The 134,717-nt window shown below is 45.0% G+C and overlaps 2 protein-coding genes and 3 long non-coding RNA genes across 27 annotated transcripts; 1 reads left to right on the plus strand and 4 right to left on the minus strand.

Moving 5' to 3' along the window:
• Positions 1-34,008: 34,008 nt before the first annotated feature.
• Positions 34,009-36,089, minus strand: LOC144988033 (uncharacterized). Its single transcript, XR_013651754.1, has 2 exons — positions 34,600-36,089; positions 34,009-34,490 (listed from the first exon to the last, which is right to left on the minus strand). It is a non-coding gene; the product is annotated as an uncharacterized LOC144988033 (long non-coding RNA).
• A 6,778-nt stretch (positions 36,090-42,867) lies between these two features.
• Positions 42,868-49,268, minus strand: LOC111946472 (uncharacterized). 3 transcript variants are annotated; one of them, XM_078938107.1, is made up of 8 exons: positions 48,662-49,268; positions 48,152-48,402; positions 46,569-46,655; positions 46,210-46,286; positions 45,953-46,033; positions 44,181-44,448; positions 43,976-44,086; positions 42,868-43,882 (listed from the first exon to the last, which is right to left on the minus strand). In XM_078938107.1, coding segments are annotated over exons 1-6 (570 nt in total). In that variant the 5' UTR covers positions 48,735-49,268; the 3' UTR covers positions 42,868-43,882; positions 43,976-44,086; positions 44,181-44,447. The 3 variants fall into 3 exon arrangements, 2 of the variants coding, with proteins under 2 accessions (XP_078794233.1, XP_078794232.1); XM_078938106.1 differs by having other exon boundaries at positions 43,976-44,109; XR_013651717.1 differs by lacking the exons at positions 48,152-48,402; positions 48,662-49,268 and adding an exon at positions 47,631-47,874 and having other exon boundaries at positions 43,976-44,109.
• Positions 49,269-52,945: 3,677 nt separating this feature from the next.
• Positions 52,946-105,619, minus strand: LOC111946473 (uncharacterized). Of its 20 annotated transcripts, XM_078938093.1 has the most exons (9): positions 104,179-105,619; positions 97,098-104,083; positions 96,962-97,023; positions 96,555-96,601; positions 95,514-96,305; positions 95,044-95,190; positions 94,648-94,755; positions 93,336-93,506; positions 92,698-93,242 (listed from the first exon to the last, which is right to left on the minus strand). In XM_078938093.1, exon 2 carries the CDS (start codon positions 103,445-103,447, stop codon positions 97,415-97,417), a length of 6,033 nt encoding a protein of 2,010 aa, XP_078794219.1. In that variant the 5' UTR covers positions 103,448-104,083; positions 104,179-105,619; the 3' UTR covers positions 92,698-93,242; positions 93,336-93,506; positions 94,648-94,755; positions 95,044-95,190; positions 95,514-96,305; positions 96,555-96,601; positions 96,962-97,023; positions 97,098-97,414. The 20 variants fall into 20 exon arrangements, 19 of the variants coding, with proteins under 19 accessions (XP_078794226.1, XP_078794225.1, XP_078794223.1 ...); XM_078938089.1 differs by having other exon boundaries at positions 95,514-96,866; XM_078938088.1 differs by having other exon boundaries at positions 96,962-104,083.
• Positions 74,748-78,062, plus strand: LOC105358205 (uncharacterized). Of its 2 annotated transcripts, XR_013651757.1 has the most exons (5): positions 74,748-74,891; positions 75,009-75,043; positions 75,224-75,285; positions 75,449-77,871; positions 78,015-78,062. It is a non-coding gene; the product is annotated as an uncharacterized LOC105358205 (long non-coding RNA). The 2 variants fall into 2 exon arrangements; XR_013651755.1 differs by having other exon boundaries at positions 75,224-77,871.
• Positions 105,620-120,380: 14,761 nt separating the features above from the next.
• On the minus strand, positions 120,381-122,323 carry LOC144988035 (uncharacterized). Its single transcript, XR_013651759.1, has 3 exons — positions 121,035-122,323; positions 120,825-120,955; positions 120,381-120,650 (listed from the first exon to the last, which is right to left on the minus strand). It is a non-coding gene; the product is annotated as an uncharacterized LOC144988035 (long non-coding RNA).
• Between the last annotated feature and the right edge of the window lie 12,394 nt (positions 122,324-134,717).

A 134,717-nucleotide genomic window follows, 5' to 3' on the forward strand; every position in this document is an offset into this window, starting at 1 on the left:
ACACATTCTTATTACATTTCATTACTTTCAATATCATTTATAATGTTTTTATTTGTCTATTGTCTATTTATGGTTTAGATTGGACACAAAAACAGATGAACGGGGGGGGGGGGGGGGGGGGGACACACGATGTAGCTCTGCCTTAACAGAAAGGTCACTTGTGAGCTTTTCATTGTTCTTCAGTTGTTGAAATAAAAACGCTGTAAGTCTAATTATGATTCTATTTTTTTTAAACTGTTGCAGGTGAGATGACAGATGTGGTGATATGAACAAAGGTTTGGGCGTGTGTCTGAGCCAACTTGTATATGCAAGTACAGTGCAAATACAAGGAATTTGGCTTTCGTGTCTACTCTGGTGCAAACCAAGCAGGGTATTGAAAGTTGTAAAGGGGTAAAGACAAAAAGGATGAATAATAATAAGTAATATGAAGATAGATATAAGGATAAATAAACATAACTAAATGAAATCAACAGTAGCTCCGCTGTGACAGTTCATGTTTGTATTCCGTGCTCTCTGAGTGGTCAGGAGTTCATCACAGTGATGGCTCAGGGGAAGAAGCTGACTTTGGAGAGTGGTTTTGGCACACATTGTCCTAAAACGCCGCCCTGAAGGGAGAAGGCTAAGAAGGTAGTGTCCGGGATGAGAGGGGTGTTTAGCGATTCTGCCAGCTTGCTTCCGGACCCTGAACCGGTCCTGAATGGAGGGAAGGCTGGAACCAATAAACCTCTCAGCAGATCTGATGATTCTCTGCAGTCTGTTCCTGTCGTGTTTAGTTGCTGATCCAAACCAGACCGTCATGGATGTGGTCAGGACAGACTGGATTATTGCCGTGTAGAAGATGGTCAGCAGCTCCTGAAATAGTTCTTGAGTTGTCGCAGGAAGCACAACCTCTGCTGAGGCTTTTTCCAGAGTGAGACAATGTGATTGGTCCACTTAAGGTCCTGCAAGATGTTGGACACTTGGAACCCATGTGAGTCTATTAAGGGGACAGTGCTGTTGAGAATTGTGTGTGTGTGTGTGTTGGGGGGGGGGGGGGGGGTTCCTGAAGTCCACGGTCATCTCCACCGTTTTAAGTGGGTTCAACTCCAGGTGTCTCTGGCTGCACCAGAGGACCGCTCCCAGAGTTTACACATCTCAAACTGATTTTTTGATAGGAGACGTGATTTTAACATCCTAAAAATCTGTTCATTAAATGCCAAATAAAAGAAAAACTATGACTGATTTGAATTGTATTAGGGCTCCTGTGCTAAACCTGCAGTTTATAGCCTACTTCTACACTTTGATGTCAGCAGTTTCCCTCTGTCAGTGTAAGCTTTCCTCACTTTCTTCCTTCAGTGGAGAAGATTACCTTCCATATCTACTCCCCACAGAGTTACATTAGCATCCGTTGGCTGTCATTACGGCTGTGGATGAGTGGGACTGAAAGCATCAGACGGGGTCCAGCTGGACGTCGGATTGAAATCCCTCGTGTCAGATTTTATATTCAGATTAAAAGCAAACATGGAGATCATGTGATTGGAAGTTCCACTCCAGTTTTCTCTGTTCACACTGACTAAATTCCTCCATCCATCCTTCTCTACCTCTCTCTAGTGCCTCTGTCCTGCTCTGAGGGGTTCACAGAGTTCAGGTACTACAACGGCATGTGTCTCAGATGGACTCAGGTGCCTCCTTGTCTGAAGTGGACTGAGTTTCCACATTATGTCATGCAGTACCCGGGTCGGGGTCTGGGGACCACAGCTACTGCAGAAACCCGGGCCGGGAGTCCAACCCATGGTGGTTCTTCCAACAGAGTTCAGGTGCCATCAGCTGGACAAACTGAGACTGCACTGAAAAAAAAACAGGTAAAGTTCATTTAAAAATACTAAGCATGTTTGTTAAATATTGTAACGCCCACCTGGAAATGCACGTGACCGCCACTACGATACGAACCAATTATTGTAGCGATCTGGGGGTTAGCCCCGCCTTCAGCCCCTAAGATTCATGGGAAGTGGGGAAACCTTGAGTGAGAGGGTTGTAAGTGAAGTGAGTTCTATGCTGTTTGTGTCAGCTTGAATAAACAGGCTCTATTCTCTAAAGGGGATTTGGGTCTCTTCCTGTTTCTTCCTCCTTGAGGCTTTGATAGCTGATCCCCGTTGGTCGAGACATTATGTTTGCCTTCAAAACATATGACAATCTTGAAAATTACACTTAATTTCTAGCAGTGTTACACTTATGTATTGAAATCATGTTGACAAAACATGAAACAGTTCTGGTTTGGCCTTTGCCCCTTAATTTTGGACTGGTAAACCCCGTTATTCGAGAAGCATTCCAGGAGGAGACACTTTGCAGTCCGCCATTTTGGAGAAACTGCAAGCACCTGCTGGCGGAGGAACTTGTAAAAGGTAGGTTGAATTTACTTTAACAACTTAATTTATAGAAGTGGGAGACGTCATATTTATTATTAGCTGTTGTTAGTTTTAACGGGTGAAAGTGTTTGAGTCCACTTTTATCGTGGTCATCAAAGTTGAGTCTATTCGCGCCACTTTTGTCCCTGCCGGCCGCAGCCCTCGAGGACAGGTGGGGGGAGGTGTGCGCGGTGTGTTACACTTTGACGCCGCAGGCAGATTCAGCGGTGATCGCAGTGAGTTCCAGTGATGGTGTGGAAGAGTGGTGAGTAGTTCTGCCTTGGGAATTTGCTCCTGATGAAGGGGCAGTAGGCGCTCGCGGGCACGGCGTCTCCCTCCCCAGGCGGAAACTTTGCGGGGGGAATTCATCGTCACTTAGTGGATTTCTTTTTGCTAAAGAATTCCCGCGTTGTGGAGAGCGAAATTGAAGGAAAATGTGAAAAGCTACTGTTATTGACATTATTTGGCTTTTCCATCCTGTTCCTAGCTTAAAGGGCGGTGTGGGTACCGGATCGACTCGGACTGCCGGATGTTCTCGACGGTGACACCAGTTGGACAAACTACTTAGCGAGCGATTTTACGTTTAGCGATTTTACTACTTAGCGACGTCGTACCCATCTAAGGAAATTTTGAGGATTCGTTTTGGGTTTGAGGAGAATGACTGCAGTATTTGTTTGAATGACATTGAGATGGTGGATCATTTATTCTTTAACTGTGGAATTATAAAAACATTCTGGGATGAGTTCTGCTTCTGGTATTCTTCGAAATTGCAATGCCAGTTCATTTACACTCAAAAAATGTTCTATTCGGTGTGGTATCATATAATAGACCAGAAAATACAGTTCTTAATATCCTGATATTGCAAGGAAAGTTTTAAATGCACTTGTGTGTTATGTTCATAGTTTCTTTTTTGCACGCCCAGATACCTGAAGCTGGAGACTACGTCCACCACGGCCCCTCCAATGTGAATGGGGTGGAGGGGGGTGTCTGTCCTTCCTGAAGTCCACGATCATCTCTTTGGTCTTCTTCACGTTGATGCAGAGGTTGTTGTCTCTGCACCAGCCCTCCAGATGTTCCAGAAGAAAATGCAGAGCTAAATTTGCTGAAGAAATGGCTAAAATGTGAAGATGTTGAAACTCTGAAACTTAAAAAAATAAAGAAATGATCAAAGTTGACCATAAAATAAAGTGAAAACACCACAAGAACAAAGAAGATATGTTTGTTAAAAATGCGAGCATCGGGTATCATCAAAGCAGAGAAGTTGTTCAGCACAGCTCACGTGTCTCGCAATGAGGACGCCACCAAGCAGGTACAGTGGACAGGAGCTGTTCTTCATCATTTAGTGAGAAAACAGCTGTTTGTTTTGTTTGATTTCATTCCTTCTACAGTCCAGCAGGGGGCGGTGTAGGAGCAACAAGAGGCAATGTTTTTCACTAAAAAGAGAAGACTTGTTAAAGTTTCCAGAAGCTGCTGGATCAACAACTGTGGGAGTTCTTGTCAGAATATTCTGATGAAGAGTACAGAGTAGATCAAAAGGCTGGGTCTGGATGTTTCCTCAGGCTGTGCTACAGCGTCTACTCTCAGGTGTGATCCCACTGCTGAGCGGCACGCGGGCTTTGACCTGCTCCGTTTCCGGCCTGGGCTGGTTCACCCGTCCTTAGACGACCTGGTCTCCCCCAGAAAGACCATATCGGTACCGAACTCAGTGCAGACACCCGATCAGCACAGTCCACTGCAGCTCAGAGCTCTTGAGCTCCAACCATCCTCCAGCCTCAGCCTCCATGAGCGCAGATTACAGGCGCGCGCCACCACACCCGGCAGGAAACACAGATCAGCTGTTGGACTAAGATGCTGCAGTCACAGCATCTTAGTCCAAGAAAAGATGGAACTACAGAACTCTGAGATGGAATATCCAGACACATGCCATCACTGAAGTTGGGGGTGAGTCTTTTTGCCTGTGCAGGTGGGGGTTGGCTTCTATTGGGGGGAGGGGGGCTGCCCTGGGGAGAGTCAACCCTATTGTTACACAGCCTCTGTCCCGTCGAGGCCTGACCAGGGTTTTCCCAGGGGCGGTGCTCGGGGGCGGGGCCTGGGTTTGCTCCGGGACGCTTTCTTTTCCCCTCTTTCTTTGTGTGGGCTGGGGTGGCGGGGCATGGGGGCACTGCGCTTTGGGTTATGGGGCCCATGGGCTGGGGAGACCTTGGCCCAGTTCTAAGGGGGGGCTGGGGGACAGTTTTTTCACCAGTCTACCTGCTGTCCCAGACTTGCCCCCTTCCTCATATAATCACTTATCAGGGTGATGGGGGGGGGGGGGGGGGGGGGGGGTCAGCTTGTGATGCACCTTGTGGGGAGGAGCTACTTGGCAGTGGTCCGCCTCCCATGGTTGCCGTGTGGTATTAGGCTCCTCCCCTCTCGGTTTTAATTGAACTTAGACATGTAGGACCCTTGGTGGTGGTGGTGGTGGTGTGTGTGTGTGTGTGGGGGGGGGGGGGGGGGGGGGGGGGGGGGTTGCTCACTGCCAGCAAGCAGCAGATGTCTTCTCAGTGCCCCACCCTCCCGTTCTAACTGCACCCTTTAGAAGACAGACCCTTTACCCCACAAAAAGTATGCTCCAACACACACACACACACACATGAAATGGATCTTTGGTAACGAGTGGAGCAAAGAGGACCCCCCCCCCCCCCCCCCCCCCCCCCCCAGGGAACTGTGCTCTGACTGTTCTCTTCGTCAATCTACACTTTGAAATTCATGTAAAACACCACCAGCTGTCATCTCCAGAAGTACTGTGAGTCTGAAGGAGGTGCTGTGGAGGAACGGTCAACCATCAGGAACTTTGTGAGCTTGTGCGAGAGCAATGACCTGTGCTCAAACACCAGCAAGACCAAAGAGATGGTGGTTGACCCCAGAAGACCAAGAACGGTGGCCCACTTCCCGGAGAACATCCAGGAAGTGACATTGACATGGTCGACAGTTTCAAGGAGGTGTACAACAAACTGGATTGGTCCCTCAACACAGATGACCTGTAAAGGAAGGGCCAAAGTCTCCTACATCTTCTAAGGAGACTGAGGTCCTTTGGAGTGTGCAGACCTCTGCTCAGAACCTTTTCTGGCTCTCTGGTGGCCTCTGCCTGTCATGGATGGTCCTGCTGCTCAGCTGCAACCCTCCTGCTGGCTCCTCCTCCCTCACCTGTCCCTGGTTTTTTCACAGCTGGTGTTCATGTTCTCTCTGATTTGGTTCCCTTCTTAAGCTGCTCTGTTTGTTCTGTGGTTGTCGCAGCGTTTTCGTTCATCCCCCATGTTCGAGTGTGCTCTTGGCATTAAAAGCCTGTTTTCACGTTACGCCGACTTGTTGTCCTTCCTGCACCTGGGTTCCTCCCTTGGTTCACGTAACATTACGCTGCGACCATGTCCAACCCAGCAGGAACTTCTGATTCGAGGGACTTACCTGGGTCCTCCGCCGAGGCTGGCTCCGTCTTCGGAAAGGAGATGAGGGAGGTCATGTCTGGTATGCAGCAGCTCCACGCGCGCCTCTCTCAGCTGGAGCATACACCTTCATCCCCGACTTGGCAGATCAGACTGGGTCATCCTGAGTCTTTTGATGGCTCGGCTGAGGACTGTCGGGCTTATCTCACCTCCTGTCGTCTTCACTTTGAATTTAATCCATGTGAATTCCCCTCCAAACAGAGCAAGGTGGCGTTTGCTCTGAGCTACCTCACCGGAAGAGCCAAACGATGGGGACTGGCGGAGTGGGAACGCGGATCGGAGCTGAGACGCTCCTTTCGTGACTTTTCCGCCTGGCTACTAACGGTGTTCGACCCCACCCCACCTCACCGAGCCGCTGCTTCGGAACTTCTCAGTCTCCAGCAGGGTCCCCGCAGCGTCTTGGACTACGCGGTGGAGTTCCGGACCTTGGCTGCCACTACCCGCTGGCCGGAGGAGGCTCTTACTGACGTTTTCCTTCGGGGGCTGTCCGACGCTCTGAAGGATGAGCTGGCGGCGAGGGAGCTTTCGGAGGACCTGGAGGAGCTGATCGACTTGGCGGGTCGCATCGATCGGAGGATGAGGGAACGAGGTCGGGAGCGACGCGGTCACCCCGGGCTCCGCCCATCGCTTCCGGAGGAGCTGTCTCCGCCTCTATCCAGCCCCCCGCGTCGGTTTTCCATCCCTTCCCCGGAGCCCATGCAGCTAGGAGCAGGCCGGCTCTCCACGGCTGAACGTCGGCGTCGCCAGCGAGAGGGTCTATGTTTCTACTGTGGACAGTCTGGACACATGGTGCGTCATTGCCCAGGAAATGCCAGGGCTCCCCAGCAATGAGGAAACTGGTGAGCCGCAATACTGTTTTTTCCTCGCCCTCTCGTCTGTCAACCAGAGTCTAAGTAGCATTTGCCGGGGCCCAGGAGGAGTTTGAGACTCTCATAGACTCGGGTTCGGATGGGGATCTGATCTCCCTGGAGGTGGTGGAGAGACTTATGATACCCCTCGAACCGTGGTCTCCGGCATAGGAGATCCATGCCATAAACGGGTCTGTAAGACACGAGGTTTCTAACCGCACCGTTATGGTTTCTGTTACTGTCTCGGGAAACCACACGGAGACTATGACTTTTCATGTTGTTAAAGCTCTTTCACCCCCTGTAATTCTAGGGTTCCCCTGGTTATGCAGGCATCAACCGCACATTGATTGGGCCATGGGGCGGTTTCTATCTTGGAGCCCCTTTTGTCTACTAAACTGCCTTTCTACGGCTGCAGCCCGAGTTTCTGTTGAGGTACAGCGGCCTCCGGATCCCCCAGACCTTAGTAAAGTTCCGTCCGTCTATTATAATTTAAGTTCTGTGTTTTGTAAGGTACGTGCCAAATCTCTACCTCCCCATCGCCCCTATGACTGTGCCATCAACCTTCTGCCAGGGACCCAACCCCCTAAGGGTCATATATACCCCTCATCACCGCCTGAAAGACAGGCCATGGACACGTATCTGCGGGAGAGTTTACAGGCGGGGCTCATTAGACCATCCTCCCCGTCTGCTGGGGCGGGTTTCTTTTTTGTGGGCAAGAAGGATGGGGGCCTGCGGCCCTGCATTTACTACAGGGGTTTGAACAAGATCACTGTGCGTAACACCTACCCCTTACCTCTGCTGCACACTACATTTGACCTGCTAAGCGGGGCACGTAGTTTTTCTAGGCTGGATCTCAGGAACGCATATCATCTGGTTCGTGTGAGAGAGGGTGATGAGTGGAAGACTGCGTTTAACACGCCTAGCGGACATTTTGAATATTTAGTCATGCCCTTTGGACTTAAAATGTCATGATTTCACAAGGATGAGGAACCCAGATGCTGCAACCCAGAAGGAAGACAGGTAAGTGGAGGATGAGAATGGATTTATTGTTTGCTCCAGATGTGAAGATGGCTGGTTTGAGGAGTGTCCAGGTTAGACGTGGCTGTGGCGTGGCTGGAGGGTCTTGAAGCGGTTAGCGGCTGCCGAGAGTTTCCGTGCTCCTGAGGCGTAGAATGGAAGGTCCGTGCTGCCGTCACTCGTGAGCGGTAGGATCCATAAGGGGTAACAAACTGGCGTCGAGTAGTGGCGTTGATCTCCTTTTGAATCCACAGAAGATGATGAGGAGAGTGATGGCAGCTGGTGGCAATCAGGAACATTAGGGCAGAGCTGGAGGGGGGAGGAGACCGCCAGGCACCATGACAGTACCCCCCCCTCAACGACCGCCTCCAGGCGGTCCGGGACGCCGATCCGGGTGGGCACGGAAAAAGTCAGCAAGGAGGGCACGGTCCAGGATCAGGGAACGGGAGACCCAAGAGCGTTCCTCCGGACCGTAACCCTCCCAATCCACGAGGAACTGGTGGCCGCGACCACGGCGGCGGATATCCAAAATCCGACTGACCGTATAAGCCGGGGCACCATCGATGAGCCGGGCGGGTGGAGGGGAGGCGGATGGCGGGCAAAGCGCGCTGTCAACGACAGGCTTGACCTGAGAGACATGAAAGGTGGGATGGACTTTGAGAGCCGCTGGGAGGCGGAGGCGGACACAGGTGGGATTGATGACCTTTTCCACAGTATAGGGACCGATGAAGCGGGGGGCGAGCTTGCGGGAGGTGGCCTGAAGAGGAATATTACGGGATGACAACCAGACTTTCTGACCAGGGTGATATGTAGGACCCACCACACGATGACGGTTGGCCGTACGGCGATTGGTCTCCTTAGTCTGGAGCAGAGCAGCCTTGGTCTGATGCCAGATGCTCTGGCATCGGCGGAGATGGTCCTGAACAGAGGGGACAGCGAGGTCTAACTCGTGGGAAGGAAACAGCGGAGGCGGGAACCCCAGAGCAGCCTCGAATGGGGACAGGCCTGTGGCAGAAGAGGGGTGAGTGTTGTGCGCATATTCGGCCCAAACCAGATACCTGGACCAGTCAGAGGAGTTCCGGTCGGCGAGACAACGCAGTGATGTTTCGAGCTCCTGGTTAGCTCTTTCAGCTTGGCCGTTAGATTGGGGATGATAGCCTGAGGACAGGCTGACTGTGGCCCCCAAGGCCCCACAGAAAGCCTTCCAAACCTGGGAGACAAACTGGGGGCCCCGATCCGAGACAATGTCCACAGGAATACCATGGTGACGGAATACATGCTGGACCAGGATCTCCGTGGTTTCGGTGGCCGTGGGCAACTGTGGGAGCGGGATGAAAAGGACAAATTTAGAGAAGCGGTCTATGACGGTGAGGACGACCGTGTTTCCCTGAGAAGGAGGGAGACCGGTAACAAAGTCCAGGGCAATGTGGGACCAAGGACGCCCGGGAGTGGACAGCGGATGGAGGAGACCAGACGGTGGTGAGTTGGAGGTCTTGGAGCGGGCGCAGGTGGTACAGGCAGCCACATACTCCTTAACGTCCTTAGTCATGGAGGGCCAGAAAAAACGCCGACGGAGGAGGCAGAGAGTCCTGGTGACCCCGCCGTGACAGGCAAGACGTGAGGCGTGGGCCCACGTGATGACGTCGGACCTGAGAGATCGGGGTACATAAAGTGTTCCGTCAGGAGGTTCTGGGTGATTGGGTTCCTCACCTTGAGCTTGCATCACTTTATTCTCAATGTCCCAGGTAACGTTTCCAACGATGCAGGTGGAGGGAATGATGGGGTTCGTGGTGCCGTCCTGGTCATCAGAGGAGCAGTACTTCCGTGAGAGGGCGTCGGGCTTAATATTGCGGCTTCCTGGTCTGTAGGTTATGGTGAAATTGAAACGGTCAAAGAACAGGCACCAGCGGGCTTGACGGGAATTCAGTCTCTTGGCGGAGCGAAGATATGAAAGGTTCCTGTGATCAGTCCAGACAATAAATGGATGAACCGCACCCTCCAGCCAGTGTCGCCATTCTTCCAATGCTAATTTAATAGCGAGAAGTTCACGGTTGCCCACATCATAGTTGCGCTCAGCAGGGGTCAGTTTCTTAGAAAAGAAAGCGCAGGGCTTCAATTTGTTGGAGGACTCTTCCCGCTGAGATAATACTGCCCCGACGCCTGAGTCGGAGGCGTCAACCTCGACCACGAATTGTCTAGCTGGGTCGGGTTGTATTAGTATGGGGGCTGTAACGAAGAGGTTCTTGAGAGTGTCAAAAGCTTCTTGGGCATCCGAGTTCCATTGGTAGGCCCGAACAGTGGAAGTGAGTCGCGTGAGGGGAGCCGCGATGGAGCTGTAATTTCTAATAAACCGCCTATAGAAATTAGCGAACCCTAAAAATTGCTGAAGTTTCTTACGCGTGGTAGGGGGTTCCCACTTGGAGACAGCCTCGATTTTAGCGGGGTCGGGTCGAATGCTACCTGCCTCGAAGATGTACCCTAAGAAGGGGACGACGGTGGAATGAAACAGACATTTTTCGGCTTTGACAAAAAGCTGATTTTCAGACAATCGTTGGAGTACCTGACGAACGTGATTTCTGTGCTGATCAGGATGTTTAGAGTAGATCAGTATGTCGTCAAGGTAGACAAAAACGAAGCGGTCGATAAAGTCCCGTAGAACGTCGTTTATGAGGCGCTGGAACACGGCAGGAGCGTTTGTTAACCCGAATGGCATGACGAGATACTCATAATGACCGAGAGGAGTTTTGAAAGCGGTTTTCCATTCATCACCCTCCTTGACCCGTACGAGATGATAAGCATTTCGTAGGTCAAGCTTGGAAAAGATACAGGCCTCCTGAATCGAGTCAAAGACAGAGCTGATGAGCGGAAGGGAATACTTGTCTTTTACCGTGATCTGATTTAGTTCTCGATAATCTACGCACGGTCGGAGGGTTTTGTCCTTCTTCTCGACAAAAAAAAACCCTGCACCGACAGGGGAGGAAGAAGGACGAATGTGCCCCGAGGAAAGTGCCTCTTGAATGTAAACCTCCATAGCGGCTTTCTCGGGGCCAGAGAGATTGAACAGCCTACTTTTAGGGAGAGGAGCGCCGTCCAATAAAGTGATTGAACAGTCGTAAGGCCGGTGGGGAGGTAAGGCACCAGCCTTAACTTTGCTGAAAACGGTGTGAAGATCGTGGTAGCAACTAGGCACGTTAGACAGATCGATCTCCTCAGGAGATTTAACGGAGGCAGAATTAGCGGGTGGAACAGCGGATTGCAAACAGTTAGCGAGGCAGAACTCGCTCCAACCAATAATACGACGATGGACCCAATCAAATTGCGGGTTGTGGTGACGAAGCCAAGAGTACCCCAGAATAATGGGGTTCTGGGGGGTTTGAGTTACGAAGAACCGGGCGAGTTCTCTATGATTACCAGAAGTAATTAATAACACCGGTTCCGTACGGTGAGTAATCACCGAAAGGTGTTGACCCCCCAACCCAGCGGCTCTAATAGGGGAAGGAAGGGACTCTGTAGGCAGGGACAGGCGAGTAACTAGGCTGTGATCTATAAGATTCTGTTCAGCGCCGGAGTCAATCAAAGCGTGGAGATCCAGAGTTTCAGAAACATGACTTAACTTGACAGGAATGCGGAGAAAATCTTTAGAAGATGACAAGACTTGACCCGCCCGCGGCCTGTCCTCTAGCGGGGGGTTTTGGAGTTTAAACGCAGGCTACATTGGTGTACCTGGTGTCCTGGTTTTCCGCAGTAAAAGCATGCCCCTTCGATCCGGCGTCGCTGCCTCTCCTCTGCGGAAAGCTTGGAGTGTCCAATCTGCATGGGCTCGTCGGTCTGACTGCGAGAGGTTTCAGACTGGGTTATAGGAGAAATGTGTGCCGCCGTACCTTGTGGTGGATTAGCAGGACTTCTGCGTGGAGGCTGAGGTCTTTCATGCTGTCGTTCACGTAAGCGGGTGTCCGAACGGAGAGCCGCCGTGACGAGCTCCTCAAAAGAGTGGGTTTCTGGTTGCGAACACAGGTGGTCCTTAATGACTTCATTTAAAGACTGATAGAAGACCCCTCTCAATGCTGGATCCGTCCAGCCGGCTTCCACCGCCAGGATTCTGAAGTCTATGACGTGGTCGCTCACTGAGCGACTTCGCTGCTTAAGAGCCAGAAGCTTTCGTGAGGCTTCCTCCCGCTTACGGGGTTGGTCAAAAACCAGCCTGAATTCATTAATGAAGTGCTCGTACGATAGGTGGGTGACAGGATTGGCGGCCAGGAAAGCCTTAGCCCACTGCAGCGCTTTATTGCGGAGTGAGTTTATGATCAGGGTAATCTTGCTGAGGTCGGAGTCATAATACCTCGGGGCTTGCTGGAACAGGAGACTACATTGCAGCAGGAACCCTCCACAAGCTTCGACGTCGCCGAAGAATGGTTCCGGCTGCAGTCGGTAGTTTTCAGGTGACGGACCGGAAGCGGAAACTGCGGCGATGCTGGAAGCGGGAGGTGATGGTGCGGGGGTAGCCCCCTGGACAGTTAAATTCATCAAAGTTTGCGTTAGACCATCCAGGCGCCGAAAAAGTTCCTGTTGGGCAGAGGATACTTGCGACAGAGCGTCGGCTTGGCGGCCCAGGGCGATGCCTTGCTGGCTGACGGCAAAACGAAGTCCCTCTGGATCAGCTGGGTCCGGAAGTTGGCCAGTTTGTTCTGTCATGATTTCACAAGGATGAGGAACCCAGATGCTGCAACCCAGAAGGAAGACAGGTAAGTGGAGGATGAGAATGGATTTATTGTTTGCTCCAGATGTGAAGATGGCTGGTTTGAGGAGTGTCCAGGTTAGACGTGGCTGTGGCGTGGCTGGAGGGTCTTGAAGCGGTTAGCGGCTGCCGAGAGTTTCCGTGCTCCTGAGGCGTAGAATGGAAGGTCCGTGCTGCCGTCACTCGTGAGCGGTAGGATCCATAAGGGGTAACAAACTGGCGTCGAGTAGTGGCGTTGATCTCCTTTTTAATCCACAGAAGATGATGAGGAGAGTGATGGCAGCTGGTGGCAATCAGGAACATTAGGGCAGAGCTGGAGGGGGGAGGAGACCGCCAGGCACCGTGACATAAAAAATGCTCCTGCAGTGTTTCAATGCTTGATTAATGATGTTCTGAAGGATATGCTGAACAAATTTGTGTTTGTGTACTTGGACGATATTTAGATTTTTTTCTCCTGACCTAGATTCACATGTGTAGCACGTCAGAGCCGTCCGCCAGCGCCTCCTGGAGAACCACCTCTACTGCAAGGCAGAGAAATGCGAATTCCACAATATTACGTTTTTGAGTAAAAGCAAGATCAATATACTAACTAACTGAACTTTTATTAAGCGGTGCTTCATGCGGGGCGTCCGCAGAGCAGCTGGTCGGTCGGTCCCGTAAGCTTTCTCTCAGCGAAACACCATCTATGCATGACGTAAACCAGAGCAGTAGTGACACACGTTAGAGCTGTTAATGTGATAAGTGTAACCCCCTTTTAGACCATGTTTTGTACGCAGAAAACATATACCATTTCGTCTTGTCTCCATTGTGTAGATGCCTGAACCACCTCAACCACCTCTTGATGTGAAGGGGCAGCGCAGTGGCTCTACTCCAAGTTCTCTCCAGGTGACCGAGCGTCTCACCCTATATCTAAGGAGGCGCCCAGCCCCAGCAGTTGGGCTCTTTCTGTCCTCTTTCTGGGTTCTACAGTCTCTTCTCAGGCTCAGCCTTAAAGACTGGAAGTAGATTCAGCTTCCTTGTTGAAGGTCACCACCTTGACCTGTACAATTTGTGTCTGTACGTGCAAGCAAGCAGATATTTTCCCGCGAGTCAAGGATGATCACGTATGCAATCCACAGGTGTCTCTGTTCCATAAACAACTCAGCACAGGACAGAAAACGCAGACCAGGAAGCGCAGACAGCCCTGCGCTGACCCCAGCACTTCTTATTTGGTGATGCACACAGGTTTCACTGTTCAGTTTGCAGAAAGCAAACACAGTTCAGAATCCAATATTCATGCAAATTCATTTCAATTCAATTTTATTTATATAGCCCAATATTTACAATAGTCATGTCATCTCATGGGCATGCGATGTACCAGAACTCTTAGAGAGAATGATCTTATCTTACTCTACAACTACATATTTAAATAGTCCAGCAGATGAGCTTCATCCAGATGAGTAGTGGGACCGTTGGGGGTACGAGACGAGGCAATCAAGTGTAAGAGCAGAGGCAGAGATGAGGTACACAATCAGGTACAGGAGCACAGATGAGCCAGAGGTGAGGTCCACAGCCAAGTATAGGAGCTCCCCCGAGGGAGTGGGACAGAGGGACAATACATGAATCACACTGGACCAAGCAGAGGCAAGGAGAACCGAATGATAAATAAATCATAAAGAAAAGAGGAGAGGAGAAGTAGATGAGAGATATAGAATCATATAAAAGCATATTCCTTCCCACATCTCCTTTAAGGAAAATCTGATAAAAGGTGATCATTTATAAACAGGGAAACTTTGTCCATCCATCTTTCCATCTTCCTCCGCTTAACCGGGACTGGGTGGTGGGGGCAGCAGTCTAAGTAGAGATGCCTAGACTTCCATCGCCCCATCCACTTCCTCCAGCTCCTCTGGGGGGACCCCAAGCGTTCCCAGGCCAGCCGAGAGACATAGAATATATATTACAAATATTTTATTTATATATATATATATATATATACACACACACCAGGATCTACAGTACTGACATTGGGATGTCATTCGGGCTCGAGAAATGTAGCTGGATGGTGACAAAGATAGGCAAGATGCTCCATACAGGAGGGGCCTCACTCCCAGAAGGAACAATAGCAGACATCGAGGACAGTTACAAGTACCTTGGAAATCCACAGGCAAATGGCAACCTGGAGCAGGCAACAAGGAAAGCTGCAACAGCTAAATACCTCCAACGAGTGAGGCAAGTCCTGAGAAGCCAGCTAAATGGCAAAAATAAGACCCGGGCAATAAACAGCTACGCACTGCCAGTTATCAGATACCCTGCAGGAATAATAAAATGGCCAAAGGAAGAGATACAGACCACGGATGTTAAAACACGAAAGCTCCTCACCATGCATGGAGGGTTCCACCCCAAATCCAGCACCCTGAGACTGTATGCTAGCCGCAAGGAAGGAGGCCGAGGCCTAGTGAGCGTAGAAGCCACTATCCAGGATGAAACATCCAAGATGCATGAATACATCAAGCTCAAGGCCCCAACTGACAGTGTCCTCAGTGAATGTCTCAGACAATGAAGAGCAGAGGATACAGTGCTGGAGGACAGATCCTCATGGGAGGACAAACCCCTGCATGGGATGTACCACCAGACCATAACTGAAGTGGCTGATATCAAGAAGTCCTACCAATGGCTAGAAAGGGCTGGCCTACAGGACAGTACTGAAGCGCTCATCCTGGCAGCTCAGGAACAAGCCCTGAGCACCAGGGCAATAGAGGCTCAGATCTACCACACCAGACAAGACCCAAGGTGTAGATCTACCACACCAGACAAGACCCAAGGTGTAGGCTGTGCAAAGAGGCGCCTGAAACAATCCAGCACATAACTGCAGGGTGTAAGATGCTGGCAGGTAAAGCATACATGGAGCGCCACAATCAAGTGGCTGGAATAAAATACAGGAACATGTGTGCAGAATATGGACTGAAAAACCCCAAGGTCAAAATGGGAAACACCTCCGAAGGTGGTAGAGAATGAGAGGGCAAAGATCCTGTGGGACTTCCAGATCCAGAGTGATAGGATGGTAATGGCGAACCAACCAGACATTGTAGTGGTGGATAAAGAACAGAGGAAGGCCGTTGTGGTGGATGTGGCAGTGCCAAGCGATGGGAACATCAGGAAGAAGGAACATGAGAAACTGGAGAAATACCAGGGACTCAGAGAAGAACTGGAGAAAGCCTGGAAAGTGAAAGTGATAGTGGTGCCTGTGGTAATTGGAGAACTCGGGGCAGTAACCCCAAAGCTGGAGGAGTGGCTACAACAGATACCTGGAAAGACCTCAGACCTCTCAGTCCAGAAAAGCGCAGTGCTAGGAACAGCTAAGATACTGCGCAGGACCCTCAAGCTCCCAGGTCTCGGGTAGAGGACCCGAGCTTGGAGGAGAAACCACATAGAAACCATATATATATATATATATATATAAAAAACGCCCCTCTCACCCTCCGCGGTTTTATGTATATATATATATATACATATATATATGTATATATAAACTATGTTACGAATGGAAAAACGAAAAATATTGGACTTTTAGACATCAAAGCATTTATGTGCTGACCCGTCTTTTTTTTTAAAGAAAAGCAAATTTATGACTAGGAATATAAGAGGTGGATCTTGGCTAATTTAACAGCAAAAGATTTTTCACCTGTGACTACAGTTGTGTTTGAACGCAGATACTGTAGATAGAATCTGTTGATTTCATCAAAGGGTTCGCCTTTGTAAAACAATAAAAGCATTCTGTGAACGGTATTCCTTTGTGAATCATCTTGCTGTGATCTAACTAAAACAGGTTGAACTGGTTCACCGGTGTTCACTGTTTCCACTGAATGCATCTTAAAAATATTCTTCCATGGGTATTTAGGTGATGTCATACGTCATTGTTTACAAATCTGAAAAACCTGAGCAGCCACTCAGATCTTAAGCCTGACATTTGCTGGAAACCCCGGAGGAGCCAACAAGACAGCCCCAAAATTAGTAAATGGCAACACCAGCATGACGCAAGAACAGCCAACTAGACCGAGGTGACAACACACACACACACACACACACACAAGCTTGATTCACTGTTTCTGCCTCACGTGTCCTTCCCTGCACGCCTCATCCAGGAGGAAGTCTGCTGCTACCTAGCAGGACTGGCCCAGGAAGAGGCTTTTCAAGCTGTGTCCGGTTCACCTGACCGAGACACGGCAGAAAAACTGGCCAGGCTAAAAGACGCGCTGACCAGTGAAACCGTCACCGCAGCATTGCAGTACATCTTGGAGGAAGTCAATCAAATGGCGAATTTACCTCCTGGAGAAAATTACCTCGTCTGCAAGAAAACCGGAAGAAGAAAGAAAAAGAACAGCGCCGCACAAAAACCAGATGGCAAATCTATGCTGCAAAAGATAAAAATACTTTATAAAAAATTGAAGGTATTTGAATCAATGGGTGACGGCGAAACAATAAAAAAGATCACAGTGAGGGCTAAAAAAGCTGGAGTAACACACAAAGAGTTTGAGGCTGCAATTAAACTACTGGTGGAAGCTTTAAACTTTTTTGAGGATGTAAATAACAACACTGGAGCTAGGAGGCTAAAAACATGCACTGAAAACATAAAGGCATATACTAGAATACTCGACGCCTATGCTGCACGCAAAAAGACCAAAACAAAGAAAAGAACATTTCGTGGAGACACATTTCTAACACGGCATGGGAAACTACGACCAAGACGCAGGTCACGTGCAGGAAAGGCCAGAAAAGTTCCATCATATCGTACAGAAACAAAGCAATATTTTGGAACCTTGGATATATACCTGGAAGAAGACACAGATCCAGACGTATCAATCCTTGACATCGAGACTATGTATAGCAAGACGCCAACAACATGCACAGCAGAGAATCTCCTTTCCATCATTGAAATATGTTTGAATTGGTGCCTGTTTGGGATGTGGGCTATGACACACAATACAAAAATAGGTTTAGTCAAGAAGATGGAGAAAGTATGTGTTGAAAACCTCAAAGGTGGTGCTGATAAACTAAAGAAAATGGTCAAAAGAAGAATGAGGGCAAAGAAAGAGGAAGAGAAGGATCTAGAGTCACTATTGAGTGATCCAGAGTCACCATTCAGTGATCCAGAGTCACCATTCAGTGGTTCAGAGTCATCATTGAGTGATCCAAAGTTACCATTGAGTGATTCAGAGTCACCATGGAGATATCCAGAGTCACCATTGAGTGATTCAGAGTCACCATGGAGATATCCAGAGTCACCATTGAGTGATTCAGAGTCACCACGGAGTTATCCAAAGTCACCATTCACTGATGAAGATTCTATACTGGACAATGCCTACCTAGATCCTGCAGCCGTAGAAGTTAAGCCTTGCATTCCAAACATGAAGGTAGGTGAAGACACACTGAAGTCATGTCCTGAAAACTGCAAAGTTGGTGCTAAAAAACAAAAGAAAGGTGCCAAAAGAAGGAGTGCAAAGGAGGAGGCAAAGACACAATTTGAGGATGCCGATAAAAGTTCACAGCAAGAAGAATCAGGAATGTCCCTAACTTCTGAAGATGAAGAGCAGAAGGCCTCTGTCTCCCCAAAACCTGACGACTGTGAAGATCTGAAAAAATCTTTGAGCGATTCACTTTTAAAGATGATCTCACTTTCAGTTTCAACATCTGGGTCAAACCTTCATGACGAGGACATGTATCCTGTAGCAGAGCTGGTTGAAACAATTGTGGAGTTTCTCAAAGATGACAAAGTTCAGATGGACAGTAGAGAGATTGCCACAAAGCTTCACTTGCTTGTTTACAGGGACCTGGAAAAGCTGTGGGAAACGCCTGGGCTTATAGCTGTTTTTCTTCAAATGAATTCTCAAACAGCTAAAAATGCAGCGGCTTTAACCTTTATAAAGCATCTAACGAATTCACGAAAGCCGGGTGTGTTTAGGAGGCCTTTCAACCTCTTTTTCCATCGGAAATAGACGCAACAGGGTTCTTGTAGGAAAAGTGTTAAAGCAAACGTCTGTTTAGTAAAAAGGTTTTTAGTGTTTTTTTGTTTCATGTAAAAAAAAAAAATCTGGTAGGACTTTAGTAATAATTAGAAGTGGCGAGGGGTGGGGGTTTAAATAAAAAAATTCATTAGGTGTTAAAAGTAGGAATAAATAGCAGCGAGGGTTATGTTCAATTAGAAAAAAGGTTAAAAAAATGTAGAAAAATGTTAGTAGGACATGATGCAAGGAAAAACAAGGGACCTAGTTTTAATCAAAGTCTGAGCCGGCCTCAGCAGCAAGTCTGCGTTACGCCCACAAAAACAAACAGAATCCAAACTTTTTCAAAGACGGACGAGCATTTTGTGCATATAAAGAAGAGCGTTTTAGCCAATCACTGTCCACAAAGAAGTGGGTATGTGTGTTTGCTTGAGGGCGGTGCTGGCAGCTCAGACTCTTCCTAGAAGGGGCTGTTCTCACTGGTCTACGTCAGCTCGTGAGAACCCGCTCGCTTTCATTGGTTAGGAGATGCAGGTACTCAGAGCCTATGTTTTTAGAGGAATACTCATCAATGCGTTAACGAATCAAAACACCATGAAATCAGACTAGGTTTGTTTACCACCTTAAAATGTATCTCTTTGCTTTGAGCGAAAAGGGAAACATTAAAAAAATCTTTGTTTCCTTTTCATTCACATACCCAGAAGTCCATTTGTCACCTTACATCATTAACCTGTCATGTGCACAACACCAAAGTGGAAGGTAAACATTGTTCCCTCCTCAAGATGAAACTTCCTGTTTCACCATAAAGCAAAGATGAAAGCAGTCTGTTATATTAGCATAGGAACGTTGAAATGCCAAAAAGTGGGCCTGGGGGGGCGTGGCCTGAGCAGCAGCGTGAAGACATTTAGCCTTGCTACTCCCCAGAAATATCCATGTTTTTCAGTTAAATTCTTTAATGTGTGTGATAATAAGTTTGCACCTGTGGGGGGAAAAAGCACCGTGCCTGTGAGCGCCCTCTGCCCCTTTGGGTTAGTGGGTACTAACACTAACCGTAAACCTGATTGGTGCTGGGCAGCTTCAGCAATGCCAGGTCTCGACCGCTGCTCTGTCCTTTGAACTTCCTGTCAAGCACCAGCCGCTCTCACCACATGGATGGTGGGATCGCTGCCAAACCTGCAGGACGCGCGCAGGACGAGGTTCGGGTTAAAAAAATAAGGAACTGAGTCCAAGTGAGCAGCCTTGTCCCATAACTGCTACAGAAGGAAGCGTGGGATTTACCTCCTGAGGCAGAACGCAGATGTCAGCGCCCAGCAGGGGCTGATCAGCGTGCCGCTGCAGAGGGGCCCCTCGCCCTCCCCCTGAGGCTGAAGCCCCACTGACACCTGTCAAGACCACGTAGTCCTGGGGGAGGAGCTATTTAGGCAAGGCAAGTTTATTTGTATAGCACAATTCATACACAAAGTAATTCAAGGTGCTTCACAAAACAGAAGAATGCATTAAAATCACAATACATCATAGAAATAATCAACATAAAATTTACTTTAAAAGAAAAAAAAAAAAAAATTGAAAACTGATTTAAAAATAAAGGAAGGAAAGGAAAGAAAAGTGCAGATAGGACCTTTCAGTCATATACACGGCTAAACAGAAATGTTTTAAGTCTAGATTTGAACATGAACACAGAAGAGGCCTGTCTTACGACTTCAGGGAGGCTGTTCCAGATTTTAGCTGCAGAATATTGAAACGCTGATTCCCCTTGTTTAGTTCTGACTCTGGGAATCAACAGGAGGCCGGTCCCTGTGGTCCTCAGAGTACGAGATGGTTCATATGGCACTAACATGTCAGAGATGTACTTTGGTGCTCGGCCATGGAGAGACTTGTACACAAGCAGAGCTGCTTTGAAGTCTATTCTTTGAGGTACAGGGAGCCAGTGCAGAGACCTGAGCACAGGACTAATGTGATCATACTTCCTGGTTCTGGTCAAGACTCGAGCAGCAGCATTCTGGATGTACTGAAGCTGTTTTACAGATCGTTTGGAGAGGCCGGTGAGCAGGCCGTTACAGTAGTCTAACCTACTGGAGACAAATGCATGAATAAGTATCTCCAGGTCTGGCTTTGACACTATATTTTTGATTTTGGCAATGTTTTTCAGATGGTAAAATGCCGCTGATGTTACTGACTTGATATGGCTGTTAAAGTTCAGGTCAGAGTCCATGATTACCCCTAGATTTCTGACTTGATTTGAGGGTTTAAGAGACAGAGAATGAAGGTAGCTGCTGAGACTTTCTCTTTGTTTCTGTGGGCCAAAAATAATAACTTCGGTCTTGTTTGAGTTTAGCTGGAGAAAGTTGTTCTGCATCCACGCACTGATCTGTTGGAGGCAGTGGCTGAGTGAATCCACCGGCCCATATTCACCTGTTGTCAGTGACACATAGATCTGAGTATCATCTGCATAGTTGTGATAAGATATGTTATTACTGCGGCCGTGGTGCAGCGGTAGTGCGGTCGACTCATGATCGTAATATTGCAGGTTCGATTCCCGCCTTGCACGCCCATGTGCCGAAGTGTCCTTGGGCAAGACACTGAACCCCACCTTGCCTCTGGTGGGAGGTTGGCGCCAGTGTTTGGCAGCGGAGCCGCCATCAGTGTGTGAATGTGTGTGTGAATGTGTGTGTGCATGGGTGAATGGGACTGTGACTGTAAAGCGCTTCGTAAGAAGGTAGAAAGCGCTATATAAGTATACGCCATTTACCATTTACTGCGTATTAACTGCCCTAGTGGCAGCATGTAGAGGTTGAACAGAAGGGGTCCCAGGATCGATCCCTGGGGCACACCACAAGTCAAGGCCATGTAGTCTGAGACACAACTCCCAATTTCAACAAAATATTTCCTGTCTTCTAGATAAGACTTGAGCCAACTTAGGGCAGATCCAGAGATGCCAACCCAGTCTTGGAGTCTGTGCAAAAGGATACCATGATCAACAGTATCAAAGGCAGCACTCAGGTCTAGCAGGATTAAGACAGTGACTTTGCCATCATCAGTGTTCAGGCGGATGTCGTTGGTTACCTTGATAAGAGCAGTTTCTGTGCTATGATGGGGTCTAAAACCTGACTGGAAAACATCAAATGAATTGTTTAATAAGAGAAAATCAGTGAGCTGTTGGTAGACAACTTTTTCAAGGACTTTTCCTAAAAATGGCAGATTAGAGATAGGTCTGTAATTATTCAGTACAGTGGGATCAAGACCGTTTTTCTTCAGGAGAGGTTTAATGACTGCAGTTTTTAAGGCCTCTGGAAATATTCCAGATTGAAGAGACATGTTAACTATTTGAGTAATTGATGGCAACACACTGTTCAGGACAGACTTTAGAAATCTAGTGGGTAACACATCAAGGCAGCATGTAGACGAGCTCAGACGGGTGATGGTCTCTTGGACAGTTTGGTCAGTGACAGGTACAAAGTGAGTCAGCTTAGAGTGAGTAGGTGGCCGTTCGATAGTTATATGTGTTGTGGAGTTGATGGCTTTTTTAATGCCCTGAACCTTGTCATTAAAAAATACAGCAAACTCATTACATTTAGGTGTGCAAACCGGTTCTATTGGTAGCTGGGTTGGAGGGTTAGTTAATCTGTTTACTGTTGTGAACAGGACACGAGAGTTGTTGCTGCAACTTCCAATGATTTCAGAGAAGTACCTTTCTCTTGTTCTGCATAAGATCTGGTTGTAAGCGTACAACTCCCCCTTATACATTTCATAATGAACCTGGAGTTTTGACTTGCGCCACTTTCGCTCAGCTCTGCGGCACTGTTGTTTCTGTGCCCTGACTAGATCATCGTTCCTCCAGGGAGCTTTCTGTCTATGTTTTTCTCAATTTAACCTTCATAGGGGCAATGGCATCCAGAACATTCAAGATGCTAGAAGTAACAGAATTCAGCATTTCATCAACATTGGCACCAGAGGCGTTTTCAGGGTTTATCATTTCTACAAACTGTGCCCTAGTGCTCTCATTTATTTGTCTCCTTTGGACAACTGCAGGGCCAGGCGGTGGTTTGGGAGTAACAGACAGGTCAAAGAAATACACAGAAATGATCAGAGAGGGCAAAATCAACCACACTGACATTGTAAATATTAACCCCCTTTGTGATGAGCAGGTCCAGAGTGTGCCCTCTGCTGTGGGTGGGGCAACTTACATGCTGAATTAGATCAAATTTATATATCCTATTTAGACATTATTGTTTGGCTTAGAAAGTTAAAGACTTTAAATATTAGAAAATATGCATAATTGACTGGATCTCCCTCTACAGCAAACCCCAACGTCTTCACTGTGGGAGCAGTCGGTCTGTCCCGGGATCCCGTGACGACTTCCAGAGGGGAGGTCTCGGATCCTTCGCAGTGGACAGAATCAGCCGGGCGACTTTGCCAAATAACTCACCTGGGACGACCTCTGCATGACCCCTGGAAGTGCTGAACAACTTCAAGTCTGCTTAGATCTTTGTACACAACAAAAACTTGATCATAAGAAAGTAAAGTCATCTCATCAAGGAAGCTTTTCAGGAGCAAAATAATGATCGTTTAATAAAATTTGTCTTATTGGCTAAAATTTTCTTCTTAAAACTAAATTCTTGGTAAGACCTTCTTTCCTAACACATTGTCATTTGTTGGAGAAGAGCAGTATATTGCCCTAGGGCAGTGGTTCTCCAACCTTTTCTCTGTATGTGGAGGAGGAAAAACATTGATTCCCCCCACTGCAAAAAAACTGACAAAATAAGAAAAATAAGTTCAACTTTAATACCAAATCCAAATCTTCACCATTCCTGCTGCTAGAGACTAGAAAAACATCATAAAGGATCATTCAATAACTAAAAAGTTGTGTTATTGGCTGCAATGTTCCTGCTTTGTGCTACTCATCTTTTCAAAACCAGGTTGCAGGTTTGTTGCTGCAACTCTCAAGTCCTTTCAGCAGCAGCAGCTGCTGCTTTAATGGATCTCTCAGCCTGTTATGTTGAACAGCTGTTTGGGAAATATTTGAGAAAGAATCCTGGCAGGGAAGACGTGTGCTCTTTGAGACATGGAATGATTGTGGTTATTCCTTTCACCAAGTTCACTCAGATTCTCAAAACAATCAGTGTTTCTTGATCAAGTCGTCTGCTCCACATCTCCAGCTTACAAGTGAATGTGCTGATCTTGTCTACCAGGTGAGGGAGGTGTGAGTCTCTGCCTGGAAGCTGAAGTGTTACGTCCCTCTTCAGGGAGGAGGGAGAAAATAGGTAACATAAAAGATTATGATAACCGGGCGGGGTCAAAGTTGGCCACACAGCCAGTAAGAAAGATCTTCACAGATTCGGACTTCCTGCTTCAATAACTCTTCAGATAAACATTCAAATGTGACAGCAAGTCTCTCAGTAATTCTGTATGAACACACAGAGTGAACCACAAATGCATTTCTAGAGAAAAAAGTCAGTTTTTTTCCTGCATTTTAATGAGAAATGATCTCTTTGTGCTTTAAATACAGACATGCAGCGAGACGGCTGCAAACGGACCGTGAGCAGGAAAATCATCTTTGTTGTAGCAGGACAATAGGGTCAGGGCTATTGAGCACCTTTATTATAAATCATATGTATTAACATTTGAAAAAACAGATTAGATTAGATCAGCACGTTCCACATGGCTGTTGCAGACCCAGCCACTGGGGCTGTCGCACGCGTCAAATCAAAGTTGATGAACTTATTGATGTCTAACTTCAGAATGATGCGAGTGGGAGTCAATAGTGGATTGCGTGCACAGAAACTATGCGTGTGTAATGTAATTGACTTCTCACCACACACTCTGCTGGCCTAAGTTATGGATATTACACACGTTTCTTCAGCCTCAACAGATTCATTAAGAAAATAAAAATTACCTGGAAAAAGGTAACTATGTGTATTTCAGCATGAGAAATAGAGGTGTGCCATGAGGACATGAGAAATCAACCAATGCGTGAGTCTCATGGCCAATGCATGAGAGTTGGCAGCCTTGCATTTGTACATCCATGAACCTCCTCTTTGGTCTTCCTCTCCTGGTATCTCCAAGCTCAGCATCCTATTCCCAACATCATCCCTGTACCCAAACCGTCTCCATCTGCAGTGATGAAAGTCTTGCCGCCCTGTTTTTTCAAACACCCCATATATATGAAATATACTAGTAGTGCATTTTAATAAATACATGTATTTATTTTTTACAGGTCATCCTTAGTGTACTTTGTGTAGACAGATAGTTAGAAAGATAGTTTAAAGCAGATCCCATATTTTGATGTAATCATAGTTTGAGAAAACAGTCCAAGTGGATGTTGTACATCTGTCATTTCTAAAGCAGAAATCGTTCAAATAAATGAGGTACTTTCATAGAATATCATAGATACTGGTGTCCTTTTTGCCATTTGGGGCTTTGATGTTACTATATTTTAGCAATTGTAAGTTTTGCAGCTTTAAGGAAAAGTTTAGATTGTAGGATTGTGTTACTTTTAGCAATTATCCACATTCTTTTTTAGGACCAGCAAGTCCTTAATGGCAAGTCAAACTATGGGTTTGAATGACAAATCACGATGCTCCAATTAGTCTTTTCTTGATGAAGAAGTGAATAACTAGCTGTCAGAATGTGCCAGAATTCATCTAAGACCATGTCTTTTTCAAAATTTTCACTCCGCACACCACCATATGGCTAAAAGTTCAGGGATTTTTTCCTTGCCTGGCTTTCATCACTGCATCTCCTTCCCTGCATTGAACTCCAGAACATCCATCTGTTCCTCTGATGGATTCCTTCCTGATCCATCCTGGTCCTAAAGAGAACCCCAAAACCTTCATCTCTGCTTCCTCCAGCTCTGCCTCCCGTCTCTGAACCCACAACATGGCTGCTTTTTTTTCTCATTTTAACACATATCCTCTGTCTCTCATTTGTCTCCTTTCCAAGGCAAACCTCCACCCCTCTAGATGTTCCTCCACCTGCTGCTGCAGCAGCGGCTTTCCTCTGTTCTTTATCCATCAGTACCATGTCTGGTTGTGTCACCATTATCATCCTGTCGCTTGTATCTATATACAGGTAGTCTGTGTACAAAACATGGTCTAAAAGGGGGTTACACTTATCACATTAACAGCTCTAACGCGCTCTTTCCACAGTCTGCTGGATTTAGGGGAATGGATTAAATAAAAAATTCACACGACACGCCTGAGTCTCACCTATTTCTCCACTACTTAGCCGCACTACGACCCGTCGCCTCAGCACGCACGTGGAAGAAATGTACATGAACATTTTCTCTCATGATTAAATTAGAATACGATTCAGGAGGAAACGACTTGATTATGAAACGATTATAAATGCATCCAGAATCTGCATTTTTCCTTTAGAAATATTTTCTCTTTACTATAAAACAATAGAACAATATTACATTTTTAAGTAAAAGCAAGATCAATATACTAACTAACTGTTGAACTTTTATTAAGAACATACAATTCTGATATGAAAAATATTTCATTTGGTAATCAAAACCTTTTCACTGCATCAAAAGGGAAAACACTTCAGTGAACTCAACACCTTTAAATAAGAGAAACTTCTTATCAGTAGACCAGCTTCAATGGAACGCTCTTTAACCCTTGTGCTATCCTAGGCACTTTAACATTGGGAGTTGGGTCATCTAGACCCACTAGACAGTGCACTGAACCTTTTTTCTTCAATGATTTGTGATCTTCACTGGTGTCCATGGATTACATGAAATCTTTCCACCTTTATCCACTTTTGTCATGGTAGGGAGAACACGTCAATGTAAGGGGGGTCATTGGATAGAACAAGGGTTATCCCACATCAAACTAAATTATTAGTGTCTAGCTCACTACTGAACATATTTTAGAACAAATCCTAAAGAAAAGGCTTTGCAACTGTTGTAATTCCGTGCCTCCTCAACGATTACTCCACATCTGCTCCTCATCATCACGTCACCTGCAGCTCATCACAGAGACTGTTTATTCTGGGATGGAGCCTTCAGCAAATAACAGATTATTGTGCCTCATGAAATTCTGCAGCCCGTTAGTTTGCCTTCCTGCCTGTCAGCAAGCTCTGCCAGTCTGCTCACCTGCTGGCCTGCTCTCCTCTCCTCCATTCATCCCCCCTGCCTTGCAAAAATAAAACTTTAAATCATGAAGTAGCAGACAAAAACCATGAGCTATATTTTTAAAATTCCTTCTACTAAACGTAGTGAAACAGGAGTTAGAAAATTAACAGAAAGTTAAATGCCTACTGATATATTTTGATTTATTGTGTTTATATTTCATGCTTAGGTGTGTCTGCTTGGGATGTTGGACTCTTTGACTAGGAGAAATCTAATGAACAAAAAGTGTAATCAGTTGTTCTGAAAGAATAATAATAATAATATGATAAACATCCATCCATCCATCTCTTTGAGTGGAGCCCTGAATCCAACCATCTTCCTGGATGTGGTTGGATTCAGTGGATGTCAGTCTCCTAACAGAGGAGACTGCAGCAGCACATTCCACCAGCTGCGTCATTTTCTTTTAATTTGGTTTTGAATTGTTGTTTAGGACATGGAAACTGGATCTTTGCTGTTTCTGTTCTCACGAGGATCTTTTGAATCGCCCTTAGTCCTGCCTGAAGTCCCCCAGGAGCTACACCGTCGTGATGCATTTGCCTTGACTCTAAAAAGGGCGGGGCAAATGCCCCTGACAGCATTGTTTCTGGGGGTAAATTCAGACACTCAAACCCCTCCACCACGATAAGGTGTCGATTCAGGGAGGGGGAATTTAGTTATAGCCAATTACCTATAATTTGGGTGGGAAAACCGAAGGACTCGGAGGAAACCCACAGGCCTGCTCAACCTCTTCATTTGCTACCAATAATTTTGGGTGACTGATTATTTTGTGTGTAGATACCTTTAGTTTGTCAACACAAGTGAATTTGGATAAGTGGGGGGAAACCGAAGCTCTCGGAGGAAACCCACACAGACACGGGTCTGTCAGGACACAAAGTCGACCCGACAAACTAACGTGCCGCCCTGTTTTTTCAAACACCAATTATACATTCACAGCCTAAATCTCTGTGTACTAAGCCGTCCAAATCCCTAATCTAACCCAATATTTAATGTGGCAGCATGTCTCTGTACCTGACATGTGATTCAGTGAATCCAAAGGTGAATGTCTGGTCAGATAATGCTTTCAACACTTTGAAAAATCCCTGCCATCTATACAAAAATAAAGAATTTGGAGAAGTGGGGGGAAACTGAAGCCCTCAGAGGAAACCCACACAGACACGGGTCTGTTAGGTAATAAAGTCGACCCAACAAACCAACGTGCCGCCCTGTTTCTTCAAACACCCCATAGTGAACAGCTTTCCTTTTATTTTACCCTTTTTTTAGTTCTTTTTCCCACAATTATAAAGAAAAAAAGATCATCCACAGTGTTCTAAAATGTGCTTTTTATTTAAACATGTTAATTTCAATGTTTTGATTATATTTTAGATCAGTCACATGAACAGATTTGGAAATATTTCTAGAGTTCTGATTGTGTTTTGAAGAACAGGCCTCTTTGTTCGCTTTAAGAGCAAATTTATAATCCTAATTTAGAAGAAAAAGTTGACTTTGGCTGCCCAATCCTGGTCCTCAAGGTCATGGAGTTTCTAGCCCTCCCTGCACTTCTTGCTGCTGGTACCTGGACCAGGTGTGCTGAGTCAGTCAGAACATGGAAACACCTGAGTCAGCAAATCAGCAAGAAGGAAGCAAGGCAAAAGCAAAAACACAGGCAGGGTGGTAGATCCCAAGGACCAGGATTGAGCAGCCCTGATTTAGAGTATTTACAAAATACACTCCTGCCTGTGTGACCCTAATTGTTTAAAACCCTAACCCCCTGTAACCATGACAACCCAACTATTAATGTCTAGACGACCTCAAGCCTCCTTCAAGTTCTCTGCATTTATGTCTTGAAGCCAAACAGTCGACGAAAAAACTTGGTGATAGAGGACCTCTTCTCAGGTTTTTCTTTAGGCTCTTTGACTTTTTCTACTTTCTTCTTATTCTTCACTTTCTTCTCTTTATGGTTCTTTTTCTGTTTTTTCTCCTTTTTAACATTCTTTGGAGTTTCCTGCTGGAGTATTTGCTGACATTTGTTCAGGTCTTCAACTTTGTTTGTACTTTCAGTTTCTCTATCATTTGGTGTTTCTTCCATTTCTTCAATAAGCAGCTCTATTCTTTCTTCACTTTCTTTTTCATGGTGTTCCTTTCCTTCCATCACTTCATTTTCCTCCATGTCCAAACATTGGTTTCTTTCCTCTCTTGTTTCTTCTCCGTGTGTCTGGCTCTCATTCCTGAGATTTGGGGTTTCCTCTACTTCAACTTTTTCTCTGATCTTTGCTTCCAGCTCCTTCTCTTGATTCTTCAGGTAAGTCTGTTTTTCTCTGAGTTCATCTGCATTTCCAGCTTCTTCAGACAGCAGCTTGTTTAACCGCCTCTTCTCATCTACATTGAATTTCAGATGATTTCTCAGATCTTTCATCAGGAGCTCTTGCTGGGAAGCAGCTTCCAGTTGTCTCCTCATTTGATTGTTTTCTTTTTGGAGCTGTTGGCTTTCTAGAATCAGTTGACAGTTAGCATCAATGAACGATTGCATCTCTGCTTGGGTGGCTTCCACAGTTTTTCTGAGTTCATCCACATAGTTCAGCTTCTCATCTTCATCCCCTCTAAGGGAAGCTGTTTGCAGTTGACTCTTCAGCTGGTGGTTTTCCTTTTCCAGCTCCTGGATGTTAACAACCAGCAAAGAGTTTGCGTCTTGAAGCATCTTTGTGGTTGTTTGGTTGTCTTGAAAAGCTGTTTGCAGTTCTGCCAAACGGACCCTTTTCTCAGTGTTCTGGTCTCTTTGGGTTTGGAGAATTAGAGCCTCATTTTCCAGCTCCTTCAGCTCTTCTGTCATCTCCATGAAAGATTCCTCTTCTGGAGAAAACACTTTGAGATCTTTGTTTTGTTCCAGAAGTTCTTTGTTTTCTTCAGCCAATTGGAGGCTTTTTTGCTGCAAGGCCAGATGTTCTGATCTGAAGGCGTTTTGCTCCATTTCCATCTCCTCCATGTAATCTACTCTCTGCTGGACCATCAGAATGTTCTCTTGTTGGGCGCGTTTGAGCTGATTTCTAAGCTCAGCGATGACTAAGTCCTTATCAGACTGTTGCTTCTGATTTTCTTGGTGGAAATTTGGCTGCAGCTGCACATGTTGATTACGCACAGCGGGATTGGGATTAGGATTTCTGTAATCCTGTTTATGATGTCGGTGAGTGCGGTGCGGATTTCCAGCACCGTGAGGGTTCTGCCAGAAGTTCTGGCCGTCAAAGTTTTTCCTGTATCCCCTGTTATAGGCCATTGTCTCCAGAATAAAAGGCAAAATATTATGTGTTGGTGGTGAAACAGTAAATATTTGCAAATGACTTTCAGGGAAAAAGGCTCTAAAGAGGAGAACGAAGAGTTTCAGTGGCTTTACTGAAAAAGGCTTTAAGTTGCTCAAAAACGTCTGTTTTTGTCAAACAAATTTCTAAAGTCCTGGGGTCTATAAACAAAGATTTCTGAGATGATGTCACAAAGACTCTGACATCAGACATTGGTCATCATCAGTCATCGTCAGTCATCTTGAATAATACCTAACCTAGTAATGATGTCACCTGACCTGATGACATCATCAGCAGATTGGGTCATGTTATGACACGTTGCTGTATTTCAAATGTCAAGAGGAAGAAATAGTTTTTTTAAAAAGTAGAATCTCTTTTGTTTCTATTTCTGCTCTTTTCTGTTTTGTCTCTAAAGCATATTAGGCGAGACAATTAGGAGAAGAATCTCTTCTAAGGTTTTGTTTAGGAGTTCTTTTTTTTTTTTTTTTTTTTTAACTTGTCCTGTCCAACAGCTGGGAAGACAGATGAGAGCTGAGGGCCTCTTGTGTTGGACATATTTTACTTTAACAAGAGGGGTTATTAATCTTCAGACAAACCAAAGGTATGTCTGGATAAACCCCTTTTGTAATTGAGGCCAAACTTTATTAATTTCAATCATGTTTGAAAATCTTTGTTTAGGAGTTCTTGTAAGGAAGCAGCTGGTGTTGATTGATCTTCTGTTGGTGATGGACCTTCCCCATCAATAGTTTTTACTTCATTACCAACAGTTGTGTCATTGGGTCTGTCTGATGGAGATGAAGTTCTTCTGAAGCTCCTTCCACATCTTCCAGATTCATGGAAACTTTCTTTGAGTTTTGTTCCTTTTCTTGAAGCTGGATCTCAATGTCAGTTGATTTCTTGTCACTAGCGTTCTTTCCACTGGCAGAAGTCACCTGTTTTCCAATCAAAATGTGCTCAAGTGAAAAGCCTGAACCATGCAGAGATTCTTGGTCACAGGGGAGGATGTCTTCTGGTCACAGATCTTGATGTGTGATTTTGAAGCATTTGACATTCCATCCTGCAGTTCTTCCTCAAGCACCTCACTCACATCCACAGAGGCACCATCAGCTGCTGGAGACTTTACCTTCATTCCTGAAAACTGGGCCTCTCTCATGAGGTTTTGTTCTTTGGCAGCATACGTCTCCTTACTGTCCTCTGAAAGGCGCCTCATGGTGAGGAAATCATGAGCGAGGGCTTCTGGTCTCAATAACTACAAATGCATTTCAAAAGAAAAAAGATGTTTTTTCCTGTTTTCTAAGGAGAATTGTTCTTCTCCAGCTGTAAATGGAGTTCACTCTCTGTGTTCAAACAAAATGATTGAGAGACTTGCTGTCACATTTGAACGTTTATCAGAAGAGTTATTGAGGCTGGAAGTCTGAATCTGGGAAGATCTTTTTAACTTTACCAAGTCTTCTGAGTCCTGCACTCTGATTGGTTGACACCCCCTTGGCCCCCCATATTCCATTATCGGACACAGATCCGTTTTGACACAAATTTCTTACAGGGAACGTGTCAAAAGTCTGAGCGCAGTTGTAGCGAGCTGTGATTCGAGCAGTTGTAATCACCAATTGGAGGTTGTAACTCTAAATGAACACATGCAAACGGGAATTTGTCAGTTGGGATTTTGTTTGTCAAACTTTACAGCTGAAGATTTTTACACACAGATGCAGATTTTTGGTGTACAAGTTCTCAGATTCTATTTTACAACTTCTCACATCAAATCTACAAGCTCGTCCATTTTGACCCATTTTTACATTCATATATGAGTCCGCAGCCAAACCAAAATCAATAAGTTTTCATTTGTAATGTTTACAGTTCAGCTTGACCATGATGATATCATCTAATTTAATGTCATCATGAAAAACTTCAGTACATTTTAGTCTGTTCAGAGCTCCCAGCAACTGCTGAGCTGCTCTGATTCCACACAAATGAGTCGGTCAGAGAGAGTTTTTCTGTATGAATTTCTCTAAGCTCTGATCCAGAATTTCATAGACCAGACTAATGTAATTTGGATTCTTAAATGACTCATGGAACTCAATGAGATTGTCGTCTGGATCCAGAGATTTAATGATTCACATGGCTTTATCCTCATTCACTACTTCACCCAAGAAAGTTCATTAATTCTTAACGTTTCCAACAGATAGTGTCCTGTTCTTGGTTCACTCATTTTGTGTTAAGTTTACTTAAAAGTTCTATTTCTGTCTCTTTCTGGATATTCTCTTAGATTTTCTTTTCTTTTTTAACATCCATTGGAGATGACTCTCAGAGGACAGAGCAAGAACAAGAGCTGTTTGCAAACTCTGCAGCAATCGTGAAGCCACACGGGAGCTGTCCAGTGCTGAAAATCAATCCAAAGCCTGCAGTGATCATGGACAGAGACGCAGAGCTCTATACATGTGTTGGAAAGGAAACTGCCTTTAAGATTTTTTCCTGAATCTCACTCACCATTTTTACAGCTGACTATTCAGACAGCAGAAACATTCTTCTGTGTTTTCAGAGGTCAATAATTATTAATATTTACTCAAATTAGTTTAGCTTCCAGCTCAGTTTCCAAAGACCTGCTCCTTGATTGAGGTCAACTGATGTTTAGGGAGTCTAGAAGGTTGGGCCAGCTCTGTGACTCCAGAGTGGATCTTCATTTATTATTATCTGCAGCAATATTTTTAGCAATAATAAATAGTTTGTCTTTGTTATGTAGAGTGGGGTTGGTGTGGGAGGGGGGGGGATGGCTAAACAAACAGAAAAGGGAGAAAAGTAGTTGGTGGATGATTATGGAAACACAAGGAGAGCAGTTACAAACAAAAGAGGAAACAAGTTGCTGGAGATTTCTCAGTATGACTTCCACATAGATGTGAACCAAAAGTTCTGACCCTGTCCACAGCAAACACATCCACAAACACAATAAACGTGCCTATTGGCTTAACAAACCTTCACACATGTCTTTACAGACCCACAAATACAGATCAACTCACAAACATACAAGCAGAAACATGTCAAGCGTGTCAAGCTCTACCGTTGATGCATGAACATTTTCTCTCTATCCAGCACTCTAACCCCCAAACTTTTTACTTTGCTAACAACCCACATGTAACTTTACAGATATTTTTTAAACGTTAAAACTTTATTTTTAATTTCTTTTAAAGAACCACACGTAGCTCCGGAGCCTACTCTCCATGACTTTCATGCACAATAATTAAACATTTGTGTGTATTTGGCATTTTAATGCATTGCATCAGAAAGAGACACAAAGTGCTGAGGATTATTTTTTTTTATTTTTTATTTTTTTTAACTTGTCCTGTCCAACAGCTGGGCAGACAGATGAGAGCTGAGGGCCTCTTGTGTTGGACATATTTTACTTTAACAAGAGGGGTTATTAATCTTCATACAAACCAAAGGTATGTCTGGATAAACCCCTTTTGTAGTTGAGGCCAAACTTTAATTTCAATCATGTCTGAAAACCTTTGGTGTTGGACCGGACGGAAAAGGAAAGAGGGGAAGAAGAGAGAGGGACGTTAGAGAGAGGGGGGGTAGGGGGTGATAATAGGAGGGGAAGGGGGATAAGACCATGAAGCAGCATAAAGCAACAAGTTTACTGGTTGTTAATCATTATGGTAAGGTTCAAATGTAGCACAAAAAGGGCGGAGCCTGTCCACACACACACTCAAATGTTATAAACACACCTGCTAGCTGCAAAAATGTCCACCTGTCGACATGTACACAAAACAGATAGTGTTCACACGCATACTTATGCCTTAAAACCAACTAGTGTGAAATATTTCAGTCATTCAGTCATGCAAACTGTTGAGCTAACACCTGTGCTCAGGTGAGTGTTTATGTTCTTCTAAAATGGATGGTGGAACGTGAAAAGAAGGAGGGAGAGTGCCCAGCCATCCCCAACCCAAGACCCCCACCGCAGCAGCAGCGGCAGCCGGAATCCCCCCAACGGCACACGGGAACCGGCAGGGAACAACCGCCACCCGGGCGACCAAGCCCACTGTTAGGGGGGTAGTTGATGATGAAAGGCAGTAAGAAATTTGGAGATGGAATGAAAAGATGTAATTGAATTATTGCAGGTTAGAGGGATGATCTGGGTGAGAACACACGAGCCACCAAAGAGGAACCAAGTATTTTTGGCCACAACAATAATTTATTAATCCTAAAAACCTGACTGGCCAATAAGATGGTAAAAAACTTTAAAATACATAAAACAGCTCTAAAAAGTATAAAATACAATAAGATGAAGAAACAGGGTAAAAACTAGTAAAAAGCTATATTAAAAGTCCGGGGGACAGACGACAAAAACAGCTTTGGGAGGCCGCAGATCCAGAATGCAGGGGATGTCGTCCACCCGCCAGACTTGACCCACGATGTCCTTCCTCCATGACCAGGGAAGTCCTCGGGTCACACGCACCGGGACCTGCAGGCAAACATATCTGCCAGCACCAGAAGCAACCACGGTTGCCTTAGGCCATCCTGAGGAGTGTGGCTACGCTTTCCCATACTTACAGGCCAGGCAGAGTTCCCCTCTGCCTCTGCGCGTATTCAGCCTCACAAACTCCTCCCCGTGTCATGTCGCTTCTGGCTGGCCTTCCGGCGCGCTGGGACTCCTACGTGGAAACTCAAAAGCGGCAGCACCAAAGGTACTCCAACATCCAGGCTGGACTCAGCCTTCTTGTGTGTTTCTACCAGTCTGCTAAGTCATGTCGGGCTACTTACAACACAGGCAGGGTCCCTGCCCTGCCCCTGCGTGTTGACGGCATGGCAGAACTGGCGGTCCCAGCGGTCCAATTGCCCCCGGTGCATGCGCCCTCCTCACTCCATTGGTGCACCTGATGAGTGGTCTTGCGGTTCAAATGAGTCCCCTGTGCATACAGGCCCAGTGGTTCCCGTCTTGTATACCATGCTCCCAGGGTGCGCAGAACCAAGCGCCCCTGGGATATGCGCCCTCCTGGCCAGGCAGGAACTTTTCCCAGAGTCTGCTACATTCTGGAGCCCGTCTGTTTCTCTGCTCCACTCCTATATAGTCTATCAATTAAGAGCAGGTGCTTCTAATTAAGGGGCGTGTCCACATGCAGCATGCAAAGGGTGAAAAAACACAACATGCAAAAAACCATCCAATCATGCAATTTGTCCCACCTGCTCACACCACCACCCAGGCCAGGGCCAGCAGGACCGGTGCAAGGCCCCCAGAGCCAGAGAGCAGGGAGGCACGGAGGGAAAGAGAGCGCCGCCCCAGCCCAACCAGGAGAGCAGCCCCCCCGCCGCGCCGGGAGAACCCAACGCAGGGCCCCACCGGAGACGGACGCCCACAGCCCCAGACGAGCACCCCATCACCACCCAGGAGTTCCGGGCATCCCCCCGCCCCAACCCCAGGTACGAGCCAGGACCCCCCAAGGGAGACCCGCTCCGCACTCCAGGCAGCCATCCGCCCGGCCCACGGTTGGTCCACGGAGGAGCAAGGCAGGGGCCAGCCGCCCCCGCCCAGGAGGGGGGAACCCCGGGGAAAAAGGAGGGCCCACAAGGGGTGTTGTAAATATGGCCCGACCAGGCTCGGCCACAGTTGGAAATTTGGCGGGGCCCAGCACTCAGGAGCAAGGACCAGAACCCACCCCCCAGGGACACGAACACCCCCGGCTCAGATGTAATGTGAACCCCCCCACGGCGCGGAGAGAGCACCGCCGGGCCCAGGAAGCCGGCACCCCGGGGACACGACCGCCGTTGCAAAGGGGCCCGTACCCCCCACCAGGGAAGAGGCAGGGGACAGATGGTCCTAGGTCCCACCTTCCTTGTAAAATGTGTGTGCGTGTATGTGTGTTTGAGAGGGTGTGTGTGTGCATGTGTGTGTGTTTATGTTGGGATGTATATATTGAGGGGGGAGGGGTGTGTGTACTAAGGGTGGTGCAGTTAAAATTGGCGGATAGGGCATTAAGGGGACATCTCCTGATTACTCACAGTGACGTCCCCTCACCCTCCCCACCAAGGGGCCCTAAATGTCTAAGGTGCAGTTAAAATTGGCGGGTAGGGTGCTAGGAGGACATACGCTGCTTGCTGGCAGTGATGTCCAAGCACCCCCCCCTACCAAGGGCCCTACATGTCTAAGGTGCAAATAAAACTGAAAGAGGGGGGGCCCACTCCATACGGCAACCAAAGGAGGGGGGCCACTGCCTAGTAAACCCCCCCCCCAAAGCTCATCGCAGGCTAAGCCCCCCACCCCCTCACCCTATTATGAGGTTATATGAGGAAGGGCGTAAGTTGGGGACAGCTGGTAGACTGTCCCCCGGTGGTCAAACAGCTGTCCCCCACCACCCCCCCAGCAAAGGGGCCAGGCCCACCCAGCCCAGGTGCCCCACCCCCGGAGGCGCCGACACCCCAGGCCCAGCGCCACCCCCCCCACACAGAAAGAGAGGAGCCAGAAAGCGTCGGCCCCCCCCGGAGCAAGCCCAGGCCCCCACCCCCAAACGCCGGCCCTAGAAGAGCTCTGGTCAGGCCTCGACGGGACCGAGGCAGCCAACTGGCCGGGGAAACCGCCGATGGCCTCAGCGGAGACCCCGACCCGTCAACCCCCCCTGCCCCGTACCAATAGTGCCCCCCCCCCCCTCCCCCAGAATGCCCCCCCACAGGACAGGGCCGACAAGACCCCCAACCCCACCCCACCCCAGACCCCGCAGCCGAGGCGGATGACACCCAGAGCGACTTGGGGCCCCAAGAGGGTTGTCCCGTCCCGCCCCAGAGCCAGGGAAGGGCCGATCCCAGCCCCAGGTGTAGATGGGAAGCCCATCCAGCGCCGCTGGGCCCCCCCCCCGAGCAGCACCCCCCGCCAACCCCCCCCAGCACAGGCAAAGGGACCACCCCCCCAAGCCAAGCCAGACCACCACCCCACACCCCCACCACGCACCCCCACACCCAAGCCCAGAGGACCACGCAGCGCCCCAGCCCGCCCCACCCAGGCGCCGGACCCGACCCCCCGACCAACGGAGCCCCCACCACCCCCCGCCAGGCACCGGAGGCCCCGACCCCCACCCCGGCCCACGGCAGAAGGGCTGAGGATTAAACAACACATCTCACATATAGATTATCTTGTACAGTCCATCATTACTAAAATGCAGTTCTCTGTTTATTTCCTTCCTCGAATAAACCAGACTAATTTGGTTTGCCTTTTTGCTTTTCCCCTTCCAAGTTTGCTTTCCGTCTGTGCTGACCTGTGGCCTCTCTCAGAAATGTTTGGAGTTAGGAATTTGTTTTCTTCCCCAAGTGTTTTCTAGAGGAGAGACTTGCTGATGTCAAGCAAAACCCCAACAAGATAATCCTTCTCAGTCTGTGGAACACAGACACAAGAAAGTCAGCCCCCCCCCCCCCCCCCGTCACTATCCACTGTCATGGTTGGACATATTAGAACTGACTTCTCTAATGCAAACTGCTGCTCCACCTGCTGGTCTATGACAGTGTTGCTCCCAGAGGCTCCTTTTTCTCATGGTGACCTCTGTCAGGTTACAGACCCCTGAGTCAAAAAATAAAAGTCAGAATGGTCAAAAGTTGTTGAAGGCTTTTGTGCGGCCAACAGCAATACTAAAGGGCATTTTCCCAACAGAATGAAAAGAGCAAAAGCTATTCCACTGTTTGAGTTTGAGGATGAGCACAGCGTCACAAATCACAGACCTGTCTCTACACTGCAACAACATTTGAACATTTTAGAGAAACTTTAGACATTTATGAGGTTCTAACTGACTGACAAGAGATCTGAAAAGATAAAACTAGAGCTACGTTAAAAAAAATGCAGTGGGGACATTTGCTAAAAAAAAATCAATTGACAATATTTATTAACTAGAAGGAGCTGAATTTCCAGAAGAAAAAGCAGAGCTGAATTTGCTGAAGAAATGGCCAAAAATGTGAAGATGGTAAACCTTTGAAACAAAAAAAACAACAACAAAAAGAAATAAAGAAATGATCAAAGTTGACCATAAATAAAGTGAAAACAGCACAAGAACAAAGAAGATATGTTTATTAAAAATGGGAGCATCGGGTATCATCAAAGCAGAGAAGTTGTTCAGCACAGCTCACGTGTCTCGCCATGACGACGCCACCAAGCAGGTACAGTGGACAGGAGCTGTTCTTCATCATTTAGTGAGAAAACAGCTGTTTGTTTTGTTTGTTATTCCCTCTACAGTCCAGCAGGGGGCGGTGTAGGAGCAACAAGAAACAACGTTTTTCACTAAAAAGAGAAGACTCGTTAAAGTTTCCAGAAGCTGCTGGATCAACAACTGTGGGAGTTCTTGTCAGAATATTCTGATGAAGAGTACAGAGTAGATCAAAAGGCTGGGTCTGGATGTTTCCTCAGGCTGTGCTACAGCGTCTACTCTCAGGTGTGATCCCACTGCTGAGTGGCACGCGGGCTTTGACCTGCTCCGTTTCCGGCCTGGGCCGGTTCACCCGTCCTTAGACGACCTGGTCTCCCCGGGCTCCCCCAGAAAGACCATATCGGTACTGAACTCAGTGCAGACACCCGATCAGCACAGTCCACTGCAGCTCAGAGCTCCTGAGCTCCAACCAGCCTCCAGCCTCAGCCTCCATGAGCGCAGATTACAGGCGTGCGCCACCACACCCGGCAGGAAACACAGATCAGCTGTTGGACTGAGATGCTGCAGTCACAGCATCTTAGTCATAAGATGTCATATAATCACTCCTTCACTTCCATAAATGTGGTATAAAGTGTAGAAAACACAAATATTCAGATGTACAAAATTAAAGAAAAACTATTAAAAACGTTTTTCAGTATGAAAATCCCTGAGGATTCAGTCATGATATGGTTAAAACGGCTGTTCAAGTCCCGGCTGGGGGACCTGAAAAACAACATCAATGGGGGACCTTTCTGTCTGGAGTTTGCATGTTCTCCCCGTGCATGCGTGGGTTTTCTCCGGGATCTCCGGCTTCCTCCCACCGTCCAAAAACATGCTTCATAGATTAATTGGCAACTCTAAATTGTCCATAGGTGTGAGAATGAATAGGTGTGTGATTGAGGACATTCTACCCTGCGACAGACTGGCGACCTGTCCAGGGTGTCCCCTGCCTTCCCCCACAAGTGGCCGGGATAGGCTCCAGCAGCCCCGTGACCCCGAAAGGGACTAAACGGAATAGAAAATGAAGAAATGAATGAATGAATATGAATACGGCAGAGTTTGTTGATGCGTTCCTCCATGTTGCTGTGCTGGAGGGTTCCTTCTACAACAGGAACCCTCCGGCCAAAAAGTTCTCCTTTTTGGCCGGAGCTTTCTGAGGACTGCGTAGTAGCATTTCCGCATTCCGCGGACCTCTTTCGGACTTTTCTGACTGCAGTTGTCATGGAGGCAACGCTGCCACGAAGGAGGCGTTGCCTTGGGCGCTTCAGAGGGGATGCACGGGGGAGTAAAAAGGAGGAGGGCTGCTCGGCTCTCTCTGAGTTTTGAATGAGGAAGTGTTTGCAGACGTGGCAACAAATACTCCTTGAATCCTTGACATGAAAAGATCTCAAAAATTGCTGTAATTTGCGTATTTCCTGTTCTGTTTAATGGCATGCTACGTGTAAAATCAGACCACATTTGTCTGTGTCAGTTTCTGAAACATATCTTCAGGCAATCATCATGTCTACTGTTTCCTTTTGTCTGCCTGTTTGGTCATTTACAACAAATAAAAGGTGAGAACCACTGAGCCTCAGGTCCATCCTGGACTCCTGGGGGGTATTCCAGAAAGCAGGTTATGCTAGCTCCCACGGTAAGTTTGAGGCTAAGGACGTTGATAACCTCAGTTTTCGGTTCCAGAAATGGAGGTATGTTTCGGGGTAGGTCAAGTTGCCATAGCAACTCATGCTCTGAACATAACCTGGTCTGGAGCAGGTTTAGTTGAAGCTTAGTTTGTTTACAGAGAGGTGAAGCAGCATGGCGTGTCCATTTGAAGATGATTTAGTGGATGAAGAAGCTCAGATAATACTTTTTCCACCGTGAGAGGGTGATAAGATCACGTATGGATGTTGGAAAATTAAACTTTTTTACTTTGATCTAACTTAGTTATTTCTTCAGTTAAGATAAATCATTTTTTTGTTAAGCCATCTTAAAAATAACACGTAGTTTTCCGACAGTTATTTTACTTTCATTCAAAATAATTCAATTAAGTAGGTGTAACTTGGGTGCTGCTGTTAGAGCGGCACCGCAAGGGATTGTGGGATACCATTTCCTTTGCTTGTCTGGATGGATTTGGGTTTAAGTGTGGCTTTTTGACCAAATGTGTTTAGTTGTTTAGCTGTTTACTGTGTTTTGCCGTGTTCTGCCGAGTTATTTTGTCCTACTTTGCTCAAGTCTCTGCACCATGAGTGAGAGTGAAGGAGAAGATGATGAGTTTATATAGCACACATACCAGTATTATTTTGGTGACAATGATGGAAAATTCTTTAATGGATTTATGCGAAATGTGCATTTTTTTCCCGTCCTTTTTATTGTAATAAAAATTAGCATATCTGCAGGCTCATACTTAGACATATGAAAGATCAAGAAGTATAATTAATTAAGATGGAAAAAATATTAATTGAATTGGAGTAATATGACATTTAGTTAGATAAATACATAAATTTGAGTTGTATAAACAATTATTGAGTTTTATAGACGTAAGAAATTAGGTTGATTAAATTTAACTCAATTATTTGTTACCAATACAAGTAATTCATTTACGTTGGCAAAATTGGATAAGTTATATATATATGCGTCACAAGGAAAATGGAAATAAGATCAGAAATTTGTGCGTTTACTTTCTCTGTTCTTCTACTGCAAGCAGAAACTCTTTCTTTTGCTGATGCAGCCGTGTTACTTTTTTGATAGACGTATAATCTTCATATGCCGTCATTAAAACCTCAGACTCCATCTCACCGAAGTATAGCGCTCTCTTTTTTTTCACCAAGCGTGAAAAAACCCATGCCCCGCCCCCGAGCACCGCCCCTGGGAAAACCCTGGTTAGGCCTCGACGGGACCGAGGCAGTGCAACAATAGGGTTGACTCTCCCCAGGGCAGCCCCCCTCCCCCCAATAAAAGCCAACCCCCACCTGCACAGGCAAAAAGACTCACCCCCAACTTCAGTGATGGCATCTGTCTGGATATTCCATCTCAGAGTTCTGTAGTTCCATCTTTTCTTGGACTAAGATGCTGTGACTGCAGCATCTTAGTCCAACAGCTGATCTGTGTTTCCTGCCGGGTGTGGTGGCGCACGCCTGTAATCTGCGCTCATGGAGGCTGAGGCTGGAGGATGGTTGGAGCTCAGGAGCTCTGAGCTGCAGTGGACTGTGCTGATCGGGTGTCTGCACTGAGTTCGGTACCGATATGGTCTTTCTGGGGGAGCCCGGGGAGACCAGGTCGTCTAAGGACGGGTGAACCGGCCCAGGCCGGAAAGGAGCAGGTCAAAGCCCGCGTGCCGCTCAGCAGTGGGATCACACCTGAGAGTAGACGCTGTAGCACAGCCTGAAGAAACATCCAGACCCAGCCTTTTGATCTACTCTGTACTCTTCATCAGAATATTCTGACAAGAACTCCCACAGTTGTTGATCCAGCAGCTTCTGGAAACTTTAACGATTTTTCTCTTTTTAGTGAAAAACAATGTTTCTTGTTGCTCCTACACCGCCCCCTGCTGGACTGTAGAGGGAATAACAAACAAAACAAACAGCTGTTTTCTCACTAAATGATGAAGAACAGCTCCTGTCCACTGTACCTGCTTGGTGGCGTCGTCATGGCGAGACACGTGAGCTGTGCTGAACAACTTCTCTGCTTTGATGATACCCGATGCTCCCATTTTTAACTAACATATCTTCTTTGTTCTTGTGCTGTTTTCACTTTATTTATGGTCAACTTTGATCATTTCTTTTTTTGTTTTTTTTTAAGTTTCAGAGTTTCAACATCTTCACATTTTCAGCCATTTCTTCAGCAAATTTAGCTCTGCATTTTCTTCTGGAACATCTGGAGGGCTGGTGCAGAGACAACAACCTCTGCATCAACGTGAAGAAGACCAAAGAGATGATCGTGGACTTCAGGAAGGACAGACACCCCCCTCCAACCCATTCACATTGGAGGGGCTGTGGTGGAAGTAGTCTCCAGCTTCAGGTATCTGGGCGTGCACATCTCCAACAACCTTACCTGGAGCACCAACACTTCCTGTCTGGCCAAAAAAGCAAATCAGCGCCTCTATTTCCTGATGAGGCTCAGGTGAGCTGGGATGAGAATCACAGTCTTGACCTCCTTCTACAGGTGTGAGGTGGAGAGCGTCCTGTCCTTCTACAGGTGTGTGGTGGAGAGCGTCCTGTCCTTCTACAGGTTTGAGGTGGAGAGCGTCCTGTCCTTCTACAGGTGTGAGGTGGAGAGCGTCCTGTCCTTCTACAGGTGTGTGGTGGAGAGCGTCCTGTCCTTCTACAGGTGTGAGGTGGAGAGCGTCCTGTCCTTCTACAGGTGTGAGGTGGAGAGCGTCCTGTCCTTCTACAGGTGTGTGGTGGAGAGCGTCCTGTCCTTCTACAGGTGTGAGGTGGAGAGCGTCCTGTCCTTCTACAGGTGTGAGGTGGAGAGCGTCCTGTCCTTCTACAGGTGTGAGGTGGAGAAGGTCCTGTCCTCCTCCATCACTGTGTGGCACAGCAGCTGCTCTGTGGCAGAGAAAAAAGCTCTGCAACGAGTGACTAAAGCTGCAGCCTGCAGACCACCACTGACATCTATGAGACCAGATGCAGGAAACGAGCCTCCCCCATCCTGAAAGACCCCACCCACCCCTCCCCCACTCTGTTCCCCCTGCTCCCCTCAGGCAGTGGAGCATAAAGAGCAGGACCACCAGATGAGGAAGAGTTTCTTTTCCAGAAGCAGTCAGACGCTGAACTCTGGAAGATCACTTTTCTTTTGATCAAAAGCAGTAAAGTTGATTTTCTTTATAACAATAGTTTTAATACAGACTTCATGTAAACTGTTGATAAATTCATACAATAAATCTACAGAATGAAACAATAAAACCTTTATTAACTTTTAGTGATGTTACACATTTAGACATTTGATGAACTATGAGAAACAACACATTTATACACACAAACACACACATAGTGGGGCAGTTTAATACATGTGATAAAAATAAACATTTACAACATAAATAAAACCCAACTAGGATTAGGGGTGGGGGGGGGTCACTTGGGTTGGGGTTAGGATTAGTTTCAGGTCAGGGATGGGTGGAGGCCATGCTATGGTTGGGGTGGGGGGGTTGGTTTGGTAGAGGTTAGGGTTAAGATGAGGTCAGGTGACGTGTCAGTCAATGCAGATTTGAGCAGATCTTTGACACCCCGTACTACAGGGGTCAGAGGGGGTGGGGCAGGAAAGGTTTAGGTTTTAGGGTTAGAGGTCGGGTTAGGATTAGGATTAGAGTTGGTTAGTCAGGGAGAAGCTGCAGTCAGAAAGTCCTGAAGGATCCTCACGGACACGCTGGCGACAGCCACCCCCCCCCCCCCCCCTGGAAGGTTCCAACTGAACAGAGACAGAGGGGACAGCAGATTTAAAGGACATTTCATGCTATTCTATAGTCTACATGCAGAAATATGATAATTAATTACCTTTGGCTCACTAAAGAACGATTTAATAAAAGATAATTGTTATTTTTGCAGCTCCGTTTTTACAACCGTATGACAACGTGCTCGTTTTCAAAGATGGGGGGGGCTGGTGCTCAGAGTGCAGAGTTTTAGAGAAATACTCTAAATACCACTTTAGGGTTGTTTTTGTGAGAAATTAACAATATATTACACTTTAAAGCTTCAAAGAAGGAAGGAAAAAAGGAGATTAAGAGGAAAAGAAAGAAAAGTGGAGAATGAGGAAGGAGAGGAGAGGAAGTGGGAGGATGAGAAGAAAAGGGAGAGGACAAAGAGGAAGCACATTCTCACCGATGGATTAACATGAATGAGGGCGATGTCATTCTCCTCATTCACTCTTTCAATGGTGGCCTGCAAATAACCCCCACTCTTCAGTTTGACCTGGAAAACGGTGAGGACACAATCAGATCTATTTCCTGTTCTTCAAACAATGATGAATTGAGGATTTAGTAAATCATCGTTGCTGTCACTCACCTGAACTCTGAGGCTCCCTCTACAACGTGGACACATGTTATAATATCACCATTGGGTGATATAATAAATCCTGTGCCCCCACTCTTCAAAGTGCTCTGAAGGGATGCACTTCTAAAGAGAGACAGAGGAAACAACTGATTTAAAGGGCATGTATGCCATGCAATTCATAAGCCTACATGCATATATATATATGAGAATATATTACCTTTGGCTCACTTAAGAATGATTTTTGAAAATAAAAAGTTACTTTTGCAGCTCCATTTTTGCATGTGTATGACAGTCCGCTGGTTTTCATGGATTGGAGGGCTCACAGTTGTAAGGCAGCTGTGCTGCAGCATGGTGGCCCTCCTCCTCCTCCTTACCAGGCTGATGATGTCAGGGGTGACAGTCCATGGCAATCCAGAAGGGCTCCCGAAAACTAGGACTGCCTCCCCTGGCCGCACCGCTGCAAAACTTAAGATAGGGAGGGGGATCTGTGGGAGGGGGATGAAGACAATGCAGATTTAGAAGATCCTTGACACCACCTACTACACCAGAGAAGATCTCTGCTGGACATCTACAGCTCCCACTCCCTCAGTAAAGCCCAGAACCTCCCCCTCCAGCCAGCCTTCAGCTCAGGGACCAGAGGTTCAGGCACTTACCTCCAGACACATGATATGAACACCACCGCTGGCATTGTGGCCTCAACCATGTCTGGTAATCCCTATTCCAGCAAAAACAAGGACCCTCTGCTCAGCTGACTTGAGGGGGGGGTTATGACAATCTATGAGAGCAATGGAAACAAATCTATTTTCCTGTTGCTCTAAATGGATAGCTATTAATACACTTATTTAATACAGTTAATATTATCTTATTATACTCTGAATGTCAGAATCCAGCTTCTTCTCAGATGAACATCACTCACCATAGTAACAAGAGAAAACAGGGAAAAGCTGCAGTCAGAAAGTTCTGAACGATTCATCTTCTTCAGAACCGGGTCGTGGGGGCAGACGTAGGGGTGAAGTGTTCCCCTGGGTCTTAGGCTACGTTCACACTGCAGGGCTTAATGCTCAATTCGGATTTTTTGAAAAAATCCGAATTATTTGCTAGACCGTTCACATTTCCAAGTAAATCCGAACTTTTGTGATCTCCAGTGTGACCGTGACACGACCCAAACGAGACCCGCATGCGCAGAAGCCAGAAGAATACTCAACGGTGAACGACGTCACTTGTTTGCGGAGCAGATGTCAACAACAGTGTTGTCAAAAGCGGAGCTCTTTTTGTAATATTAAATTTATTTTCACGAAGGAGCAGCACAATTACAATCTTCTCATTTTAAGAAGGCAATGGAGTCTGGATCGTCTGTACCCACTGTAGTGGAAGAGGAATGTGTATGTGTTGGGGCCGCGCGCCCGCGTGTGTGTGTGTGTGCAAGCGCGTGCCGCGATAGAGAATAGGGGGGGGGGGGGGGGGGCAGTGTGGGCGCGCATTCATGTTGTGTGTTACGGAGGACGGTAATAAAAGAAGGTTTCCCCCAAAATAAATGCTATGGACTCTTTATTAACCCGTTCTGGAGAATATAAGGATCAGAACAGGGAGGAGGAGGAGGATCGCCCGGGACCCCCGCGCTTGAGCACGGTCAAATGGGAGAAAGAAAAAAAAGTTATCGCGTAAAGGTTCAACACCACGCTCTGCCATTTATCTGGAAACGTTCTCGTTCCTGCCTACTTTAACGCAAAATGATGACGTTTGTTGCGTGTCGATGACGTACAGTTCGGAATCAAGTCGCCTGGCCGGTCAGACGGCGGTCGCAATTGAAAAGAACGGCTACAATTCGGAATCAGGCCGGCAAACCCACGGGGCCTGGGTCGCAATTGAAAAGATCGGATCTGTGTCATTCAGACTGTCATGAAAAGATCGGAATTGGGCCGCTTAGGGGCAAAAAATTCGGAATTGGGTCGTTTCAGCCTGCAGTGTGAACGTAGCCCAAGTGCTCACCAGGCGAACTGGTGCTGGAGCTGCTGGCAGGGTTGTGTTTGGTCCAGGGGGGCCATGGGACTATTGCTCTCCTCCATGCGACTGGAAAAAGATGCACAAATTATTAGGGATGCCACAAATATTGGTTTAAACTGAACCGTATTTAACACCTTTAACACCTGATTTAGGTTTTATCTATTACTTTAAAAGAAGAATTTTGAATATATGTTTGTTTTATAGTCTTTAACATTTAGTTGATTTAAAATGAATGGCTCCACCATGCGGGCTGGAGGGACCGGAACAAGGAGGCCAGAGCAGAAGGTCGCGGTTGAGAAGCGTCTGCTGGTGTAGAATTCTGCAGAGACAGAAAAAGTTCAGATCAGAGGAGTTTCTAGCAAAGAATGAAGAGATAACTGTGGCCACGGCTGTCTGGATTTACTGAACATCTTCAATTGTTGTGGAAAAAGTACAAGAAGTTGTTGTGCTTTGTGTTCATGACACACTTTCATCTGCATATCCACACAAAAATCAGTAAATGGTCTTTGGTCTTCAACCGAACCAGCAGCAATGACCATGAAGGCATCACGTTACATATTTTCCAGCTGAGAGAAGGCTGTGGCTGACGAGACAAACCTACCAGGAACTGGAGGACAACATCTGCAGGGACTCCAAAAGAAATCCCTGGATATTTGTGGCTCCTGTGGACCCCTAGGACCTCCCCGTCCTGCAGAGCCATACGACAGAAAAAAGAATGGCCATCAATCCATGAACATGGGTCGTTCACTAAGCCCAAAATTCATTTTTATCAGGTACAATGTGAGTGCAGATTGTGGTGGGTTTTGACGTTCATGGTGAGGGTCAAATTTTCGCTTAAAGTGTAAAAAGAAAGAAGAATCACTAAAAAAATCTGGTCTTTCAGTCCAGAACTGCAGGACACAAAAAAGCAATTTGGTTCTGAAAACAATGACCTGGACCCATTTAGTTAAACCAGTGAGTCAGTAGAACCCAGTCATCTTCATAGTACAGATGACAGTTTGGATTGACCTTCACTGTACAAACATACAGGAAGTGACAAGTCTGCACCCAAAGCGTTTCCTTTATGATTCTTAGTGACCAATCACAGCGTCACACTCTGACTGTCAGAATCCAGCTTCTGCTCAGATGAACGTCACTCACAGTATTTCACAGTAGTAACAAGTCCACAGCTGTGTTTCATCATTGTACTAAATGGATTGCGTTGTTTTTAAAATAGCTGGAAAAAAAACTAAATTACACAAAAACTAAATACACCCCCCCCCCCCCCCCAATGATTCAAACTGCCCATGCTAATATCTAAATGGAAACTGCAAATTAAGCTAGCAGATTAGGAGTAACTAACCACCCTGTAACGTATTTATATATCCTTCAGATATGGTTTAGCAGAGTCGCGAGACTAGTTCACATGACGTACATTAATATTCTGCTTTGCGACAGTCGTAAATCAGTACTACGGACAGCAGCAGGGACAATTATAAAAGCAAAAGCTTAATTCACCAAACATTAAACACCGTGTTCCCTCATTTACCCCAAAATAAGCGAAATATGAAAAGTAGGAATACCACCGTTTTAAGACTTTAAAACTTTTTACTACACGCACTTTCTTCCCCAATCATCTACTGCCCCTTCATCAGGAGCAAATTCCCACAGCAGAACTACTCACCACTCTTCCACACCATCACTGGAACTCACTGCGATCACCGCTGAATCTGCCTGCGGCGTCAAAGTCTAAGGCTATGTTCACACTGCAGGGCTTAATGCTCAATTCCGATTTTTTGAAAAAATCCGAATTGTTTGCTAGACCGTTCACATTTCCAAGTAAAACCGAACTTTTGTGATCTACAGTGTGACCGTGAAACGACCCAGAGTTGACCCGCATGCGCAGAAGAGTACTCAACGTCGAATGACGTCACTCAGAAACAGGAAGAGACCCAAATTCCCTTTAGAGAATAACGCCTGTTTATTCAAGCTGACACAAACAGCATAGAACTCACTTCAATTCACAACCCTCTCACTCAAGGTTTCCCCACTTCCCATGAATCTTAGGGGCTGAAGGCGGGGCTAACCCCCAGATCGCTACAATAATTGGTTCGTATCGTAGTGGCGGTCACGTGCATTTCCAGGTGGGCGTTACAATATTTAACAAACATGCTTAATATTTTTAAATGAACAACCTTACTTTACCTGTTTTTCTTTCAGTGCAGTCTCAGTTTGTCCAGCTGATGGCACCTGAACTCTGTCGGAAGAACCACCATGGGTTGGACTCCCGGCCCGGGTTTCTGCAGTAGCTGTGGTCCCCAGACCCCGACCCGGGTACTGCATGACATAATGTGGAAACTCAGTCCACTTCAGACAAGGAGGCGCCTGAGTCCATCTGAGACACATGCCGTTGTAGTACCTGAACTCTGTGAACCCCTCAGAGCAGGACAGAGGCACTAGAGAGAGGTAGAGAAGGATGGATGCTCTGATTGTCAATGAGCCATTTCTTTATTTGTGTCTTGAATAAATGATTCAACCCAGTTTTCATGGAATATCACCTCTCATTGGAGCCTGCATGTAATTGAATTACAAATTACAGCAATTTTGAAGATAAAAATAATAAACTGTATTAGAATAAGCCAAATAGTATTTATAACACATTCATTTTAACATTAGTTTACTTTGTCTGGTGGCAGGTGGGGATGATGACCTCACCTGCCTTCCTGGCTGCATGTCCCTGTGGTCTACATGGTGTGGTGGGACAGACTGCATCACCCATTCTGTACATAGTACAGTAGAAACATAAAATATTCCATCATTTTAGAATTGAATCAATGTATCATTAAAATCTGTTACAATGGGAAAATGACAAACAGATCATGGAAATGGTTTGGAAAGCAGAAATCATGTTCTGCTCTCCAAAGCAGGGTTCAGTTGAAGGTAGGTGTGAGTTTTCTTGGAAAGGCATGCATGTCATTTTAATAACAAATGCCAATACACACATTTGTCTCCTAACAATGTTTCATTGAGGAAACTGTTGATTTTGCATGTTTGAAGACATCATTTTCAAGAGTGTCTTGCAGATGAAGCTTTAATAAATATTTACATTTAAGTTTTTAACACAGCGAAGATGGTTATTCTTTTTTTCCACAAATTATGTCTGTTTGGATGAACAAATGTATCAGGACTTCTAGGATGACTTCTTTGACTGACAGATACAGTAGTTACTGTAAACTTTCAATACATCAAAACCGTTTACACCCCACTAAAGTCATCGTATCCCATCACCCCCTTGCTTGAGTTAATTCATGAGTAGCTTAAAATTCACAGTAAGTTCATTATGAACGTCATGTGTGTTGTACAAGGACCCTTCTTCCTTATGCAAGGCTATTACTACCACCTGATTGCTGACGTAAAACAAACCCAAATGAAAAACCTGAATAAATATTAAAGAAGGGAGCTGGTAAACACATCAGCTCTCTTTAAACTCATTGGATCAGAATTTTGACAGTCAGCAAAACAATGACCAGGGTGAAGACTGATGTCATCTGTCCTGGAGCACTGCTGCTCTGGATCCTTCCTGTAAAAGGGAAAAAGGACAATAAGTCAGTTTAGTCAAGCTCCTCCTTATCTACAATAGTAAGGTGATCAAGGTGTTCTACCTAAGCTACGTGGCTTCAGATCAAGTGGTCCAACTGAGATGGCTGAAGAGTCATGATGGGACAAGACCCTCCTGAAACGTGTGGGGTGACCAGGATAACAGTGATGCAGGAAGGAAGTGCGGAACAGTGGAAATCTGTTGTTGATCCACACCTTCAGTCCACACCTCAATGTAAAGCCTTTCATCTACCACCATTTCTATGTTTGTAGGTAAAGGGGAAGCAGAAGGCTGCGTCCTGATAGGGGGTCATCCTCATGACCAACACCAGCTGGAAGCTTCTTCCTCACTACACTGGAAAAGAGAGCTTCAAATCAAATGACATCAAATGTTTTAGAGAATCTTCAAGTTTCTATCAAATGGCTCCAGCAACCCTGTGACCCTGAAAGAGATTCAGCATGTTCTGATGATTGGTGAACAATCTATTAAATGGACATCAAAAGAAGACAGTCCAATCACCTCTCCAGGGGGTTTATGCCCACATCCATAGACAGGGCCTGGGACAGAGGGTAAGAACAGCAGAAGCCCAAATGGACGTTCTTCTGACAGCTTATTATACTTCCATGAGTATCCACATTCCCCTGAATGGTGTTCTCATACATGAAATGGGTTCCATTGCTCTGGACATTAAAATGAAAAGGGAATTGATGAAGGAAATCACATTTAGTCAGTTTTGATAACAGGTTAGCCTTTAAGTTTGACCCTGAGAACTGTTCCACAAAGATGACCATCATGGTCAAAGTGGAAAACAAGTCTTCCATTCTGAACAGTTCCATTGCAGGAGCTATCTTTAAGATGGAGAGCACTGGAGTGAAAGCCGGCCTCAAACAGCTGGCAGCGGGACACAGACATGGTCCCTGAGCTGCTGTCACAGGTGATGGATGGTCTATTTAACACCAAAGGACACAAAATGAAATCGTCTTCCCACTTCAATGTGCAACGCCATATAGGGATTTCTGTGAAAGCATTCATTCCCTGATGTCACCAAGGGCAAAGAAGAGGTTTAATACAGCTTTACACATCACTGTTCCTGTGGCATTCCTGGGCAAATACAATCAAACAAAAGCGCATTCCACTGTCCTGCCTCATCGGCTGAGATGATTTTGTTTTCTTAAGTTATCGTTCCAAAGGAAACAGAGGCCGTTCAAATCTCAGAAGACAAAATACAAACAGAATAAATTAAAAAATCCATTGATAAATATGGATGCAAAGTTCATTGATACTGTTTCTGTTTTTCATACTTGTAGATGTCTAGATCTTTTAGATCTTAATATAACCCACTAATCCTCTGTCACTACTCTGTTGACAATGCTCTGGCTGCACTTTTTAATGTCTATGTGCAATTATTTACTGGAAAAGAGCTTATTTCTCTACAGATGCAGAGAGTGTGCGTATAAGGATTGGACCAAACAGAAGAGTGAAGGTAAACTCAACTCTCAGAACAAACTGCTTTGTTCTTCTGTTCTCACGTCTTCTTTAACTCTGTTGAATTCTCCTCTTCCAGGTAAATGGATCTGATGTGTCTCTTCCCACGACTGTAGGAGCCATAGCTCAAGTGTCAACACAGGAAGGCTTTGTAGTCTTTAATGCAGCTGACCTTATTGTCCAATTTGATGGCCAGAGTACTCTATTGGTCAGAATGAGTCAGCACTATCAGAACAAAGTCAGTGGGATGTGTGGGAACTTTAACGGAGATCCTTCAGATGATAAAGTCTTTGGACACAGCTGGAGGTCACAGACCAGCCAGCCAGGGTGAGCTTCTGAACACAAGCATCATCATATCGTACAGTGTTTTATTGGTGCTGTATCAGACTAGACATCTGTAATTGTTCTCCAGACGTGGATCCACTGATGAAATAAATGAAGATACACACTGTCGTTTTTCACAGGAATACTCTGAACTCCACAGCATCATCATCAACACCAGTCGTCCATTCAGTGCCTGTCACCTGCATTCTGACCCACAGCCGTTTTTCTCTTCCTGTGTCTATGATCTCTGTCTCTATTCTCCAGCCAATGGCATGCTGTGTTCTGCAGTTTCAGCCTATGAGAAAACTTGAACTGTTTTAGGGTTGAACATCCCAGAATGGCGCCCTGCTTTACACTGTGGTATGGCTCTATTATTATGATGTGTCCTTATACCATATGCAGACAATAACACCTATCATTTTCTCAGCCTTATCAGATCCCTGTGAACAGCTGAACTGTGCAGAACATGAGTGGTGTGGGAAGAAAAATGGAGAGTACGGCTGCTTCTGCCATGAGCACCATCATGGACCAAACAATGAGAGCTACGGTGAGGTCAATGGCTTGATCAGGAGAGAATGTTTTCTGTACTTTAATGCCCAGCACTATTGTTCTATCAAAGTCATCTGACAGCACAAGCGTGCTTTGCCTATATATTCAGGGCTCCAGACTGCGAGCAATTGGTCGCATTTTGCGACCAAAATTTGAGAGTGTGCGACTGAATTTTACATCCAGTCGCACATGCGCGACCAGTAAATTTGCCTCCCCCACCCTTCGTATTTTTTATACATTAAACGTGGAAGGGGCACGTCAATGATCAATGAAATAATCAATGAGACGCAAGCCCACACGTACGGAGCCCGTGTCCTGACATTAAGATATAAAAATATATCTTGTTCCCACAGATTAATATCTTGTTCCCACAGGTTATTATGTCGTTCGCACGAAATACTATTCCGTTCCCACAAGATACTATTCCGTTCCCACAAGATACTATTGCGTTCCCTCAAAATACTATTCCGTTCCCTCGAAATTATTAACTCGTGCGAACGCAATAATTATGTCGTTCGAACGCAGTAATTATTCACGTCATAAGTCATTCACGCGGATATGCTCTGTGTACGCCGGCAAAAGCCGCTTTCAGCGGTAACTTCCGTGTCTCTGTGACCCATATTCGTTCAAAAAAGGAACATGAAAAACAAAAATGATCACTTTATTACCGTCTCAATGAATATAAGAAAAATATCAAAAGATTTATGATAACTAGGCTGCTTTGTCATACGATAGCTCCTGCTAGGCTACTACTAGCTCCGCCGCAGAGCTCTTTGATGTATGCCGGCATTTGGGCAACTGGCTGGTCTGTTGTCAGACAGCTGATATTGTAGTTTAGGGTCGAATAGGAATAATAATATTCAGGACTTGTCTTTTATTAACTTTAGCAGTCAGTATCTTTACATACGAAGGCTATTAGGCTACATGCTAACTGACTAGCCGATCATTTCCTGTTATTAATTTACGTCATAGATTTACAGCAGATACCTTCACATTTATGTCTGTGTGTGTCTCATTACATTGCATTGAAGACACGCAGGATGTTTAGAGAACAGATTTATTTATTTTAAAAAGCACAAAAGCATCCATCGTATTCACGTTCACATCATCTGGTACGCCCTCCGGTCATCTTGCTGCAAAAGCCGCTTCCTGCCGCTACTTCCGTGTCTCTGTGAGCATTCAATAGGGGTAAAAATAAAAGCAAGAATGGTAGATCTGTTATTTTCTCGATGAAAATCTGAAAATATCATATTAAGCTGGATGCTTCGCCTAAAGCACTTACCTTTAGCTTGTAGCATAACAACAATAGCAGTACGTCCCGTTTCCCAGCGTGCTGTGCTGCCAATCACTGGCCAATCATTGGTCTTGTTGTTAGACCTTGGTCACAGGGACACGGTGAACTTGAAACAGCACATTGTAATTTCTGCATCTATTATTAATGTATTTATTAGTAATACAGTGGAAATTAGTAGATTTGGTTAGCATGTTGATTTACGGTATGCGCCCCTAAATTTTCTGGTTGCGCCCCTAAAATTTTCAGTTAGGGGCCACAGTGCTCCTACTGAAAAAAGTTAGTCTGGAGCCCTGATATTTATCATTCAGTATTATGACAAGAAACCCTGATGGGAAAATGTTCAGCTCTTACGGTTAACCGGCCAGCAGGTGGCGTCCCTGATCTAATGCTGAGCAGCTTTCTCTGGTGATTGCACCATGCTCCAGATAATGACGAGAATACTATAGATGACACATCTCAGAGTCATGGTACTTTATAGCATCAGTATCTACAGAATGCAATCCTGCAAAATGTGCAGAATCAGAATATTTTATTACCATTATACTGAGCACAACAAAATTGTTTTCAGCATCTCTTTTTCACTAAATAAGGCTGCATTTACACTGCAGCTCTTGATGCCCAAATCCAATTTTCTGACTATATCTGATTTTTTTGACGACCCACTTACATCATCTTTTAAAAGTGACCCATATCCGATTTTTGTATTTACACTATACAATACTCAAACGTAGATGTTTTGAGGACTACATAGCAGCATTTCCCCGTCCGTGGGTGTCCTTCGGACTTTTGTGTGACTGCGGTTGTCATAGAGGCAACGCAGCAATGGAAGGAAGCATTGCCTTGGGCGCTCCTGGATGAGGCAGGGGATGCACGGGAGAGGGAAAAAGGAGGGCTGCTCGGCCGGCTTATGTGGTCTTGCTGAGTTTTGAATGAGGAAGTGTTTGCAGACGTTGTACTGTACTAACAGTTTGATCCAAGCAAAGAAATGAACTGCTTCTAGCCTGTTCCAGTGCAACGGTGTCCCGCTTGATTAGTTACCGTTTTCGTCCCGACCGGGACCGGACCGGAAATAACAGCGGTTTCCGCCCACCGTCTGAAGCCTGAGGCTGAAAGGTAACAGCTCATGGGAATCCAGCTGTCCTCGAACAGCAAAATCAGCGCACAAAAGCACCTTAATATGTCATGTGATGTCTCAGTTGGTGGTGTCCTGAGTTGACGTGACTGACGTACGACTGACTGGGGAATATCCGATTCATTTCCACATATGAGTGAGGCCTGATTCCGATCTGAGATAATTGGAATCCATGCGCTTTTGTCCTGCTTACACGTTCACCGGTCATATCCGATCTGTGCCACACGAGAGGAAAAAAATCGGAATTGGGTCACTTGAACCATGCAGTGTAAATGGGGCCTAGATGTATGTCCACTGATGACACAAAGGACAGATGGTTGTTGCCACGGTGGCTACAACCTCAAACTGGGTGTGATTGTTGCCATGACTCCCAGTCTCAGTAATGATAGAAGAGCATGTTCCCTGGAAATGAGCCAGGGCGCCATCAAAGGTGATGTAATGCGGGTCTCCCCAGACAGAGCAGGTGGACATCCCATCATAACATCCCTGCTGGCCATTCCTGATGGTGCACTGTTGTGCAAGATTGCAGGATGCAGCGGCACAGTGCACAACATCAGAGGCTAAACCTTCACATCGCTCAGAGCAGCCATCTTTCCAGAAAGACTCTCCAACCTGCAGAACAGGTTTAAGAAAAGGTGTGGCATCCGTTTACAAAGGATGATTAAGAATGCAGAATAAATACCTTTGATTTCTCATGCCTTACATAACAACTTCAGTTTGTGTCAGAGATTGGGTACCAGATACTGGATATAGTTTCATTTTGAAAAGTTGTTAAAGTTTTGACAACAGCAATATTTTTAAATTAGTTCTTGTTTGTTACCAAATGGGATTTTAATTTTTTCAGGCAAAGAAGAAAAATTGAAATCAGTCAAAAAGTTTTTGTCATTTCTGTATGAAAAACCTTTTGATGGTAAATACAGATAATGATTCAATTTGTTAAACAAGTGACTTCCATTATAGTAGAAGGCGTCATCCACAGCTCCCCTCAGGAACACAGGTTGTACCACTTCTGATGAATCCCTCATCACAGAAACATCCCTCTGAACAAGCATGCTGACAGGTAGCATCAGTGCTGGAGACACAGGTGTGGCCACAGTCTGTTCCACACAGCTCATAGTGACTGTTTGCTGGACAGTTAATACCTCGAAGGGAAAACCCATCAAATTAAAAGCATTTACTTTTAAATCTAAAAAAAAACATGTTATTTGATTTATAGTTTTAAAGTCCCCCTCAGATGAAAATCAATTGTTTTTAACATGTACCTGTTGCATCTTTCTTATAAAAGAAAACAAATGTAATAATAAAAATAAAAACCTTCATTTCTTCATTTCTGAGAATTTCTCCTTTTAAATCGCTGTCAATCACAACGGTACAGGCACATTGCACAAGCTCCCTGATTTGCCCCGTCCAGCGTGCACATCAGCTCAGGTGCAGAGGAATAGAAGATGGCACATTCCTGCTTTCCAGTGCACCCAAGGCTGGATTTTATTGTTGGCCTCACCAGTTTAAAATTAAACTTAAAGTTTAAGTCCCATTAGCTGCCACACACCTAGTTCTCCTAGTTTTCATGGGCTCATGAAAGTTTGTGTGTGTGTAATTGGTGTGTAACAGCAGGGTCTGGTACACACATTTGTTTTGTCATTCTGCACATTTTTCATAAAGTGTCAATTTGGAACCAAAAACATGTCACTTTAAATGTTTTCTTTATCGCTAAAGATAAATCTTTGAGAATAGAGACTGTCAGTCTGTGTCATTTATGCCCCCCCGCTCTTGTGTCAAACTCATGCAAGTTCCAGTGTGTAGAAAGGGGGATCAAAGGCGGGGCTTATCAGTTCAGCATCCATAACTAGGGCTGTTAGAAATAATAGTTTGGGCCAAACATCGCAATAGTAATATTTGCATTGATTCACATCGCTGTCTGGACGATGTTTATTTAATTATGTCTGAGCGTCCATCAGTATCTGACTCGTTTTCAGCTAATTGCTAGCATGGCCCACTGAGGCTCTTTGAGCAGCTCTACACCACACAAGACCACTACAAGGTCTCAGCGGGAACCAGCTTGTTCTGTTGTAATGAAACATGAACTACTTAGTTTTTACTTAGGATGGTACCGAACCAAAACTCTGTGCCACGTTGCTGCCAGTTACATATAAAAACGTGGATTGCGGTTCTTCACAGATAAAAACGAGTGATGCAGTGCAGCTGCACGGTGGCTAATGCACGTAGCATCTGCAAAGCGGGCCAAGGTTCTGCAGAACCTCCCAGCAAAAGATTCTGGTTAAGCGTCCTATTGGATGAGACTGATGTGTACAACGGTCTGAAAAAACGATGACCATCACTAGTTTACCTCTGCGTGTGAGAAAGCCTGGCTGCAGCGGTGCAGTGCAGACTGTCATGTAAACAAAGCATCTTAGCCACATCAAAGAAACTCTGCTGCATTCTCTTATGCTGCCTCATCATCACACTTTGATTCTGGAAAGAATTGTTTTTTCCCCCTTTATTTTTGAAGCACCATCCAGACTCCAAAACTGTTTAAAAGTCCTGGAGAAGCTACATTAAGCAATGATGAAAATAAACAGCCCTTTATTTCCCCAATCATACTTTTAGAACCTTATTGGTTGAAGCACATTCATTCCAGTTTTTTTATACTGAAATTGACGGGCAGCCGTGGTGCAGCTGTAGGGCGGTCGACCCATGATTGTAAGATTACAGGTTTGATTTCCGCCTTGCACACCCATGAGTCGAAGTGTCCTTGGGCAAGACACTGAACCCCATCTTGCCTCTGGTGGTAGGCGGGCGCCTGTTTGGCAGCGGAGCGGCCATCAGTGTGTGACTGGGTCTGTGACTGTACAGCGTTTTATCTTTGTAGGTAGAAAAGCGCTATATGGCTATACGCCATTTACCATTTATTTTGTTGTGGGAGTTAGACAATGTTGACCGTTACCTTTCTATGTTTAAAGTTACCAAAATAAAAGCACTATGAAATTGTTTGGGGAAAAGCAACTTATGAGATTCAGTCGCAGTGCTTAACATCGTAATCATTAAATAAACTGAATTTGTCGATTTTATTACAATTGAAGACGTATTGAAAATCAGGTTGAGTGCCATCGATATAGAAGAAGGATTAGCTTCTATCATTTTCATAACTCTTTGTATTGCCAAAAAAACTATTTTAATAAATTGGAAAAACAAGAAAAATATAAACATAAGTCAACACAGAAATCTGCTGTTTGATCATATCAGCTTGGAAAAAATGTCAGCCCAAAGCTCAAGTAACTTTGAAAGAATTCAGTCTCTCTGGTCTCCTGTGGTTGACTCCATGACTTAGGGGGTGGGGGGCTTGGTCGTCGCTGCTCCTTGCCCTTCTGCCGTGGTTTGGGGTGGGGGTCGGGGCTTCCGGTGCCTGGCGGGGGCGGTGGGGGGCTCCGTTGGTCGGGGGGTCGGGTCCGGTGCCTGGGTGGGGCGGGCTGGGGCGCTGCGTGGTCCTCTGGGCTTGGGTGTGGGGGTGCGTGGTGGGGGGGTGGGGTGGTGGTCTGGCTTGGCTTGGGGGGGTGGTCCCTTTGCCTGTGCTGGGTGGGGTTGGCGGGGGGCCCTGCTCGGGTGGGGGGGGCCCAGCGGCGCCGGATGGGCTGCCCATCTGCACCTGGGGCTGGGATCGGCCCTTCCCTGGCTCTGGGGCGGGACGGGACAACCCTCTCGGGGCCCCCGGTCGCTCTGGGTGTCACCCGCTTCGGCTGCGGGGTCTGGGGTGGGGTGGGGTGGGGGGCTTGTCGGCCCTGTCCTGTGGGGGGGCGTTCTGGGGGGAGGGGGGGCCCATTATTAGTACGGGTCGGGGGGGCTAGCGGGTCGGGGTCTCCGCTGAGGCAATCAGTGGTTGCCTCGGCCGGTTGGCCTCCTCGGTCCCGTCGAGGCCTGACCAGAGCTCTTCTAGGGCCGGCGTTTGGGGGTGGGGGCCTGGGCTTGCTCCGGGGGGGGGCGACGCTTTCTGGCTCCTCTCTCTCTGTGTGGGGTGGGTGGTGCCGGGCCTGGGGTGTCGGCGCCTCCGGGGGTGGGCCCCTGGGCTGGGTGGCCCTGGCCCCTTTGCTGGGGGTGGGCTGGGGGACGGCTGTTTGACCACCGGGGGACAGTCTACCAGCTGTCCCCAACTTACCCCCTTCCTTATATAACCTCATATTAGGGTGAGGGGGTGGGGGGTCTAGCCTGCGATGCGCCTTGGGGGGGGGCTACTTGGGAGTGGCCCCCCTCCTATGGTTGCCGTATGGAGTGGGCCCCCCTTCTTTCGGTTTTATTTGCACCTTAGACATGTAGGGTCCTTGGTAGGGGGGGTGCTTGGACATCACTGCAAGCAAGCAGCAGATGTCCTCCTGGCACCCTACCCGCCAATTTTAACCGCACCTTAGACATTTAGGGCCCCTTGGTGTGGAGGGTGAGGGGACATCACTGTGAGTAATCAGGAGATGTCCCCTTAGTGCCCTACTCGCCAATTTTAACTGCACCCCCCTTAGTACACACACCCCTCCCCCTTCAATATATACATTCAAACATAAACACACACACATGCACACAAACACCCTCTCAAACACCCATACACGCACACACATTTTACAAGGAAGGTGGGACCTGGGTCCATCTGTCCCCTACCCCTTCCCTGGTGGGGGGTGCGGGCCCCTTGGCGATGGCGGCCGTGTCCCTTGGGTGCCGGCTTCCTGGGCCCGGCGGTGCTCTCTCCGCACGGTGGGGGGGTTCATATTACACCTGAGCCGGGGGTGTTCGTGTCCCTGGGGGGTGGGTCCTGGTCCTTGCCCCTGGGCGCTGGGCCCCGCCAAACTTCCAACATGGCCGAGCCTGGTCGGGCCATATTTATAACATCCCTTGTGGGCCGCCCTTTTTTCCCCGGGGTTCCCCCCTCCTGGGCGGGGGCGGCGGGCCCCTGCCTTGCTCCTACCTGGACCAACCGTGGGCCGGGTGGGTGGCTGCCTGGAGTGCGGAGCGGGTCTCCCTTGGGGGGTCCTGGCTCGTACCTGGGGTCGGGGCGGGGGGATGCCCGGAACTCCTGGGTGGTGGTGGGGTGCTCGTCTGGGGCTGTGGGCGTCCCTCTCCGGTGGGGCCCTGCGTTGGGCTCTTCCGGCGCGGCGGGGGGCTGCTTTCCTGGCTGGGCTGGGGCGGCGCTCTCTTTCCCTCTGCGCCTCCCTGCTCTCTGGCTCTGGGGGCCTCGCGGCGGTCCGGCTGGCCCTGGCCTGGGTGGCGGTCTTGGTCGCCCGGGGGGCGGTTGTTCCCTGCCTGTTCCCGTGTGGCGTTGGGGGAATTCCGGCTGCCGCTGCTGCTGCGGCGGGAGTATGGATGTGGGGGTGGCTGGGCGCTCCTCCTCCTTCTTTTCACATTCCACCATCCATTTTAGAAGAACATAAACACTCACCTGAGCACAGGTGTTAGCTCACCTTTGCACTAATAGTTTGCATGATTGAATGAATGAAAGATTTCACACTAGTTGGTTTAAAGGCATAGGTATGCGTTCGTGAACACTATCTGTTTTGTGTGCATGTTGACATGTGGACATTTTTGCGGCTAGCAGGTGTGTTGATAATATTTGAGTGTGTGTGAACAGGCCCCGCCCTTTTTGTACTACATTTGAACTGTACCGTAACGATAAACAACCAGTAAACCTGTCTGCTCTATGCTGCTTCATGGTCTTACCCCCCTTCCCCTCCTATTATCACCCTCCTACCCCCCCCTCTCTCTAACGTCCCTCTCTCTTCTTCCCCTCTTTCCTTTTCCGTCCGGTCCAACACCAAAGATTTTCAAACATGATTGAAATTAATAAATTTTGGCCTCAATTACAAAAGGGGTTTATTCAGACATACCTTTGGTTTGTCTGAAGATGAATAACCCTTCTTGTTAAAATAAAATATGTCCAACACAAGAGGCCCTCAGCTCTCATCTGTTTGCCTAGCTGTTGGACAGGACAAGTTAAAAAAAAAAAAAAAATCAGGTAGAGTTTTTTCCAAGTCATATTTAAAAAAAGAAAATGAGTTCCAGTACAATATCGGTATCCGCATCGTATCGCCAGACTCTTGCCATTACACACCCCTACTTTTTAATGTTTCTGCGTAAATCTAAATGGATAGATAAAGATAGATAGATAAAGCTTTATTGTCATTGTACAATCACACACTTGGTACAACAGTACAACAAAATTGCAAACTGTCCCACATTGGTGTAAAGAGAAAGAAGAAAACAACAATTATCTTACACACACACAAAAGTAAATATATAAATATACAAATATATATATGTACACAAATATACCAATATACAAATATGCAAAAGCGACTTAAATAACTAACTTTATTTTCAAAAATCGTTCTTAAGTGAGCCAAAGGTAACATATTGTCATATATATATGCATGTAAGCTTAAGAATTGCATGGCATACATGCCCTTTAAATCTGTTGTCCCCTCTGTCTCTCTTTAGAAGTGCATCCCTTAGGAGCACATTCAGGAGTGGGGGCACAGGGTTCATAATCTCACCCTATGGTGATATTATAACCTGTGCCCACGTTGTAAAGGGGAGCCACAGGATTCAGGTCAAGCTGAAGAGTGGGGGTTATTTGCAGGCCACCATTGAAAATGTGGATGAGGATAATGACATCGCCCTCATCCATGTAACAACATTGGTGAGAATGTGCTTCCTCTTTGTCCTCTCCCTTTTCTTCTTATCAATCATTTAAAAGTACTACAATAGATTCTCAAAGCCCCCCCTCACCTGAAGGGAGCTCCGTCCCCCTTTTAAGGAGGCGGGAGGTTATCCCTGATATTGTGGACGCCACCATTCCTTCTGTGGTGTGGCTTCTGCTGCTATCAGGACATAGATTCTCATCATTTTGTGCTTTAAATAAATAGATTTTTACTTTTTTTCACCATAAGTGTTGTTTTCTTTTTTTTTCTGAAAAAACTCAACAACCTTCAGGATTTGTTCTGTGGTCCAGACTTCATAGGACAGCTAACAAATCCTGTGTTTGGAAAAAATCATTTCTGGATGCCTTCTTGTTGGTTTAGTCATTAACCCTGTTTAACCATTGATAAAAACGTATCGTTTATATTTATTTATTTATATTGTTATAAAACGTGACTTGTATTTGAATAAAAACAGAAGTGCCTCAAGCTTCAGTCAGTGAGGCTACAGAACATGACAATGTCTGGCAGCAGCTCCGAGTCCATTCCAACAATAGGTTGGCAACCCAGTAAGATATACAACATTTATTCTAAAATAGAAATATGCAACATCTCGTTAGAAGTGTATCCCTCCTGAACTTGTTTAGGAGTGTGGGCACAGGTTTTATGATATCGCCCTATGGTGACATCATAACCTGTGTCCACGTGGTGAAGGGGAACCACAGGATTCAGGTGAGCGACAGCAACGATGTTTTACTAAAACCCAAATTCATCATTGTTTGAAGAACAGGAAATAGATCTGATTGTGTCCTCACCGTTTTCCAGGTGGAGCTGAAGAATGGGGTCCCTGACCCCTGTAGTAGGGGGTGTCAAAGATCTGCTCAAATCTGCATCGTCTTCATCCCCCTCCCACAGATCCCCCCGCCCTCCCTGGAATTCGGCAGCAGTCCGGCTGCACGGCCAGGGGAGGCAGTTCTTGTTTTCGGCTGCCCTTCGGGGCTGCCGTGGACTGTCTCCTCTGGAATCTTCAGCCCTACCAGGCTGAGGAAAGGGAGGACCGTGCTGCAGCACAGCTGCCCGACTAAGGTGAGCTCCCACCGTGGTTGGGTCAGTGTGTCCGTGAGGATCGTTCAGAACTTTCTGACTGCAGCTTATCCCTCTTTTCTTTTAGGGAGGATTTTCAGGGGGGGGCCATTATTAATATGGGGATTGATGTTCATCAGAGCAGAAGCTGGATTCTGACATTCAGAGTATAATAAGATGATATTAACTGTATTAAATAAGTGTATTAATAGCTATCCATTTAGAGCAACAGGAAAAAGGATTTCTTTCCATTGCCCCCCCCCTCAAGTCAGCTGAGCAGAGGGTCCTTGTTATTGCTGGAATAGGGATTACCAGACATGGTTGAGGCCACAATGCCAGCGGTGGTGTTCATATCATGTGTCTGGAGGTAAGTGCCTGAACCTCTGGTCCCTGAGCTGAAGGCTGGCTGGAGTGATGGGATGTTGATGCCTCAGCTGCGTTTACCTGGACAAAAGGAATCGCAATGAAGATTTTGGAAAATCTGAAAAAAGCTCTAATAGCTCTAATATTTCTGGCTGTTTTTGTTGCTAGGGGAAGGGGGCGAGGTGGCTCCATGCTCATGGCCCCGCCCACAACTCAGAGGTGAATTTCTAATGAACTCCTGCTGCTCTGCAGAAACTATGTCCTAGAAAAAGAGTTTTGAAGGCAAGTTTGGATCCTGATTATTAGATAGAGGTCTCAGAAATAAAATATAATATCCAGGGGTTGACATAGCCCAGAAATTTGCACTGGTGAGGTGTGGTGTTCTCCACTATGTCAGCGATGAACTTGATGTTGGCAATGAATACAAATTATGAGTAGGGCAATAGAATGGACCCCCGCCCCCCTCATGCTCTCCTGTGTGGGAACACTTTGGATTTTTTTGGGGATAAAAGGAAAAGACAGCTGGAGAAGTTGAATGCTGTGTTTCCACATTTTATTCTTACATGAAGATAGCATCAGCCACAGATAACATCTAATCTGTTATCCAACTTAAAACGGCATCACCAGACTGTAAAAATCGGGTCTACAAGAAAGAAAATTGTGCAAGTTAAAATGTTTTTTGTCTTTTTGAGGCCATTGTTAAGTATCCAAAGTTTTTGGTTCCTGACATCAAATAGTTGTTTTATTTTATATAGCAGATCACCACCATAGGTTAATTTTATTATTCTTATATAAAACCAATAAATGCATTTCGCAAGACTTTTTTTTCTGCCTTTTTGTAGCAAAAAAGGCAGAAAAAAAATGTATTGAGCAGAGTCCATTGAAATTCTGAACTGATTTGAGATTTTAGTGTACTGTTAAACCCCTAAATAACAGTGCAGTATTTGTTCACTAAAGTGATACCTCTCAATTAAATGTGTTGAATATTTATATTTTATGATCCATTTTGCATATCTTACTGCCTTACCAACCTGTAAGACTGGAGAGCAACAAAGTCGACAGACGATGACTCTGGTCCTTCTGCCATTTTGATGCTGGCTAACGTCTCCATGCCGCCTCACAGACTCAAACGCCACCTGCTGGCGGAAAGGTGTAACTTCACCCGTAAGGCACTTAAACATTAGGGAAAACATTTGGTTGAATGCTATAAAGAATTCAACTAAATGCTTTCCTGTTTTTATTTATTACAGATGAGGAAACTAATGAGAGCTCAAAGGCCGCTTAAACATGTTTTACTTTTACAACAGGGATTATGAATCTTCTGACACACCAGATATATATTTGAATTAAGCCATTTTAAAAGAAAAGAAAAGCATTTCTGGTATTGACTTATATTTTTAGTTATGCTACAGAAACGCTTCCATTCCTACCAGTTCCAGCAGAAAAAGGTTGTCCAGTGTCCAGCAGAGGGCGCTTGGTCCTTCGCTAGGATCACTTTCATGGTTCAGGGTTGGTTCGCCATCTTGTTTCTTCCGCTCATGGATCTCAGAAAACAATCCGCTTTATTCGGCCCAACCTTCATGGCCCATCAGACAAACATAAAATACACTCAAATAAGCTAAATAAAACACCAGGCAGTCAGTACGAATAAATAAAAATAAGGTCGCCTTTTTAATTTTATCTTTTAAACATAACTATTTCAAGTTTCGCATCACGTAATGGCGGTTGGATGTCCGCGCGAGGCCTACATTAACGCGCCAAAACATCTACAACTTGACAAATAAAACATAAAACAACATAAATTCACTGCCTTAGTCTGCCATTTCATGACATTTACTAATAAAACATTGTTAAATATGAAATTTATGCAAATTAAATATATTTTTAACACACTCACCAAGTCCCGTTGAGTACATGAAAGTAGTATTTTTTCTTCAGGCAATACCCAACTTCACCACCGAGTAAAATGAACAAAAACCAAACTTTTATTGATCTCTGATCATCTCATCTTCTCCCTCGTTTGATAAACTGCATAATGGCTGCTCTGCTAACTTACAGGAAAGCTCTCACATCTGCAACAACCTGATTGGCTGTTGTCGGTCACGTGGTTCACGTCACCCAGCGACTGCATACCTTTTCAAAATAAAAGAGAACAAATATGAAATGACATTTTAAACAATTTCCCTTTTATGTTTGTCTTCTGTTCTAATATATTTTTATTTTTTTTATTTCTTTTCAAGGGTATTTTAACCTGAGTTAGATTTATAAGGAATTGTTTTCTCTTACAAAATTAAGTAAAATGAAATAAAAAATAGAAAATGAATTTCTTGCTTTGGTTGAGTAATTTAATGGAACTTTATTTATCTCTCAGGGAGAAATTTACCCATCAAGGAAGCCCAAAGAAAAATAAAGTGATAGTACAATTGCAAATCACCAGATATCAGATCAAACAAATCAGTAAATAGGTACATTTATATATGTGCACATTTTTGATGACCTGATAATACAGAGTTGTGCAGTCTGATAGCGGTGGGAATGACAGACCTGCAGTAGCGCTCGTTTCTACACTGTGGGTGTCTTATTCCACCCATCCACCCAACCATCCACCCATCCATCCACCCACCCACCCACCCACCCATCCATCCATCCACCCACCCATCCATCCAGTCATCCATCCATCCTTCCAGAATTTTTGTTTAGGACAGGGGTCGGGAACCTTTTTGGCCAAGAGAGCCATAAACGTCACATATTTTTAAATGTAATTTCCAAAGAGCCATACAATAATGTAGCGTCCCTTTCCCACACTGAGGCATGGAGACTTAAACTCTTTTAAGGGTCTTTATTCTGGTTACTGGAGACCGCAACAAACGGCATACAATTAATTCAGCAACTCCTGAATCTCTCCCGCCGAGACGAGAGCGCTTCTCCCAATTTTACATTCCCCTGCTCCCGCTCCAGCCCTCCCATTTCCCTTATTCGGCCCATAGCTGAACCCCATTGGTCCAAACTCCCTAACAACAGGCTGAGCGACAGAACTGAGGGCCAATCAGATCTCTGCTTGATGCGTTCAATGAACTCCAGAACTTTTAACGCTGCCCAATAGCCAAGTTAAACTCAGACCGCGACAATATGTTTAAAACTAAAAGTACAAGTGAATGTGTGCTTTGATGTAATTTCAACACTTTTAAAGTACAATAAGTCTGTGGATTCTTTTGAATAACATTGTTATACTGTTGCTGATAAATGATGAGTATTTCTCGTGGTAGTTTTGCTGATTGTCTAGTCTGGCTGATACCAGGTGAGTTTCTGCTTCATGCAGGCGTTGAGACTTTAAACGTGATCGTAGGTCTGAATGTTCTTTAGATGTGAGACAGACTGATCACATGCAGATGTGGAGACAAACACACACTCACACGCCGCAGTGAGTGACGGGCAGTGGGTTTTACGTTTTTACCATCCCTACGCAATTCACCTGCTGCCTGTCCCCCCCACCCCCTGCTTTCTTCCTCACACATCCCGTCCCCGCAACTGTGCGCTCTTTCTCAGAGACGGGAGCGCGCAGTTTTAGGCACAGCAATTCACAGGTTTGCGGGTGGTACAAACTCTGTGAAATAATAGATAACAGTAAACTGATAGTTTTCTCTCCAAGCACCACTACTACTGCGCGCCTCTGGCATCGCATCGCGCCCGAAAAGGACTGGTCTAATGAAAAAAAAAGTATAATTAAGGATTTGTCTGCGAGCCACATGTGACCATCAAAAGAGCCATATATGGCTCGCGAGCCATAGGTTCCCGACCCCTGGTTTAGGACATGAAAACTGGCTCTTTGCTGTTTCTGTTCTGTTGGTCTTCTCTTCTGTTGGTGATGGACCTTCCCCAGCAATATTTCTTTAGTTCATTACCAACAGTTGTGTCATTGTGTCTGTCTGATTGTGTCACTGATCTTGATATATGATTTTGAAGCATTTGACATTCCATCCTGCAGTTCTTCCTCAAGCACCTCACTCACATCCACAGAGGCACCATCAGCTGCTGGAGACTTTACCTTCATTCCTGAAAACTGGGCCTCTCTCATGAGGTTTTGTTCTTTGGCAGCATAAGTCTCCTTACTGTCCTCTGAAAGGTGCCTCATGGTGATGAAATCATGAGCGAGGGCTTTTAATCTCAATAACTACAAATGCATTTCCAAAGAAAAAAGATGTTTTTTCCTGCTTTCTAAGGAGAATTGTTCTTCTCCAGCTGTAAATGGAGTTCACTCTGTGTTCATACAAAATGATTGAGAGACTTGTTGTCCCATTTGAACGTTTATTAGAAGAGTTATTGAGTCTGGAAGTCTGAATCTGGGAAGATCTTTTTAACTTTACCAAGTCTTCTGAGTCCTGCACTCTGATTGGTTGACACCCCCTTGCCCCCCATGTTCCACTATTGGACACAGATCCATTTAGACACTCGCAGGGAACGTGTCAAAAGTCCGAGCGCAGTTGTAGCGAGCTGTGGTTCGTAGCCGCAAATTCGAGCAGTTGTAAACACCAGTTGGAGGTTGTAACTCTAGATGAAAACATAAAAACGGTAATTTGTCAGTTTCGATTTTGTTTGTCAAACTTTACAGCTGAAGATTTTTACTCACAGATGCAGATTTTTGGTGCGCAAGTTCTCACATCCTATTTTACAACTTCTCACATCAAATCTAAAAGCTCGTCCACTTTGACATATTAGAAGTCACTTCTCTAATGCAAACTGCTGCTCCACCTGCTGGTCTATGACAGTGTTGCTCCCAGAGGCTCATTTTTCTCATGGTGACCTCTGTCAGGTTGCAGACCCCTGAGTCAAAAACTAAAAGTCAGAATGGTTAAAAGTTGTTGAAGACTTTTGTGCGGCCAACAGCAATACTAAAGGGCATTTTCCCAACAGAAAGAAAAGAGCAAAAGTTATTCCACTGTATGAGTTTGAGGATGAGCACAGCGTCACAAATCACAGACCTGTCTCTACACTGCAGCAACATTTGAACATTTTAGAGAAACTTTAGACATTTATGAGGTTCTAACTGACTGACAACAGATCCTAAAAGAGAAAACTAGAGCTACGTTCAAAGAGAAATAAGCAGTGGGGACATTTACTAAAAAAAACATTTGACAATATTTATTTACTGGAAGGAGCTGAATTTGCTGTAGAAATGGCTGAAAATTTGAAGATGTTACAAACTTTAAAAAAAACAAAGAAATAAAGAAATGATTAAAGTTGACCAGAAATGACGATTTATTGTATTTCAGGCAGATACTCGCTGCAGTGTTTTACAGGTAAATACCCTAGGGTGGTTCAGTCAATTAACTCACCTGCTCAGCGTCCTATTTAAGCCCAGGTGCGCAGTCGTTCATTCTCTTTCTTACCTTCAGCGCTCATTCTTCGCCGGTCTCCGTGCCCGCGGGTCTCCATGTCTTTCGGCGTCTTCCTGTGTTCCCCCCGTCCTTTGGATGGATGATCCCCTTTTTTCTGATGTGGGGTTTTTGTTTCGTCGCGTCTGCTCTCCTTTTGCGGCAATCAGCGGGCAGCTGAGAGTGCACAGCGCGTTCGTTTCGCTGCGGTCGCGTGCATCTGCAGGGGGGGTGCTTTCCGCGATGTTCGGGATGTCCGTGGCCCCGATCAGGAGCAGTCCGGGTCTTTTCGTCTGCCGTGGTCAGCCGAATTTCTACGGTGAGCGGCATGCGGTTCTTTTCCCGTGTAGTTTTCTAAGGCTGCATTCTTGCTTCCTGTTTACTTCGGTGACGTCACGCCCCTAAGGACCCTGGGAATTGTAGTTTTGTCTCATGGTCCTTCATGATGCACTTCTGATTCCTTTTCTGCTGCGAAGTTCTGCGTCGTCCGGTTGTTGTTTCAGGGGTTGTGGGGTCTTTTCTGTGGTTGTGAAGGCTGGCGGTCCTCGTTGGACAGGTTTCTCATGCTGGCTGAATTTATCGTGGCTTTTAGCATTTTTTTCTGTTGCTGTTTTCTTCTTTGGGAGCAGTGTTAATTTTGACACAAAATTTTAATTTAGTTTTAGTCTTAGTCCTTTGACTATAATTCTTTTTAGTTTTAGTCAAGTTTTAGTCATCTGATTTGTTTTAATTTTAGTCTTATTTTAGTCGACTAAAATTGCTTGGTATTTTAGTCAACTAAAATCAATGACAGATTTACTAGACAATCTTTTACAATATTTTTAAAGTTTGGTATAGGAAACAAACTTAACCAAAATATATAAAACACAAATTCAAGTTTATGTCAATACAACGGTGTCTTTATTTCAAATCAAAAGTTTTTTTGCAGCAACAAGCACTGTCATGGTAATTCAAACAATAACTAGCTGCCAATTCACCGTCAATAAAAGAAAAATAGTTAGGTCCATGACCTTAAAGCTTACAGCTGAGCTGAACAATAACTGCAAACATTTTTAATTTAGAATCTAAAGTGCACTGAACGACATTTTCTTCTTGCTACCACAATGCTGGCAATTCAACCACAGAATAGCAACACTTATTTACCTCTATTCATTTTCAAGAAAGCACTTGGTGCTAAAGTGACTTTTGCTCTGTTACGCTTTCCCCTGGTTAGGTCACCTGTGACACTGAAAACTCTCTCTGCAAAAGCTTGCGAAGCCGGCATAGCCAACAGATCTAATGCTAATGGTTTCAAGCTGTGATAAAATGTGTCACATTTCCCAAGCCAAAACTGGATTCCTGAATCACAAGTAATGGGCTGTGAGAGCTCTTCCTTATACTTGCTCAGTTGCTGCCTGATGCTACATGTGGATAACTTCGGTTTAGGCTTTGCACGACATTTGGACAGAAATCTGAAGACTGGCTGCCTTGAGGAGGAGGATGGTGGTTCAGGATCAGGCTCTGGTCTATTCAGTTCCTCCACATCATCATCATCAGGGTGAGTCTCTTGACTCTGAGTGCACTGGACCACATACCCTCTGCTGCTTAAAAAGTTCCTGAACACTGTCATCAGCAGCATCGAGGAGAGTATCACACACAGTAGGGTTGAGAAAGAAAGCAGCGGCAACAACTGGAGAGAACTTTTCATCTGATGAATCCAATACCCAGGCAAAGCGCTGGTTTAAATTAACTTTCATTTTTCGTGCTAGAGTGGCAAAATCCTGATGACTTGTGTTTTCTTCAAAATCAGTAAGGTGGCTATGCAAATCCAAGAGGGCAGGGACGATCAGTGACATAGACATTGTGTCACTCTGAAGAGTCTGTGTGTGTTCGGCAAAAGGCAACAAGAGTTCATGCAATGAGCTGAGCTTCTGCCACTCACTAGAAAGTAAGTTGTCCCACCCCATCTCATTTGCTATTTCACAAAGAGGATCTTTAACTTTGAGGAGTCGTGCAATCATGTGATATGTACTGGACCAGCGCGTGGGACAATCATTCAAAACAATTAGGCCACACTTATCCAAAATCTTCTGTGTTGCAACAGATGACTTGCGAAAGAGCTTCACAATTAATCATGCTTTGTCAAAGATTCGCTTCACACTTGACTCCTTGTTTAGCATGTGGACCACAAGCTGCAGCGTGTGAACCATACATGGCATCCTTTCCATATCCATCTCCATGTCTTGATAGCTACCAAAAAGAAAGTAAAAACAAATCAGGTAAATGAGTTAATACATTAATTTACTGTCAAATGAAATTATGAATAAAAGTGACTTACTGATGGTCTTCAGTCTCCTCTGAATCACTTTCACCTCGGGGGGACTCCTCTTGATCCCCTGAGCTAGCCTCTTCTTCTTCTTGAGTAGTGTGTTTAAATGCTGCTACCATATTGCTACCATTGTTTGTTATTACAGTCAGAATTTTGTCATTTGAAATGCCCCATTCCTGCATGCACTTATCCACGCAGGCCTTAATGGACTGGGCAGTGTGTGGATGGGCAACTTGTTCAAGAGCGAGCAGGATGTGTTCTGGATTGTTTTGATCAACACAAAAAAAGCAACAACTTATGCCAAGGAATGATGCAGACAGTCCCTTTTTAGTCCATAGGTCAATTCCAATTGACACTTTACGAGCACCACACAGCCGTTTCTTAAACTTTGTAATTTCTTCCTCATAGTGTTTTTCAATCAGATTGTTTATCTTTGTTTTCTTTGGCACTGTCAGCTTCTTATCAAATACTTCTATCATGAGAAAAAAGTCCTCATCTTCTACTGTAGTCAGTGGTAACCCTGACCGTCCAATCCATTTTGCTATAGCCTCCTCTTTTACTTGTTGTTCTCTGGCATTGCTTTTGTACTTTGTAGTACCTAACAGTGCTTCAGCAATGTTTTGATTAGACATTTTTGCCTTTTTTGCGCTTGGTTCACCGCCTTCATCAGGAGACTTCTGGAGCTGTGACATAAAAAAGGAAAATAATTTAAATATGTTTATATTATGTATTCATTTTAATCACTTTATTTGTGCAAGCAGTAAATATTAAAGCAATAAAAGCAAATAAAAGTATGAAAAGAGTAAATATTTATTAAGTTGGCAGCTAGGTGGATAAAGAAAAAAGATTTTATAAGGTATTCATTTGTCTAGCAATATTGTATGTTTTAAATACCACAATATTGCTAGATTAGTATGTATAACGATAGGATGTGAACAGTCACGTTACATGACTAATCTAGAAATATATATGATATTGTCAACAAGTAGAACATTATAAAATATACTAAACATTAGTATTAATCTATTGTATAGCACAGTATTACGTATTAGTATATGGTGCTCTCATCTTTTTGATTTTTGATTTGAAATGGTTTATTTCAAGCAATTAAGTAGAAATAATACACAACAGCAATATGAACATCATTTATACATTCATACAGTAACTAATCAAACTTAGGATAATTAGACATATTAATAAATATTGCTTGAAAGGGAGTGGGAGGAAGCGAACTTATATAATCCCACCCCGTTATAGTGTAGCCATTTTATTACATGATTTATCAATATCCGGTTCCTAGCTTTTATCAGACAGAATTAAGAATCATAAGATATCGATAAAGCACATGACAAAGATGAATTACTTAAGTATTACGTCAAAAATAACTATTTTAGAAATCAACATGGCAAATGCAGATGAGTCATCTGAACTATATGCAGATTATGTTACTTATAAAAGCCATTCATATGAATAAAACATAATACTATATCAGTAAAGCAGACAACACTGTTTCAGGAATTTTCATAGCAAAAATTTCATCAAGTATCAAAAGTTAAAAACGTGCAAAATTATGCTACATTAGGAAAGATTTTTGAATCAATTTATCAAGTTTTGGAGAAAGTGAAGTAATATCATTAAAAGTCAATCAATTTAACAATTTTCAATAAGTGATTAATCATTTGTTTTACTTTTTTAAATATTTTTTTGTATTTTTTTTTTTTTATAATAAAGTAATGCTGTAGGGGAAGAGTAAAAAGGGTCCATAACTGTCGATTGTCCAAGGTTGGTATTTCTTCTTTTACTGATAACAGCTGATCTCCTGGGTTCAAAACAGTTAATAGTTCTCTTCGATGTTATGTCTGCAGACATTAGATTCAGGTCCATATCCTTCTTCAGCTGATATCAGCGACGGTGAAAGTTGAGGTCAAGTTGTCTGCAGGTCAGAACTCTGCTGTTATTCAGGTTACGTCAGACATACAGAGAAAGTGAGGAATCCACGTGTCATATTTCTTGAAATTATTTGGCTCTTTGGTTTATTGCTCCATGTTGTTTCAGACGACCGTGATCAAACACTTCTCAAAGTCCTTCATGGTGTTCACAACCAGAACCTTGGACCGGTCCTCTGGACCGAGCGGTTTGACATAAATCCTGCAGCCTTTAACCCAAGTGTTCTCACTCTGCTTACGCTTCCTGAGAAGCCGTGCATGTTTTGAGATTTCAGCATTACTTCTGGTCAGATGGTCGTTCAGATAAGCAGCCGAACCTTTCAGGTGTTTCCTTTGGGTCATCAAAGCTAGCTTGTGTTTGTGATTCACAAACCTGATGAGGATCGCTGGTTTATCCGTCTCCTTTCTCCTGGGGAGCAGGTGGCAGGTCTCGATGGTATTGAGATCCAGGGAAATCCCTTTAGATGTGAGAAATGAATGTATTTGCTGTTCCAAAGACACTGCACCGATCTCCGTATTGGCACTGCTAGCTACGCTAGCGCTAGCATTAGCAGTGCTAGCTCGAGGCTTGATTGGTACTCCAGTGAGAATGACATTATTCATCCTTACTTGCTGTTCCACATCGTCCAGTATTTTCTCCAGAATCTCGACCCGGTTTTCTCGCTGCTCGTTTTGAGCCCGAAATCTTCGGAACTCTTCCATCATATCCCAAAGTGGCGTTAGCTTACCCGACACTTGTTCCATAAAACTTTTTGGCGTTTTGTTGAATAATGTCAAGAGTCTTTTTGAGGTCTTTGTATTCCTGGGGTTTCTTCGGGGGCATGGTCAGCTCTCTTTTTTGAAAATCAACCTTTTAAGTAATTTGAAGATAGTTGTATTCGCAGAGAGGCACGCCACGCGTCCTGCCGTGTAACCCGGAACCGGAAATCTCTAACTTTAAGAAGGAGCTATCTTACAGTATTTTTCAGTTCGTAATATTTAATGCTTCAACATCTTGCCACTGCAGTCTTCCAATTTTGCGTAGCTTAATAAGCAAAAAAACATCGTTGTGAATTTACCTTTGAGAAAAATATCCGGGTGGCTCGTCTGTAAATGCCTTTTTAAATTTGTTGTGTTCTTGCCACGAATGATCGCTCCGCATGCTTTACACTTTGTTTTTTTTTCTTCTTCGTCAAAAGTGAAGTGAGCCCACAAGTCTCCCCTTCTTTTTCTCCCAGCTTTGGACATTTTGTCGCTCTTTAAATGCCGTCTTCCCGGGAGCTCAGTCAAATAAGTCAAGCTGTGATTGGTCTCTTCTCTCATGCAGTTTCGTCTCTCCCGTTTTGCCGATTGGTTCTTTTGTTTATGTCTCCCGTCTGCTGATTTGATTTTCGTCACAGTCTATTTTCGTCCCGTCCTCTATTCGTTGACGATAATGTCAATCAATTTAGTCATAGTTTTAGTCCCCATCAGTGACTCATTTTCTAGTTTTCGTTTAGTTTTCGTCAGCAAAAAAATATTCGTGACGAAAATAATGACGAAAATATTTAGTCAGTGTGAATCTTTACTATCTTTAATATGATGCTGGCTTTATTATTATGGCGGTTCTTCTGTTTATTTTCTTCGTTGTTGTTGCTGCTGGTTAGTCAGAATGTGAATCAGTGTCTCTTGGACCCGTCTCTGCTCTGTGGACATTTTCCCTATGATTGGTCTCTCTTATGCAGCGTCTATGGCTCATTTTATTCACTCAGCGATCCTTGTTCGTTGCCCCCACACGTTCTGCATCTGGTTCTCCTCCGCCTGTTTTTCCCCGCTCTGTGTACCCCAGTGGGTCCTGCCCTGGCTTCAGGGACTTGCGTCGGATGCATTAGTGAATGTGTTAGTCTCGTCGCGGCCTTGTTTTCTCGGCTGGACAGTTAATTTGTTATTCTCTCTCTGGTTTGGTTTGGAGGTTTGTGGGGGCTATGTGATGGATTCTTCCGGGGCATCGTTTTCAAAGCCGCCACTGAGGGTGGCCCCTGGGAAGTGTTCAGGTTGACGTGACTTGATCTGGACCTGTTAGCGCCTCGCAGTTCATCTTCTGGGCATCAGTGGCCTGGTTCCCCATGCGCCTTCAGGATTAGTATACATTTTCTTCAGCTCCCCATGCTGTCTGTCCCAATTTTCCTCCGAACGCGATATAAGGCTGAGGATGACTGTCACTGATGGTCTCACTGTTCTGCCTCTATGCCTCTCAGTGGCGTCTCTTGGCCTTCAGTTGGCGCTCTAAGTGTTTGTCGGTTCACCTTTCCGCTGTCGTGGCAGTCCTCATAATATCGACTTTATTATCAGAAGCCCTGTACTGGATATTTGTAGGTGATGGGTGCCCTTCATTTTTTTTTTGCGAGTTATTTATGATTTCTTGGTGGCCAACTTTCCTCTGTGTGCCTGGTCTTTTGAATCTCTGTGGAAAAAACTTTAATTTCGAATCTGGGTCTCCACGTTGTCTATAATGTATGGTCCTCCACCCATCCGGATTTATTTTTCTTCTATGGATCTGGATGGTTTATTGATGCTTGTCTCTCCCCATTATGTCATCTCTGGCTTTTGTGCAGCGTGTCGTTTATTCATTTTTATTTTGGTTAAATATGATTTGTCAATGATTGGGCCACCTGACATTTGGTGTGGCTTTGGTCCTATGTGTGACAGACAGGGCTGTGGGTGGTGGTTTGTCCCTCATGGTGTTCCATAGTTTAACATTTATGGCCAGCACCTGTCTGTTGAGCTGTGATTGGCTCACAAGGCTGATTAATAGCAGCAGTGGGAGTTCCATCTAGATGCTGGTTTCCTGGTTTGGCCTTGGTGGGTAAGCTTGACATGTGGACCTTTTTTACTAAAGCTTTTAATCATTTGAGTCCTTTTACTAAAGTTTTTAAGCATTTGAGTTTGCAACATTTTAAATTCTATTTATATTAACAGGTGGTGGCATGAATTCTGACCCTGGGGCATGAGAGGTAATATAAGGGTTTGTAAAACATGTTTGTCCCAGGGGAGAACTAACTTATTTTTCCTTTTCAAGCAGAGTTGCCACTGCTGTTTTGCTTATAGTGTTTTTAGTCATTGTTTTTAATGTTTTAATCAAGCTTGACACCCTTGCTTTTATCCATTTTTAAACTGTTTTGTGCTCATTTTAGTACCTTGGTGGTTGGACCTGGCTGAAGGTGGCTGCCTCCTCCTTTTATCCTTATGATAGCTGGTGGGTGCCATACATAGTGTTGTGTAAGGGGGACCCCCCCCCTGTTTTTCGGCCCATAAATTAGTGGTGACCTGCTCAGGTGCACCTCTTCTGTTTTGTATTTTCTTTTAAATCACTGTTTGGGTTGTGGTGTGTTTTTGTGTGCATTTTGGGCACTGAGCAGGTACTCCTGGTGAGAGTTTGGATCAGAGATCTCCCTTGGTGGTGTTTGTGGCTACCCGCCGGTGCAGTGGGGCTGAGGCGATCCTGGAGGCAGCCGCCCTCATGCAGTGTTGGCGTGCGGTCCAACTGTCCGAGTCTATTTTAACTTTCTCTTTTATGGAATTTGTGTCAAGTTTTTAATAAATTGTATATTTTTAACCTCTATGAAATCCAGTCTCCATTTGAGGTGCAAATGTAAGAGGGCGACCGGTCACATATGGTCATCCGTTCATCTTGTGTTCTTGTTCTGGGTAGTTCGATCCTGGGCCCCGTGTTCCTGTTCTGGATTTTCGTGTTTTGCGTTTGATCTTTCCCTCTCTATGCTTGGAGTGGTTTTGTGATGACTGTCGTGTCTTCAGGCTCCCTCCACTTGTTCTTCTGAGTCTGCGCCTTCTGGTTTGGGGGAAAAGGATTTAAGAAGAGTCGTTTGTGTTTGTCCGGCCACCAGAATCTACAGCTCTGATGGTTTTTAAGGGGTCGTCCAGTTATTTCATCCTTGGAGATTATATTAAGGCTGTTTCAATAGTGAATGATAGTATTGTGTCATCGGTTGACTTGGTTGACGTTTAAATAACGCCTTGAGCAATTTCTACCCTGACCGTAGGGAACATATCACTTGCGCTCTCAAGCTTAGTTCAAGAGTTAAATCTTGTGTCCACAATTCAGTCAATCTGCCTTGCTCAAGCAGATGACACTCTGATAGATGCATCCCCATTTAGAGGCTTGTTATACTCCGCCTCTAAATGCTTGAGGTTCAGTCTAGCAAAAATACTATCAAAACCTATGATCCCTCATGGCTCTCAAGTTCTCTTTTGCAATATCCAGACGCCCTTGGCTAATTAAAATTTCAGTAGTCTGTACTTTGTTGTCCACCAATTTGAGAACCACTAATATCAAAACGGGCTGCATGGTGGCGCAGTGGTTAGCGCTCTTGCCTCACAGCAAGAAGGCCCCCCGTTCAAGTCCCGGCTGGGGGACATGAAAAACACATCAATGGGGGACCTTTCTGTCTGGAGTTTGCATGTTCTCCCCGTGTATGCGTGGGTTTTCTCCGAGATATCCGGCTTCCTCCCACCGTCCAAAAACATGCTTCATAGGTTAATTGGCAACTCTAAATTGTCCATAGGTGTGAGTGTGAGAGTGAACGGATGTGTGATTGAGGATATTCCACCCTGCGACAGACTGGCGACCAGTCCAGGGTATCCCTTGCCTACGCCCAAGTGGCCGGGATAGGCTCCGGCAACCCCGTGACCCCGAAAGGGAATAAACGGTCCCTCTGAAACTGTCAAAGGTTACTGTTCTTATCATTGGAGTATATAAAAAAATTGGTGTTAAGATTTCGTGCAGGTAATATATTTCACTATCATTTCACTGTTGGAATTTGTAATTATGGTTTCTAGGGTGTGATGAATGCACAATGGGTCTTTTCCTTAACTATCTACTAAATTTCACTTTCTCAGATTTGTTCTTTAAAAGCACTGTTATTTCATTTATCTCAATCATTTTGAAACTGATCAGTTTCTGGGTTATTTTTATATTCTTGTCAAGACTAATACTGCTTTGTTTTTATCTATGCATCGCATCCTGAGCCTGCGAACCCCTACGCCCCGATCAGCTTCTCCGTTTCCAGGAAAGGATGTCACCCATGCATTCCTTGATCTGATGCTGCAACGATGACTGCTCGACGTACCTATTGCTGCACTGAAAGTGAAAGGGCGGTGGACCTCCTCTGCATTCCAATGACACTTCTGACTGAATTAATCAATCAATGTCAACAGCAGAATGAATGTAAATTTTTCGATTATATGGTAAATGGCGTATACTTAAATGAAAATGAAATGAAATGAAAATGGAATGCTGCCGAAAACACACCCCATTTTATTACACACGGATTATAAATTCACATTTTTCTTCTTCTGGATGATTTTAGTGTTGTGGGTTTTGTTACCCGAAAGTTTTATGGAAATTTCTCATGGAATTGAACGGAGCCTTATGCCAAACGAAAAGATGTGAATGCCAACTTAAAGAATGTGGAAAATTAAGTATGTCAAATAAATATTTCTTACTGCAAGAGTTGTCTGACTGAAACAAAGTGAAAACATTCAGTTCTGAAGTCTCCTGACACAACAGTAGTTTAAAGAATGGAAACATGTTGGTCACAACATCTTCAGCATTATTGCTTTGACTCTTTTATTTACAGTTTTGTTAAATTATTTCCACATTTGTACGTTCATTTCTGTGATTTCTGTGCCTGCAAATGTTTGCTGTGTGGGAAAAGTGATCCAAAGAGGTCAGCTGGGTCGGTTCTACACAAGGAGCACCAGATGGACTCCTATGAATTACTGACCCATGAAGGTTCTGCTGTAACTTCATCAAACCAATCAGGTTAGGAAGACCCGCCCACCTCATTAGCATATTTTGATCACAAAACAAAATAATGCTGGACTGTGGAAGCGCAGGAATGTAGAGATGAGTCTGCATTTGTCTTCTTGAAGGAAGCTCCTCACCTGCTGTGTCTGTCTCTGCAGGGCGGGGCTACAGGAGAGGGACGCCATCATCCGCATCAATGGATCAATGGATTAATGCATTAAATTCAATTCAATTCAATTTTATTTGTATAGCCCAAAATCACAACAACAGTCGTCTCGATGGGCTTCGAAGTAAAACATGAACTCAAAAGGATCATGAATACAAAGAGTTCAATAGGAAAATACAAAAATGAACTAACAAACTAACTAAACTATACTGGCATCCCTGCCCTTAGACCCCCCTGCGCGGTAAGGAAAAACTCCCAAAAAAACCGGATTCCGGAAAAAACGAAAAAACCTCAGGGGTGCCCACATGAAGGAGGGATCCTCCCCCAGGACGGACAGGCGATGTACCAGAACTCTTAGAGAAGAATTAACTTATCTAAATCTACAACTACATATATAAAAGTCCAGCAGACGAGCTTCATCCAGCCGTGGTTGTGGGGACAGTCAAAGGCGCGAGTCGAGCCGGAGACAGGAACCACAGCCAGGAGCAGGAGTGGAGACGAGGTACTCGGTCAGGTACAGAGCAGAGACGAGCCAGAGATGAGCCAGAGGCAGGATCCACAGCCAGGTGTAGGAGCAGGAGCAAAGGCGAGGTAAACGGTCAGGAACAGGAGCACGGATGAGCCAACTGGAGTCTGGAAGCACTCCCACTCCCCAGGAGGGGAGAGGAAAAGAGGGACAATACATGAATCGCACTGTACCAGACAGAGGCATGGAGAACTAAATGAAAAATGATGATCAAGAATAGAGGAGAGGAAGGGTAGAAGTAGAAAAGAAAAGAGGACAGAACCCCAGTGCACCATAGTTACCCCAGCTTCAACTTCTAGCAGCCTTTTAAAAGAAATAGTTATTAAGTTTAATTTAAACAAATTAACATTAAGTTAAATAATCTCTGAATACTAACTAGTCTGACAATAAGCCTGTCCAAAGAGGAATGTTTTCAGTCTAACTTTGAATGTAGAAACTGAGTCGGCCTCTCTTACATGAGCTGGGAGTTTATTCCATAAGACAGGGGCTTGGTGGCTAAACGCTCTACCTCCAACCGTACTTTTACTAATTCTAGGAACCACAAGCAGTCCTGCATTTTGCGAGCGAAGTGTTCTCATTGGATGGTAAGCTGTTATGGTGGTTGAACCAGCGTCTCCTACAGATTTTTAAACCGCCTTTATAGTTAGGATGATAAACACCTCTGAATAAAGTGATTCTGGCTCCTCCCACCACAGAGACTGCAGGATCTGTCAGACTCACCTGTCCATTTCCTCATCCTTGGATGAAAGGCTGATGTTGGCGTCTGACTAAAAGAGTCAAGAAAACACGTATTGAGTTGTAAAAGAATAATAAAAAAAAAAGACCCTTTTAGACGAGGCAAGCACATTTCATGAACACACAAAGGCAATTGCTTTACATAAAACATTAAAAGAAACATTCAACAGAAGTGTCATTAAAATAAGATTGAAAGAACATCAAAAAGGACAGAATTTAAATTAAGCATAGATAAACAGTGCGGTTGTAAACTTTTGAATACAAACCAATCAGGTGCAGCTGAGAACAGATGGGTGTCTAACCCAGATTTAATACAGAGTGTTTCAGCTGATCTAAGGCTTTCTGGAAGTCTGTTCCAGATCTCCATTTTTGGTTTTGACTCTAGGGACTGAGTCAAAACTGGATCCAGATGACCAGAAAGTCAATACATCACGAATTTTGGTGCTAAACCATTCAAAGCCTTATAAACCAGCAACAGAATTTTAAAGTCTATCCTCTGGCAGCCAGTGCAAAGGCCTCAGAACTGGACTGATGTGTGAGAACCCGAGCAGTGGAGTTCTGAATAAGCCGCAGTTTCCTGATTGATTTTATTATTATTATTATTATTTGGTAGTCCTGTAAAAACACTGTTACAGTGGTCAGGTTAACTAATGATGCTAGTTTTTCCAGGTCCAGATCTTTAATCCTTGCAGAATTTTTAGAAATGAAAGGGAAGCGACTTCAGGATGGAGCCTTGGGGAACTCCACGGGTCATTTCTGTTGGCTCCGATGTAAAGTTACCAAAGGACACAAAATATTTTCTGTTTTCCAAGCATGAACCAGTAAAGTACTGGCCCATTGAGACCCACCACGTTTTCCAGACATTTGAGTAATAAAACATGCTCAACTGTAACAAATGCAGCAATGAGATCCAATAAAACCAGCACTGACACATTTCCACTGTCCATGTTCAAATGTATATATTAGTCATTGGGAGCAGGCAGCTTGTGGCCCACTCGGCGTATTTTCTACGTGACAAATAAACTCTTTTTCAAGCAACATTTTGTCGTCTGCTCCGGATTCACAACAATTTGACTAAAGAAATATTCCAAAATGCAAATTTGTTCTAAATTTACTTTATATGTGTCCTCCAAAATGCTACAAGATTATGTTCAAAACACCAGTGGGTCTTTAGATTCTATCTAGATCAATTCTATCTTTCAGTAGATGGTAGGACAGGCTGAAACTTGTTCTAGTCCAACATCCCCACCTCCTGTACAGCTAAATCAAGACATCGTGCATTTGACATGAACTTTCTGGCCATTTTAAAATAAATCTTTCTGCTATGAATTTGTTTTTTTCAAAAATATGCCCCACTTTTCAGAGAGTTTTCTCATTTCTGCTTGTTTTTCATTGTCTAAATGTCTCTCTGCATTTGTTTCTGTGTTATGTCGACATTTAAACGTCCCTAGAAGTGCAGCCGCCGATCCCATCAAGCCTCGCCGTACTCATGTTTCCATGTTGGTTCCCTACCACAGCCCGCTCCTGCAAAAGAGTTCCAGCTTTGGTGAACGCTCAAACCCACCAGGGGGAGTCTGCTTGTTACCTGGCAGCGCAGCAGGGGCATGGGGGAGTGGTCCGCCTCCTCCTGAAAGCCCACGCCGACATCACCAGATGACTTGTCCTGTCCTCTGTATGCAGGTGAAGCTGCTACCTGCCGCTGACAGGTGCTGTCTGCTGTTTTTGTAGCAAAGGTGTAATTCCCTCAGCTGTAGACAGGGGGCACATGGACGTGGTTGACCTGCTGGTGTCTAAGGGCGCAGAGGTGAACAGGACACACACGGCGTCCACACACAAACAGCTGTAAATGCACCGTCTCTCCTCCAGGGTCACGGCCAAATTGTGTCCATCCTGGTGAAGGTCTGTAACCGGGAGGTTCTGGACAACCATGGCATCTCCCCTGTGTTTGTGGCGGTGCAGTACGGACAGAGGGAAAGCCTGGAGGCTCTCATTTATGCTGGGGATCAGCTGTTTCTGTCTTTGCATTATTGTGTTTTCAAACCTGGAGGAAAACTCCAGATGGCATTTAGACATCAGCTAAACTCATCCGTTCCTGATCCTCTCCCTGCATTTTCCTTTTTTTCTCTTTTCCTGGTGCAGATGTCAACAGCCCAGCCGCTGATCTAGCCACCCCCCTCCTTATTGGCTCACAGGAAGGTCACATGGCATGCGTCGACCTTCTGTTAGACCTTGAGGCAGATCTCAACCAGGCCTGCAGAAACGAATGGCCTCAGCTTCCCATCCATGCAGCGGCTGAATTCGGACGTACGGGGTACGGAGCCCTGACCTGTCTCCCGCCGGGACAGGTGTGCATCCATGAGGTTTCCCTGCAGAGGGCTCCCTGTCCAATAATCCAGCCTGGATGTCTTTCAGGGAGTGTGTGGGTCTGCTGGTGGCTGCAGGAGCTGCTCTAGAGGAGCAAGACTGGATCCAGGTCTTTGTCTCTGACAGCTCACAGCTGCTGCAGCTCATCCTCCAGCATCAATGCTTTCTACGAAACGAGTCTCCAAGGGCTCTGGAAGGAGGACGCTGACGCTGCAGGAGCTGAGGCGCATGCTGAGTGTGGCTGGAAGCTGCAGCGGTTCTGCCTGCCTCTGGGTTCCGGTGCTCCTGAGTTCAGGGCTGGAGCCGTCCTTCCTGCTTCAGCCTCACTTGTAAGGAGCAGGAGCAGCAGGAGAAGTTTTTCAGCGCGGTCAGGATTTGTTCAGTTGTGCTCCGAATACTTGAATATGTGTATATTTGACCAAATCTATCTTCATACATGGAGGGTCTGAGCTGCACCTCAGTGTGCAGATGCTTAACAAAACCGCTCAATACTTAGAATTCATCTAGTTCTGGAGAACTGGATGGACTGTGGGACCCTTAACCTGGAGAAGGATGGCGGGTGCGGAGTTGTGTACTTCGTCTTGGCCTGATAGGGAAACTTAGAGCCACTTGCATGAACGGGACGTATTCAAAACAGTCTTGCAGTAACAGCAGCAAAGTTACAGTCACATCACCGTAAAACACCATGTATGAAGAAATCCCCAAAGGTTCATGTTTGCAGAAACAAAACACATCATGCTGTAAACACAATGCTTTAGAAAGAATAGTAATGCCCCCCACCTTCCAAGAAATTAGAGTAAAACAGTATCTGGGATTTACTTTTTGAGACAACGGGTAAAAATGATCTTGTGTGCCTGATCCAACCTGTACAGGATTCCCTGGAAATGTCACCATAAGCCATGTCCGTGGCCTGGAACCAGTTTTCCTGAGTGGATGGTTTTCTCTTTTATACCTTCCAACGCCCAGCTGATACAAATCCAATTAGGTTAAAGAATGGAGACTAAGGTGAAAACAAGACTAATGCAAATAGGGGATTTGTGTTAAACCACTGTCTGAAGAGAAGACCTTTGTGAGAATTGAAACTGTCCCAGAAAACAAAAACGCTACATCTTCTCTGTCATTTTCTTGTTGAATGTCTGCACTATCGATGTTGGCGGTTGACCTTTTGACCTTTTTCCTTCATGGTTCACTCTTCTTGGTCTGACTTGCTTTGCTCCGTTATCCATCTTTGAAAAGCCGCTCAATATTTCCAGGACTGCCCTGCCATTGATCAGTACTGTGTTAATGGTAATAGAAGCCGTTTTGCCAATTTGTGTTTTGGCATCTTGTACATTGGTATGAATAGCAACCATGTTTGAAAGGGCCTATACCATGCTATTCTTCAGCCTTTCGCTCCTTGTGGGTGCCGCCCATTTCATGACGCTAACTGTGTCTGCATCTCGTCTACGTTAACAGACAACATCCGAACTTTTGCAAAGATGGATGTGCATGTGACATGAGAGCGTTTAGCCGATTATTGCTACCTGAAAGTGGGCCTGTGTGTGTTAGTCTGGGGGCGGTGCTGGCAGCCCTTCCTGGAAGGGGCTGTTCCTCACTTTGTGACATCACAATGTGAGGACCCCCTCGCTTTCGTGGATTAGGAGGGGCTGGTGCTCAGAGAGCAGGGTTTTAGAGGAATACTCAGAAATGCGTGAATGGATCAAAATACCACTTTGGGGTTCATATTGAGAAATCAACATAATAACACACTTAAAGCTAAAACAAAGTTGCTTTTGCATGATGAAGGCCATTTAAAAGTCAGAATATATCATGCATCTTGCAAAGCTTAGACTCAGAGTTTTGCTAATTGTGCCTGAACTGCAAATTGTGTTTTAGGTTTGGACCAAAGAACGATGTTTTTAGGAAAAGAATTAAAGCTGTTGATAATCTGGTTTACAGAATGGCACTTAGAGTTTTTCCAATTGGTAGCCTGAACCTTTTTTCTCCAATGATTTGTGATATTTGCTGGATTCCAGGAATGACATGAAATCCTCTCCATCTTTTCTCACCTTTGTCATAGTAGGAATAACACGTCAATGTTCATCTTGACCCCATAGGATAGCACAAGGGATCATAGCTCTCTTTTAGTTGTTTGTCATTCTGACTTCATATGTGCTGTTCTAGCAGAAAACAGGAAGTGCTTCTCACAATCTTTAGTCATCTAAACATCGAAATACTCTTTAAAATTAAATATCATTGCTCCTTCAGCTCCATAAATGTGGTATAAAGTGTAGAAAACACAAATATTCAAATATAAAAAGTTAAAGAAAAAATAGGTAAAAACGTTTTTCAGTATGAATACAGGCCCTCCCCCGGTTCAAGTCCCGGCTGGGGGTCATGAAAAACAACATCAATGGGGGATCTTTCTGTCTGGAGTTTGCATGTTCTCCCCGTGCATGCGTGGGTTTTCTCCGGGATCTCCGGCTTCCTCCCACCGTCCAAAAACATGCTTCATAGGTTAATTGGCAACTCTAAATTGTCCATAGGTGTGAGAATGAATAGGTGTGTGATTGTGGACATTCTACCCTGCGACAGACTGGCGACCTCTCCAGGGTGTCCCCTGCCTTCCCCCACATGTGGCCGGGATAGGCTCCAGCAGCCCCGTGACCCCGAAAGGGACTAAACAGAATACAAAAAGGAATGAATGAATACGGCAGAGTTTGTTGATGCGTTCCTCCATTTTGCTGTGCTGCTGTGTCACGTACAGTTCTGCAGGCTGCAGCCAGGGGTTTCTGTCATCTGTGGATACAGTTATTTATTTATCCAGCAGAGGGCGCTCTGCAGTATGTGACAGCACAAACCCATCCGTGTCGTTCCTGCTTTCAGGGAAGTGGAGGTTGATTCCTATTTTGCATCATTTGAACGCATCGCTGGTACTTTGAAGTGGCCCCATGAGATGTGGCCTTTGTTGCCCGAGAGGCTTGTGGTCTATCTGAATGAGCAGAAAGTTAACTCTGTGACATCAGCAGCGGTGCTGGTTGATGACTACGTGTTGAGTCATAAAACATCCTTCCCTGTGCCAAACAACCACCTGAGAGCCGCTTCTGTACCTCAGCCGACTCACACTGAACCCCATGCATCCAGAGAGACACCCGAGTGTTTTTATTGTCATAAAACTGGACATGTCATCGCTGACTGCACTCTCTTATGAATCTGAAAACGCTCAACAGAGTCCTTCCAGTCCAAAAGGGGTTGGAGTCATCTGAAAGTCAGGTGAAGGTAAGAAACACCCAGCCACCTGCTTTAAACCTTTTGCGTTTGAAGGTCTTATCTCCCTGAGCAGAAACCGCATTTTGAGGGTTCCCAGACTGTGATTTTAGCAAATGCACCACCGTTTTCTGGTTCATCCTTCTGTGGATATAACTGTATGCTTCGTGGTATTGGCATGGAGATTTCTCCTCTCCCAGTTCACCTTGTCCACCTGAAGTCTTAGTTAATTACAGGTATTTTACAGGCAGTTTGTCCGGACCCGCCCATAAAAGGTGTTACGCTTTTGCTGGGAAATGATGTGGCTGGCAAAAACTGTCTGACAGTTTTTCCATGCCTGTTATTTCAGGAGTCTAGACATAAAATAATGTTGCTGCAGAGAAAAAACAGTTCAGAAAGCTGACTGTCTGAGTGAACATGACAGGTTTTCTCATAAACAGGTGACAAGGAGAAAGGACCACACGTCTGTTTTGGAGCACTCCAGGAAGTCCAAGCTACCTATACGTCTCCAGAACCCGGGGCGTGCAGGTCGGATAGCAGCCGACCCTTCTCACCCTGGACATGGATTACGAAGGCTAAGGTCCATCAGGACCAGAACCTCCAGACATAAGAACAGTTTCTTTCACTCTAAGGTCAGACTCATGAACACCTTTTAACTCCTCCCCCCTTAAACTTTTCACATAAATCTTCAGTCACCAGTCCACTACCCGCACCTTCTCCATCCTCAGTTTGCACTGTTTGCATTTCTTTTTTCGTTCCGTGGAAGTACAGGAAACAAATTTACCGGCCGTACAAAGGACTTTTCTGACAACTTTGGCAAAATTTGATATACAACAAGATCTAAGGACACGACATGGTGAGACGACATAGCTAACGACACTAGCTGCGATTGCTAAGGATTTTCCTGACGACAGGGAAACGACGTAGCAAACGACACTAGCAACAGTTGCTAAGGATTTTCCTGACGCCGTAGTGAGATGACATGGGGTAAGGACAAAGACAAAGACAAATGCAAAGTTTTAAGCATAAAGCAAGCATACACATCACAAAGTAAAAACATAGTAATAATCAAAGAAGCATGGGCATGCAGAAGATATTGCTTAGTAGTACATAGACATGAACCAATGTTCAATGAACTGGTTCAATAGACATAAACAATGGGCCCAAAACATAGACAGTGGACGCAAAAACACGATCAGTAGACATAGACAATGGACCAAAGACATAACAGTGGACGCAAAAACCCATTTGATATTTTTGGCACAAACGGAACCTCATACACTAAGACTATTTCTACTTTGTTTGAAGGAAATCCAGCTGCAACCACTGACGTTGCTTCTAACTGCCCTCATGCTGTCTCTTCTTGAACTGTTTATGATTGTAGGATTGTTCTGTTTTGTCTTGGTATGTGTGATGAATGTCTTGAGTTAATTGTTCTGCAGAGCAAGAACCTCCTGAAAACCACTTTTAAACTGAGTCAGGTCTGTTTTTCAATGCCAGGACTTGCCGGCTTGGTCGGTGGTTGTTGCTGCAGTTGTTGCCCTTGCTGGGGCAGCTGGAGTTTAACATTGCAGCCTCCCGGCTGTGAATTGGACCCCTTGCTGTCCCGGTCTGGATGGGCACTGCGGCGATGCTCGTACGGCTGAGCTGCCTCTTGGTATGAAGAGATTCCCAGATACTGTTGTCTCACAGCAGAGCCAAGCCTTCCTGTCCTTCTAGAAGTTCTGTTGGTGATGGACCTTCCCCAGCAATAGTTTTTACTTCATTACCAACAGTTGTGTCATTGGGTCTGTCTGATGGAGATGAAGTTCTTCTGAAGCTCCTTCCACATCTTCCAGATTCATGGAAACCTTTGAGTTTTGTTCCTCTTCTTGAAGCTGGATCTCAATGTCAGTTGATTTCTTTTAACTAGTGTTCTTTCCACAGGCGGCAGTAGTCTTTTTTTTAACATCCATTGGAGATGACTCTCAGAGGACAGAGCAAGAACAAGAGCTGTTTTCAAACTCTGCAGCAATTGTGAAGCCACACGGGAGCTGTCCAGTGCTGAAAATCAATCCAAAGCCTGCAGTGATCATGGACAGAGACGCAGAGCTCTATACATGTGTTGGAAAGGAAACTGCCTTTAAGATCTTTTCCCGAATCTCACTCACCATTTTTACAGCTGACTATTCAGACAGCAGAAACATTCTTCTGTGTTTTCAGAGGTCAATAATTATTAATATTTACTCAAATTAGTTTAGCTTCCAGCCCAGTTTCCAAAGACCTGCTCCTGGATTTCTCATAAACAAACTTGTCTCTGGTCTGAGTTGCTCCAATGTACAGTGGTTCTTTTCTGTCTCACAGTGCTGCTGCTCCCCACATGTCTGCTGTGCAGTGTGTCTTCTGATTTGTCTCTTGTGTCTTCGGTTTCTGGGTCTTTCTTTGTCTCTCAGGCCCTGACTCCTTTGGTTCTACTGGGGTCAGTTGCATCTGTGTTTAGTTCTTTCATGTCTTGTCATTATTTAAAGAGCTGTCTTTTTTGTTCTTGTGTTTTTCAACGGGAACTTCTAGACGTGGACGACCGGCGCTTAAAGAAAGTTCCTCTGTGGTTCACACAAACCCTCAAACTAGAAAATAGAGTCGTGGATGTTTGCATCTTCTGCAGCAGACAGGTTGTCTGTCTCTATTTAATCAGGTAATGTCAGCAAAGCCGTGCAGATGTCGCTGAAATATGTCATCTCTCTAAGTGGAACACAGCAGAGCGGGTATCCAGGAATATGAGTCAGTTCAGGGATCAGCCAATGAACATTTAGACCCACCCTCTTTCAGTGATTGACAGACAGACTCATTCTGCTGAAAAAGCTCATCAAGAAATAAATAATTCATTCTGAAAAACAGCAATGTGAAATAAAAGCAAAGCTACTTTGGAAAATATTGATTCTGAAATGTGAGATTCCGAAAAAATGAAAATGAAAATAAAGGCTGCAGCGATCCTCTACACCCAAACGTGTCTCTGAGCTCCTTGTTTTACATATGAAACTCCGCTTTACTAACACCGAACCCCAGAAAGACGGCTACACGGAAAATAATCTGATTTTGAGTCGCCAAAAGGTTCAGAATCTCTTTGTTTTAAACCTATAATAATCCGGAAATAAAGCTTCACAAAAGGCTCCACATATTTCATCTTCAAGCTAGATTCCGATAAACGGACAACTTCGGTGTTTTCTCCTTAATCTAAAACTTTTCTTCTCGTAAATTTGGGAGATAAAAACTCGTAAATTTACTTTTTTTTTTTGGTGGGTCTAAAACTCTGTCGTATTTAACAACCCCTCCAAAACAAATTAAAAGAAAAAAAACAATAGAAAGTTAATTTCTTCTTGCTTTGTATTAATAATAGAATGGAACTTTATTTATCTCAGGGAGAAATGTAGCCAGCAGCAGCCCAAAGAAAAAAAAGTGATAGCACGATTGCAAATCACTAGATATTGGATCAAACTAACAAATCAGTAAATAGGTACATCTACACATTTACATATTTTTTAAGACCTGGTAACACAGAGTTGTGCAGTCTGATAGCAGTGGGAATGTGAGACCTGCAGCTCGTTTCTACACTGTGTGTGTCCAAATCTGTCACTGCAGGAACTTCTCAGTCATTTTGCAGTCGCCTGCAGTGGGTGAGAGCTGCTGTCTTTGATGGACAGCAGCTTGATCAACATCCTCCTCTTACCCACCTCCTCCACAGAGTCCAGCTAGCAGCCCAGGACAGAGCTGGACCTCCTGACCAGCTCATTCAGTCTCCTCTTGTCCCGGTCGTGCTGCTTGGTCCCAGCAGACAACAGCATAAAGAAAGGCAGAGGCTACCAGAGAGCCAGAAAAGGTTCTGAGCAGAGGTCTGCACACTCCAAAGGACCTCAGTCTCCTTAGAAGATGGAGGAGACTTTGGCCCTTCCTTTACAGGTCATCTGTGTTGAGGGACCAATCCAGTTTGTTGTACACCTCCTTGAAACTGTCGACCATGTCAATGTCACTTCCTGGATGTTCTCCGGGAAGTGGGCCACCGTTCTTGGTCTTCTGGGGTCAACCACCATCTCTTTGGTCTTGCTGGTGTTTGAGCACAGGTCATTGCTCTCACACAAGCTCACAAAGTTCCTGATGGTTGACCGTTCCTCCACAGCACCTCCTTCAGACTCACAGTACTTCTGGAGATGACAGCTGGTGGTTTTTTACATGAAGTTCAAAGTGTAGAGAGTGACGAAGAGAACAGAGCACAGTTCCCGGGGGGGGGGGGTCCTCTTTGCTCCAATCGTTACCAAAGATCCTTTTCATGTGTGTGTGTATGTGTGTGTGTGTGTGTCTTCTAAAGGGTGCAGTTAGAACTGGAGGGTGGAGCACTGAGAAGACATCTGCTGCTTGCTGGCAGTGATGTCCAAGCACCCCCACCACCACCACCAAGGGTCCTACATGTCTAAGTTCAATTAAAACCGAGAGGGGAGGAGCCTGTTACCACACGGCAACCATGGGAGGCGGACCATTACCAGGTAGCTCCTCCCCACAAGGTGCATCGCAGGCTGACCCCCTCCCCCCCCATCACCCTGATAAGTGATTATATGAGGAAGGGGGCAAGTCGGGACAGCAGGTAGACTGGCCCCCGGTTGGTGAAAAAACTGTCCCCCAGCCCCCGCTTAGGACTGGGCCAAGGTCTCCCCAGCCCACGGGCCCCATCTCCCAAAGCGCAGTGCCCCCATGCCCCACCACCCCAGCCCACACAAAGAGAGAGGAGAAAAGAAAGCGCCGCTCCCCGGAGCAAACCCAGGCCCCGCCCCCGAGCACCGCCCCTGGGAAAACCCTGGTTAGGCCTCGACGGGACCGAGGCAGTGCAACAATAGGGTTGACTCTCCCCAGGGCAGCCCCCCTCCCCCCAATAAAAGCCAACCCCCACCTGCACAGGCAAAAAGACTCACCCCCAACTTCAGTGATGGCATCTGTCTGGATATTCCATCTCAGAGTTCTGTAGTTCCATCTTTTCTTGGACTAAGATGCTGTGACTGCAGCATCTTAGTCCAACAGCTGATCTGTGTTTCCTGCCGGGTGTGGTGGCGCACGCCTGTAATCTGCGCTCATGGAGGCTGAGGCTGGAGGATGGTTGGAGCTCAGGAGCTCTGAGCTGCAGTGGACTGTGCTGATCGGGTGTCTGCACTGAGTTCGGTACCGATATGGTCTTTCGGGGGGAGCCCGGGGAGACCAGGTCGTCTAAGGACGGGTGAACCGGCCCAGGCCGGAAACGGAGCAGGTCAAAGCCCGCGTGCCGCTCAGCAGTGAGATCACACCTGAGAGTAGACGCTGTAGCACAGCCTGAAGAAACATCCAGACCCAGCCTTTTGATCTACTCTGTACTCTTCATCAGAATATTCTGACAAGAACTCCCACAGTTGTTGATCCAGCAGCTTCTGGAAACTTTAACGAGTTTTCTGTTTTTAGTGAAAAACATTGTTTCTTGTTGCTCCTACACCGCCCCCTGCTGGACTGTAGAGGGAATAACAAACAAAACAAACAGCTGTTTTCTCACTAAATGATGAAGAACAGCTCCTGTCCACTGTACCTGCTTGGTGGCGTCGTCATGGCGAGACACGTGAGCTGTGCTGAACAACTTCTCTGCTTTGATGATACCCGATGCTCCCATTTTTAACTAACATATCTTCTTTGTTCTTGTGCTGTTTTCACTTTATTTATGGTCAACTTTGATCATTTCTTTATTTTTTTAAGTTTCAGAGTTTCAACATCTTCACATTTTCAGCCATTTCTTCAGCAAATTTACCTCTGCATTTTCTTCTGGAACATCTGGAGGGCTGGTGCAGAGACAACAACCTTTGCATCAACGTGAAGAAGACCAAAGAGATGATCGTGGACTTCAGGAAGGACAGACACCCCCCTCCACCCCATTCACATTGGAGGGGCTGTGGTGGAAGTAGTTTCCAGCTTCAGGTATCTGGGCGTGCACATCTCCAACAACCATACCTGGAGCACCAACACTTCCTGTCTGGCCAAAAAAGCAAATCAGCGCCTCTATTTCCTGGGTGGAGAGCGTCCTGTCCTTCTACAGGTGTGTGGTGGAGAGCGTCCTGTCCTACAGGTGTGTGGTGGAGAGCAACCTGTCCTTCTACAGGTGTGAGGTGGAGAAGGTCCTGTCCTTCTACAGGTGTGAGGTGGAGAGCGTCCTGTCCTCCTCCATCACTGTGTGGCACAGCAGCTGCTCTGCGGCAGAGAAAAAAGCTCTGCAACGAGTGACTAAAGCTGCAACCTGCAGACCACCACTGACATCTATGAGACCAGATGAAGGAAACGAGCCTCCCCCATCCTGAAAGACCCCACCCACCCCTCACCCACTCTGTTCCCTCCTGCTCCCCTCAGGCAGGAGGCTGCAGAGCATAAAGAGCAGGACCACCAGATGAGGAATAGTTTCTTCCCAGAAGCAGTCAGACGCTGAACTCTGGAAGATCACTGGAAACCCCCCCCCCGTGCAGTACTATCATATATCCTCCGCTGTGCAATTCTCTATAGAAATCATCATATTTCACATTGACATGTCTCTTCCTGTTTGTCACTAAACGGCTGGCCCGGGACCAGAGATACAAGTTTTCTTTCATCTCTGTGGTGAAATGACAACAAAGAATCCTGAATCCTAACAGATCCGGGACCAGTTCCATGGAATAACCAACAAAGACCTGATGGAGAACTTCAGGCTCGTACCTGGGGTTGGGGCGGGGGGATGCCCGGAACTCCTGGGTGGTGATGGGGTGCTCGTCTGGGGCTGTGGGCGTCCTTCTCCGGTGGGGCCCTGCGTTGGGCTCTCCCGGCCCGGCAGGGGGGGCTGCTTTCCTGGTTGGGCTGGGGCGGCGCTCTCTTTCCCTCCATGCCTCCCAGCTCTCTGTGGGCCTCGCGGCGATCCTGCTGGCCCTGGCCTGGGTGGCGGTCTTGGTCGCCCGGGGGGCGGTTGTTCCCTCCCTGTTCCCGTGTGGCGTTGGGGGGATTCCGGCTGCCGCTGCGGCGGGGGTCTGGGTGTGGCTGGGCGCTCCTCCTCCTTCTTTTCACATTCCACCATCCATTTTAGAAGAACATAAACACTCACATGAGCACAGGTGTTAGCTCACCTTTGCACTAATAGTTTGCATGATTGAATGAATGAAAGATTTCACACTACTTGGTTTAAAGGCATAGGTATGCGTGTGTGAACACTGTTTTGTGTACATGTTGACATTTTTGCAGCTAGCAAGTATGTTGATAACATTTCAGTGTGTGTGTGGACAGGCCCCGCCCTTTTTGTACTACATTTGAACCTTACCGTAATGATAAACAACCAGTAAACTGGTTGCTTTATGCTGCTTCATGGTCTTATCCCCCCTCCCCTCCTATTATCACCCTCCTACCCCCCTCTCTAACATCCCTCCCTTTTTCTTCCCTTCTTTCCGTCCGGTCCAACACACAAAATTTTCAAACATGGTTTAAATTTATAAAGTTTGGCCTCAATTACAAAAGGGGTTTATCCAGACATACCTTTGGTTTGTATGAAGATTAATAACCCCTCTTGTTAAAGTAAAATATGTCCAACACAAGAGGCCCTCAGCTCTCATCTGCCTGCCCAGCTGTTGGACAGGACAAGTTAAAAAAAAAAAGATTTTATCATCTCTTTATTTGAATCCATCACAGACTGGATAAACATTTATTTTTCCATTCATGAAAAGCAGTAAAGTTGATTTTCTTTATAGCAATAGTTTTAATACAGACTTCATGTAAACTGTTGATAAATTCATACAATAAATCTACAGAATGAAACAATAAAACCTTTATTAACTTTTTCTGATTTTACACATTTAGACATTTGATGGAACTATGAGAAACAGCAACACATTTATACACACAAACACACATAGCAGGGCAGTTTAATACATGTGATAAAAATGTACAACATTCTTTAGAACATACACAAATATACACATAACCTAACTAGGATTAGGGGTGGGGGGGTCACTTGGGTTGGGGTCGGGGTTAGGATTAGTGTCAGGTCAGGGATGGGTGGAGGTTATGCTATGGATGGGGGGGGGGGGGGGGGGGTTGGTTTGGTGGAGGTTAGGGTTAAGATGAGGTCAGGTGATGTGTCAGTCAATGCAGATTTGAGCAGATCTTTGACACCCCCTACTACAGGGGTCAGGGACCCCATTCTTCAGCTCCACCTGGAAAAGGGTGAGGACACAATCAGATCTATTTCCTGTTCTCTTTTTGATGACATGGGCGTTGGTCAAAATGTGGCCATCGTACGACACCACAAACCCGGATCCACTGCTGAACGGCACCCCCCTCCTGGAAGCTCCCATCCTAAACAGAGACAGAGGGGACAGCTGATTTAAAGGACATATATCTCAGGCTATACGTATATGATAATATATTACTTTTTTCTGAATATCTTACTGGGTTGCCATCCTATTGTAGGAATGGAATCGGAGCTGCTGACTGACGCCGCCATGTTCTCTGGCCTCACTGACTGAAGCTTGAGGCACTTCTGTTTTTATTCAAATACAAACCACGTGGGCCAGTTTACAAGTTTTTATAAACGGCACCCCCCTCCTGGAAAACACCATCCTGCAGACAAATAGATCCATGAAGGTCTTTGTTTTCCTGGTCTGAGCTGGAATCTGCATCCAAACTGTACGGCTGCATAGCTCTAATATTTCTGGCTGTTTTTGTTGCTAGGGGAAGGGGGCGAGGTGGCTCCATGCTAATGGCCCCGCCCACAGCTCAGAGGTGAATTTCTAATGAAGTCCTGCTGCTCTGCAGAAACTATGTCCTAGAAAAAGACAGGTTTAGTGATTTTAGCTAAATAATAGTGAAGAGACCACTGGAAACTCTGAAAATGAATGAAAAGATGATCAGAGTGGGACTTTAAACCTTTGATAAAATCCACTACAGGATATTTAATGTCATTTTTAATGAGAAAGATTTCTACATCATGATCAGTTTTTGTTCTCAATAATGTCAGTTTAAGAGGAAAAAATATTCAGAAAAAAGGCAAATCTTTAGAAAACATGGACCACGTTCTACACAATGGAGTTTGAAGGAAAGTTTGGATCCTGGTTATTAGATAGAGGTCTCAGAAATGTGTGGATGAAATATAATATCAATGGTTAAACAGGGTTAGTGACTAAACCAACAAGAAGCATCCAGAAATTATTTTTTCCCAAACACAGGTGTGCACACAGGATTTGTTAGCTGTCCCATGAACTCTGGACCACAGAACAAATCCTGAAAGTTGAGTTTTTTCAGAAAAAAAAAAACAACACTTATGGGGAAAAAAAGTAAAAATCTTTTTATTTAAAGCACAAAATGATGAGAATATATGTCCTGATAGCAGCAGAAGCCAGCCAGCCTTCAGCTCAGTGAACAGAGACTCAGACACTTTCAGAACAGCTCTATGTGAACCACAGCGCCCCCCCCCCCGCGATTAACGAAAATCCACGAATAGTTGACGCTGTTTTAAAACTCCCAGAGCCTCTGCAGAATCAGAACCTTTTTCTGTCGTTTGGGTTCATTTCCACAATCTGGAGATGATGAAGGGCGTTTGGATGGAATCTTAAACGCGTAAACAATACTTGGGGGATTAGTGTACTGTTAGACCCCTAAAAAATAGTGCAGTATTTGTTCACTAAAGTGATACCTCTCAATTAAATGTGTTGAATATTTATATTTCTATAATCCATTTTGCGTATCTCACTGCCTTACCAACCTGTAAGACTGGAGAGCAACAAAGTCGACTGACGATGACTCTGGTCCTTCTGCCATTTTGATGCTGGCTAACGTCTCCATACCGCCTCACAGACTCAAACGCCACCTGCTGGTGGAAAGGTGTAACTTCACCCGTAAGGCACTTAAACATTAGGGAAAACATTTGGTTGATGCTATAAAGAATTCAACTAAATGCTTTCCTGTTTTTCTTTATTACAGCTGAGGAAACAAATGAGAGCTCAAAGGCCACTTTAACATGTTTTACTTTTACAACAGAGATTATGAATCTTCTGACACACCAGATATATATTTGAATTAAGCCATTTTAAAAAAGAAAAAGCATTTTTGGTATTGACTTATATTTTCAGTTATTCTACAGAAACGCTTCCATTCCTACCAGTTCCAGTAGAGTAAGGGTTGTCCAGTGTCCAGCAGAGGGCGCTTGGTGCTTCGCTAGGATCACTTTCATGGTTCAGGGTTGGTTCGCCATCTTGTTTCTTCCGCTCATGGATCTCAGAAAAGAATCCGCTTTATTCGGCCCAACCTTCATGGCCCATCAGACAAACATAAAATACACTCAAATAAGCAAAATAAACACCAGGCAGTCAGTACGAATAAATAAAAATAAGGTCGCCTTGTTTTTAATTTTATTTTTTAAACAGAACTATTTCAAGTTACGCATCACGTAATGGCGGTTGGATGTCCGCGCGAGGCCTACATTAACGCGCCAAAACATCTACAACTTGACTAAAAAATCATAAAACAACATAAATTCACTGTCTTAGTCTGCTATTTCACGACATTTACTAATAAAACATTGTTAAATATGAAATTTATGCAAATAAAATATATTTTTAACACACTCACCAAGTCCCGTTGAGTACATGAAAATAGTATTTTTTTCTTCAGGCAAAACCCAACTTCACCACCGAGTAAAATGAACAAAAACCAAACTTTTATCGATCTCTGATCATCTCATCTTCTCCCTCGTTTGATAAGCTGCATAATGGCTGCTCTGCTAACGTACAGGAAAGCTCTCCCATCTGAAAAAACCTGATTGGCTGTTGTCGGTCACGTGGATCGCGTCACCCAGAGACTGCAAAACTTTTCAAAATAAAAGAGAACAAATATGAAATAACATTTTGAACAATTTCCCATTTATGTTTTTCGTGTATTTTAATATATTTTTATTTTTTGGATTATTTATTTTTAAGGGTATTTTAACCTGGGTTACATTTAGAAGGAATTGTTTTCTCTTCAAAAATTAAGTAAAATGAAATTAAAAATAGAAAATTAATTTCTTGCTTTGGTTGAGACATTGAATGGAACTTTATTTATCTCTCAGGGAGAAATTTACCCATCAAGGAAGCCCAAAGAAAAATAAAGTTATAGTACAATTGCAAATCACCAGATATCAGATCAAACAAATCAGTAAATAGGTACATTTATATATGTGCACATTTTTGATGACCTGATAATACAGAGTTGTGCAGTCTGATAGCAGTGGGAATGACAGACCTGCAGTAGTGCTCGTTTCTACACTGTGGGTGTCTTATTCCACCCACCCACCCATCCATCCATCCATCCATCCATCCATCCATGCTGGACCGCTCTGCACAAGGCGGCCACAGTGCGTGCATGCGAGAAATCCTGGCGGCCCTGCACAGTAAGAAGGAAGAAGCTGGAGGTCTGGGCGTGCGCGGAGAGTCTACGGTGCATCAGCTCACACTGCAGTCGTTGGTTTGATGATGAGGACTAACAAGAACTTAGTTTTCCTCATTGATTAAAGCTGTGATCGCGGTTGATACAGATTTTTAAACCGCCTTTATAGTAAGGATGATAAACACCTCTAAATAAAGTGATTCTGGCTCCTCCCACCACAGAGACTGCAGGATCTGTCAGACTCACCTGTCCATTTCCTCATCCTTGGATGAAAGGCTGATGTTGGCGTCTGACTAAAAGAGTCAAGAAAACACTTATTGAGTTGTAAAAGAATAAAACAAAAAAAAGACCCTTTTAGACGAGGCAAGCACATTTCATGAACACACAAAGGCAATTGCTTTACATAAAACATTAAAAGAAATGGGGCGACAGTGGCTCAGGCGGTTGAGCGGGTCATCCAATGATCAAAGGGTCAGCGGTTCTGTAGCACCCTCGAGGAATTAGCATGAGCACGAGGTGTTTAAAACAGGGTTTATTGGTCTTCACAACCCGTGAGAACTGGCAGCAAAATAAAAAACACAAATATGCATCAAAAATAATTCTACAGCTTACAAAATATGAATCTTAAATTATACAAATAAAAGCACACAAACCTCGTGGGCTGACATCCACGAGGGGCTAATTACTCATTTGGCTTCAGCTTTCCTTTAACTTTCTAAATAAACACAATAAACAAATTATTACATTGATAATTCTGTTATACATCGATGTGATCTCTACTGATCTTACCGGAGATCTTCACGTGGCTGCAGCAATGCACTGATAGCTGGGTGCGTAGTTAAATGTGTCCGTGTGGAACTTTAATTGAACTTTGTTCCACATGCTCTCACCACTAGATGGCGCAAATTAAAATATAATTTAGAACAACAGAATAAACACATAAATGTTTGGGACTGTTACACTCCCACCAATCACTTGTGATTTATAGAACTAAATATTGCCTTTAAACTTATGAACTAGTTATTCTTAATATGCAATGAATTGTGAACTAATTATGGAATATGACTTGTTACTCTTTTATTTAGAGTATTAAGAGTTCAGTCTCCTTAATTTGCTTCTAAAAGGACAACTGTCTTCTGAATGGGCCTTTCCAGATAAACAGGTTTGGAGATACGCTTTCCTTTTTCATCTAGAGTGCGATCACTCATCAGTAGCTTGACCTTTCTCACTCTTTGATCCTTACTAGGGTACACATCAACGATTTTTGCCAACTTCCACTGGTTTCGTGGTGTTATTTCATCTTTCAAAAGCACAATATCATTGATTTGGGCATTTCGGTATTGTTTAGTCCATTTTTGTCTACTTTGAAGATTCAGCAAGTACTCCTTTTTCCATCTTGTCCAGAAGGTATTGGCAAGGAGTTGAACACGACGCCATCTCTTCTGAAGATAAAGATCTTCCTTGACAAACTTGCCTGGTGGTGGAGAGATGATTGTGGACTTCATGGTCAATATGTGGTTTGGCGTCAGAGGTTCTGGGCTTGATGGGTCACATAGTTGATCTGTGGTAAGAGGTCGACTATTTATCACTGCCATGACTTCATAAAGGAAAGTTCTTAGAGAGGAGCTGTCAAGTTGTTTAGCTGATTGTTCAAGGATGGATGACAGAACACTTCTTATGGTGCGGATTTGTCGTTCCCAGACACCACCCATATGACTTGAAGCTGGGGTGTTCATGAGAAACTCGCATTCCAGATTTTCCAGCTTGATTTGGTCCATTTCCTTGAATGCCTCTGCAAACTCATTTCTTGCACCAACAAAGTTTGTTCCCTGATCGCATCTTATCTGACGAACTGAGCCTCTTATGGCGATGAATGCACGCAGTGCATTGATGAAGGCATCGGTGGTTAAATCATCAAGCATTTCTATGTGCACTGCTCTTGAGCACATGCAGGTGATTAACAAGCCGTAACGCTTTAGCTCCTTCCTGCCTTCCTTGACATAAAAAGGACCAAAGCAGTCCATCCCACAGTAGGTGAATGGTGGAGTAGTCTCCATCCGATCTTTCGGGAGGTCTGCCATTTTCTGCTGTTCTGTGCATCTCCTGAACTTTCTGCATTTGACACATCTGTGGATATAAGAGGATACAACCTTGCTGCAGCCAAGGATCCAATATCCACTTGCGCGTAGCTCGTTCATAGTGATCCCTCGTCCTTGATGGTGAGTTTTCTCATGGTAATGCTTGATGAGTAACATTGACACATGGCTGTCTCTTGGTAAGATAACTGGATGCTTGATATTAGAATGTAAAGCAGCATGCTTGAGACGTCCTCCAACTCGAAGTGAGCCTTGGTCATCCAGAAATGCACTCAATTTATGTAACTTTTTGACAATGTCTTTGGTTTGTATTGATGTGGGATTTTGAAGGGACTTTATTTCATGCGAGAAGGCAGCACCTTGAACCATTTTGATAACTGTCAGCTCTGCTTCCCTTCTTTCTTCCACATTACTGACTTCACAAGATCTTCTCTTGCGTTCCTTCACTTCTTTTGCAAGGCGCTTGAGTCTAGCAATGGCTTTGATCATTCTTGACCAGTCTGAGAACTTGTGTATGCGATCCAGGAGAGATCTTTGTTCTTTGGCTTGTGTCTTGAGCACCTGAACCTTCTTGACTTCCGGATCACTGCTTGATATCTCTCCCACCTTGATCTCACCACTGGACATGACTTTCTGCCAGAGAAAATCTGGACCTTGAAACCAGTTTGAGGATATAAGTTGTTCAGCTGTAAGACCTCTAGAGGCATGGTCTGCTGGGTTCTCTTCAGACGCCACATACCTCCACTGTTCAGGCTCTGTGCTTTGTTTGATACGTTCAACTCTGTTTGCAACAAAAACATGGAACCTCCTGGCTTCATTCGCGATGTATCCTAGAACAACCTTTGAATCGGTCCAGTAGGTTTCTTGCAACATTTCAACTTCCAGTTCCTTTTTCAGCATATCACCAGTGCGAACAGCAACTACAGCAGCTGACAACTCAAGTCGGGGAATGGTTGTAACTTTCGATGGTGGAACTCTTGATCTTCCCATCACCAAGGAACAGTGGACTTCACCAGATGTGCTTACTGCTCTGAGGTAGGTACACATGCCGTATCCAGAAGCACTGGCGTCAGAGAAGTGGTGCAGTTCATAATGCTCTGCCTTGAAGTTATTTGGAGTGTAGCATCTTTGAATCTTTACCTTTGCCAAATTCCTTAGATCAAGCAGCCAAGATTCCCACTGAGGTCGAAGATTTTCAGGTAAGGTGTCATCCCAGCTGAGTTTATCTCGACACATCTGCTGCAGGATCTGCTTTCCTAGCAGGATGAAGGGTGACACAAATCCAAGTGGATCGAACACAGAGGCGACTGTGGATAAAACTCCTCTTCGAGTGAGTGGATTTTCCTTAACAGTCACTCTGAACTGGAACTGGTCTGATTCCACACACCATTGCACGCCTAGTGCTCTCTCTATGTGGATTTCACTCAATGCCATGTCCTTATTTTTGGCAGATACTAAACATTCTTCCTTTGGAAGGGAATACAAGACCTTTGTGCTGTTTGATATGAACTTGTGTAATCGAAGTTTGCCTGTGCTGCAGAGTTCACGTGCCTCTTTGACCAACTGTACTGCTTGGCTTTCCGTATCAACACTTGCTAAGCCATCGTCGACATAGAAGTTTGTTTTTATAAACTTCACTGTTTCCTTACTGAAGCGTCCTTCTCCTTCAGCTGCCAGATGTTTGAGGCCATAGTTAGCGCAGCCTGGAGAAGATGCCGCACCGAACAGATGAACTTTCATTCTGTAGATGGTAAATGGGGTGTCGAGGTCGCCGTTCTCCCACCATAAGAACCGTAGGTAGTCTTGGTCAGCAGCACACACGTGAAACTGGTGAAACATGCGTTCAATATCGCACATTATAGCCACTGGGCTTCTACGGAAACGACACAAGACTCCGAGCAGGGTGTTTGTAAGCTCTGGGCCGGTCAAAAGATGGTCGTTAATGGATGTTCCTTGAAACTTAGCAGAGCCATCAAAGACAATGCGAATCTTTCCTGGTTTCTGTGGGTGGTACACCCCATGGTGGGGAATGTACCATGCTGGAGTATTGTTGATGTCTTGCTCAGGAACTTTTTCAGCGTCGCCGTGAGCGATGATTTCTTCCATGAACTTCTTGTAATCCATGTAGTATTGCTTGTTTCGTCTCAACTTTCTTTCCAAACATCTGAGCCTATGTATGGCACATGATTTGTTGTCAGGTAAGTTAGGTTTGTCACTCTTAAACGGAAGTGGCATCTCAAAATGTCCATCCTCCTTGAGCCTGATGCCTTCCTTCATCTTTGTCAGAAACCTGAGATCTTCTTGGGAGATCTTAACATCTTCTGCAGCTCTTTCCGCAAAGTCAGACTCCAGCAGCTTGATTACATTAGCAGGTGAGACCATTTCCTTTATTTGAGTTCTGCACACGTAATGCACTTCATTGGTGAACCTTGAAGATGGTTGAACACCTGGAACCACTTGCTTCACAATGACTTTGTGGCTTACTCCAAAGGCATCACCATAATCAAGACGTGGATTGCCAAAGCCCACGATACTCCAGCCCAGATCAGTTTTTTGTCCAAAGGGCTGATTTTCCTTGCCAGAAACCACTTGACGGGGTATGAGTGCTTGAGGGCAGTTATAACCAATCAGAAGACCGACATCACAACTTTGGAGTGGAGCAATTTCATCTGCAATGTGTTCAAGATGGGGCCATGCCTTGGCAGTTGCTGGTGTTGGAATGTGATCCCGATTCGCTGGAATGAAGTCTCTGGTGTACGTTACTGGCAGAGGGATGATCTGATTTGAGTAAAATCCTCTTACTTGTAAACCGGAGAGTTTGTGACAAGTAACAACAGTATTTCTTGATGACATTGTAGTAAGCCTTAGCTGAACTACCTCATTTACAGTGTGCAAGGCTCTTGCAGTTTCCTGTAAAATGAAGGTCGTGTCGCTCTGCGTATCAAGAAGTGCATACACTAGAACTTCACGTTCTGGCTCACTTTCAGCTGAAACCCACACAGGAACAATAGAGGATGTGTGAGTATCCTTAACATTCTGCATTACTCTGTTAGAAGTTGCTTCACTTGTTGTTTGTGTGAAATTGGTGTCTTGTAGTGTTGAATCTTGTTTCCTTTGTTTTGTTTTATCAGTGCTCCTTGCTTCATTGTTCTTTGTCTGAGTTCGCTCTTCTTTAGTCCGTGTGTCGTGAAGACATGTTGGATGTTTTTTCTTACATGTGTCACAGGTTTCTCTGTTGTGACAATCCTTGGAGCGATGGCCTACCTTCAAACAGCCAAAACATAACTTCTTCTCTTGTGCAAACTTCAGTCTTTCTCCAATGTTCTCATTCATGAATTTGAAACATTTCTGCAGACTGTGACCTGCTTTCTCACAATAGACACAGCTTAAACTGACAGCCCTTTCATTGGAGTTCAGTGCCATGACCTTTGCGCCATGAGTCCTGGTCGTTTGTAACTTTGTTTTATCATTTTCTCTTGGTTTCAGAGCATAGAGAGAAGTTATGGGATTACATGCAATTTTGGCTTCACATGAGATGAACGCAACAAAATCGCTGAAACTTGGAAACATGTGGCTCTGCTCTTGGACTTCTGTAACCTTTCTGTTCCACCTTGATGTGAGCCAGTCAGGGAGTTTTGTAAGCATTTTTTGGTTTTCATTGCAGTCATTTAGTACTTCGAGACCTTTGATGTGTGGCATGGCTGCATTACAACTGCGAAGAAAGTCAGCGTATTCTTGAAGTTCCACACTGCCCTTGGAACTGATCTTTGGCCATGCGTCAAGTTTGTCTCTAAATGCCTTAGCAATGAGGAATGGATTGCCATACCTGTCTTCAAGAACTGTCCATGCTGCATTGTAGGCAGATTCTGTACCCAGCAAAAAGTAACTTTCAATGGCTTTCCTTGCAGGTCCACTTACATACTTCCGCAAATAGTATGTCTTCTCTTCGGCTGGTAAAGCTTTCCTGTCAACAAGAGTCAGAAATGAAATCTTCCAGTCATTGTATCTGAGTGGGTCACCATTGAATATAGTTGGCTCTGGGACTGGGAGACGACTTGCGTTGAGAGATTCTGCGAAGGCTCTTACCAGCTCTTTTGTGTTCACTTCTGGAGTGGAGAACACATATTGAGATGGGAAAGGAGGTCTGAGGGGTAAGCTACTGGTTTCTGACTTAACCCTTTTTTCCTTACCAGAGGATTGCTGGTGGAGCACATCATACGTGTCTTCCTCTGAACTTTCACTCTGCTCATATACTCTTTGTCTTGCTTTAGCAGCTTGAAGGCTTTTGATTGTTTCCAGTCGATCCACTTCTCTGCGCTTTGCTTCCAGCTCTCGTTGTTTCTGTGCAATTTCTGCTTCTTGTTTTTCAATTTCCCTAATTCGATTTTCTTGTTCCAGTTGAACTTCTAAGGCAGCTTCATTTGCAGCAACTTCCGCTGCTGCCTCTTGTCTTTTGCTGGAGTGTCTGCTTGAACACTTGGAAGAAGTCTTTGGACTGTGATGAGATTTAACACTTAACCTTGCAGAAGCAGCAGACTTGAACACTGACTCTACGACCTTCCAAACTTCTTCATCCTTTTGACCTCTGTTTCTTAATGTTTGGGATCTTTCAGCTGCTTCCATGATGCTCCTTGTTACTGCATCACAGGTATCCATCCTGCGTCTTGTGTCATTGTCAGGAGTGTCAATGCGTCTTAAATCATCATATGCAGCACAAACATTGGTAGCAGCACTGTTTACTTTTGTGATGTTTTCATCCAGGAGATCCATTGAGCATTGTCCATCTATAGCTTTCTTAGTCTCTTTAATGACAGCCTTCCACTTCTCGTAGCACGTGCTGAAACGATGTGCGGCCTTCTTTACCTGCTCATCATGCAGCTCTTGCCCCTTTTCCGTTAGCGTACGGACTCTTTGGCTCCTTCGTGCATCTTGTGAGGTAGTGGGGATATCATCTCCAACGCACTCAGCTTCTGATGGTTGCTCATTTAACCTGAATGTCACATCATCTTCACCAACTTCAGATGAAACATCCAATCTTGACATTTTTAAGCTTGCGTTTGATTTTAAAGATTAAAGTACTGATTTAGTTTTATGTACTTTGTAGGGAAAATAGAAAAACTTTGGTTTAAATTACTGCACCTTTAACTTAACAGTATTGCAAAATGTCTTAATTTTCTAATTCAACTTAAAATATTGAACTTAAACCACTGTGTGCAGTAAGCAACAATAACTTGTCTTGAATAGGCAAATATTACATCTAATTCCTGGTAACTATGAATCACTAAATATGAACAATATACAGGTTACTTATAGATAAATTTCACCTTTTAACAATTCACTTAAACTTGAACAGGAAAATAAAATAAAATAATCTCAGTCCCTTCGATTAAACAGAAACGAAAAATATCTTGTTTCTTATTGCAGTCTCTTGTCGACGGTTATACTTTCATATTAACTAATATTAATCTGAGTCCTTGATGCAACATTCATCTTTAGGAACCTGAAGTTGCGTTCTGTGCATTTGGCCGTCGCAGGGTGGCGCTGTTGTCCCTCTCGGCGCTGGCACCGTCTCGTCTACCCATGCGGAGCAGAAGAGTTCTCACTGTAGCACCCTCGAGGAATTAGCATGAGCACGAGGTGTTTAAAACAGGGTTTATTGGTCTTCACAACCCGTGAGAACTGGCAGCAAAATAAAAAACACAAATATGCATCAAAAATAATTCTACAGCTTACAAAATATGAATCTTAAATTATACAAATAAAAGCACACAAACCTCGTGGGCTGACATCCACGAGGGGCTAATTACTCATTTGGCTTCAGCTTTCCTTTAACTTTCTAAATAAACACAATAAACAAATTATTACATTGATAATTCTGTTATACATCGATGTGATCTCTACTGATCTTACCGGAGATCTTCACGTGGCTGCAGCAATGCACTGATAGCTGGGTGCGTAGTTAAATGTGTCCGTGTGGAACTTTAATTGAACTTTGTTCCACATGCTCTCACCACTAGATGGCGCAAATTAAAATATAATTTAGAACAACAGAATAAACACATAAATGTTTGGGACTGTTACAGGTTCAATTCCCGCTCCCACCAGTGAAATGTTGTTGTGTCCTTGGGCAAGACACCTCACCCTCCTTGACTCCAGTGTGGCTCCACTGGTATGTGAATGTGCATGAATGATCCCAGTGATGGTCAGAGGGGCCGTAGGCACAATCTGGCAGCCAGACCTCTGTCAGTCTGCCCCAGGGGCAGCTGTGGCTACAACAGTAGCTTACCACCACCAAGTATGAATGAGGAGTGAATGAATAATGGACACAATGTAAGTGCTTTGAGCATCTGGAAAAGCGCAGAAAAATCCAATCCATTATTATTGTTAAAAAGAACAGAATTTAGATCAAGCATAAACTCCACGGGTCATTTCTGTTGGCTCCAATGTAAAGTTACCAAAGGACACAAAATATTTTCTGTTTTCCAAGCATGAACCAGTAAAGTACTGGCCCATTGAGACCCACCACGTTTTCCAGACATTTGAGTAATAAAACATGCTCAACTGTAACAAATGCAGCAATGAGATCCAATAAAACCAGCACTGACACATTTCCACTGTCCATGTTCAAATGTATATATTAGTCATTGGGAGCAGGCAGCTTGTGGCCCACTCGGCGTATTTTCTACGTGACAAATAAACTCTTTTTCAAGCAACATTTTGTCGTCTGCTCCGGATTCCCAACAATTTGACTAAAGAAATATTCCAAAATGCAAATTTGTTCTAAATTTTCTTTATATGTGTCCTCCAAAATGCTACAAGATTATGTTCAAAACAGCATTGGGTCTTTAGATTCTATCTAGATCAATTCTATCTTTCAGTAGATGGTAGGACAGGCTGAAACTTGTTCTAGTCCAACATCCCCACCTCCTGTACAGCTAAATCAAGACATCGTGCATTTGACATGAACTTTCTGGCCATTTTAAAATAAATCTTTCTGCTATGAATTTGTTTTTTTCAAAAATATGCCCCACTTTTCAGAGAGTTTTCTCATTTCTGCTTGTTTTTCATTGTCTAAATGTCTCTCTGCATTTGTTTCTGTGTTATGTCGACATTTAAACGTCCCTAGAAGTGCAGCCGCCGATCCCATCAAGCCTCGCCGTACTCATGTTTCCATCTTGGTTCCCTACCACAGCCCGCTCCTGCAAAAGAGTTCCAGCTTTGGTGAACGATCAAACCCACCAGGGGGAGTCTGCTTGTTACCTGGCAGCGCAGCAGGGGCATGGGGGAGTGGTCCGCCTCCTCCTGAAAGCCCACGCCGACATCACCAGATGACTTGTCCTGTCCTCTGTATGCAGGTGAAGCTGCTACCTGCCGCTGACAGGTGCTGTCTGCTGTTTTTGTAGCAAAGGTGTAATTCCCTCAGCTGTAGACAGGGGGCACATGGACGTGGTTGACCTGCTGTTGTCTAAGGGCGCAGAGGTTAACAGGACACACACGGCGTCCACACACAAACAGCTGTAAATGCGCCGTCTCTCCTCCAGGGTCACGGCCAAATTGTGTCCATCCTGGTGAAGGTCAGTAACCGGGAGGTTCTGGACAACCATGGCATCTCCCCTGTGTTTGTGGCGGCGCAGTACGGACAGAGGGAAAGCCTGGAGGCTCTCATTTATGCTGGGGATCAGCTGTTTCTGTCTTTGCATTATTGTGTTTTCAAACCTGGAGGAAAACTCCAGATGGCATTTAGACATCAGCTAAACTCATCCGTTCCTGATCCTCTCCCTGCATTTTCCTTTTTTTCTCTTTTCCAGTTTAGTTATTTCTCTTACCTGTGTCACCAGGTGCATCTGGCGCGTCGGTGTTCCCCCTGCGCCTCAGTCACAACTCCACTTAAAAGGGATTCCCCAATAATTGCCGTCAGCCTCTCATCAAGAGAGGTCAGCTCCGGTGTCGTCCCCCCCACCCACCCGTGGCAGACACACTCTGGCGATGGAGCGCTACACATCTTTTCGCCTCGACTTTGATGTCCGACCATTTCTTTTTTATTTCGGCCACGGTCCGAGGTTGTGAGGCTACAGCTTTACGGCGTCTGCCACCGTTTGCCACTCACGTGCCTTTTTGGCATTAGTAATGCCCACACTGTGCCCTCCAAACAACACTTTTCTCCTCTTTTCCTCCTCGCCAAAGATAACTTCTACTTCACATTGAGTGAAGTTACGTTTTTTTGATTTCCTCTCTGTATTTGCCATGATTTCGCAATCAATGAATATTCATTTGTGGGCGTTTTACAGACTATTTATGGGCAACTATGGGCGTGTCATGGCGCCGCAAAAGCTGCGCTGCATTTAGAATGGTTGTGATTTATTAAGGGAAAGATGCGTAGGATGTACGTGCGCACGGTTTTATAAATCCGAATATTTCTGTGCGTACGCACGTCCTATGTTTCATCCGTACGCCACTTCTGACGCAAATCCTACGCAAAGTTTTATAAATGAGGCCCCAGGTCTTCTGATGAGGTCCGGCGCCGTCCAACAGCTACCTGCCCCCCCCCCCATGACCTTCTGCAGTTCAGGGACATCCCAGAAGCTCATCACAGGCCCCCACTTCCACCGTGACGTCGCAGCAGATCAAGCAGCCCTGAATGATTCGTGGTCCTCCGTCTGTGTTCAGGTGTTGGATTGAGGAAACAAAGCGGGTCTGTGTGTGCAATCTCTGATTGTAACACAACTCCAGCTGCTCCGTGCAGAAGCTGCAGGACTGGATGTTTCATTGGCACGTTTGTTTTATTTCCATCCAACAGCTCAGAACAAGGAGAATAGAAAAACGTCCACACTTTAAATAAATAAAATAGAAATCTTACAAATGAATAAAAAGCAAACAAAATGTTATTCTGTATACTGTTTTGTTTAGCACAGGGGTCGGCAACCTTTTTTACTCAAAGAGCCATTTGGGACCGCCCCTAATAAAAAAGAAAGCACCCGGAGCCACAACCCGTTTTGACATCATTATATATATTATGCATGTATATATTATTCAATTACGTCATTACGTCGATCGCGATCGACCGGTCGATCTTCAATGACATGAGTGTAGATCACGAGCCAGAAAAGATTTAAAAAAAAAAGTACTTCTTTAAAATCCACCAGCCAATCAAAATCCTCACTGAGAAGTACGGGACTTGATTGACATGTAGATTGGCCAATCGTACATCATCTGAAGCACACGTCGCTGCAAATGCACATTGTGTCCTTTAAAGGATGATACCGCGGTCGCGTTGGGAGGAGCTACTGGTTCTGGTCTGATCGCTGCATGGAGCGATGCGTTTATCATTGCATGGTAGAAACTGAGAATGTGGAGAGATCAGGTTTATTATTTTGAAGATTTCTACTTGGTAATCATGTTTTCATGTTTGAGTTCATAAAATCATCACAGGGAAAGTCTCTGCTTCAACTCCTGCAGGGAAAGCTGTGTCTCAATCTGACGCCCGTGCTTCCATCTGACAGAGTTTGAAGCCAAAGCCCCTCCTCCGCCTCTTCACCTGCTTTTCCTCTCTACCTGTTCACACCCTCTGCAGCTGAGACTTGTTTCCCCCGCGCTCCTCAGTGTGTCCTACACAGAGAGTGCAAAATACAGTCATCATAGGTTGACACGATAGTCAGGTCGCTCCAGCGCAGCACACGGATGAAAGAGCCGGACGCAGGTTATAGCAGGGATAGAGCGGGTCAAGCAAATGAATGGAAGAAGGCGGCCCACTGAAAAAATATTCAATATTGTACACATTTTATTATTAGTCTGAACTATCTTTTATTTAGAAAAATCTTTTATTTTGCTAAATCAGTACGGAAAAAAAATATCAACAAAAGTTGTGTTGGGCGGTTTTTGGCTGGGTCTGACGGTTTTCAGATGACTTTTGGGCTGGAAAACTGTGACTCTATCTGGCAACACTGGCGCAAACTCTCTGTCATCAGCGAGTTGGTCTCTGCCCCGCAGCACGTCAAGTTCCCGGCAGAAGATCGGAGTGTTTATTGAAGCCGCCCCGCGTGTCTCCTCCTGTTATCAGCCCTGCAGGTCTCGCCCGATAAATACGAGCTCATTACAAAGCTGGTTTTTACGTGGCTCGCGCTTCGTGCGGAGCCAGCAGCGCCTTTGAAATGCCATGAAAAATGAACAAACTAAAATAAAATTGAATTATTATAAAATACTCATTATTTTCCAAAGTCACAGAGAGCCACAACAGAAGGATGAAAGAGCCACATGTGGCTCCGGAGCCATGGGTTGCCGACCCCTGGTATAGCAGATCTTTTCAGAGTAAAATGACCAAAAAGCCACTGTAGTACTTGAATATGTGTATATTTGACCAAATCTGTCTTCATACATGGAGGGTCTGAGCTGCACCTCAGTGTGCAGATGCTTAACAGAACCGCTCGATACTTAGAATTCATCTAGTTCTGGAGAACTGGATGGACTGCGGGACCCTTAACCTGGAGAAGGATGGCGGGTGCGGAGTTGTGTACTTCGTCTTGGCCTGATAGGGAAACTTAGAGCCACTTGCATGAACGGGACGTATTCCAAACAGTCTTGCAGTAACAGCAGCAAAGTTACAGTCACATCACCGTAAAACACCATGTATGAAGAAATCCCCAAAGGTTCATGTTTGCAGAAACAAAACACATCATGCTGTAAACACAATGCTTTAGAAAGAATAGTAATGCCCCCCACCTTCCAAGAAATTAGAGTAAAACAGTATCTGGGATTTACTTTTTGAGACAACGGGTAAAAATGATCTTGTGTGCCTGATCCAACCTGTACAGGATTCCCTGGAAATGTCACCATAAGCCATGTCCGTGGCCTGGAACCAGTTTTCCTGAGTGGATGGTTTTCTCTTTTATACCTTCCAACGCCCAGCTGATACAAATCCAATTAGGTTAAAGAATGGAGACTAAGGTGAAAACAAGACTAATGCAAATAGGGGATTTGTGTTAAACCACTGTCTGAAGAGAAGACCTTTGTGAGAATTGAAACTGTCCCAGACAACAAAAACGCTACATCTTCTCTGACATTTTCTTGTTGAATGTCTGTATTATTGATGAAACAGTGAACCTGCTGAGTTGGCGGTTGACCTTTTGACCTTTTTCCTTCATGGTTCACTCTTCTTGGTCTGACTTGCTTTGCTCCGTTATCCATCTTTGAAAAGCCGCTCAATATTTCCAGGACTGCCCTGCCATTGATCAGTACTGTGTTAATGGTAATAGAAGCCGTTTTGCCAATTTGTGTTTTGGCATCTTGTACATTGGTATGAATAGCAACCATGTTTGAAAGGGCCTATACCAAGCTATTCTTCAGCCTTTCGCTCCTTGTGGGTGCCGCCCATTTCATGACGCCAACTGTGTCTGCATCTCGTCTACGTAAACAGACAACATCCGAACTTTTGCAAAGATAGATGTGCATGTGACATGAGAGCGTTTAGCCGATTATTGCTACCTGAAAGTGGGCCTGTGTGTGTTAGTCTGGGGGCGGTGCTGGCAGCCCTTCCTGGAAGGGGCTGTTCCTCACTTTGTGACATTACAATGTGAGGACCCACTCACTTTCGTGGATTAGGAGGGGCTGGTGCTCAGAGAGCAGGGTTTTAGAGGAATACTCAGAAATGCGTGAATGGATCAAAATACCACTTTGGGGTTCATATTGAGAAATCAACATAATAACACCCTTAAAGCTAAAACAAAGTTGCTTTTGCATGATGAAGGTCATTTAAAAGTCAGAATATATCATGCATCTTGCAAAGCTTAGACTCAGAGTTTTGCTAATTGTGCCTGAACTGCAAATTGTGTTTTAGGTTTGGACCAAAGAACGATGTTTTTAGGAAAAGAATTAAAGCTGTTGATAATCTGGTTTACAGAATGGCACTTAGAGTTTTTCCAATTGGGAGCCTGAAACTTTTTTCTTCAATGATTTGTGATATTTACTGGATTCCAGGAATAACATGAAATCCTCTCCATCTTTTCTCACCTCTGTCATAGTAGGAATAACACGTCAATGTTCATCTTGACCCCATAGGATAGCACAAGGGATCATAGCTCTCTTTTAGTCAGTCGTTCTGACTTCATATGTGCTGTTCTAGGAGAAAACAGGAAGTGCTTTTCACAATCTTTAGTCATCTAAACATCGAAATACTCTTCAAAATTAAATATAATCACTCCTTCAGCTCCATAAATGTGGTATAAAGTGTAGAAAACACAAATATTCAAATGTACAAAATTAAAGAAAAAACAAGTAAAAACGTTTTTCAGTATGAAAATCCCTGAGGATTCAGTCATGATATGGTTAAAACGGCTGTTCAAGTCCCGGCTGGGGGACATGAAAAACAACATCAATGGGGATCTTTCTGTCTGGAGTTTGCATGTTCTCCCCGTGCATGCGTGGGTTTTCTCCGGGATCTCCGGCTTCCTCCCACCGTCCAAAAACATGCTTCATAGGTTAATTGGCATCTCTAAATTGTCCATAGGTATGAGAATGAATAGGTGTGTGATTGAGGACATTCTACCCTGCGACAGACTGGCGACCTGTCCAGGGTGTCCCCTGCCTTCCCCCACATGTGGCCGGGATAGGCTCCAGCAGCCCCGTGACCCCGAAAGGGACTAAACGGAATACAAAAAGGAATGAATGAATACGGCAGAGTTTGTTGATGCGTTCCTCCATTTTGCTGTGCTGCTGTGTCACGTACAGTTCTGCAGGCTGCAGCCAGGGGTTTCTGTCATCTGTGGATACAGTTATTTATTTATCCAGCAGAGGGCGCTCTGCAGTGTGTAATGACACAAACCCATCCGTCTAGTTCCTGCTTTCATGGAAGTGGAGGTTGATTCCTATTTAGCATTATTTGAAGGCATCGCTGGTACTTTGAAGTGGCCCCATGAGATGTGGCCTTTGTTGCTCCACTGTAAGATGAGTGGAAAGGTCCAAGAGGTTGTAGCGTGGCTCCCTGAGGATTCATTCAGTTATGATATGGTTAAAATGTCAGTTTTACAGGCATATGAACCCGTGCCTGAAGCCTATCGCCAAAGGTTGGAGGAGGAGGAGTCCAAAAGAAGTTTACCCGAGAGGCTTGTGGTCTATCTGAATGAGCAGAAAGTTAACTCTGTGACATCAGCAGCGGTGCTGGTTCATGACTACGTGTTGAGTCATAAAACATCCTTCCCTGTGCCAAACAACCACCTGAGAGCCGCTTCTGTACCTCAGCCGACTCACACTGAACCCCATGCATCCAGAGAGACACCCGAGTGTTTTTATTGTCATAAAACTGGACATGTCATCGCTGACTGCACTCTCTTATGAATCTGAAAACGCTCAACAGAGTCCTTCCAGTCCAAAAGGGGTTGGAGTCATCTTAAAGTCAGGTGAAGGTAAGAAACACCCAGCCACCTGCTTTAAACCTTTTGCTTTTGAAGGTCTTATCTCCCTGAGCAGAAACCGCATTTTGAGGGTTCCCAGACTGTGATTTTAGCAAATGCACCACCGTTTTCTGGTTCATCCTTCTGTGGATATAACTGTATGCTTCGTGGTATTGGCATGGAGATTTCTCCTCTCCCAGTTCACCTTGTCCACCTGAAGTCTTAGTTAATTACAGGTATTCTACAGGCAGTTTGTCTGGACCCGCCCATAAAAGGTGTTACGCTTTTGCTGGGAAATGATGTGGCTGGCAAAAACTGTCTGACAGTTTTTCCATGCCTGTTATTTCAGGAGTCTAGACATAAAATAATGTTGCTGCAGAGAAAAAACAGTTCAGAAAGCTGACTGACTGAGTGAACATGACAGGTTTTCTCATAAACAGGTGACAAGGAGAAAGGACCACACGTCTGTTTTGGAGCGCTCCAGGAAGTCCAAGCTACCTATACGTCTCCAGAACCCGGGGCGTGCAGGTCGGATAGCAGCCGACCCTTCTCACCCTGGACATGGATTACGAAGGCTAAGGTCCATCAGGACCAGAACCTGGAGACATAAGAACAGTTTCTTTCACTCTAAGGTCAGACTCATGAACACCTTTTAACTCCTCCCCCCTTAAACTTTTCACATAAATGTTCAGTCACCAGTCCACTACCCGCACCTTCTCCATCCTCAGTTTGCACTGTTTGCACCATTGTACCTCTATTTATTGCTGTGTCCTTTGTGTTGTTATTTTTTTGCTCACTGTTGTTTATTTTTTTATTCTTAAGTGTTTTTTGTCGCACATTAGCACCGCAGCAAATTCCAAAACTGCCCACTGAAAATGGCAATAAATAATCTTTGAATATTTGACATAAAAAGATCTCAAAAATTGCTGTAATTTGCGTATTTCCTGTTCTGTTTGCTACGTGTAAAATCAGACCACATTTGTCTGTGTCAGTTTCTGAAACATATCTTCAGGCAATCATCATGTCTACTGTTTCCTATTGTCTGCCTGTTTGGTGATTTACAACAAATAAAAGGTGTGAACCACTGAGCCTCAGGTCCATCCTGGACTCCTGGGCTGGATTCACTGCTGCTCTGTGTTTTCACTGTTGAATGCTTTATCGTTTCAGAATGATACAATAAGCCACAGACTCAAAGTGTGCTACCAAGTTTTAAATGGACACACTTCAGCAGCACTCACTGCAATGGCTCTAAAACTCAACCACAACTGGACTCTTGGCTTTACCAGCATTTAGGAACTGCTACAAACAGAAATCCCTCCTTTTTGTGTTCACCTAAACCTGGAATGAACTCCTGCAAGTCATCAGGACTCCAACATCACTAATATGAGGTTCCGTTTGTGCCAAAAATCTGTTTTTGTGTCGACTGTGTACGTCTTTGGTCCACAGTCTGTGTCTACTGACTGAGTTCATTGAACATTGGTCCATGCGTTATGTGTAAAACTTTGCATTTGTCTTTGTTACACCCTGTGTCGTCTGACTTTGTCGTCAGGAAAGTCCTTAGCAACCGTTGCTATTGTCGTTAGCTACGATGTTTCCCCGTGTCTTGTCGTTAGATCTTGTTGTTGTTCAAATTTTGCCAAAGTCGTCAGAAAAGTCCTTTGTACGGCCAGGTAAATTTTTTCCTGTACTACCTCGGAACGAAAAAATAAATGTTTATTAAAGCCGGCGCTAGGGTTAACCATGACAAACACATTTTTTAAAATGACCTTTATTGCCAGAAAGAGGGGGGGTCGCATGCATACAACACTTTCACGTTCCCGCGACTCTTGCTAATTGTTTCAAGTTCGTTAGAGTCTGGCTTCAATTAAATTTTGAGATGAAACTACTATTTAAGTCTTTTAAAAAATAACTGATCTTTATCAAAAATGTCGTCACAAATCGGGTGGATAAACGAGGAGCAGACGGGCCAAAATCTTTGACTGGATTTTGATCTTTTCTTTTCAATCTGTTATGTATTTATATGACCATGAGGTGGCGCTCTCGGGACCAGTATAATGCTCTTGGGCGCCTCTGCTCATCGTTTATCCATCAGATTTGTAAGAACATGTTGGATAAAGATCAGTTACTTTTCAAAAGAAGTTTAAATAATAGTTTCATCACCGGATTTAACTGAAGACATACTCTAAATAACTTAATACTAAATAACTTAAAACGGGAACATGAAACCGTTGTACGCATGCACTCCCCCCCCCCCCCCCTTTCTGGCAGTGTGCGTTTGCAGGAATATCAATAAAGTTTTGTTTTTTTAAACGTGTTTTGTTCCGTGGTAGTACAGGAAACAACTTTCTGACAACTTTGACATGACATGGTGAGACGACATAGCTAACGTCACTAGCAACGGTTGCTAAGGACTTTCCTGACGCCGTAGTGCAGTGGCGGTTTTTGATATGGGCGATGTGGGCGGTCGCACAGGGCGGCACTTCATAGGGGGCGTGTCCGATGAGTAATGTGCTACATACAATATTCAAAGAGGTAGCTTGAAGTTTTAATTTGCAATTACTTCAGCAGCCGACACTTAATACTTTTATGTTGACACATCAGACTCTTAAGAATGTCTTCCTCCTATTTGCTCTTCACACTTATGGTGCAAAAAAAAAAAAAAAAAAAAAAAAAAAAGAATAACTCAGAGTGAAACAACGTAAAACAGGCACATGAAAAGGAATTAGGTAGAACAAACATCCGTGCTCAACCCAATTTCGAAAAAAGCAGGCAATGGAGATTATTTCCCACAATTCTTTGCTCCGACACAGCAGACCCGATGCGCACGTGACCACCGCCCTCTGCTGCAAGACGCTTGCGGCCACACCTCTTTGCGCTAGTCTTTGGAACACAAGTCAAAAAACTCGAGAGGGGAGCGCAACTCGCCGGTGGCTGGCTGAATCACACTAACAGGTGATTGGGAGTCTTTTTCTATCTGACAATCAACTCTGGGCCGCAGCTGCGCCTCCCGTCATAGAGACGGAGCCGCGTGTGAGAGGGAAGGGGAAGGGGGGGGGGGGGGGGGGGAGCGCAGACCATTTTATATGGATTGAGGTTTTTTGGAGGATTTCTACTGTTGGTGTTGCACAAATTTAGGGAAATGCCAAACATTTTTGGAGTAATCCCACTGATGAGTTCTAAGATTTAGTCTTTAATGTTTTATAAGACCTAAACATATTAATCACAATAAGTTTTATTTTTTAGATCTAATCCCTCTGATATGTTTTACAAAGACACACACAGGACGTCACTCATTAAGAAATTATTGCTAAAAATGAAGCAGGAGTCCAGCTCTAAAAAAATGCTCTAAAGAAGGATGAAAGAGCATAAAAATGGAATTATTTGATATGTAATTTCTTATTATTATTTCCAGGCTTTCTTTGTTTTGTCCTGCAGCATGTTCATATTTGTATAATTTTGACAGAATATATTTCTATGGAGAACAAAATATTTCAAATTATTTAAGGTTTAACTGGAGTTATTCTGGATTAATGTTCCTGTTTTTATTCATATTTATGTTCAAAAAGTTCAGTTTAAAAGGTTTAAAAGTTTAGGTTTAGTGTGTTCAGTAAACATTTATCTTCTTCGGCCCAAAACCTTAAGCGTGTTTTTAACTTAGGCCCCTGTGTGACTGAGTTTGACCCCCCTGTAATACGAGTCTAGAAAATTCATGCATATTTTGAGTAAAATGGCTAAATAGAAGATAGGGAACACAGCAGGATGTTGTCAAATTTTGTGTGCGGGGAGGGGGGGGGGCGCTGGTGGGGTTACTCGCCCAGGGAGTAAGTTAGTGTAGAACCGCCACTGCCGTAGTGAGATGACATGGGGTAAGGACAAAGACAAATGCAAAGTTTTAAGCATAAAGCAAGCATATACATCACAAAGTAAAAACAAAGTATTAATCAAAGAAGCATGGGCATGCAGAGGATATTGCTTAGTAGTACATAGACATGAACCAAAGACATAACAGTGGACGCAAAAACCCATTTTGATATTTTTGGCACAAACAGAACCTCATACACTAAGACTATTTCTACTTTGTTTGAAGGAAATCCAGCTGCAACCACTGACGTTGCTTCTAACTGCCCCTCATGCTGTCTCTTCTTGAACTGTTTATGATTGTAGGATTGTTCTGTTTTGTCTTGGTATGTGTGATGAATGAACATTTTCTCTCTATCCAGCACTCTAAACCCCAAACTTTTTACTTTGCTAACAACCTACATGTAACTTTACAGATATTTTTTAAACGTTAAAACTTGATTTTTCATTTTTTTTAAAGAACCACACGTGGCTCCGGAGCCTCAGGGTGCAGACCCCTGAGTCAAATGATCCTCTCCATGACTTTTATGCACAAGAATTAAACATTTCTGTGTATTTGGCATTTTAATGCATTGCATCAGAAAGAGACACAGAGTGCTGAGGATCAAACAACACATCTCACATATAGATTATCTTGTGTGAGGGGAATCAGCGTTTCAATATTCTGCAGCTAAAATCTGGAACAGCTTCCCTGAAGTCGTAAGACAGGCCTCTTCTGTGTTCATGTTCAAATCTAGACTTAAAACATTTCTGTTTAGCCGTGTATCTGACTGAAAGGTCCTATCTGCAGTTTTCTTTCCTTTACTTCCTTTATTTTTAAATCAATTTTCAAATTTTTTCTTTTCTTTTAAAATAAATTTTACGTTGATTATTTCTATGATGTATTGTGATTTTAATACATTTTTCTGTTTTGTGAAGCACCTTGAATTACTTTGTGTACGAATTGTGCTATACAAATAAACTTGCCTTGCCTTGTACAGTCCATTATTACTAAAATGCAGTTTTCCCTGTTTTTTTCCTTCCTGGAATAAACCAGACTAATTTGGTTTGCCTTTTTGCTTTTCCTCTTCCAGGTTTGCTTTCCGTCTGTGCTGACCTGTGGCCTCTCTCAGAAATGTTTGGAGTTATGAATTTGTTTTCTTCCCCAAGTGTTTTCTAGAGGAGAGACTTGCTGATGTCAAGCAAAACCCCAACAAGATAATCCTTCTCAGTCTGTGGTCCGGCCTCACGCAGTCCTTCACTTTCTCTCCCTTGGACTCCTGCTGCCATGAGCGTCCCTCACACAACAAAGTCAGCCCCCCTGTCACTATCCACTGTCATGGTTGGACATATTAGAACTGACTTCTCTAATGCAAACTGCTGCTCCACCTGCTGGTCTATGACAGTGTTGCTCCCAGAGGCTCCTTTTTCTCATGGTGACCTCTGTCAGGTTGCAGACCCCTGAGTCAAAAACTAAAAGTCAGAATGGTTAAAAGTTGTTGAAGGCTTTTGTGCGGCCAACAGCAATACTAAAGGGCATTTTCCCAACAGAATGAACAGAGCAAAAGCTATTCCACTGTATGAGTTTGAGGATGAGCACAGCGTCACAAATCACAGACCTGTCTCTACACTGCAACAACATTTGAACATTTTAGAGAAACTTTAGACATTTATGAGGTTCTAACTGACTGACAAGAGATCTGAAAAGATAAAACTAGAGCTAAGTTCAAAGAGAAATAAGCAGTGGGGATGATGACAATGATGGAAAATTCTTTAATGGATTTATGCGGAACGTGCATTTTTTTCCCATCCTTTTTATTGTAATAAAAATTAGCATATCTGCAGGCTCATACTTAGACATATGAGAGATCGAGAATTATAATTAATTAAGATGGAAAAAATATTAATTGAATTGGAGTAATATGACATTTAGTTAGATAAATACATAAATTTGAGTTGTATAAACAATTACTGAGTTTTATAGACGTAAGAAATTAGGTTGAATAAATTTAACTCAATTATCTGTTACCAATAGAAGTAATTCATTTACGTTGGCAAAATTGGATAAGTTATATATATATGCGTCACAAGGAAAATGGAAATAAGATCAGAAACTTGTGCGTTTACTTTCTCTGTTCTTCTACTGCAAGCAGAAACTCTTTCTTTTGCTGATGCAGCCGTATTACTTTTTGATAGACGTATAATCTTCATACGTCGTCATTAAAAGCTCAGACTCCGTCTCACTGAATTATAGCGCTCTCTTTTTTCTCTCCACGCGTTTCCATGGTGACTCCGGAAATCGGGGATCCATTGAGAATGTCTTTATGTACCTTCTGTGCACGTGCAATAACCCAGGGTTACCAAGTCGAGCGTAATTACGCCAACTCATATCCGGTCTTTTGGAACCGACATACCCAGAGTAAGCAAGTTCAGGCGGATTTCAGCCAGAGTTCAGGCTTAAAGTCAGGCTAGTTTAAACATGCTTCCTGGAATACCCCATGGGCTGGATTCACAGCTGCTCTGTGTTTTCACTGTTGAATGCTTTAAAGCAGGGGTCGGGAACCTATGGCTCGCGAGCCATGTATGGCTCTTTTGATGGTCACATGTGGCTCGCAGACAAATCTTTAATTATACTTTTTTTTTTCTTTTTTTCATTAGACCAGTCCTTCTCGGGCGCGATGCGATGCCAGAGGCGCGCAGTAGTAGCGGTGCTTGGAGAGAAAACTATCAGTTTACTGTTATCTATTATTTCACAGAGTTTGTACCACCCGGAAACCTGTGAATTGCCGTGCCTAAAACTGCGCGCTCCCGTCTCTGAGAAAGAGCGCGCAGTTGTGTGAGGAAGAAACCAGAGGGTGGGGGTGGGGGTGGAGTTGTGGGCACAGGTAGCAGGTGAATCGCGCAGGGATTGTAATAACGTAAAACCCGCTACCCGTCACTCACTGCAGCGTGGGTGGGTGTGTTTGGCTCCACGTCTGCATGTGAGCAGTCTTTCTCACATCTACAGAACATTCAGACCAACCTACGATCACGTTTAAAGTCTCAACGCCTCATTTATCAGCAAAAGCATAACAATATTATTAAAAAGAATCCACAGACTTATTGTACTTTAAAAATGTTGAAATTACATCAAATGCACACATTCACTTGTATATTTAGTTTTAAACATATCGTTGCTTACTGATTTGGACTGGGTGGCTGTTGGGCCGCGTTAAAAGTTCTGGAGTTCATTGAACGCATCAAGCAGAGATCTGATTGGCCCTCAGTTCTGTCGCTCAGCCTGTTAGGTAATTTGGACCAATGGGGTTCAGCTATGGGCCGAATAAGGGAAATGGGAGGGCTGGAGCGGGAGGGGGGGGAATATAAAGTTGGGAGAAGCGCTCTTGTCTCGCTGGAGAGAATAAGGATTTGCTGAATTAATTGTACGGCGTTTGTTGCGGTCTGCAGTAACCAGAATAAAGAACCTTAAAAGAGGTTACGTCTCAGTGCCTCAGTATGGGAAAGGAACACTACGGCTGTGTCCGAATTACCGCCCTAACCCCTAACTACTAAAACCCTATATAGTGCGGCACTATATAGTTCTCTATATAGTTCTCTGAATTTTCAAAGCAATTCGGACACCCGTGCTCACTAGTTTTCTCTTTCGGGTGTTTTCAAATGGCGCTCGGCACGAAAACAAAGTGGCGCATTACCGCCACCACCTGGTCTGGAGGGGAACTACTTCTATTTAACGGCGAGAATGACACCCATTTGTCAAAGTAAAAATATAATAAATATAAACATTTTATGAAGACTATTTATGAATCTGCTGTGTTCTGATCATGGAAAACGTGGCTGATTTATAAATAATAAAATTACAAACAAATTGGTGTAGATTTAATGTATTAGTTGATAAATAATCCCTCAAGTCATTAGTCCATGGCAATATTTATTTTTGTGGCGCTGAACAATTTACGGGCTCTTGCGAGGAAGCATTTTTTTTCTGTAGTTTTATCTTCTACGTTACTGAAAATAGCTTTATATATGAATCTGTCCGTGTTCCTGGCAATAATTCAACCGTTTTTCGTGAGATCAAACCAAAACGAGCAGATATGCAGCATCACAGGACAGCAAGGAGGAGAAGCAGATGTCTCAGAAGATTTCCTCTGGATGCCCCTGACCAGACATGAACAACTTGTGTGTTAAACTTAAAGTTTTTTTATTAGTTCAATTTAAGCATTTGTTACCAATTGTGCTCAAGGTTACACAGTCTGCTGGGTAAGACTTTTTAACATTATTTTTCAACACTGGGCTATGAACTGTATAGTCTAACTACATGAAACACTTGTGAGATCAAAGTTTAGTATTTTTTATTCAGAGTCAAACCATATCACTTGTTTTAAACAAAAATACTTTAATTTTTAAATATTTATATAAAAATCCAAAAACCCAGCCAAAAAAAACCCACGAGATTTTCCAGCATTTATAAATACGTCATAAACTAAAATGTAAGACATCAGAATAAAATGAAACATTAAAAAAAATCAGATTTAATTTTCTCAATGAAATAATTATTTTTCTATTTTACAGGGTCTTCCATGACTCTACTGCTTTGCCAACATAAAGGTGTCTGTCGTGGCCCCTCACACTGATGGTCAGTCCGACACAAAACCAGATCGGCAGACCCGCAGATCGGCTGACCCGCAGGACCATTGAGCATCTGGTGGAGCAGCTTCGGGTTCCTCACACCCTGGGAGGGGGGGGGGGGGCAGGTACAGGAGACTGAGGTCCTGGTGTTTCTTTTCTGGCTGGCGTGTGGCACATCTTACGGTGTGGTAAACAGAGCCTTTGACATGCCACGGTCCACTGTGAGCGACATTGTCCACAGGACGGCAGACCGCATCCTCCAGCTGATGAGCAGGGTCACCCAGCATCCAGTGGGAATGAACTGCCATTAGTCACATCTGGTTTTTTAGCAGCTCGCTTGGTCTTCCACCTTCCAAAAGGTCGTAGGGAACACTGATGGCTGCCACTTAAGAATAAAGGTCCTAAAAGAAAATGCAGCTTGTTATTTTAACAGGAAGCTTTTTTATTCCATTCAACTGCAGGCTGTACCTGACTAATGCCAAATTTAGAGATATTTTTGTTGGGAATCAAGGATCAGTCCACAGTTCACAGGTTCTACGTAAAAGCCCAATTTATGTAAATAAAACATTACCCACCTGAAGGATCCTTTTGGGTGATGGTGGGTATCCCTGCATTCTTCATCCCATCGTGCTGCTGACACCCTACAGGGAACCCATGAGGAATGCGGTTCAGGCCCGTTAAAACCAGCACCACGCCAAGGCATGCTCTGTGGTGGAGAGAGCATTTGGCATTATGAAGATGAGGAGGAGAGCAATATTTCTGGGGGCACTGGAAGTAAAACCAACCTTTGCAATGAGAATCATTGCCTGCAGTTCAGTTCTGCACAATCTGTGCATCAGCGAAGGGGACTGCTGGGAGCCACAGATGTTGAGCCACACCAGGAACCAGTAGGACGGGTAAAGTGGCGTCTGTCTGCGAGGACAAATCTCTGCTTTCCTTTCAGCTCCAACTGTGACACACATGACTCTACAAGACCAGGATTATTGTTAAGATGTATAAAAATAAATGTTAACATATAAAACGAAAATGTAAATATGTACATTTGATATTTATATGAAAATTCTTTTGAGATTGTTAAAAATGGCTCAGATTTAAATAATACATGTAAATAATTCATTTTTGTTACCGCATTTATTAAACAAATGGCAAAAACAACGACAACGTTACATTTTGTGAACAATATTTTAAACTCAGGTAAGCTTAACAGACTCTCCTGTCACTCTTTGTCCCTTCGTGCTCTTTCCTCCTCTCCTCTTTCAACAACAACCTTTACCCCAACATGACAACGATTACAGTTTAATGATAAATAAATACAAATCTGATCAAGTGTCTCTTACTCCCATCCGGCACGAGCTTGCCTTAAACAAACAGGCTATCTTTCTCCATCCACAGATGGATCACATTTTCTTTATCCTCGTCAGTCCCTACATATATAAACACATTTAAAAAATGTGTTAATAACTTATTACTACGGTTAGAACTCACTGCTTTTTTTATGTAATATCAACAGCGTTTGTTTTTAGCATTCGGCGCTAATTCGCGCTAGCGTTAGCTTTAGCATTACCGAAATTGATGAGCTTCCAAACAATGTAGATAGTCGATTGAGGAATATAACATATTAAACACATCATCTTACGTATTTACAAATATATTTTACAACAGATACTTGATACTTTTAAATATACTTACATTTTTGAGTCCTCTTTCTCGCGCAACCGTCCGCCATCTTCGAATAATTCAAGCGCAGTGTATTGTGGGTCACACGCAATGCATTCTGGTATGAACGCAGTGCATTCTGGGCAATATTCGCCGATCGAGTGAGCATCGATCCACACTGGTTTTTCGTAGAGAATTCTGGGAAATTTCTAGTGCACATGATTTTTGAACTGTAGATTCGGACAACACTACAAAATGGCGACCGCACTATATAGTGCACTATATAGGGGTTAGGGCGGTAATTCGGACACAGCCTACATTATTGTATGGCTCTTTTGAAATTACATTTCAAAATATGTGGCGTTTATGGCTCTCTTGGCCAAAAAGGTTCCCGACCCCTGCTTTAACGTTTCAGAATGATACAATTGTCACGGCGCCTGTCAGTCACCCCCCCCCCCCCCCCCCTGCATCTGCTCCTGCTCTGCTTCGAACCCAGAGAGGGGCATCCCGAGTGAGCCCCGCCAGCCAGGGGTATGCTGGCGGGGCTCACTGGGGATGCCCCTCTCTGGGTTCGCGTTGGCACCCGCCCTCCACCCCGCTTTTTACTTGCATATTAGACACTGATTCATCTAGGGCCTTGTGGAGAGGGTCTGGTGGAGGGGGCACGGTGAAACATCCGTGCTCACCTTTCGCTGGCCCCCCCCACAATTTTAACTTCCTCTGTAGACACACACACTGCATGCTAGGAGCACACACACAGCAAATACACACCACTCACAGAGGGAGTGGGGGGCTCTGCGGCTTAGCAGCTTAGTGGCCCCCCACACTGGAGACCTCCTATTTTACCTGCAGCACACACACAGCACTCCCACACCTCCATACATGGGTAGGGTCGGGGGGGGCGGCCGGTCTTCACCCGCCTGGTCCTCTCAGGGCGGCCGGGCTTATGGGTATCCTGTCGGCTGCGGAATAGTCGGGCATACGGCGCTGGGAGTTGGCCGGCTGGGGGGGGGAGGGTAACCAGATGATTGTGAGTACGTGTGCGTGAGTCCATGGGTGGGACGGACCTGGGGGCTGGCTCGCTGGGCCCCTCTGGGGCTTTCCCTCCCCATCACAGAGAGGGGAGGGCACTGAGAGGGTTGGGAGGGGGGCTCAGATATTATGGCGGGGGGGGGGGGGGGGGGGGGGGGGGGGGGTTGTAGTGTGTAGGGTTGTAGGGTTATGGGGGGTGGCTGTGGGTGCGTGGCGATCCTTGGGTTGCTCAGGTCGCTTGCCTGGGCTGGCTTGCGTAGACAGGGTAGACAGGGCGCCGGTCGGGTGGTGGACGGCTCATGGGTTCTGGGGGCCCTGGCTTCGTCCTTGGCCCTTGTCTCGGTGTCCGGCTGCCGCCTGGTACGGCTAAGCGCTCCTGTCCTGTGGCCTGGGGGCCGGACACTGGGTTCACTTATGCCTCTGGGCATTGGGGGGGGGCCCTGTAGGGGGGTCCTCTCTGTGCCTGGCCGGTGGGGTGGGCGGTCCCTTCCCCCCCCCATCCCAGGCTGCCTGGGTCCGGATGCTGGGGGGGCTCCTGGCCTGTGGGGCTCTCCTCCCATCTCCTGGTCTGGCTGGGTAGGTTCCCCTTATGAACACACGGTTCACGTCGGCAGCATGCATGTATCTCCACCCCCACGTGCACGTGCACACTGCTCCCTGTCTGCTTCATCCCTCCTCCTTACCCACAGTGTATTGATGGACATGTTTTTTTCGCTCATCTTAGTGTCAGATTTTCACCTTTGATGTAATATTTGTCTTTCCAGCAGATCTGGTATAATTGTTACAGCTTAAAATAATAACTTATTCAAATCAGTGTTTGTATCCCCCACCTTTTCACCTTTCTTCCTTTTACTCTCTTCCACCCCCCCTCACATTCTTCCCCTCTCCCTCCCCACACACACTAAATGTAACAAATAAATAAAAGAAAAAAATATGACAAAAAGGGGTTTATACAAATCTACACTCTAGTTTCTCGAAGCAATATAACCTCTTTTTGTGATAGTAAAACCTGTCCAACACAAAAAGCCTTCAGCTCTAATCTGTTTGCTCAGCTGTTGGACAGAACAAGTTAAAAGAAAGAAAGAAAAAAAAAGGAACCACCTTTCCTGCATCACCGATCATCCTGACTGCCTTCATAAGGGTTCTACTCACCAGTATACAGTGCCAGTTTGTTATACTCACTCCGGTGCTTATGTCTGGCCTTGTAGTATCTGTTAATCAAGTTAAGTTACTTAACTTACCTCGCCTTGTGCTCACCTTTCGGTTCTTCCACCACTGGTCACGCTGGTTCCTCCGTCCAGAGCCTCTCTCCACACTCCAAGCTGGTTCCGCCGTCCTCGGCGTCCGTGCCTCGCCTCACGTCACTCCATCGTCCTCGACATCCATGCTTCGCCTCAAGCCGCTACGCCGTCCTCGGCGTCCACGCCACGTTCCTCAGGATCCACGGTTCCAAAGAAAGTAATAATCAAAGAAGCATGGGCATGCAGAAGATATTGCTTAGTAGTACATAGACATGAACCAATGTTCAATGAACTGGTTCAATAGACATAGACAATGGCCCCAAAACATAGACAGTGGACGCAAAAACACGATCAGTAGACATAGACAATGGACCAAAGACATAACAGTGGACGCAAAAACCCATTTGATATTTTTGGCACAAACGGAACCTCATACACTAAGACTATTTCTACTTTGTTTGAAGGAAATCCAGCTGCAACCACTGACGTTGCTTCCAACTGCCTGTTACATCCAGGCTCAGTGGGTGCAACATAAAAGACACAACCAAGGGCTTACGGTACGAAACAGCCAGGTTTATTCCCACTCATGTGGAAACACTAACAACAAGTATCTGAGAAGGGACAAAGGCTGCTGTCAAGCATGAGTCATCCTGCTAGTGTGGCTGCCAGCCATGGGAGAAGGGAGGAGCCAGGGAGGAGCCAAAAAGGGCCTTTTAAACCCTCCTCAATCAGGTGCTTCTGGGGCAGGCTGGGAAACCTGGAGCTGGAATAAAGATACTGAAAAGACAAGAAAATGGTCACATAACATCCCCTCCCATAAGCATGTTGGTCGCCAACATGCACAACGTTTTCGGCTACTCACGACCTGGAAAGGGCATCCGCAAGGACATTATCACGTCCTCGAATATGGTGGATGTCCAAAATGAAACCTTGCAAAAACAGGCACCACCGCATCAGACGCTGATTAGAATTTTTCATGCGTTGCAGGGCAATCAGTGGATTGTGGTCTGTGTATACCACTACTGTTTGGGTGGAGGAAACGTAGACCTCAAAGTGTTCAAGAGCCAAAATTAATGCAAGGGCCTCTTTTTCTATGGTGGAGTACCGGAGTTGATGGCAGTTAAACTTTCGGGAGAAGTAGCAAACTGGATGCTCAACTCCTGATCGACCCTGAAGAAGGACAGCTCCAGCACCAACCTCACTGGCATCCACTGCCAGTTTAAATGGCAGGTTGAAGTCGGGAGCAACAAGAACAGGGGCACACGCCATCAATGATTTCAGGTTGCTACAGGCCACCTGACAAGCCTCAGACCACTCAAAGGAAACCTTTGGGCTGAGCAATGTGGTTAGCGGAGCAGCCACAATTGAAAAGTTTTTGCAGAAACCCCTATAATAACCGGCCATGCCGAGAAAACGCCTGAGGTCACGTCTTGTGCTAGGAACGCAGAAGTTCACAATGGCCTCAATCTTCGCTTCGACTGGACAGACCTGTCCACAACCAACCACTTTTCCCAAATAGGTGACCGTAGCTTGTCCAAACACACACTTAGCAAGATTCAGTGTTAGATTAGCCTTAGTCAACCTCAAAAATACATCACTGAGTTGTGACAAGTGGTCAGGCCAACAAGAGCTGCTAACCACAACGTCATCCAGGTAAGCTTCACAACGTGATACATCCCTTAGCACTGTGTTTATCAGCCGTTGGAATGTCGCTGGTGCGTTTCTCATGCCAAAAGCCATGACCGTATACTGACAAAAATCATCAGGGGTAGCAAAAGCTGAAATCTCACAAGCCCTAGGGGTCAAAGGAACTTGCCAATAGCCTTTAAGTAGGTCTAGTTTTGTGACATAAGCGGCAGATCCCACACGGTCAATGCAATCATCCAAGCGGGGCAAAGGAAAACAGTCTGGCTTAGTGAACGAATTAACCTTCCTGAAATCAGTAAAAAAACGTGGTGACTTATCAGACTTTTCAACTAGGAGACAAGGAGAGCTCCATGGACTGGAGCTAGGCCGAGCAATCCCATGTTGCAACATGTACAATACCTCCTGTTGCATTATCCGACGCTTCTCTGGGTTTATTCGATATGGATGTTGCTTTACAGGGAGAGCGTCACCAACATCTATGTCATGCTCTAGAACACTGGTGCAAGTTGGCACGTCCGAGAAAAGCTCTAGATACCTGTGAAGGATAGCAACAATGTCAGCACGCTTTTCACAGTCCAAATAAGCCAGATGTACATCCAAACTTGAAAATAATTCAGAGTTCAAGAGTCTTCGTTCAGGAATGCCCCTTAAAGCCACATTGGAGGTGTCCACTGGGTCTGAAACTGACACAGACAATGACATAATAGGCCTTGACTCTATCTCCCTATCAAAATAAGGCTTAAGTAGATTCACATGGCACCGACGTTCTTTTCTTTTTCGGTCAGGAGTCCGAACCAAGTAATCAGTGTCACTTATTTTGCGCACAACTGTGAAAGGCCCACTGTACTGGGATTGCAAGGTGGACCCTGGGAGTGGTAAGAGAACCAACACCTTATCCCCTGGGGAAAACACCCTGTACTGAGTGTGTTTATCATACCTCAGTTTCATTTTTTCTTGAGCCTTCTCTAAGTTCTTCCTGGCAAGTTCACATGCCCTCAGAAGTTTGGACCTGAAACTACAGACATATTGCATTAAATCTGTCTTGCAAGTGGGCTCCTCCAACCACCTCTCTTTCAATAGCTTCAAAGGGCCCCGCACTGTATGTCCAAACACTAACTCAGCCGGACTGAAACCCAGAGACTCCTGAGTTACTTCCCTAGCTGCAAAAAGTAGCAATGGGATCCCATTCCTTCCCAAACTCCTGACAATAAACCCTCAGCATGGTCTTTAATGTTTGATGACAACGCTCTAAGGCTCCTTGGGACTCGGGATGATAGGCTGAAGATGTGCAGTGCTTGATGGAAAACTGCTGCAACACCTGCAAAAAAACCCTGGACATAAAGTTTGTCCCCTGGTCTGTTTGAATCACACGTGGGAGTCCAAACAGTGTAAAGAACTTGACAAGGGCCTTAGACACTGCAGTGGCTGTTATTGTCCTCAAGGGAACAGCCTCAGGGAAACGTGTTTCTGTGCACATCATAGTTAGGAGGTACTGATTTCCAGACTTGGTGCGAGGAAGCGGACCCACACAATCAACCAAGACATGCTCGAAAGGCTCTCCAATAGCTGGAATGGGATGTAAAGGAGCCCTGGGAATGGTCTGATTAGGCTTCCCCACAACCTGGCAAACATGACAGGTTTTACAGTAGCCTGTCACATCAGATTTAACACCAGGCCAATAGAAATTCCTCGTAACCCTGTCTAAAGTCTTCCTCACACCCATATGACCTGCTAAACCATGATCATGGGCAAGGCAAAGAACTTCAGTACGAAAAATGACTGGGACCACAACCTGAAAGAAACTCCCCCAGCAGTCTTCACAGGTTAGCTCAGGGGGCGTCCATTTCCTCATCAGTGCTCCATTGCTGATGAAATAAGCACGGGAGAGTTTTTCAGCTTCGCCCTCCGGGACAACATTATCAAACAAAGAGCATAAACTTTTGTCAGAAGCCTGGGCAGCTTTAAGGTCCTCATGAGAAGGAAAAGAATCACCAAAACCAAACGTGTCACATTTAGCTAAGAAGGTGTCTGACAAATCAACATGGGGGTCCATCTCTTTCTCTAAGGGCTTCTTAGACATGGCTCGGGTGACAGCACACACAGGGAAAACATCCGGGTACTCCTGCTCCAACTTATCTGGACACTCCAGCTCTGTAGGGGTGGAAGTAACCACAGGAGCGGCTAACACTCTGTCCCCAGCCAAATCGTTGCCTAGAATCAGAGACACACCATTTATGGGTATAGACGGACAAACAGCCACAGAAACCTTCCCAGAGACTAAAACACTATTGAGATTGATTGAGTGCAATGGGAGTGTCATAAAACCACAAAACCCCTGCACAATGGCACTGCACTTCAACTCAGACTGCTCAGAAAAGGGGAGAACATCACGCAGAATTACAGACTGAAAAGCGCCACTGTCTCTCCAGATTTTAATTGGACGGCTATCCTCTTGATTCGAATTCGAACCAAGAGATACATACCCATCCATCAAAAAAGATGAAGTGCATTCAACCCCACCTTCTGTTGCTGTCCCCTTACTCACTCTTGGCCAAGGTCTGTATGGAGAAGGCCAATAGGTTTAGGCTGCTTTCTACTCAAAACAGGGCAATCAGCAATAAAGTGACCAGGCTTCCTGCAGTAGAAACAGACACGTTCAGTTGTTTCAAATGACCTTTTAGAGCTAGTCATGCGGGGAGGTGAACTCTGTTGACGCGTCTCTGGTCTAGATTCTCCCGATGGTCTCTGATAGTCAAATTTATGTATTAACATAAACTCATCAGCCAAAACTGCGGCTCTAGACAGAGTGGTAACTTGTCGCTCATTCAGATAAGTGCATATAGTCGGAGGAAGACAATTTTTGAATTCCTCGAGTAAAACAAGCTGTTTAAATTCATCTAATGACTCTGCTTTCTGGGATGTGCACCATCTATTGAAGAGTGTCTCTTTCTCCTTTGCAAACTCCACATAAGGCTGGTTGCCCTGTTTAATTAGCCCCCGAAACCGTTGGCGATAGGCCTCAGGAACCAACTCATATGCTTTTAAGATGGCTTTTTTTACAATTTCATAGTCCCCACTTTCTTCCACTGTTAGAGAGGAATAGGCCTCTTGAGCTTTCCCGACCAAAACACTTTGTAGAAGTAGTGTCCAAGCTTGTTTGGGCCACTTAGACATGATAGCAACACGCTCAAAGTGTGGAAAATAATTCTCCACATCTTTTTCAGCAAATGGGGGAACCAATCTAATATGTCGGGCCACGTCAAACTCTGATTGCTCCAAGCTAATGTGCATTGAAGCCCTCCTAAATTCTAAATCTGCTAGAAAACGTTCATGTTCCAACAGAATTTGCTTTTCTTTCAGCTGTATCTCCCTTTCCTGCATACTTAATTCTCTGAGTCTCACCTCCAGAGCCAAATCTGTTGAAACTGTGTCAGGTGAAATTGAAGTAGGAACACTTACAGGTGCCAAAGGGTCAAGGGTGGATGTTTTCAGCAGCCCCTCCCCAACCAAGGCAATTCGAAGTAGATCCTTAACAGGTTCCTTTCCACGTTTACTCCAACCTCCAGTCTCAATACCATAATGTGAGGCCAAACTTAACAACTGTTCTTTAGTAAACTTCTGAAGGAGCTCCTCAGAAGGCGACTCTATGAAGTCAGCAAGGGAAGCCATGCTACCTGCTATTAGCAAACAATCAGGATGCTTTAGCAAACAAAAAAAACAGCAGGCCAAAACCACTACTTAGAAACCACGAGCAAACCCAAAGCCCAAACTGCCACAAGAAAACAAGAGCACTAATTACAGATCTCACACAGCTTATTCTCCCTAAACAAACAAAGGGGCCCCTGGTACCTGCCTGATTAAAACTAAAGCCTAAACTATCTTCTGAGGCGTACCGGGCTTGAGGTGGCTTTAAAAGCAAAGCGTCAGTGACCGCTAAGGTCCTGACTTGCTTACCCCTGACAGGGACAAAATCCCCACTCAGGATAACCTCAAAAATAAAAAAGGCAAAATAACAAATGAGTGAACCGATGGCAGATGAGCAAATCAAACCTGCTGGAACACTCTCTATTCTAACCAGGGAACCCAAACTTAACACCCCAAACAGATGCAGAAACCAAACCGGCAGCCAATCTCACACCAAATCCCACAATGACCAACAAAGCATCACAAACCTCACACCTGGGGCAAGAGGATCCCGGACGAGCGCCCATATGTTACATCCAGGCTCAGTGGGTGCAACATAAATGACACAACCAAGGGCTTACGGTACGAAACAGCCAGGTTTATTCCCACTCATGTGGAAACACTAACAACAAGTATCTGAGAAGGGACAAAGGCTGCTGTCAAGCATGAGTCATCCTGCTAGTGTGGCTGCCAGCCATGGGAGAAGGGAGGAGCCAGGGAGGAGCCAAAAAGGGCCTTTTAAACCCTCCTCAATCAGGTGCTTCTGGGGCAGGCTGGGAAACCTGGAGCTGGAATAAAGATACTGAAAAGACAAGAAAATGGTCACATAACACTGTCCCTCATGCTGTCTCTTCTTGAACTGTTTATGATTGTAGGATTGTTCTGTTTTGTCTTGGTATGTGTGATGAATGTCTTGAGTTAATTGTTCTGCAGAGCAAGAACCTCCTGAAAACCAGTTTTATACGGAGTCAGGTCTGTTTCTCAATGCCAGGACTTGCCGGCTTGGTCGGTGGTTGTTACTGCTCATGTTGCTTTTGCTGGATGGGCACTGCGGCGATGCTCCTACGGCTGAGCTGCCTCTTGGTATGAAGAGATTCCCAGATACTGTTGTCTCACAGCAGAGCCAAGCCTTCCTGTCCTTTTAGAAGTTCTGTTGGTGATGGACCTTCCCCAGCAATAGTTTTTAGTTCATTACCAACAGTTGTGTCATTGGGTCTGTCTGATGGAGATGAAGTTCTTCTGAAGCTCCTTCCAGATTCATGGAAACCTTTGAGTTTTGTTCCTCTTCTTGAAGCTCTATACATGTGTTGGAAAGGAAACTGCCTTTTAAGATCTTTTCCTGAATCTCACTCACCATTTTTCCAGCTGACTATTCAGACAGCAGAAACATTCTTCTGTGTTTTCAGAGGTCAATAATTATCAATATTTACTCAAATTAGTTTAGCTTCCAGCTCAGTTTCCAAAGACCTGATCCTGGAATTCTCACAAACAAACTTGTCTCTAGTCTAAGTTGCTCCAATGTACAGTGGTTCTTTTTCCCAGTTCTGCTGCTCCCCGCATGCCGGCTGTGCGGTGTGTCTCCTGATTTGTCTCTTGTGTTGTCTTCGGTTTCTGGGATTTTCTTTGTCTCTCAGGTCCTGACCCCTTTCGTTCTCCTGGGGTCGGTTGCATCTGTTTTTAGTTCTTTCATTTGTTCTCATTATTTAAAGAGCTGTCTTTTTGTGTTCTTGTTTTTGCCCAGTCCTTGGTTCATGTTAACCCTTGTGCTATCTTAGATGACCCCACCCTTACTTTGACGTGTTCTCCCTACCTTGATAAAGGTGGAAAGATTCATGGACACCAGTGAGGTTCACTAATCATTGAAGAAAAAAGGTTCAGCGCACTGTCTAGTGGGTCTAGATGACCCGACTCCAAATGTTGAAGTGCCTAGGATAGCACAAAGGTTACATGTTTTGGAACATTTTCGGTCATGTTTTAAGTCCTTCCTGCATCTGGGTTTTAACCTGTTTGCCTAACCAGTACACTACGCTCAGGATAACATGCTTTTAGCAAGTTTAGCTCTGACGAGCTTTATTTGTGGCTTCCAGCTTATTTTTTTGTCCAGAATTACTCAGAGGAACTCGTTTCACTCACTCTTTCCAGAACATGATTATCAATAGCAGCTTTTATTTCTAAATCTGCAGGAATGTGGCGATTTTCAAAAATCATGAATTTAGTTTTAACATTGAGTCAGTTTATTTTTGTCAAACCATTTTTTTAGTTCTCCTAACTCTGTATTTACTCCTTTTACTACCTCCCTGAGGCTCTCCCCTGTACAGAATAAACTTGTGTCGTCTGCATACAAAAAGAATTTGAGAGTATTTGATACCAAGTGGATGTCATTAATGTATAGGATGAACAGTGTTGGGCCTAATATTGACCCTTGTGGTACTCCACAGCTTAAATCTAGCAGGGATGATTTACAATCTTCCAGATGTATAAACTGCTGCTGGTTCTTAATGTAACTGTTTAACCAGTTTAATTCCAGTCCTTGTATTCCATTTCTTTCCAGTTTCTTTCCTAAAATGTTATGATCAAAAGTGTGAAAAAGCTTTTTCAGATCCATGACCACTCCTACTGTGAACTCTTTATTATCGGTGCCATTTATCATTTCTTGAGTTAGTCCCGAGCAGGCTGGCGCTGCTTCGGGTCTCTTTCTGGCCGCCAGCTCGCCTCCCGGGAGCCGCCACAGCGATGGCGTGTGAGGGAAACAGATGTGACGACAGCTGTGTCAGCTTACAGAGCAGAGAAGAGCTCCCGGATAATAGCGAGAGTCTTTTCAAATAAAACCTCTGCATTTTCCAATGCAAAAAACATTTTGCATTTTCATTTATGACCCTCCATGGTCCGGTTTTAAAAGGATCAGGATTTTTTTTTTTGTCGGGTCTGACGGTTTTTAGGTGACTTTTGGGCTGGAAAACTGGGACACTAGCAATCGTGCACAGAGAACGAGAGTCTGGAGTATTTCAACGGGAACTTCAAGACGTGGACGACCGGCGCTTAAAGAAAGTTCCTCTGTGGTTCACACAAACCCTCAAACTAGAAAATAGAGTCGTGGATGTTTGCATCTTCTGCAGCAGACAGGTTGTCTGTCTCTATTTGATCAGCTAATGTCAGCAAAGCCGTGCAGATGTCGCTGAAATATGTCATCTCTCTGAGTGGAACACCACAGAGCGCGTATCCAGGAATATGAGTCAGTCCCCCCTTCCTCATATAACCTCATATTAGGGTGAGGGGATGGGGGGTCTAACCTGCGATGCGCCTTGGGGGGGGGCTACTTGGCAGTGGCCCCCCTCCTATGGTTGCCGTATGGAGTGGGCCCCCCCTCTTTTGGTTTTATTTGCACCTTAGACATGTAGGGTCCTTGGTAGGGGGGGTGCTTGGACATCACTGCAAGCAAGCAGCAGATGTCCTCCTGGCACCCTACCCGCCAATTTTAACCGCACCTTAGACATTTAGGGCCCCTTGGTGGGGAGGGTGAGGGGACATCACTGTGAGAAATCAGGAGATGTCCCCTTAGTGCCCTACTCGCCAATTTTAACTGCACCCCCCTTAGTACACACACCCCTCCCCTTTCAATATATACATTCCAACATAAACACACACACATGCACACACATTTCACACACCCTTTCAAACACACATACACGCACACACATTTTACAAGGAAGGTGGGACCTGGGTCCATCTGTCCCCTACCCCTTCCCTGGTGGGGGGTGCGGGCCCCTTGGCTATGGCGGCCGTGTCCCTTGGGTGCCGGCTCCTTGGGCCCGGCGGTGCTCTCTCCGCACGGTGGGAGGGTTCATATTACACCTGAGCCGGGGGTGTTCGTGTCCCTGGGGGGTGGGTCCTGGTCCCTACCCCTGAGCGCTGGTCCCCGCCAAACTTCCAACATGGCCGAGCCTGGTCGGGCCATATTTATAACACCCCTTGTGGGCCACCCTTTTTTCCCCGGGGTTCCCCCCTCCTGGGCAGGGGCGGCGGTCCCCTGCCTTGCTCCTACCTGGACCAACCGTGGGCCGGGTGGGTGGCTGCCTGGAGTGCGGAGCGGGTCTCCCTTGGGGGGTCCCGGCTCGTACCTGGGGTTGGGGCGGGGGGATGCCCGGAACTCCTGGGTGGTGGTGGGGTGCTCGTCTGGGGCTGTGGGCGTCCTTCTCCGGTGGGGCCCTGCGTTGGGCTCTTCCGGCGCGGCGGGGGGGCTGCTTTCCTGGCTGGGCTGGGGCGGCGCTCTCTTTCCCTCCGCGCCTCTCTGCTCTCTGGCTCTGGGGGCCTCGTGGCGGTCCTGCTGGCCCTGGCCTGGGTGGCGGTCTTGGTCGCCCGGGGGGCGGTTGTTCCCTGCCTGTTCCCGTGTGGCGTTGGGGGAATTCCGGCAGCCGCTGCTGCTGCGGCGGGGGTCTGGGTGTGGGGGTGGCTGGGCGCTCCTCCTCCTTCTTTTCACATTCCACCATCCATTTTAGAAGAACATAAACACTCACCTGAGCACAGGTGTTAGCTCACCTTTGCACTTATAGTTTGAATGATTGAATGAATGAAAGATTTCACACTAGTTGGTTTAAAGGCATAGGTAGGCGTTCGTGAACACTATCTGTTTTGTGTACATGTTGACATGTGAACATTTTTTGCAGCTAGCAGGTGTGTTGATAATATTTGAGTGTGTGTGGACAGGTCCCGCCCTTTTTGTACTACATTTGAACCATACCGTAATGATAAACAACCAGTAAACCTGTCTGCTCTATGCTGCTTCATGGTCTTACCCCCCCCTCTCACTATCACCCCCCCCCCCCCCCCCCCCCCCGACATCCCTCCCTCTTCTTTCCTTTTCCGTCCAGTCCAACACCAAAGATTTTCAATCACGGTTGAAATGAATAAAGTTTGGCCTCAATTACAAAAGGGGTTTATTCAGTCATACCTTTGGTTTGTCAGAAGATTAATAACCCTTCTTGTTAAAGTAAAATATGTCCAACACAAGAGGCCCTCAGCTCTCATCTGCCTGCCTAGCTGTTGGACAGGACAAGTTAAAAAAAAAAAAAAAAAAAAAAGGAATATGAGTCAGTTCAGGGTTCAGCCAATGAATGTTTAGACCCACCCACTTTCAGTGATTGACAGACAGACTCATTCTGCTGAAAAAGGTCATTATGAAATGAGTAATTCTGAAAAACAGCAATGTGA

Source organism: Oryzias latipes, chromosome 19 (assembly GCF_053564925.1).
Source record: "Oryzias latipes strain Hd-rR chromosome 19, Olatipes_Hd-rR_3.1".
Classification (NCBI taxonomy): Eukaryota; Metazoa; Chordata; class Actinopteri; order Beloniformes; family Adrianichthyidae; genus Oryzias; species Oryzias latipes.

What these genes read in the sequence shown, in the direction of transcription:
- LOC111946472 (XM_078938107.1), bottom strand. Translation starts at nt 48,734, where the DNA reads ATGTACAGAATGGGTGATGCAGTCTGTCCCACCACACCATGTAGACCA. An exon ending in ACATGCAGCCAGGAAGGCAG is followed by an intron (nt 48,403 to 48,661) that starts GTGAGGTCATCA and finishes ACCTCTCTCTAG; the next exon opens with TGCCTCTGTCCTGCTCTGAG. An exon ending in CGGTCCCTCCAGCCCGCATG is followed by an intron (nt 46,034 to 46,209) that starts GTGGAGCCATTC and finishes ATCTTTTTCCAG; the next exon opens with TCGCATGGAGGAGAGCAATA.
- LOC111946473 (XM_078938100.1), bottom strand. Translation starts at nt 103,447, where the DNA reads ATGTCAAGATTGGATGTTTCATCTGAAGTTGGTGAAGATGATGTGACA.